The 121,896-nt window shown below is 47.0% G+C and overlaps 2 protein-coding genes across 3 annotated transcripts; both read left to right on the top strand.

The window, feature by feature from the left end:
• Window positions 1–1,024: 1,024 nt before the first annotated feature.
• Window positions 1,025–66,415, top strand: Anxa13 (annexin A13). Its single transcript, XM_045144152.1, has 11 exons — window positions 1,025–1,078; window positions 24,482–24,557; window positions 39,364–39,458; window positions 43,813–43,983; window positions 47,431–47,464; window positions 47,568–47,647; window positions 50,385–50,453; window positions 51,410–51,511; window positions 56,789–56,864; window positions 61,007–61,119; window positions 65,610–66,415. The coding sequence occupies exons 1-11, from the start codon at window positions 1,064–1,066 to the stop codon at window positions 65,727–65,729; spliced, it is 951 nt and encodes a 316-aa protein (XP_045000087.1). The 5' UTR covers window positions 1,025–1,063; the 3' UTR covers window positions 65,730–66,415.
• A 26,756-nt stretch (window positions 66,416–93,171) lies between these two features.
• Window positions 93,172–103,980, top strand: Klhl38 (kelch like family member 38). Of its 2 annotated transcripts, none has more exons than XM_004661355.2 (4): window positions 93,172–93,331; window positions 93,973–95,323; window positions 102,233–102,338; window positions 103,231–103,980. In XM_004661355.2, exons 2-4 carry the CDS (start codon window positions 93,974–93,976, stop codon window positions 103,518–103,520), a joined length of 1,746 nt encoding a protein of 581 aa, XP_004661412.2. In that variant the 5' UTR covers window positions 93,172–93,331; window position 93,973; the 3' UTR covers window positions 103,521–103,980. The 2 variants fall into 2 exon arrangements, with proteins under 2 accessions (XP_004661412.2, XP_044999960.1); XM_045144025.1 differs by having other exon boundaries at window positions 93,857–95,323.
• Window positions 103,981–121,896: the final 17,916 nt, after the last annotated feature.

Genomic DNA, 121,896 nt, shown 5'->3' with positions numbered 1-121,896 from the left:
ACATGCATCACTTTGTGCAACTGGCTTCACATAGGTAACGGGGAATTGAACCCAGGCTATCAGGCTTTGCAAGCAAGTGCCTTTAACTGCTGAGCCATCTCTCCAGCCCCATGATAATTTTTTGATTAGAAAAGAATTTGCTCCTATTTGTGCATTTAAAACATTTTTGTTTTGCTTTTTTAAAACTTTATTTATTTATTTATTTGAGAGAGAGAAAGAGGCAGAGAGAGGGAGAGAGAGAATGGGCACACCAGGGCCTCCAGCCACTGCAAATGGACTCTAGATGCATGTGCCCCTTTGTGTTTGTGGCTTACATGGGTTCTGGGGAATCAATCTGAGGTCCTTTGGCTTTCTAGGCAAACGCCTTAACCACTAAGCCATCTCTCCAGCCTGCACAGTAGTTTTTGAATTGCAAATCTGCTCAGGTTACAAAAATGATGGTCCAGTACAACTCAATGTAGCCATCAAAAAATTCTGTGTATGCCAGGCATGGTGGCACACGCCTTTAATCCCAGCACTTGGGAGGCAGAGGTAGGAGGGTCACCATGAGTTCCAGGCCACCCTGAGGCTACATAGTGAATTCCAGGTCAGCCTGAGCTAGAGTGAGACCCTACCTTGAAAAACCAAGAAGAAGAAAAAAGAAAAAAATCTGTGTAGTTAGCTGGGTGTGGTGGCACACGCCTTTAATACTAGCACTCAGGAGGCAGAGCTAAGAGGATTGCTGTGAGTTCAAGGCCACTGAGACTACATAGTGAGTTCCAGGTGAGCCAGGGCTAGAATGAGACCCTACCTCGAAAAACCAAAAAAGAAGTAATAATAATAATAATAATAATAATAATAATAAATAATTATTATTATAAATAAAAGATGGCCTGTTCAGGCAGCTTGGGCAGGCAAAGCTCATTCACAGCCATCCCCACTCCCTACCAAGTATTCAAAGCCAATGCCAAAAGTTACTTATTAAACAGAAGAGATAGTGTCCTGGGAACACCATTATAAACTTCGTCTGTGGGAGGACCATTCCCTTCATGAACCGCGGAGCAGCCATCTCGGGAAGGAGACAATGGGGAGTCATCACGTAAGTGCCTTTGCCTGTGGGGACAAGCGCCACGTTGCATTAGCCTGTGGAAGGGCTCAAAGGACGGATTCCTGCTCGGGACTGTATCATTCTGATAGCCCTTTGCTGGTTTTAGCAAAAGCGAGCCATGCTTTTAAAATGCAATTGGAATCTATTTCTTCACATTGGGTAAACATCTCCTAGGAAAGGGGATAAGAAAATGTTTAAAATGAGAATATAAACAGAGCCTTCGCAGAGAGCAAATAGCTAGCATGTATTTGTAGGACATGTAAGTATAGCTGTTAATTTGTGGCAAAGTTGTATAAAACCTCATAGATTGTGCTCATTCAGTTTTTTGTTTTGTTTTGTTTTGTTTTGTTTTCATTGTTGTTGTTTTTTAATGGTAAGGTCTTGCCCTAGCCCGAGCTGACCTGGAATTCACTATGGAGTCTCACGCCCACCACAATTAGAGTTTTGTGTGAAAGATAAGTTTCTGTTGAATTTATCAGCACACCAAAGGAAAAATGCTCTTGCAAGCCCATGTAATTTGTATATCTGGCTTACGTGGGTCCTGGAGAATCAAACCATGATCCTTTGGCTTTGCAGGCAAATGCCTTAACCACTAACCCATCCCTCCAGCCCCAAGCCCATATAATTCATAGTGAAAGATGCAAATCCTCCAACATTAATTCCACACAGCATCAGGCATATTTGCAATTTTTCCCACATTAAACACCTTACTTTTTCTTCTGATGCATCTAGGCTTATGAACAGCTGATGTATAAATTGCTAATGACAAAAATTAACTAAAATGTCACCAATTGGGATCTACAGTGCATAAGGTAGATAAGAATTGCACTAATTGAACACCAAAATGTGAATATTTAAAGATCTTCCAGTGGAAATTTTACTGTGGTCTTATATGGCCACTGAAGCAAAATGAGATTGTGTATATATATTAAAAGCAAAGACACTAAAACCCCCAAATTTTCTACAGATTGTAAGTTTGTATGGGTTTTCCTTTGTTGTATATGGAAGCAACACTCACCTTCTTTGTTTGGCTGGTTGGTTGGTTTTTCGAGGTAGGGTCTCACACTAGCTCAGGCTGAACTAGAATTCACTGTGGTCTCAGGATGGCCTTGAACTCTTGGCAATCTTCCTACCTCTGCCTCCTCAGTACTGGGATTAAAGGTGTGCGCCACCACGCCCAGCTTGTTTGTTTTCAAGATAGGGTCTCACTCTAGCCCAGCCTGACCTGGAACTCACTCTGCAGTCCCAGGCTGGCTTCGAACTCACGGCGATCTTCCTACCTCAGCCTCTCTAGTGCAAGGATTAAAGGCGTGTGCATGGCAGCACCCACCTATTTGCACACCTACAAATAATGTGTTCAGTGAAGCAGCCACCTGTAAGTCCTCTGTAAACAGCATTTTCCTAGGTGACGAGTTATCCAGTTATCTCTCCCCACAACTGACCGCTACTATGACAGACGTCCTCCCCGGCCCTGGCAGCAGCCCAATGACGTCCTTTGAAAGTCAACCTCTGCTGGGGCAGCTGTCCTTTGAGAATGGAGCAGAATTTCTATGGCTTTTCTTTCTAAATTCCCAGCAGCAGTCTCACTCCTCTCAGAGGGGGACAGCCACACTTGCCAGCCAGGCATCCTCTAAACCACAACCCATAAGCATTTGATTTTCTCTCTAACTCCGGGGCTTTCTTGTGGATACAATATTACCAATAAACTCTCTGATGCTCAAGGATAGGACACTCTGCTACCCTCCAGCCTGAAAACGTCATCAGGCTTGACTTCCAAGCGGAGGGCACTCTCCCTGCAAAATGTGCAATATTTGTAGCTAATGGGAAAATGTAGCCTAGGAGCTCAGTGCTTGTTCCCGGGAGCATCCCTTTCACACCGCCGGTAGGAAGTTACCTTTGCAAAGGAATAAGGGACTGTAATACACATGCCAGGAATGAGTGCAATGCAAAAGATTTGTGGGTAGCACATGCTGTGTGTGTGTGTGTGTGTGTGTGTGTAGTGCACACATGTGTGCATCTAGTTGCCCAGACACTGAGCACGGCATGAGAGGCCAGAGGACATCAGTGTCTTCTTCTATCGCTCTTTTGCCTGCATGTCCTTGAGAGAGAGAGTCGCTTGCTGAGCCTGGAACTGCCCTTTTCTGGTTAGACTGACTGCCCAGGAAGCTCCAGTGCTTCTCCTGCCTCCACCCACCTCAACCCTGGGGCTGTACCCAGTGTCTTACATGGGTGCTTGGGATGGAACTCAGGTCCCCATGTTTTTACCTCTTGAGCCATCTCCCCAGTCCTCAACACCTTTTTGCTTTTCCAAAACTCCTTTTAAAGGATAAAACTGTTCCCAGCAATGGCTTAAATTAACTGCAGTGGCAAGTTATTTGAATATGCACAAATTAAAACTAGAATGCCACTTTTTAAAAAAGATTTATTTTTATTTATTTATTTATTAGAGACAGAGAGGAAGGGAGAGAGAGAGAGTGAGAATAGGCACACCAGGGCCTCCAGCCACTGCAAACGAAGTCCAGACACATGCACTCCCTTGTGCCTCTGGCTTATGTGGGACCTGGAGAATCAAACCTGGGTCCTGAGGCTTCACATGCATGCGCCTTAACCACTAAGCCTCTCTCCAGCCCTAGAATGCCACTTTTGAAACAAGGGCAGACCCAAAACCAATTTACAAATTAAACTCTAGAAAGATGCATTTCCACAATGCTCAGATGACCTCATGTCATGGTCAATATTGTTTTCTTGACTTAAATGGCAGCAATGATTCACAGTCCTGATTTCTAGCACACCGTTTCCCTTGAGTTTCAGCAAGTCTGAAGTATGGTGTAGTGTGACTTTGTAATGCCATTGGGTGTCTCAAAAGCCATCTGCTGGGAAACTGTTGCTGACAATGCTCCCTGCAATGCCACTGGGCCTTAACTCATCTCAAACACGTGATTTGTTTTAAATAAAGATCTTATTATTTATTTCCAAGGAGAGTGAGATAATGGGACAGATATAGGGAGGGAGTGAGGGAGGGAAGGAATGGGAGCACCAGGGCTTCTAAGCAGTGCAAATAAACTCCAAATGCATGCACCACTTTGTGCATCTGGCTTTACATGGGTACTGGGGAATCAAACCTAGGTCATTTGGTTTTGCAGGCAAGTCCATTAACCTCTGAGCCATCTCTTTAACCCAAACCAGAATAATAAAATCTTTCTAAACTTCACCCTTTCTGGTCTGTAGATTTCATCTGTTGAGATTCACAAGACAAGACCCCGGAGGCCACTGCTCAGTGAATATTTTTATGTGTCAAACACGTGATTTTTATTTGACTGCTCCATCTGTTCTCTGTTCTTTCCCTCCTGTGACAATTAAATGAAATTCAGCTTATGTAAAATTATAAACACAGACACAAGACAGGCACTGAAGTCATGTGCCAGTACCCACTAGTCCGGATGAGCTAGTGTGCTATGTATTAATCTTCAAGTCATTATCAGCATTAAATACCTAGAAAAGTTTCAGAGAATATGTCCATAGACCAAGGTCCAAAGATAACCATTTGATAAAGATCATCACAAAGTCAATAGAACATTGGAGCATATTGCCTAGGGAATACATTTTTCAAGGAAGTATGATCTGAAATCCTGACTTGTCTTGAAACTGAAATTGTTTTTCTCTTACTTTGTGCTTTTTTCCCCCACCTCCAGTCATTTATGATTTTAGTCTTTGCACTGAAGCAGCAATGCTTGTGACTAAAACTATTTCAAATTGCAGTGATCAGGATACTGGGTTATTATCATTTGGTGTATTTCACAATATGCAAAGAGTTTGCGTAGCCTGTGGGATCTGTCCCAGTGCTGGTAAGAAAACAAGATCTGTAGAAAAATGTGCTTGTTGTTGCTGCATGAATTCTTCAATTCAATTTTATTGTTTGCAAGAGAAATTGTTTCTAGGAGAAAATAGAGAACTGACCATCTGACCAGCAAGGTAATAGAGAGAGAGGAAGCACGTCTTAGGGGAGCCACTGTCCATATGGACACGGTGTCCAGCTGAGAAGGACTGGTGGTTTCTGGCAAGGCTGATGGAGAGGCTCTAGACACGACTACCACTTTGCTTCTGACCATACAGTCTCTGGACTCATAGAAGCATCCCCATTACTGAGACACTTGTCAGAAACACAGAATCTCAGGCCCACCAGACCTATTGACCCCCAGTTGGCATCTTCTGATCCTTTGGTGACTCTCATTCACATGAAAGTTGTGCAAGTATGGGTCTGGAGGACAAGTTCTCAATTTTGGTTCACATTGGAGTCTCCTGGAGAAGTCTCAGAGCCATTGGGGATTGAGTCCCACCCCCAGTGAATCTGAAGGAATTGGTATAATGGTTGTCCTAGACATCAGGATTTGTAAATGCACCCCCACCCCCCCACCCGCTCAACAGGTATCTAACATGCAACACACTTAGAAATACTAAATGGAGTGTCCCACTAACCTTCCTGAAGAGGGTGGAACCCTTCTGATGCAAGCAGGCGTCACTACAAGTGCTCATGAATGAAAACCAACTTGTAAATGTTACAACATCTGCTCAGCGATCTGCCATTCTGCTGATGAGCTTGCCACATGAATGGCTGGTTTATGCCAATATTTAGCCAACATCAATATTGACAAAGTGGAGAACCATTTGGGACGAGTGGCAGTTGAACAGTGAGTTCACCCAGGTTCCCAAGAAGAGAAAGGAGAGGTGCAGATATGGTGTGGAGTTAGAGAGAGCTCAGCATAGCTTTACCCAAGTGTGTGCAGCAAGCTGTGACCTCAGACTCAAAAGAGCCCCCGAGAACACCAACCAGAAACCAGTCTAGACTGTGCAAGCATGAAAACTTGTGTCCTTCTGACCACCACCCTGAGGATAGGAGGAAAGAAAAAAGGACCTCTGATGTCAAAATACACCATGCCTTTAAGTATTTGTCTTGGAGGCTTTCCCCATCCTTGAGGGAATGGTTCCCTGAGTAAAGGGCCATCTTTTCCCCTTTATATCCTCATCACCAACACAGGGCCTTTGAAGTATGAAGGATAGTTGATCTCCGTTCTCGCTACCTTCTGAAAAACAAGAAGAACCAATTCTCCAGTGGAGAGTGAAGTCATCATAGTTTAAGTGGGATAAACATTATTAATTTAGGGAGAATTTGATATATGTAACTGCTCTTTTAGCCAAAGACCAGTGAGAGCTTGACAGTGGAGAACATAATCTTTGTCTCCATAGGATTGTGATCTGGTTCTCAATTCCAGATATGGGTTCCTTTATACTGAGTGGATCTCTTAGTCAACCATAAAGCTATTGGTTACCCACTGAGGCTATGTGCCACTATTGCACTGACGTGTACATTGTATCAGGGTGTTTGCTTCTGAGTAGCTTGGACCTCTGGTTGTTCAGACCATTGTTGGCTATTTTCCCCACGTGGTTCATGAAGCGCTTTCCAGCACTAGACAGACTAACTGTCTGGGGACTGGCTTTCTTCTGAATTCCAGCCAGTTCTCTCCGTGCTTTGTGTCAGCAGCATAGATCAAACCAATGTTTTGCTTAGCAACAGTTCAAATCCCTCTAGTCAGCCACACTCCCACATCAATTCATGGGTAAGGCCCTAGCATCTTTATTTTTGAAGATTCTTTTTTTTTTTAAATTATTTATTTATTTATTTGAGAGCGACAGACACAGAGAGAAAGACAGATAGAGGGAGAGGGAGAGAATGGGTGCGCCAGGGCTTCCAGCCTCTGCAAACGAACTCCAGACGCGTGCGCCCCCTTGTGCATCTGGCTAACGTGGGACCTGGGGAACCGAGCCTCGAACCGGGGTCCTTAGGCTTCACAGGCAAGCGCTTAACTGCTAAGCCATCTCTCCAGACCTTGAAGATTCTTTAATTATTCTAAGATATCCAAAGCTGAAGGTCATGGGTCTAGTTGTCAGACATGCTTCCAGTGTGGTGGTTTCTAAATGTGATTCCCACATCACAGATCAGTGTCATAGCTATAACCAAGTGTGATAGTCAGAGTTCTCTAGAGAAACAGAACCAATAAGATAAATTGCACTAAAAAGGGAATTTATTGTATTAGCTTGTGGCAGTCCAACAATAGCAGTCTGCTGCTTGTTGGAGAGGGCCTTCGCTTGTCTGTGCATCTGTCCTGTTTGGCTAGCCTTCCTCCTCAGCATTGGAATTACATTCCCTTAGACTTCCCTACATAGAGCCCAATGGGAGAGCTGCCCAGAATGGGGAAAGACTGGACTCTGGCGGAAGGACTTCCTCCTTCAGTTAATCCTTCCTAGAAGCACCCAAAAGGGATGTCTATACATTCCTAATCGTATGAAATTGACAACAGAACTTAGCTCATGCCAAAGATCTTCTGAGTCAGAAACTCTGGGAACGGGATGCAGCAACCAGCATCTGCATAGGCCCTCCAAGGGCTCTGACTTACACTCAAGTATAAGGACCAGAATACAGCAGAATCATTCTCCAGGCCCTGGTTAGAGCTAGGCCCCAGCTTTGAGTTATGGACCATTCACACCATTGAGCTTCTAGAGATGTCCACATGATGACACTAAAATGCCCACTTAGCTGCACATCCTGCTCCCTGGCCTCAGCTCAAGGGCAACTCAGAGAACTGCCCCTTCTGGCTGCCCCCTGCCACTACCCACTACCTCCCAGCTCTCATCCTCAGATGGGAGCATGAAAAGGCAGCTGAGGACTGGAGAGATGGCTTAGTAGTTAAAGCTCTTGCCTGTGAAGCTTAGGACTCAGGTTCTATTCCCCAGGACCCACATAAACCAGATGCACAAGGTGGCGCATGTGTCTGCATTTCATTTGCAGTGGCTAGAGGCTTTGGCATGTACATTCTCTCTATATATATCTCTAGACGAAAGAGGAATAAGCCAAAATAAATGCATGCCCTTAAATAGTTCACAGGCAGGTGAGGGAGGAAAGTGAATCAACAATTCTAATAGTATATGATGAATACACTCATAGAAAAGTATCCATTGTAACAACAAAGTTCAAAAAATAGGAAAGTAGTGTTGTGTTAAACGTTTCCTGGGGAGACACAAACCAATGTTGTTTCAGTATACTGTTTCATAAATGACAGTAAGAACATTTGCCCATGTTTTGTACAGATGCATTTTTCCCACAGATTTTGGATCTGAGATAGGTTGAACTTACAGAAACAGAACTTGTTAATGTGAAGATCCAACCTTCTATGCTTTCAGCCACTATATGTAAAATATCAGAGAAGTCTAGTTAGGTTGGATATGTCCTACCCCTTGGATGATCACTGGCCCAAGTTGACCTGACTTTCAGGGTAGTCCCTTATCGTTATTGATTTCTTCAAACTATTATTATTATTACTAACAGTATTTCTGCCATTTCCACTACTGATGCTAACACTTCTGGATGACTGAAAGAGAATGAAGACTGGAAGATCAGATAGGAAGGATGTGAAATCATTAATTCCTCCTTCACATGATGGAAGTTTGGAGGCATAGAGTGGGAATGACAAGGGAGATAAAAATGTCAAAAAAGAATTTTAAAGAAGGAATGAACAGGTTTGGACCCAGAGCATATTTAAAGCATCTTACCAGGAGAGAGAATAGTAGTCATTGTTTAGATCCTGACCGGGACAAGAATTTGCTCAAAGTGGAATTTAGCCATTTCACCTGGCTTCCTTTTCAGCAAATCAGAACTTGTTCACATACTGTTGGTTAGATCTTACTACAAGGCACATTTGATATCAAGTTGGCCCAAGGATTTCGGCCCTCAAGGATTCTAGTGTACACCCGCTCCCAATCCCCGCTACCTCTGATATTAAATGAATCCCAAGTTTGTACTCAGTTGAATTGGCAAAAAGAAAAAAAAAAATAGCCTCTGGTAATATAAGAAAGAAGTGGATAATTCTTTTCTAATGAAATATGTGCTTGATTTTTCGTAACTCCTGGAGGTATGGCTGCTTTCACAGTTGGGAACCAGCCACAGACACCATCTCCCCACAGCCACCTTGCTTCCAAGGCCACTTCTGTTGATGCCACCCTGCAGTAATTGGATCTCTAGAAGCTTAACACTCTTGGAGGTTTCTGACTCCCAGAACAATCTGTGAACAACCTCACAGCAGACAGTCATACTCCTCAGGACACAAACCTTGTTAATAGATAATGAATGTTATTCCCCTTCTAGTAGAAACTCCAAGTTCTTGGGCCCAACACAGCACTAAAGGACCCTAACACGAGCCAACCAAGAAGAGTCAGTCACATAACCATGACATCCTGTCATGAGGCTTTGTGTCCCCAATAGCCAGTCATCAAAGCAGGAGGGGATGACACTTCTTACTCAGGACCGATCCCAAATGAAACATTCCCTCCTAGTTCATTTATCCTGTTTCTCTCTTTTAGATTTGTCCTCAAAAGGACACAGTCCATTTTTTTGTGTGTGGGGAAAAAGAGGTTTATTTTGGGTTACAGGCTCAAGGGGAAGCTCCATGATGGCAGAGAAAATGATGGCATGAGCAGAGGGGTGGACATCACCCCTGGCCAACATATGGTGGACTGTAGTAACAGGAGAGTGTGCCAAACATGACACAGTCCAGTTTAATCCTCCCTTATATGGAAGCCCAGAAGTTTGTTCTTGATGCCTGAGACCTCGCCTTGGGCAGTGCCCATGTGCTGTTTTCCACAGGAAGCTTGGCCTTCTCAGCCCATTTTTTTTGTTTATTTTTATTTATTTATTTGAGAGCAACAGACAGAGAGAGAAAGAGGCAGAGAGAGAGAGAGAGAGAGAGAGAGAGAGAGAGAGAGGGAGAGAATGGGCGCGCCAGGGCTTCCAGCCACTGCAAACGAACTCCAGACGCGTGCACCCCCTTGTGCATCTGGCTAACGTGGGACCTGGGGAACCGAGCCTCGAGCCGGGGTTCTTAGGCTTCACAGGCAAGCGCTTAACTGCTAAGCCATCTCTCCAGCCCTTCTCAGCTCATTCTAAAGTAACTTGTTGACAGCTTGAGCTACATTCATAGCTCAGTGCTGCGGACCCTGGGCACGTAGAACCTTGGCACTGTTGACAGTTGGGCCCAGATGATACTTTTGTTGTGACGCATTGTTCTATGCATCAGAGAATGTTTAGCAAAGTCCCTGCAGCAGTCAGGTTCACATTGCTGGTAGAAATCACCCAACCAAGAACAGCTTGTGGGGGGGAAAAAAGAGGTTTATTTTGGCTTACAGGCCTGAGGGGGAAGCTCCAGGATGGCAGGGGAAAATGATGGCATGAGCAGAGGGTGGACATCACTCCCTGGCCAACATAAGGTAGACCATAGCAACAGGAGAGTGTGCCACACACTGGCATGGGGAAGCTGGCTGTAACACTCATAAGTCCGACTCCCAACGATACACCGCCTCCAGGAGGCTTTGATTTCCAATTGCCATCAGCTGGGGAAACTAGCATCCAGAACACCTGTTTGTGGAGGACACCTGACTCAAACCACCACGGTCCCTGACTCTTCGCATTACACAGGACAGGAGTAGCTCCCAGCTGATGAGAATCAGCAATCGCTCCAGACAGCGCCTGTGTTGCCTAGGCAGAGAAATTGCTTCTGGTAGTTGAGAGCCACTGCATTTGGTGCATGCCTTTGATGGAAGAGCAAAGCCATTGGGCAGAAGACGGCTTGACTGCCCTGGATCTGTGCCAGCAATCATACAATGCTGCCTTCTAGCCTGGCCTGTCTTTATTCTGACTTATCTCTTTGAGCTCAGGAGAAAGGCCAGCTGCTTCTAAAACCTGACCTTTGTCCTCAAGATGAGGTCAGTAGCAGCCTAGGAGAGTCAGCAGCTTTTCTCCATTAGTAATTTCTTTTTAAATTTTTATTTATTTATTAGAGGCAGAAAGAGAGAGCAAGAGAGAGAGAATGGGCATCCCAGAGCCTCCAGCCACTGCAAACAAACTCCAGATGCATGCGCCACCTTGTGCATCTGGCTTACGTGGGACCTAGAGAATCGAACCAGGATCCTTAGGCTTTGCAGGCAAGCGCCTTAACCGCTAAGCCATCTCTCCAGCCCCACCGTTAGTAATTTCTGATGGAGGGAGTGAGAACAGCTTCACTGTGGAAACACTCAATGAGGCCGCCAGGCTGTGAGCTGCTTGCTTTCCCACCTAGAAGAACAATACTAGCCTGGAAAGACAAATTATTGGAAGCAGAATTGATTTCTCCCCCTTTGCACTGCTGGGTGCAGGACCCACAGAGACCTTCCCAGCTCCACCTCCCTATACCTGAGCTCAAAGCTACCTTGTTCCTGGCCAATGCCACATCACATTTGATCCATGAGTGTCACATCAATGTATATAACCTAAGAATGCGTAGGTTCTAGAAAATGGCCTACCTATATCAATTTTCACTAAAAGGTGCATACTATATATATATAAAAGCAACCTCAAATGTAGGAAAGTCTGTTTCTCAATTTAAAGTTTCCCCCAGCATGTAATGGAGCCATGGTGAGCTCTGAACAAATGGGTACTTGGCTTCTCTCAACCTTGGTCATCAGATGAGACAGATATTTCTGCCCATGCAGAGTCATGGCCAAACTCTTAGTAGCCACATGTGCCATTTTTGTAGGGTGAGCAGCCATCCCGGTTTACCAGAACTGCCTCCGGTTAAGCACGGAAAGCTCCACAGCCCAGGGAACTCCTCGGCCCTGGGCACCTAGACCAGGAGTGGTTTCAGAGCAGCTATCGGGCTACAGCCCGTCTCCTCACACAGCTACAGTTTCCGTGATTCCCCGTGAGATCAATCGGCTTCACGCTGTCAATCCCACCCGCGAAACTGCAGTGACAAGCGTGCGGAAACATCCTTCATCTTCCTCTCCTGCCTCATCCAGGTGGCCCCTTGGAAATAAGACAAATAAGCAATTCATTTGCATTGATTCCTGTCAGGCAGAAAAGTGACATTTTGCCAGGCGTGGTGGCGCATGCCTCTAATCCCAGCACTCAGGAGGCAGAGGTAGGAGGATCACCATGAGTTCAAGGCCACCCTGAGACTACATAGTGAATTCCAGGTCAGCCTCAGCTAGAGTTTGACCCTACCTTGAAAAAAAAATATAGAAAAAAGAAAAAAGGTGATATTTTATGTATGAAAACATTTGACAATTTGTCAGGCCAGAAATCAGTCACCCCAAAGAAATACACATATTGGGAATTGCGAGTGACCTTATGCCCTTCTAGTCTTTACAGACTTCTGACGTCCAGCACCCCACCACACACCATTATATACTGAAAATTGGTCAAACAGGATGAACTCATGTTAAGTGTTCTCAGCACACACATTCAAAGGGACACATGGAAACCAGTAGAGGTGATGCATGTGTCTAATTCCATGGCCAAGGGTGTACGTATATGTTCAAATGCCTCTGATTGTGTTCAGTTTATCATATACCAAGTATACCTCAGTAAAACTGTTTAACTTTTTTCAAGAATTTTGTTTAATGGGCTGGAGATATGGCTGTGTGGTTAAGGTGTTTTGCCTGTGAAGTCCAAGGACCCAAGTTCGATTCTCCAGGTCCCACGTTAGCCAGATGCACATCATGGCACATGCATGTGGAGTTTGTTTGCAGTGGCTAGAGGCCCTGGTGCACCCATTCTCTCTCTCTGTCTCTCTCTAATAAATAAATTAAATGATTAAAAAAAATTTTTAAAGAATTTTGTTTAAAAAATCGTGCAAGTCAATTTTATTCAGAATTGTCAACATTGGCTCCAGGTGCCATGAACTTGCACTGGGAGTGGTAATTGGCACCACTGAGAAGGGTCGGGGCATGCCTGCGGCTATCCTGCATCTCCCGCTGTTGCCCCCGCTTCATAGATGCAGGCTTCTAACGTTGGTCTTGATTCTGAAGCTCCTCAGCTGCTTCTTTCATTTCATGCAGCTTTGGGTAGGTCAGCAGACAACATGCCCCTGCCCTCAGCTGCCCGGCACTTCCTGAGCCCATCTGGCTCTCCGCCTGGACACCAGGCAACCATTTTCAAATATTTACTGAGCAGATCCCAGCAAACCAGGACCTCTGGGGAACTGGGCTAGAAATCTTAAACATCACAGTGCCACTCCCATTCCATGTTGACAATACTGTAGAGTCATAAATGACTCTTACATCCTTATGTCACCAGGCAGCCCACCTGCTACGTGCCACCAACCCAGTGGTAGCTGTGATCCAGCTACTGTGTCATTCTGTCCTGGACATGATTACACGGAAACGTCATACTACACCATGAGCTCCCACAGCCCACCTTAAAGATGAGACACCGAAGGCGCTGAGAGAGGGGTCATTTTTTTTTGGGGGGGGGTCAGAGACCAGAGGATAAAGCAGTCATTGTACCCAGTGGGTCACAGAAAAACCCCTGTAAGCACGCACACATACAAACCCACAAGATGCTGTCCTTTCCTGGACACGCCCCACTTCCCGCCATACGTCTCCTCTACGTATCTCCTTGCCTAATTCCCACTCGCCTTTCAAATACCAACAAAAATAGCACTTCCTTCACGAAAATTCTTTTCTCCTATTATTTATTTATTGTGTTTTGTTTGTTTGTTTGTTTGTTTGTTTGTTTTTCGAGGTAGGGTCTCACTCTAGCTCAGGCTGACCTGGAATTCACTCTGTAGTCTCAGGGTGGCCTTGAACTCATGGTGATCCTCCTACCTCTGCCTCCCAAGTGCTGGGATTAAAGGCATGAGCCACCACACCCTATTTATTTACTTTTATCATTGATTTATTTGCAAGCAGAGAGAAACAAAGAAAGAGATAGACAAACAGAGAGACAGACACTGGGCACACCAGGGCCTCTAGCCACTGCAAACAAACTTCAGACACGTGTGCCACTTTGTATATCTGGCTTTAGGTGGGAATTGGGGAATAGAACCTGAGTCATTAGGCTTTGCAGGCAAGTGACTTAACCTCTGAGCCATCCCTCCAGCCCTCTCCTATTAATTATTTTCACCCACAGTGCTTCCTATATCGTAGTGCGGTTGTTATTTATCTATACACCTATTTGTTGCCCTGAGGACAGCTGGCTGTGTCCCCCTTCACTTGGGGATAGTTTGTGGTCCACTAAAATTCATCAATACCTGTTTGTTGAAAGGAGAAGAGAGAAAAGAAGGGAATTGAAAAGAGAAAAGGGAAGGAAGAAGAAAAGAGGAGAGGCAGAAGGAAGTTTAAACTCTCTTGTTCAGAAGAAAGTTTAATCGGCTTGTGATATATATATATTATATTATATATATAATGTATTATTTCATTTTTAATTTGAGAGAGAGAGAGCACATTGGCATACCAGGACCACTGAAATCACATTCTAGAAGCTTGTACCACCTAGTGGGCATGTGAGACCTTGTGCCTGCCTCACCCTTGTGCGTCTGGCTTATGTGGGACCTGAAGAGTAGAATATAGGTCCTTAGGCTTTGCAGGTAAGCGCCTTAACCACTAAACCATCTCTCCAGCCAGGCTTGCGATATATTTTTAAGTTAAGTCATATGGCTCTGTCCAACACGGTTTATTTGTTTGTTTGTTTTGGTGTGTGTGTCTGCTATGTATATGTTTAGATGTGTGAGTGTGAGCACACACATGCCACAGCATGTATGGAGGTCAGAGGACAATTTTGGAGTGGGTTTCTCCTGTCTTCACCTCTTTTCTTATCTGTAAATATGCTAGGATTACAAATGTATGCCAGTGTCTGACCTTTTTTTTTTAATATTTTTTTTGTTCATTTTTATTTATTTATTTGAGGGTGACAGAGACAGAAAGAGGCAGATAAAGAGCGAGAAAGAGAGAGAATGGGCACAACAGGGCCTCTAGCCATTGCAGAAGAACTCCAGATGCATGCACCTCCTTGTGCATCTGGCTAACGTGGGTCCTGGAGAATTGAGCCTCGAACCAGGGTCCTTAGACTTCACAGGCAAGCGCTTAACCGCTAAGCCATCTCTCCAGCCCTCTGACCTTTTTTTGAGGCAAACCCAACAGACCGGCCCTTTTTTTTTTATGCAAGAGAGCTAGAGTGTGTGAAAGAGAGACAGAGAATTGGTGTGTCAGGACCTTCAGACACTGTAATCCAGATGCATGCACCACCTTGTGCACATGTGCAACCTTGGACACATGCATCATCTTGTGTGTCTGGCTTACATGGGACCTGTAGAATCAAACATGGGTCCTTAGGCTTTGCAGGCAAGTGCCTTAACTGCTAAGCCATTCCTCCAGCCCATGTGTTTCTAACTTTTATGTAGAGATAAAACTCCGGTTTTCACATTTGGATTGCAAGTGCTTAATATTGAACCACGACCCCAACCCTCTCTCTCTCTCTCTCTCTCTCTGGTTTTTTTGGGTTTTTTTTGTTTGTTTGTTTGTTATTTTGGTTTTTCAAGGTAGGGTCTCACTCAGCTCAAGCTGACCTGGAATTCACTATGTAGTCTCAAGGTGGCCTTGAACTCACAGCAATCTTCCTACCTCTGCCTCCTGAGTGCTGGGATTAAAGTCTTGTGCCATCACGCCCGGCTCCCAATCCTCTCTATATTTTGTTTGAGGATTTGCATCTCTCAGTGGCCTAGGCTTGCTTTGGAAGTATTACATACAGCCCAAAATGGTCTCAAATGCCAGCCATCTTCCTGCCTCAGCCTCTCCCTCTCAAATTAAAAGTGAAATAATACACACACACACACACACACACACACACACATATCACAAGCCAATTAAACTTTCCTCTGAACAGGAGAGTTTAAACTTCCCTCTGTCTTTCCTTGTTTCTTCTTCCTCCCCTTTTCTCTTTTCAATTCCCTTCTTTTCTCTTTTCTTCCTTCAACAAACAGGTATGGGGGACCACAAACTATCCCCAAGTGAAGGGGGCACAGCCATATAATTACATATGATCACAGTGTCTTAGAGCTAGGATGACAGGCATGGGCCACCATGCCCGACAATGCGCTCTCATTTTGCAGTCTTGATGCAGCCCTGTACAGGTTAAGACAGAGGTTCTGGGATCACATCTTTGTTGCAATAAAAGAATATATATTTGAACTGGAGAGGTGTCTTAGCAGTTAAGGTGCTTGTGTGCAAAGCCAAAGGTCCCAGGTTCCATTCCTTAGGACCCATGTAAGCCAGATACACAAAGTGATGCATGGCTCTGGAATTCATTTGAGTGGCTGAATGCCCTGGAGTCCCTATTCTCTCCCTCCCTCCTCCTCTCTATTTTCCTCTCTCAAATAAATAAATAAAAATAAAAATGCTATTTTTTTTTTGAGGTAGGGTCTCACTCTAGCCCAGGCTGACCTGAATTCACTATGGAGTCTCAGGGTGGCCTCGAACTCATGACAATCCTCCTACCTCTGCCTCCTGAATGCTGGGATTAAAGGCGTGCACCACCATAGCCGGCTAAAAATGCTTTTATAGAAAAAGAACATGTTTTATAGCCAGGTGTGGTGGTGCACGCCTTTAATCCCTGCACTCAGGAGGCAGAGGTGGGAGGATCGCTGTGAGTGTGAGACCAGTCTGGGGCTACAGAATGAGTTTCAGGTCAGCTTAGGCAAGAGTGAAACCCTACCTCAAAAATACATTTTGGGGGCAGTTACGTGCTTGCCTGTGAAGCCTAAGGACCCTGGTTTGAGGCTCAGCTCCCCAGGACCCATGTTAGCCAGGGGGGCACATTCTTCTGGAGTTCGTTTGCAGTGGCTGGAGGCCCTGGCACGTCTATTCTCTTTCCCTGCCTCTTTCTCTCTCTGTCTGTTACTCTCAAATAAATAAATAAAAGTATCAAAAAAAAATTTTTAAATACATTTTGGGCTGGAGGGATGGCTTAGCAGTTAGGGCACTTGCCTGGGAAGCCTAAGGACCCAAGTTAAATTCCCCAGGACCCACGTAAGCCAGATGCACAAGGGGGCACATGCGTCTGGAGTTTGCACTGGTTGGAGGCCCTGGCATGCACAATCATACTCTCTCTCTTTCTCTCTCTCTCATATAAATATTTTTTTTAAAAAATACACTTTATTATTGGCTCAGAGGGGCACAGTGTAAGAGCAGGCGGAGAAGCAGGCCAGGGGGAGTGGGGGAGAAAGCCCAGCTAGGCAGGTAACAAATCAACCTTCACTGCGGAGCTTGCAAATGGCCCAGGGGTATTAGCAAAACCTGGACTAGAGCGGGAAAGGAGCAAGTTTAGGTATGTGCACGTGGTGGTGGCCAGTTGGGTGGCTTGGAAAAGACAGGAAATGTATAGGAAGAGACCCTAAGGGGGAAGGCAGAGAGAGTGCTATAGAATATTAAGACAGGGAAGGTATAAGTTTGGAGAAAGCCAGCTGGAAGGCTGAAAAAGAGACAGACAGAACGGGAAAGATAGAGAGACATGCACTTTCAGGGAAGAGGGCCAGAAAGAGAGGTCTAAAATGGTATCTTGGGGGGGGGGGGGCTTTTATATCTGTCCGCTTGGAGGAGGAGTCTGCGCGGTGAGAAAGAGCCTGGAAGAATAGGCTTGGGCCCAGAGGTATTCTTGATTTCCATACCTGAGGGCCTTCCCAGGTCCTAGCATGGCCAGGTGGTAGGGAAGAAAAATGGAGAGGGTCGAGGCTTGATATCCAGGCAACTGTCCAGTGGGAGGAGGGGCCATGGGTGGTGAGCTGGCTTTCCCTCCTCCTGGCCAGATGGTGGGAAGAGAGGGGGATGGGAGAGGGCTCTGAGAAGCTGGCATGCCCGAGCAGAAAAGGGGGACCTAAGGATTGATGCATCTGAATGTTCTTCAGCGGGAGTACTAAGGCTGTCCTAAAATACTGTGGTCACTGTGTTCTACACAGAGCCAGCAATTCAAATTGAAATTGAAAAATCATTCCCTAAGCAAACTCCACCCCAGAAGCCAAATTGGAAGAGTGTCCTAAAATGGTGACGTCCATCACAGCGCCCACTTCCTCGGATTAGGACAGAAGGCCTTTGAGAAGTGTCTCTTTTTACACTCTGGCCTTCAGACTGGGATGTCCGTGACTTGATACAAGAGTCCACTTTCCTCCCGGGCAGTTACTAGAAGGGACATCCCTGAGTCATCTCGCCCATCTGCTACTGCTTCCTGGGATCCTGGCATGTCCTCCCTCAAAAACAACAGACTCATCGCTTCTTTATCGCAGACAGAAACACAGGGGTCACATGTAAAAGGACTAAAACCCAAGCGAAAGCCCCAGATATCCAGAACTAGGCAGGGCCTTCAGTACAGTGAGTAATGCTGGCTCCCATTTTGAGCCGGAGATGCTGGGTGACAACAAGCAACTGCCAGGTAACCTACAAGGTACACACACTCACACACACACACACACACACACACACACACACACACACACACACATACACACACATACACACACATACGTACACACACATACATACACATACACACACATACACACACACACACACACACACACACACACACTGAGCTGTGAATTCTCACGCTTGTCAAGAGAAACTTAACGCCTGCAGCCTTGGGGTGTTTTCTCAGGCCACTATCAGAACCATTCACCATTTTACTACCCTGTGTAGGATATGTGATTACAAGCCTGCGCCCACACTGGCGAGGGTGGAGGAAAACTGGATCCTTCCAGTGTCATTTACAAGGTGAAATTTTCTCATGTGTGAAAGGGTTTTGAAGTAGTCCCCAAAGTTTCTTGCTGAGCTGTTATCCACAAATGTCATTTATAGTAGTTAGAGACGTGTTCTGGTGGGCTTTTTCTCACAAGGGTCTTATGAAGTAGGCAGTACCACGAACGCAGTTACCATGAGGAAGTTATAGCCAGAGAAACTCTCCGACTTGCCCAAGGTCACATAGCTAAGAAGCAATCATCTAGAACTCAAATTCAGCCTGACTAGAAAGCCTATTTTTTCCCAATAGAAATAATACTTTATTAACAAGTTAATTAGAATTGTAAGTGAGCATTTAAAATAAGCATAGACGGTAATAACCAAAAGGAGACTTTGCTCGTTCACAAGTAAATAAATAAATAAATAAAACATTTTTCATTCTTGAAATAACGGATGACATAATAGAGTGAACAAGCAGAGCAGGAAATTACTGTGGCAAGACCTAGATGCTAATCCAGTAGCCTTTTATAATGTACTTACCTTGACTATTTTCAGTGATCAAGTGCTAAAAATTATGATAGTGTTTTGGGCACTGTGAGATATATGCATACGTAAATACACAGTGTTATATATTTAAGTATATGTGTATCAAAATACATATAATGTAAAACCTGTCTGTATATCTTCACTTGTTAGCATGGTGCACACATTTATAATTTCAATATTTGTGACACAAAAGCAGAAGGAGGGGGCTGGAGAGATGGCTTAGCGGTTAAGCGCTTGCCTGAGAAGCCTAAGGACCCCGGTTCGAGGCTCAGTTCCCCAGGTCCCACATTAGCCAGATGCACAAGGGGCGCACGCGTCTGGAGTTTGTTTGCAGAGGCTGGAAGCCCTGGCGCGCCCATTCTCTCTCTCTCCCTCTATCTGTCTTTCTCTCTGTGTCTGTTGCTCTCAAATAAACAAATAAATAATTTTAAAAAAATTTAAAAAAAAGCAGAAGGATCCAGAGTTCGAGGTAATCCTTGGCTACATAGTGAGATTGATATCACTTCCTGAACTGTTGCGTTACCTCATCACAAGACAAAAGAGCAAGAAATGGTCCAAAGAAGTAGGAAAGGGCTAACAACATCTGTGCACTAGTCACAGTAGCTATTGGTATTTGGATGCATCATTCGGAGTAAACGTGGCCCGTGAAATGTTATCTCATCTGAGCCTTGACCTTGGAAGCCAGACACCGCCACGATTGTGCAGATGAAGAAACTGAGTCACAGATAAACAGCCCGAGGTCATAGGGCCACTGAGTGGCAGAACCACATTCAAGCCAGAATTCCTGTGGTTTGGAGTCCAAACTTTCATGAGCACTCTTACTTTGTTTAGCCCTCTTTGTTTCCTGAATGTCAGTGGTGCCTGCTAAAAACAAAGAAAGCGAATATGTCACCCTGCCTCTCCAAGCAGGCCGGGTAGCTGTGTTGGTCACTCAGAGCCTGTCCACTGTGTGCGACCTCATGCCGCCACTCTGCATCTGACTCATGTCCTCATTCTATGGAGTCCTGCTCTGTGACTTCAGGTTTCAGAAACGAAATCTCCCAGTTGGCAAACAGGCCTGAGGCCCCAAAGTCAGCCGTCCCTTTGCCAACAATGAACAATAGGCATGGCAGCTCCCTATACATTCCAGAGAAGAACCTGTCCCAACATCTCCGAAGGAGACCCAGGACAGCCAGAGTACCCACTCAGGGACATGCTGAAGGCTGATGAACACAGTCACTGTGGAGACAGAGCCAGCCGCACAGAGGGAACATTCCAGTCTCTCCCTCTCTTCCTCTGTTTATTTATTTATACTAGGGGTGAACCCGAGGTCTGTCTGGCACACACTAGGCAAGTGCTTTGCCACTGAGTAACATCTCCAACATTTAAAAAAATTTTTTTTATTTATTTATTTGAGAGCGACAGACAGAGAGAGAAAGAGGGAGACAGAGAGAGAGAATGGGCGCGCCAGGGCCTCCAGCCACTGCAAACGAACTCCAGACGTGTGCGCCCCCTTGTGCATCTGGCTAACCTGGGTGCTGGCACGTCGAGCTGCGAACCAGGGTCCTCAGGCTTCACAGGCAGCGCTTAACTGTTAAGCCATCTCTCCAGCCCTCCAACATTTTTATTTTTATCTTTAACTTTGAGATAGGGTCTCACTAATTTACAAGGCTAGCCTTCATTCTGTAGCTCAGGTAGGCCTTGAACTTGAGATCTTCCTGCATCATCAGCCTAGCTGGGATCCCAGGTGTATGCTACTAGCCTGTGCTCTCTCTCTCTCTCTCTCTCTCTCTTTCTCTCTCTCCCTCCCTCAGCATGATTCCTTCACTCTAGCATTAAAGATCCTGCTGTTATGAGGAACATTCCCTTCTCAAGCGGGTTAGAAACAGTAACCAACATAGCTAACAGGTGCCTACAAGGAGCCAGGGACCAGTGACCACAACCCATCCTGCCCATAGTGATTTCTCTCATTTAGAGAGGCTCTGCCCTCATTTTATGACAGTCACAAAAGTAAAAATAGAGAAGTCCCGACATCGTCTCCATGCTTAGCACTCAGCTCCACATTTTCCCACCACATCCCAGCTATCAGCGTGAGTTTGAATCAAAGGACACTTAGACTCCACTTTCAACCTCAGACTAGCAAACAATGGGGGATACACAAAGAGTTCTTTTTCCCACCCATCAGCAACAGCTCTATAATATTTGTATCATGGAATGGCCTTAAGAAAACAGGAAGGGGGGGAAGGTAGGAATGTCACTTCTAGCCCAGAGTAATGAAGTCCTGATTCTAGCCCTGGCTCCTACTCAGCCATGACCTGGCCAGGGGATCCTCGACAAGACTCTGCGGGCCCTCACAGCTTCTTTGTGCCAAGGAGGGAGAGATGCCCTTCTGAGGAGCAGCAGCCTGGTCAGAGCTGGACTTGGCAAGTATGACCTGGCCCCGGGGGCCCTCAGGCAGGGTCTGACTGTAAAGCCATTTCCAATGCCCACTGGCTCAGCGTCTACCTGTCAGTTGTCAAGTGGAACAGATAGGAATTTATGAAGCTAACTTGACCTGTAGAACAATCTGGAAGTGGCCCTCTGCAGGAGATTTCTGCCATCCTGTTCAATGCAGCCTTCCTTCCCCAGCCTTCCAGTGTGCTTTGGATGAAAACCAAGGTCCCCATTTGTTCCTCTGAGACTGCAACTTGCACCCTCGGAGAACCCTCCACCCTAGAATTTGAGCAAAATGTAGGGTGAGCTCCATAAGTAGGGACTGTCTGGTGACAGGGCCCATGATCAGGCCCCCACGTTCTGCCGGTTGACATTGGGTCAAATCCTTGATGATTTTGAGCTGAAAGCCTACTGCTAGCACTATAAATTATGTGACTGGTCTTGTGAATAAACCCTCAAAAGCAGAGGTTTCCTCAGCCCCCGTCACGAGACTGACTCGTGTAAGGAGAATGGGACATGTCAGCCCTCTGTGTGAATGGAAGACCAGAGATGCAAATGGGGGCGTGGCAGGATGGTTCAGTCTGAGGCCAGGGTTCCTCACCCTACTGCTCATGCCTCTAGGAAGGACAAAGCAACGTCTTTAAGGTGACTGGCACACAGCAGTGACAGTCCCCTCCCAGCTTGTTTCAGATGCTTCAAGATGGGCCATGCCTTCCCATTCAGAGGGCGTTGGGGTATTGGGTGGCCCCAAAGACGCCTTTGGCTCTAGAAACCTGTCATTCTCCATTGATGGAGACCTCCTTCAGACCACGGACATTAATCAAGACGCCTTGGTTTGTAAAGCAGAAATCCAACTCATGTTCTCTTAGCCAAAGGAAGTTCGTAGTTCATGAAACAGGAAACTGCAAGAATATGGGCCTGCTAAATTTGAGAATATTATTCTTTCCCTTCCTCTCCCCTCCCCTCCTTTCCTTTTCCCTCCTCCTCCTCTGCCTCTTCCTTCTTCTTCTTCCTTCTCTCTCTCTTTCTCTCTCTCTCTCTCTCTCTCTCTGTCTCTGTCTCCTTTATATAATGGACAAGGGTCATCAATAGCCCTAGATAGTCGCTCAGCTCAGCAAGGTCAGTAGGGGGAGACACTCACCTCTCTCAGTATATTAACGAAGAGAAAGATTCCAGTTAACCTTGCTTGGGCTTCATCCCCACTCCTGACCCGACCATGATGGCCAGAGTGACAGAGCATGCACCCACCCTGCTGACCAAGAACAGGATTACTGTACTCACACCTTATGACGAACACCCCTTGTGGGAGCCCCGTGAATTCAGACAGGAGTCAGCCCCCAAGGGCATAGTAACACTGTGCCAGGCAGACAGATACCATGGGCTCCACGGAGCTGAAGCCAGGCAAAGAGAAAGCTCCGATGTGTTCAAGGGTGCCAGCCGCATAATAGCAATTAACCTCCCATCTGGTCATTTATAATGGGTAAGCAAACAATGCTGCTTTTCCACTTTAGTGCTAATAAAAGTTGCTTTTTCAAGTATCTCAGTAAAAACCTAATAGGATGACTGGGTAATAGAAAACAACAACAACAAAAATACCAAATAGTAAGGATACCATTATAAGTAACTGCACAGGCTGATACATGTATTGAAATACAGCTCAATACATACATAGAAAGCTCCCCAAAGAGAACTGAACGTCAAAAACTAGACTCTTGGGATGAAGAAATGGCTCAGAGGTTAAGGCACTTGCCTGTAATACCTAACAATCGGGGTTCAATTTCCCAGTACCTATGTAAAGCCAGTTGTACAAAGTGGTACAAGGTTGAGTTCATTTGCAGTGGCTAGAGGACCTGGCACACCCATTCTCTCTCTCTCTCTCTCTCTCTCTCTGTGTGTGTGTGTGTGTGTGTGTGTGTGTGTCACGTAAGCTCGCTTGCTCTCTTACTCTCCCCTAGCAAATAAATGAAAAGATTTTTAAAAGCAGTTATGCTCTGACTGGTTCATGAGTCTCGGACAAGCTAAATAATGCCATTCTGAATAGATGGCACAGACCCAGGCCAGCAAAGGAGTCTGTAATAATATCTCAGAGACTTCAGCTTCTGGCCAGCCAGTTCTATCCCCTGGATATACGTGTGTATATCTAGAATGGAGAAGTGGTACTCCAGGACATTGGACCACTGTACTGTTCTGTTCGAGAGACACACAAAGATGGGACTGACATGAAAATTGCTTATCACAGAATTGGCCAGGCCCATTGTCCTTGAGGACAGAAGGGACTCTTTCTGTGATCACCATGGCCAGCTGGCCCCAAGGAGTACCAGCCATCACTCTGGGGCCCAAATTCCCCCAGACAGCTTTGTTTGGATGAATGTTTTGTCTTCCAGTTAGCCACACTTTCAGCAGAACTAACTTCAGAATGATTACTTTAGCCAGGCACATCTTTAACCCCAGAACTTGGGGATGCGGAGGTAGAAGGTTTGCTATGAGTTGGAGGCAAGCCTAAGACTACACGGGCTAGAGAAAAATCAAAATAAAAGGGTGCTGGAGAGATGGCTTAGCAATTAAGGAGCTTGCCTGCAAAGCCTAAGGACCTATGCTCAATTCTCCAGATCCCACATTAGCCAGACACACAAGGTGACGCATGTGCAAGGTCACACATGCACACGAGGTGGCGCACATGTCTGGAGTTCAACTATCGTGGGTGGAGGCCCTGGCATGCCAATTCTCTCCCTCTTGCTCACTCTTGCTTTGTCTCATAAAAAAAAGGCCAGTGTGGTGGGCTTGCCTCAAAAAAAAAAAAAAAAAGAATTATTACCTTATTTACCTCACCTTTTGAATTACTTCCTCCAGGCCAAAGAGAAAAGCCACCATGGTTCTGATGTGGATCGAGATGCCAAAAAGCTGTACAAAGCCTGCAAAGGAATGGGTATGAAAATCATCTTGTTTACTAATTGATTTTTTTTTTCCAAGGTAGGGTCTCACTCTAGCTCAGGTTGACCTGGAATTCACTATGTAGTCTCAGGGTGCCCTCAAACTCATGGCGATCCTCCTACCTCTGCCTCCCAAGTGCTGGGAATAAAGGCATGTACCACCACACCTGGCTACTAATTTATTTTTGATTAAGCTTGATTTCATGAGCAGCTTTCCCACATTGGCAGGAAGCTGACCTACTTATAGGCAATCCAATGGTCCCAAAATTATCATCAGATCTCATTGCTTTTCAGGATCCTAGAAACTAGCTTTTTAAAATATATTTGAGAGGCAGAGAGAAAGAGAGAACGGGCACACCAGAGCATCTAGCCACTGTAAGCAAACTCCAGATGCATGTGCCCCCTTGTGCATATGGCTTACGTGGGTCCTGGAGAATTGAACTAGGATCCTTTGGCTTTTCAGGCAAACACCTTAACTGCTAAGCAATCTCTCCAGCCCCCTAGAAACTAGATTTTTGTGACAATTTGACCTTGAAGAGGTAATGAGGAGTAAAATACATGCAATGGGAATTTTATCTAAATCCCTCTGTCTTGAAGGGTAGTGGGGCATCAGGCCTGATGAGAGCTGCATCGTGGCAAGGGAGACAAATCTACATCAATCTGGTCAAAACCAGAGAAGCTGTTTATATAAGACCTGGCCAAGAGTGGGGCAGGAAGCAAGAGATCGAAAGTCAGGTAGATCCCAGAGCAGAGTGGGAAGAGGTAGAGAGCACCTACATCTGAGTCCATGAAGAGGATCCTAGGGCCCCAGGAAGCTACTGAGAAGGGTCAGTCCTGATGTCTGGAAGAAGGTACAATCCACAGCGCTGAGACAGGGCTGAACCTTGAACTGGAGGGAGGTAGGGAGGAGATACATTCGTCCATAGGCATTGGACAGAAAGTGAAGATGCTCGTGTCTGGTGACCTGGCACTGCTCTCTGTGTGGGAGACAAGGTTTTGTGCTAAAAGAGATGGTTTGACAATGGGCTATATGGATCTTGAGTGGCTGTTGGAAACAGTCCTTAAGTATCAATAAGAGAGAAATAACCAAGAAGACTGTGGATCCCCGAAGAAGGTATTCTACTGAGTGGGGAAATGATTGGTTTCTCACGGCCCCAGCCCACATGGCTGTGATTTCTGTCCTGCAGCCTGAGGTAGGACAGGAGAAATGGGTATTTGATTGACCTTGGGTTTGCTGATGAGTTCAGAAGAACAGCAAGTGAAATCTTTGAAGGGGACAAAGGGGCCTAAAGATGGAGGTGATTCAATTTCCCATACCTGTATTTTACATTTAAGTTCTTAGGCACTGTACGTACAAAATTTCATTGTTACCTTTGTAAAGATCCATTTCTCAAATGAGGAAATGAAGACTCATCAAGTTAATTAACATGTCCAGTCACCAACCAGTCAGCGGTAAACACTAGGATTGATCCTATTCCTGTTGCTCCAAATGCCATTTTATCTAAGAGACATTGCTGCCAGGCCACCTCGGTCACATGGTGGCAGTACCTGGGCCAGGGGAGGGCTGGGCTCCACTGACACTGCCAGGGTGCTTTTGTGATGGGGTTTTCAAGTTCAGAAAGAGTCTTTAAACTCTAAACCCTGAGTTTGTGTCTGGTTGTTTTTGTTTTTTTTTTTTATCCAAAGAATTGGGATAAAGCAAGATTGAGAAGAATAATTATTAAATTATTACATTTATTCAGGGAAGGATGGCACCAAGGGCAGGGAAATGGACACACTCACATGGTCAGAGAGGCCATGTGGGAAGTGAGCACGGGCCTGGAAGGAACATGAAAAGTGGTTGAGAGAGGAGAGAGAAGAAGGTGCAGAGAGCTCCCGCCATGTTGCAAGGCAGGGAGGAGTAGAGAGCCCATGTGGGAGTAGGGTTTGGGGTCTCCCCTCATCTCAGGCTGGGCTTATCAGGGCAGGAATCTGGAAGTTCGGGAGAGATGAAGACCCAACACAAAGAGGGCTTGCCCACCCGGTAAGGGTCCATATGCAATGTTACTGGGTTGGGTTTTACCCTCAGACTCAGGTGAGTCTTGATGGCTCTGAGTTAGGGGCTGGCTCCAGAGTGGGGTTGACAGCGCTGGTTGATAGGCTGGTTCTGCTGGAGTGGACAGGCATGGTGCTCTCTCTTGGGGCCTTCCCTCCTGACTGGCTACCTACTCCCTCTTACTTTGTTGAATTAATCTTTATCTTATTACAATGTAATTCACATTCCCCAAAGTCACCCTTTTGCAATGTATAATTCAGTGGGCTTTATTATACCCACAAGATTGTGTAACCACCACTGCTAATGCCAGCATACGTTCATCATCCCCTCAAGGAAACCCTGAACCCATTCACAGTCACTCCCTGCCACTCCTCAGTCCCAGGAAATTACTGATCTACTACCTGTCTCTCGGGATTTCCCTGTTCGTGACATGTCATACATTCAAGATGTGACCATTTTTTCGCTGGCTTCTTTTAGTTACCATCAGGTTTTGTAAACAGTGAAGGAAATCAGTGAAGATGGCCTGAAAATAGCTGTCATAATAGAAAAACCATGGTGGCAAATTTTTAGGTGTGCCTCTAGAGTAAAAAGCTAGAAAGTTCTAAGTGGAAATATTTTGCCTCCATATGTGAGATAATCTGAGTTGATCAAGCAAGAGAATACCTGAGACCAAAAATGAACCCAACATGGCTCAGGGAAATTTTGCGGAAGAGGGGGTGGAAAGAATGTCAGAGCCACATGCTGGCTCATGATATGCAGACATTTATCCTACCCATAACTGTGGGCTGATTCCAGAATGCACGACCCATATACCTCAACAAGGAGGGGCCAAGGGGAGGGGGTAGGTCACGGGTGAGCCTAATAATGGTACCAAACTGACTGTATTTGCTGAATACAAAACTAATTAATAAAAAATTATTTAAATAATTAAAATAAATTAAATAATTAAAATTATTAAATTAAATAATAAAAATTATTTAAAAAATTTTAAAAAGAAAAAAAAAGAGAAGACCTGAGGGAGCTGACCTGGGGAAGATCTGGTAGGAAAGTGGTAGAGGGATTTGTAGGTATGATGTATTCTGGAATAAACGGAGAAAGAAGAGAAAAAGGGAGAGGACGGAAAGATAAGGAGAGAGGACACAAAGAAAGAAGGAGGGAGGGAGAAGGTGAGGAAACACACTGGCTGACAGTGACAAGTGACAAACAGCTGCTTGGTTTGGGGGGCATCAGAGATGAGGTCAGAATTTGTCACCTCCTGTCCCAGCCTGGTATGGCTCATCTCTAGTCTCGTATCTGAAGGACAACTCTCAAGGGCAAGCCTCCCGTTGAGTTTTACGGACTCTCCAGGGCTTCCTGGGCCTTAAGTGTCTCTGGCTGTCTTCAGCGAGGTTCGGATGCCTGGCCCTGGGATGGAGACAGGAATGTCAGCAGGCTTACTGGTGAACCCCCACTTTCTTACCTATTATGAGATTCGGTTCAAAACAACACACTCTGAGTGTCTACTGAACTCCCAAACCACAGTGTTCTCATGTCCTATTTGGATGTGGCCACAGGGTGGGACCAATGTCCTGGTCATTACGTAGAGCACCTGTCGGGGGGGGTCTAAAGCTCGATGTCACTTTACACACCTGTACCTTACCAGTGAAAAGGACAGATTCAGAGGTCAAATATCTTGCCAAATGCCAGGCTCCCAGGCAAGAAGCCATTAGGCGTCTTGCTGAGTCCTAGCTGGCCAGAGACAGGTCGCCAAATTTTAGCTAGGCTCAGGAAGTTCCACTAGGCTTCATGTGTGGACCTTTCAGGGCCCAACAGCCAAAGTGACATAGTAACGAAATTAGAGTCACATGGTTAGAAACTAGCCCATTTCAGGAAGCTATTATTTAGAATAAGATTTAGAATCCCACCTCTTTTGAGGTTGTCTTTTCTTTTTTTTCTTTTTCTTTTTCTTTTTCTTTTTTTTTTTTTGTTTTTGTTTTTGTTTTTGTTTTTGGAAGTAGGGTCTCACTCTAGGCCAGGCTGACCTGGAATTCACTCTGCAGTCTCAGGCTGGCCTCAAACTCAGGGCGATCCTCCTACCTCTGCCTCCCGAGAGCTGGGATTAATGGCGGGCGCCACCATGCCTGGCTAGAATCCCACCTCTTTTGATAAGTACAAGCGGATGCAGAATCATGTCACTGGACAGACACACTTGTTTGAAAGATCAGGGGCCCAGCCTTTTTGCATAACAGCCCTGCTGGGGCAGGACACAATGTCTAGGGAGTTGCTGGCCAATGGCTACTAAGCTGAGCCATATGCTCATTTTGAGTTTTTAAGGAGCCAATTTTTATTTTATTTTTTTTTTGAGGTAAGGTCTCTCTCTAGCCCAGGCTGCCTGGAATTCACTATGTAATCTCAGGGTGGCCTCTAACTCACTGCAATCATCCTACCTCTGCCTCCCGAGCGCTGGGATTAAAGGCGTGTGCCACCACACCTGGCTTTAACCTTTAACCTTCTCCTTTTGGACAACACGCTCTGATACAACTAGATCAGTCGAAGCACAGAGCAGGCTGGCCCTTCTTCTCCATCACTGTGGGTGTACTAAGTTGGATGGTGATGCCCACGCCCCCAGCCACCCAGAACCTGGGAAGATGGCATTATTTGGATGGGGGGAGCCTTTGCAGGTGTGACACAGTTAAGAATGCTGGAAAGAGGGCCGGAGAGATTGCTTAGTGGTTATGGTGCTTGCCTGCAAAGCCTCAGGACCCGGGTTCAATTTCCCCAGAACCCATGTAAGCCAGATGCACACGGCGGCACATGCATCTGGTGTTCCTTTACAGTGCCTAAAGGCCCCAGTGCATCTATCCTCTCTCTTTCTAGTAAATAAATAAAAATAAAATAATAAAGAATGCTGAGAAGAGGTGCTGGATTCCCAAGGTGGACCCTAAATCCAGTGACAATTGTGGTTAAGAAAGACCACAGAGTCAGATGACAAGGACAGGCCATGGGAAGACAGGCCAGTAATTGCTGAGCAGTAGCTGCAGGCCAGAGAACTCCTGGGAGCTGAGCTAGCCAAGCCTGGATTCGGCCTCAGGGCCTCTGGGGGGTGGGGGAGAGGCACAGATTGTGCTCCTGATGTCACCAGGACTTCAGACTTCCGGCCCTCAAAACTGCAAGGGCCTATGTTGTTTGTGGCCACCGTGGTTGTGGGAATTCATGCAGTTGTTCCAGAAAGGAATGCAGGGAACGAGCCATGGTGCCCTGGAGCAGGCAGGATTCTGCCCCAGCTCAAAGCTCACCTGTCTAATTTTGCATCTCCTTTTCCAAGAAGACGTGACAGGTGGGGTATCCCAATGGTGAGGGCATGGGGTTTGGTTTCCAAGATCCGGTGCCACAGCCTCCTAGGACCAACCTGGCCAGTCAGGATGGGTGTTAGGAGCCCCAGGGAAATGCTGAGCCTCTGCCACTGGCTGGGTCTGTTTAGCTGTCATGTGGGACCCTGGGGCCTCCAAACCCTGTGGCCTCCGCCCTGCCAAAACCTCAGCAGCTTTCCAGAAAGTTTCTGGGAAAGTACACCGCAGGGGTCCCCAGGCACCTCCATGGAGGATCACACCAGCTCTGACCCCTCCTGGGTAATGACCCCCGCCCCAGCGTCCAGTGCGCGGCCGGCATGGAAGACCCCACTTTTCTCAGTCGGAAAAGTCTTTCCTGGAACCATTAGGGACTGGTCCCAGAGCCATCAAACCATTGTAAATGTTTACAGGAAATGGTCCCACAGCAAGGCGGCGTGCATGACACATATATTGTGAAATGCAGAATGAGGTCACCTTTCAGAAACTTGCTTCTTGGTTAGTTAGTGGGAAAATGCTCCCTAGACCCACCTGAGACCTGGTCCCAAAGGCCTCGTGAGAAGTCTAGGTGACATTGTCTTGTCCTCATGCCACCTCCAAGCTGGTACCGGGCCATCCCAGGACCACTGTTCCTTCTTTTTGGTGTTACTTTGGGTTTTTTTTGACACAGGGCCTTGCTCTATGAAGCCCCAGCTGGCCTTAGCTTCACCCCCTTTCTCATTCCTCCAAGGGTTCTCAGGGGTGGCCAACATGACCATCTTAAGATCTCTCTGGTTTAAAAACATTCCAGGAAAGAAACTCTAAACAGCACTGTGGGGGTGTTTGTTTGTGTGGTTGGTTGGCTCTGGGTTTGTTGAAACAGGCTCTCATGTAGCCCAAGCTAGCCTTAACCATGCAAAGTAGCAGACGATAATCTTGAACTTGCGACCATCCTCCTGAGCGCAGGGAGCTGAGGCGTATCCCAACCACCACTCCCGATGTATGCAGGGCTGGGCTCAAAAGAGGGGCTCCCGGATGCACACTAGGCAAGCGATCTGCAAAGTGACCTACATCCCGGCCTGCGTTACTTTTATTTTAATAATTAGCTCAATTTCCCTGATTATCCAGATAATTGTATATGCCATCAGAGTAGAAGGGATTTCCTATCGGTCCTTGGTGTACACAGGTCCTAGCAGTGTAACTCACAATTCCCAACGCAGAGACAAGGTTCTATCATCGTGATGAGAAAACATGTCCGCCCATGCCTGCAGTCACACAGACGTCCATTCATTCAGTCCGTCGTAAATACTGAGACCCTTCTGTGTGGTTGTGAAAGGCCCAAAAATCCAGAAGACCAGAAATACTATCATGCTCCAAAAGGAGCTTAAGTGGGCCCCTGCATACCTCAAATTCCAACTCTCTGTTGGAAGTAAGTAAAGAATCCCTCTTCTCATTATATCAGAGCCCGCTCCTAATATAAAACTAGGTAAGAAGGGCGTGAGATAGCCCTCAAGGATGGGAAATGAGTAAGGAAGTAAACTGCTTATTTGGTTTCTGTAAATAGCCTGCACCATAAGCCTTAATAGCCCACACCCTAAGCCTTAGTAGCCCGCACCGTAAGCCGTAGCAGCCTGCCTCAGACCACCAAGGTCATAGGAGGCTGATACCACACTCTGCTACCCCCACCCAAGGACCCGCGCAAATGCTGACCACCGAGGTCATAGGAAACTGATTGGTCCACGGGGGGCTTGAGTAATTTAAACTAATCGGCTTAGAAACTATGGAGTGTCACAAACTGACTGACTCGCACCACGCGGGCTCCTGATGTTAAGAAATGATTGGTCTAATGCACAGGCTTTGCTAGAAACCCTATAAAAACTCTCCCGTTCCTGCATTCGGGGCTCTGAAGTCCTCTACCCCTGTGTGGTGTACGACTGGGGGCCCCAGCGCGCTTGGAATAAAAATCCTCTTGCAGTTTGCATCAAGACCGCTTCTCGTGAGTGACTTGGGGTGTCGCCATATCCGGGCAGAGCATGGGGTCCCCGTTTTGGGGGTCCTACAGTTGCAGGAGTGAACGAGCACTCTGCTGCTGTGGAGCTTGCAGTAGATCAGCAGATCCAATAAGGACAGGTCACCTAAGGGACAGAGAGGGAGGGGAGACTCCTCTGTGCAGAAAAGCGTGGTGAGTTGAGCCCTGTCTCATAGGGAGTGGAAATGAAGGTGAGGATCAGAGATAAAGGCGTGGCAGGGAGAAGGACCAGCCGAGGTAAAGACCCATAGGTAAGATGGAAGTTCTCCTTGTTTTATCTCAAACCCCTATAGAGTGGATGACCAGGAGCTGAGAAGGAGGTGAGCTATAGCCACTACTCCACAGGATGCTCTGAAGATTCAGGACTTCATTCTGCCTTTGGACTCGTGTTGAAAGGTTGGAAGGTGCAGGAAGGGATAGAGGGAGTCAGGAATGAGCCCTGGATTCCTGGCCCACTGCAGTGAGTGAATCACATGGATGCAGGATGGTTCTCTCAGACATGGCAAGTACACAACCCAGGCCTGAGGTGCGAGGCTCTTGACCCGGACAGAAGCCTAAAGGGAAAGAGAATAGCCAGGGAAGGCTCAAGGGGCATGTAAGAAAAAAAAAAGAAAACCCTTCTGAGGTGAACACTCACAAACTTAAACTTCATCATCATAATGTCACAGAGCAAGTGACAGGATATGCATTGCACGCAGTCAAAGGTCCGGGAGGGAATGAAGAGGAGCAGCGCAAATTAGTGCTGGAACTGAGCCAGAATGAGGCAGGTAATTAACTCTAGCTCATTCTAGAATTTTCTCTTTCTCCAGTGGTACTTAGATAGCTAGACCTTCCCAGAATCACAGAGATGGAAGCTAATCCTTGTGGTAAAGTGAGTGGCCTGAGGACACAATTTTTTTTTGACTATTCCAGAGCTTTGCAACGCCTGATCCGGGCTTGTTCTTAGTTACTTTTGGGTCTCTCCAGGGACCGTTGTTAAGGGTGATTCCAGAGCCAAGGGGAAGGCAAGCAGCTCAAGCATATGTCTTCTTTGATTCCTTCTTCCATCTCCAACCAGTTCCTTTCCATCTCCTGCCTTCCCAAGGCCACACTTTTCCTGCTCCCACCACCCCATCAAAATGGGCCAGCTCTATGTCTTCTTCTTCCAGGATTGCAGTCTCTCCACAAGGGTGCAGCTTCACAGGGTTTACTCACTCAGCTCCATTCAGAGGTCACCGTGCCAGTGCCCTGAAACTGAGACTAGCGTCACCAGCTAGATGTTAAAAATCAAGGGGGTCTGGGCAGATAATGACATTCATTCAAGGCCTTTTGTTGTTTTGTTTTGTTTTGTTTTTCGAGGTAGGGACTCACTCTAGTGCAGGCTGACCTGGAATTCACTATGTAGCCTCAGGGTGACCTCGAACTCTCAGCAATCCTCCTACCTCTGCCTCCTGAGTGCTGGGATTTAAAGGCATGAGCCACCATGTCCTGCCATTCGAAGCCTTTTAAAAAATGTTTTGAGGGCTGGAGAGATGGCTTAGCAGTTAAGGCGCTTGCCTGCCAAGCCTAAGGACCCATATTCAACTCTCCAGATCCCACGTAAGCCAGACACACAGTGACGCAAGTGCAAGGTTGCACATGCCCACGAGGTGGCGCAAGCGACTGGAGTTCTATTGCACTGGCTGAGGCCCTGGCATGCCAATTCTCTCTCTCTAAAATTTAAAAAAAAAAAAAGTTTTTAATAATTTGAGTGAGAGAGAGTGAACTTGGCAGACCAGGGCCTCTTGTGGCTTTAGAAAAACTCCAGATGTATATGCCTTTACGTGGGCACTGGGGAATTAAACCCTAGACTGGTAGGCTTCAGCAAGCAAGTGTCTTTAAGCACTGAGACGTCTCCCCAGTCTCAAGGGCTTTTTAATAGCTCTGCTGGCCTCAGGTCTTTGTGACTTGTGGCTGCATCTCTCCAGTCCTCACCTCCCCTGTGTCTTCACATCATCTTCCCTCTGCATGTGCATCTCTAGGTCCTAATTTCTCCTTTTAATAAAGATGCTAGTCATATCGGATTAGAACTCACCCTAAGGACTTCCTTTTACCTCTAAAAAAAAAACTCACTTTCTGCAGTACTGAGATGAATTATAACTTGAGCATATCATTTTTTGGAGGGGGTGTGGTGGGGAAACTTCAACCCAAAACCGTAGATACCTCTGACGGCCAGGATACAAGGGCAGCATGAAGTCACAGGCAAGCCCTGACCATCTCCCAGCAGCCCCTCCCTCTGGCCAAACAGTCGTTCGTCTCCTCCCGCTGTGGCCTGGCTGTTGGACTCTGAAGTCTTCTTTAAACACTGTTCAAATTTGGTGGCAAAATATTTGGCGATTTTCTCAGACACTGTGAGACCAACGGGGTTGCTCAGCGCTTCCGTGGGTGGAGCTCTCCCTCAGCCCACAGTGCGTTGGGTGAGAGAACAGGACTAGAGAACAGGATTTGTGTGAAGGGTTCAAGTCTAAGAAAAACAGCATCCCTGTCCCAAAGAGTTAATAATCTATGGCAGGGTTTCTAAACCTCAAACATCTGACTATCTGTGATTTTTGCAAATACAAGTATGATTGACTTAGCATTGTCTTCTTATGCAACTCATTTTAGCCCTGTTCCTTCCCAAAGCATCACATTCACATTAAAATCAAGTCATAATTCTAAACTTTGAAAATGCACATAGTGTGGTATCTCAAATCACTTTCATACACCTCCAAGGGCAAGCTTAGAAAACATGGTTCAGCCGGGCCTTGCAGAACCAATTCCCCCAAGCTCCCAATCTGACCCAAGCAAAGTGACCACGATTGGCACTTTAATAGTGCATACTACCATTTTGTGACCACTTCCCTTGGCCCAGGCACTAGGCTCAGAATCTCACATTTATGCAACCCTATAATCACTGCGGTGGTCCCAGGGCTCCGTAAGCTGCAGGCTATGGAAGAAGAGGAATCAGGAACTTGACTCTATGCAAGGCTTAAAAAGCACATTATCTACTGGAAAAATACAGTTAAGATAAGGCGAGTGTTCATTTGGGTTCCCTGGATTTTCCAGTCTCATAAACGGTACTGTTGATAAAGATTTAAAATTGAAGCTACTTGGGCTGGAGAGACGGCTTACTGGTTAAGGTGCTCACTTGCCTGTGAAGGCTAAGGACCCAGATTTGATTCCCCAGGACCCATGTAATCCAGATGCACAAGGTGGCACATGCACTTGGAGTTTGTTTGCAGTGGCTGGAGGCCCTGGTGTGCCCATTCTCTCTCAAACAAATAAATAAAAAATAAATTTAAAAAATATAGCTCAAACTCTGATCATCCCAGTAATTAAGGCCTTTAAGATTTTCAAAGCAGTGACTATAACTATTTAACATTGTAACTCACATGAGAATCATAATGAAGATAACTTATAAGTGCTTTATCAACACGATCTATTTTAAGACAATGTAGCCAAACTTTGATTATTTTTTTCAGACATATTCTGATTCCATGTTTACCTAACACTTCCTACCTTAACAAGAAATGAAAATCTGCCCAATAAAAGTAAATTTTTCTGACCTGTGGGGGGGGGGGGAAGATAAGGCGAGTGAGGCCTACATTGATTAGTGCAGGGCTAGATCCAGAAGAGTTGCCCAAGGCCAAGCTGTGGAAATGCCATTAAGGGACTCTGATTCTACTCCAGGAGTCAGGCGGGACCTGTCAAGGCATTGAAATTAAAAGGTGAGATGAGCTGTAGACTGCAGAGAATACAAACAATCAGAACCAGGCAGTAACAGAAGGAATGGAGGAGAAGGTCAAGTGAGAGTTATTCTTAGGTGAGACAGATGGCATTAAAAAGCAAAGGAGCCGGGCGTGGTGAGGCATGCCTTTAATCCTAGCACTCGGGAGGCAGAGGTAGGAGGATCACCATGAGTTCGAGGCCACCCTGAGACTCCATAGTGAATTCCAGGTCAGCCTGGGCTAGAGTGAAACCTTACCTCGAAAAAACCAAAAAAAAAAAAAAAAAAAAAAGCAAAGGAGTCAGAGGTGAATCGCCAAAGTAGATGGATTTTCTAACCTTGGTGATGCCATGCAGGGAGATAAATAACAGAAGTATTTTTTTAATTTAAATTTATGTGAGAGAGAGAAGGAATGGGCACACCAGGGCCTCCAGCCACTGCAAACGAACTCCAGATGCATGTGCCACCTTGTGCATCTGCCTTATGTGGGCCCTGGGGAATTGAACCTGAATCCTTTGGCTTTGCAGGCAAGCTCTTTGACAAGGCAAGCACTTTTGAGAATTCACCAAACAAATTCAAATGTATGCCTTAGAGACTGGTAGAAACATGGCCACAGGCAACTTGAAATAAGATCAGAACAGAGAAGGAAGAGTTGCATTAGAATGGCTTATTGGGCTGGGGAGATGGCTTAGCGGTTAAGGAGCTTGTCTGCAGAGCCCAACAACCAGAATTTGATTCCTCAGTACCCACGTACAGCCAGAGGCAAGAAACGGCACGCATGCATCTGGAGTTCGCTTATAGGTGTCTGGAGGCCCAGGCAGGCCTATTCTGTCTGTCTGTCTGTCTGTCTCTCTCTCTCTCTCTGCTTGCAAATAAATAAATAAGAATAGTTTAACAGAAAGAAACAGGGGGTAATTCTAAAACAAGAAAGGCTTGTCAACAAAGGCAGTGGTCACCTGAGGGGAGAGCTCATAACTAGAAAGCACACCTAGAAGCTGGGATTAGACAGCAGGCAGAAGAAGGGTCGATGGAGGATGCTGAGGGGAGGTGGTGGGAAGGAGGGAGGAAGAGGCAAATGGGAGGATGGGTGCAAAGTAGAAAAGGTGCTTGGAGGGCTGGAGAGATGGCTTAGCGGTTAAGTGCTTGCCTGTGAAGCCTAAGGACCCCGGTTCGAGGCTTGGTTCCTCAGGACCCACGTTAGCCAGATGCACAAGGGGGCGCACGCATCTGGAGTTCGTTTGCAGTGGCTGAAAGCCCTGGCGCGCCCATTCTCAATCTCTCTCTCTCTCTCTGTCTCTTTCTCTCTCTGTCACTCTCAAATAAATAAATGAACAAAAAAAAAATTTTTAAAAAGGTGTTTGGAACAAAGAAAGGTATGCGTGGGGAACTGAGGAGAGTTTCATGCCTTGACTCCATTGTCTGTCACCAAGAGTTTGGACTAGGGGGCCTTGGAAGATCCTTGTAGCCCTCACAGTTGCTGAGGGCTGGTGTGGGACCCCAGAGCAACCATCTCTGGTGTGAACATCTTGTGCAGGGTGTTGTGGTCACAAGCCTCTGTTGATGGGAGGTAGTGCCAGGTACTTGGACATTTAAGATCCTTGATGTCTGTGGTCTCCAAGGTACATGCCTCTGTCCTTGGACTTTCCCATTTCATCCTCACGTAGCTTTGCAGTGCATGACCCCATCTTGTGGATGAGAGGCTGGAGGTCTAACAACGTACAGAACTTTCCCAGTGTCATGCAGTCAGTTAGTGGTGAGGCCAGGACTGGAAGCTCATCTCAGGACATCGAATTTTGGGCTGTTAGTCTTTCTCATGTCCACACTGGCCATACCTGAACCATCTTTCTAATCCTGTTTCCACAACCAAGAATAGACTTCTGCTTGTTTTTATGCACTTTTATATTATTTATTTATTTGCTTGAGAGAGAGAGAGGCAGATAGATAGAGAGAATGGGCATACCAGGGCCTCTAGCCACTGTAAACAAACTCGAGATGCGTGTGCCACCTTGTGCATCTGGCTTACGTGACTACTGGGGAATTGAACCTGGGTCCTTGGGCTTCACAGGCACACATCGTAACTGCTGAGCCATCTCTCTAGCCCTTGTTTCTGTTCATTATGGTTGTTGATAGCAATCAACTTACTACTTTGAGCATCTAGAGAAAACAAAAGCCTTGTAGAAAGAGTATAATACAGAGGCGTAATGGGAGTTTAAGCAGGCAACTTTCTTTCCTGGTCACACTTAGACCTTCTCTTCTGGGGTCAAAAACCACTGTGGACGAGGGCTGGAGAGATGGCTTAGTGGTTAAGCGCTTGCCTGTGAAGCCTAAGGACCCCGGTTCGAGGCTCGGTTCCCCAGGTCCCACGTTAGCCAGGTGCACAAGGGGGCACACGCGTCTGGAGTTCGTTTGCAGAGGCTGGAGGCCCTGGCGTGCCCATTTTCTCTCTCTCCCTCTATCTGTCTTTCTCTCTGTGTCTGTTTCTCTCTAATAAATAAATAAAAAATTAAAAATAAATAAATAAGTACTCAGAGGATAAGGAACAGCCATATCCTTTACTGAGTTTTTGAAAATATATTTATTGACATTTAATTCACCTACTTAAAATGTACAGTTGAGGGGCCAGAGAGATGGCTTAGCACTTAAGGTGCTTGCCTGCAAAACCAAAGGACCCAGGTTCGATTCCCCAGGACCCACGTAAACCAGTTGCACAAGGTGGCGTATGAGTCTGGAGTTCACTTGCAGTGGCTGAAGGCCCTGGTGTGCCCATTCTCTCTTTCTCTCCCTCTCTCTCTCCCCCCTTCAAATAAAATGAAATAAAATTTAAAAAGATAAAATTCCAGCTCAATGATGTTTAGTGTCTTCACAGGTATATGCAACGACCACCTCAGTTGGCTTTAGACCATTTCTATTATCTCAAAAAAAAAAAAAAAAAAACCTAGCTACCTCCCCCACTTCCCTGCCCAGCCCCAACCTATTTGTTGGATTTCCTTATGAGTGAAATCACATAATACTTGCTCTTCTGTGGTTGCACCTTTTTTTTAGGGCAAGGTTTCTAACGTTCATTCACATTGATCGGAACTCCAGTGCTTCTTGTATGGATAGACCATATCTTATTCATTCATTTGCCCATTGGACTTCCTGGTTATCTGCACCTTTGGGTTACCATGGATAATGCTGCATGAACATTCCCGCACAGGTTTTATATGGGCATGTTTTCATTTCTCTACAAATAAAACTGAAGAACAGGCCCTAAATGTCTCTTTTCCTACCACAATCTATCTCAGTGGGCCTGTGCAGGCTGAGGTCTCCATGGATATGGTCCAAGTGAGTGACAAGAATACAGTTTTCAGGGATGGAGAGATGGCTTTGTGGTTACGGTGCTTCCCTGCAAAGCCTAAGGACCCAGGTTTGATTCCCCAGAACCCACGTCAGCCAGATGCACATGGTGGAGCACGCGTCTGGAGTTCATTTGCAGAGGCTGGAGGCCTTGGTGTGCCCATTCTCTCTCTCTCTCTTTCTCTTCCTCTCTCAAAGTAATAAATAAGTGGAATACAATTTTCACCCCAAGACAATAAAGCTATTGAGTCTCTTTGGTTCCATCAAATCCCAGCTCCTTTTCAGCTGGAGATGTGGCTTCCTGAGACTTGACTAAAACCAAGCTCTCTCTCATATCTTGTTCACTGAGCTTTGTCTGTCTCCTTCACTTCAGGAACCGATGAAGCAGCCATCATTGAGGTCTTATCCGGCAGGACATCGGCTGAGAGGCAACGAATAAAGCAGAAATACAAGTCAAAGTATGGCAAGGTGACTTCAGGGGCAACAGCCTCGCCCTATCTCCTGCTTCCTCCCCACTCTCCAGGGAGCCGAGAATATCTTTAAAGCTGGGCAGAAAAGCTGACATAGCTATTTATAGCTTTAATCGGCTTCACAAAGAACTGAGATTGCTCTGTCAACTCAATAGCCTATAAAATCAATACTCCTTCACTCATTCTTTTTAAAACTGACTTCATTCCTTTTCTCTACTAAGTATTTAGCCATTTTTCCATTCAATCTGGTCTAATTCCACATAAGAATTTATAGACAGGACAGAGATTTGAAAATCAATTTCCTTAGTATAAGGAACTGTCCTTATCCCAGTGTCCTCAAGACTTAGGCTATTCTTCATAAATTACTGGTAAGGAAAACTTAAGGGGCTGGAGAGATGGCTTAGTGGTTAAGGGGCTTGCCTGCAAAGCCTAATGACCCAGGTTTGATTCCCCAGCACCTACGTAAAAACAGATGCACAAAACGGTGCATGTATCTTGGAGTTTGCAGCGGCTGGAGGCCCTGGTGCACCCATTCTCGTTCTCTCTCTCTCTCTCTCTCTCTCTCTCTCTCTCTCTCTCTCACTCTCTCATCTCTCTGTCTCTGCTTTCAAACAAATAAATAAAAATATGCTTTAAAAAAAAAAACTTAAAAACCTCCTGAGCCAGGCGTGGTGGCACTCACCTTTAATCCCAGCACTCAGGAGGCAGAGGTAGGATGATCACCGTGAGTTCGAGGCCACCCTAGGACTACATAGTAAATTCCAGGTCAGCCTAGACTAGAGTGAAACCCTATCTCAAAACAAACAAACAACAACAACAAAAAAAACCATCTCCTTTTCCTTAAGCCTTAACACCTTTTCTTTCCTTTTATTTTATTTATTTTTTTTAAATTTTTATTAGCATTTTCCATGATTATAAAAAAATATCCCATGGTAATTCCCTCCCTCCCCCCCCCATGCTTTCTCCTTTGAAATTCCATTCTCCATCATATTACCTCCCCATCTTAATCATTGTACTTACATATATACAATATCAACCTATTAAGTATCCTCCTCCCTTCCTTTCTCTTCCCTTTATATCTCCTTTTTAACTTACTGGCCTCTGCTACTAAGTATTTTCATTTTCACGCAGAAGCCCAATCATCTGTAGCTAGGATCCACATATGAGGGAGAACATGTGACGCTTGGCTTTCTGGGCCTGGGTTACCTCACTTAGTATAATCCCTTCCAGGTCCATCCATTTTTCTGCAAATTTCATAACTTCATTTTTCTTTACCCCTGAGTAGAACTCCATTGTATAAATGTGCCACATCTTCATTATCCACTCATCTGTTGAGGGACATCTAGGCTGGTTCCATTTCCCAGCTATTATAAATTGAGCAGCAATAAACATGGTTGAGCATGTACTTCTAAGGAAATGAGATGATTCCTTTGGATATATACCTAGGAGTGCTAAAGCTGGGTCATATGGTAGATCAATCTTTAGCTGTTTTAGGAACCTTCACACTGTTTTCCACAATGGCTGGACCAGATTGCATTCCCACCAGCAGTGTAGAAGGGTTCCTCTTTTTCCACATCCCCGCCAGCATTTATGATCATTTGTTTTCATGATGGTGGCCAATCTGACAGGAGTGAGATGGAATCTCAATGTAGTTTTAATTTGCATTTCCCTGATGACTGGTGACGTAGAACATCTTTTAAGATGCTTATATGCCATTCGTATTTCTTCCTTTGAGAACTCTCTATTTAGCTCCATAGCCCATTTTTTGATTGGCTTGTTTGATTCCTTATTATTTAACTTGTTGAGTTCTTTGTATATCCTAGATATTAATCCTCTATCAGATATATAGCTGGCGAAGATTTTTTTCCCATTCTGTAGGTTGCCCCTTTGCTTTTCTCACTGTGTCCTTTGCAGTGCACTTTTCTTTCTTTATTTCCCCCTTTCTTTCAAGCTTTTGTTGATGGTGTTGGCATGTATAATGACCTTCAAGTATGCAGTAGCCTTTCTTGCTTAGCAATATCTAATGAGCACAATTCAACTTTTCTTTTTTTTAATTTTTTGTGTGCATTTTTATTTATTTATTTGAAAGTGACAGAGAGAGAGGGAGAGAAAGAGACAGATAGAGAGGGAATGGGTGTGCCAGGGCCTCCAGCCACTGCAAATGAACTCCAGACACATGTGTCCCCCTGTGCATCTGACTAATGTGGGTCCTGGGGAAATGAGCCTCGAACCGGGGTTCTTAGGCTCCACAGGCAAGCGCTTAACCGCTAAGCCATCTCTCCAGCCCTTAACTTTTCTTTCTTGTAGTGATAGAGATGGAATCCACAACCTTGTACATGCTAGTCAAGTGTTCTACCACTGGTCTGTAGCCCCAACCTTACCCATTTATTTATTTATTTATTTATTTATTTATTTATTTATTTATTTATTTATTTATTTTGAGACTGGGTCTCACTGAATTACCCAGGCCAGCCTTGAACTTGAAATTACCATGCTTTAACTTAAGTAACTAGAATAATAGGTATGTGCTAACTGTCTGGGTAACTTTCTTGTTCTTCCTTTTCTTCTCTTTTCTTTCTTTCCTTCTTTCCTCTTCACTTATTTTTATCTTCTTTTGCATATGTTTTTTGTGTGTTATATATGTGTGTGTGCTTGCACATGAATGGGTGCATGTGTGTGCGTGTGACAGGAAGCCAGAGGTTGAATCAAGTATCTTTCTTGGTTGCTCTCCACCTTATATAAAGAAACAAGGGCTCTCACTTGAATGCAGAGCTTACCCATTCAGCTAGTCTGGCTACCCAACTTGCTTGCCACGGGGATTCCCTGTTTTTGCCTCCTGACTTCTAGGACTACAGGTGGCTGCCATACTTTCTCAGCATTATGTGGGTGCTGGGGACCTGAACTCAGGTCCTTATATTTGCTATTACAGTTTTTGTGCCTTTTTCCTAATAATCAGGCTTGCTAATGTCTCTCTTTTTTTTTTTTTAATGAAAATGAGTAGGTCTCTAGTTCACCTGCACTTACTTGAATTGAGTGCAATGGAATTTTCATCTTCCACGTGGAGCCCCAGCTGCCCACCCTCTCCCTAGTTGGGCCTCCATTTCTACCTGACCAGCATGAAAAAGTTAGACACAGAACATCTTCAACTTAGTCTATAAAAAGATTGAAGAATGAAGGCCAAAGGGCTCTGCTGACAATAAGGCGACACATTGTAACAGAAAATTAGTGAGATTTTCAGGTGTTGATCATTTGCTGGCTTTCCAGTTCTCAGCAGGGTTTCAGAGCTGAGACCACCAGTGAGATGCTCAGAGAACTAAAATCTATGTCCTCATGTCACCTGAACCCCCAGAGTAGCCATGCCATGGTCACAGAGCTAGGTAGTAGGAAAGTCAGAATGGAGAATGGGGCATCTTGACCCACCCACTGGCCCAGGAGCACATGAACACACCTGATCTGTTTACATGTGTGTGACTCATCATGGTTGGCAGCTGGGATTTGAGAATGGCCATCTGTCTTGGAAAAATACATTTCCAATATTCTGGTGGATGCCCCTCTACACAGTCTTGAGAAAGGCCTGTCTTCCCAGAGTATGGTGTTAGATGGAGTGACAGCTTGGGACAGAAGCGTATCACAGCCCCCTTTGAAGATGGCCATCCACGTGCCTTACATAAAATCTTCTGGATTTTTCTCCCAGACCCAGAGCTCAGTGGTTCATCAGAGAAACAGTTGATCTGCATTTTCTCAGAATGCTCCTTTCAGATGATATAATGATAATGTTATGCAACACATATTGCCATAAGCATTTATTATTCGACATGTATTACCATAAGCATTTATTGAGTAATAAAATGTACCGGGCTCTGTGCTCAATGTTTGCATGGCTTCTCATTTAATTTCCCCAGGGATGTCATTGTCCCCATTTAGAGGAGAACACTGATCACCACTGGAAGTTGGAGAGTCTTTCTAGTTGAACATTTGGGGGTAAACCCTTCACCTTCTGGGGTTCACTACATGCAGATAATACAATACATCTGCTGGCTCTGCAGGGCTGAGCTTCAGCTAAGAAAGCTCTCTGAATCCTCAACAATTCTGCGAATGCTGTTGTAATTGTGATTCTACTTTGAGGCCTCCAGCCCTGAGCAGAAATCTCTACTCCTCAGGCAGCCTTGGGGGAGGTGGACAGTTGATCACGGTGATCATAGTCCTCGAGAGTGGGTGGCTCTTGACTGGATCACTCCCACGTGTGTCCAAGACAGGTGACCTGTCCTCCTGAGCCCAGGGAGTAGAGAAGGCAGACACCTGTCTCTCTCCTCCTACAACTCTCTCAGCCAATCTCTCCATGCTTCCTGCAGGACTTGGAGGAAGTGCTCAAGAGTGAGCTCAGTGGAAACTTCGAGAAGACAGCCTTGGCCCTTCTAGACCTCCCCAGCGAGTATGCCGCCAGGCAGCTGAAGAAGGCTATGAAGGGCATGGGCACAGAGGAGGCCATTCTCATCGAGGTTCTGTGCACGGGAAGCAATAAGGTCAGTGGTACTTGAGCCCTCGGGCCCGACCCCTGAAGGAGACTCTACTGTCCCACAAAAGTGTCTGTAACCCCCTGAAGGAAGGTACACACCCCCATGGCTGTCCAGGATGAACAGGAGCAGGGCGGAAACATGTCCCTTAGGCCCATGCAGGAAGGACGTCTCTTCCAGTCTTGCAAGGGTCAATCTTGGTGTTGCTGCCCCTGGCTTGATGGAGTAGATCTTTCTAGATGAGCTATGACCGTTTAGGTTTTGTTTTTCTAACTGATGCAGAAGGTACCATATTCTACTTTATCTGCTCCCAGCTGGACTATTTGAATGATGCAATAAATAGCCAGGCATGTTTGTGTTGGTGTCTGGTGTGTGACTGTCGCCAGGGCACCAGAGCAGTCTACAATGATGCCAAAAGGTGGGCGAGCCTAGTGAATACCCCCAGTAGCTGCCAGCATGTCCCTCGAGGAGTCTGTGCCCTTCTATCAGCAGATATCCCTGCTTGTCTCGGGGGTACATGATACCCTCTCAGGAGCTGAAAAAGAGTGTTCGTAAGATCCCCGCAGAAGCCCATTTGTCTTTGGGTCCAAAAACTAGCATGATCATCGAGAAGAAATTCATCAAGAGTGAATAAGGTCCTCAAAACATCTTTGGAGACTCCACTGTCCTCCACACTCATAGTATAGAGGGGAAAGGGGCTGGAAAGGAAAATGCCAAAAAAGCTGACTATTCTGAGGCCTCTAGGAAGGAACGGTGGCAGTGGTCAGAGTAGACAGTGCTCTGCTGTTTCATGGCCACCTGCTTCCTCTGTCCCAGATGCAGGCTATCATGTCCCAAGGCACCATCATGACCCAAGCCATAGTGGAAAACCCCAGTCTTCTGAATCTTTGGCTATGATAACTCCCTTCTTCTCTCTCTCTGTCTCTCTCTCTCTTTTTCTTTCTATACTGAGGAGCAAACGCACAACCAGTGCATGCTAAGCAAGCACTCTACCCCTAAGTTACCACCCTGGCCCCATGGCCTCTTCCTTTCAAGAAGGAATCTGGGGTTAGGCTAGAGCCTCAGAGGAAAGTTAACACAAACCCCAGGTGATGGCACACCACTATCTCCATTCATACCCACCTTTGCCAGAAGCACCAAGTTCCTTGCAATGAGACATCCAGTGTCAGGGGCGACCAGCACATGCCTTTGTGATAGGTTAATTCCAGGCAGGGGAGAGGCCCCAGCACTTAAGAGCACTTCTCACACAAGCATGAGCACCTAAGGGCGTCTGGGATCACCCAAGTTCAGTTCCCCAGTAGCCATGGAAACAGCTGGGTATAGCCATCTCCAAAATCGCTCAAAGACTCTGAAAGAAATGCATGGATAAGTGATAGAGGAGGGACATCTGACACTTCTCTCTCAAATCTGCTTGTGGGAGAGGAACATGCATCTGTGGACACACACACACCATACTCATGCACAAAGCAGGGTTAATTTCATTACTGTTTTCCTAACCTTAGCCTGGTTCCTTTAAGATCCAAGCAAATAGTAAAGCCTTTATTTCATCAAATAGACCTGGTGGCAAAAAGAAGGGGAGGAGAGGGGAGGGGAGAAGGGGAAGGGAGGGGAGGGCAGGAGAAGAGAAGAGAGGAGAGGAGGGGAGGGGAGGAGAAGGGAGGGGAGGGGAGGGGAGGGGAGGGGAGGAAACAAGAGGAGGAGAGGAGAGGAGGAGGGGGAGGGGAGGAGAACAGAGGAGAGAAGCAACACTGGGTTCAGGCTGCTCCTGTGGATTTGGAAGGAGAAAGAAGAGCTGCATATGCGCCCGTGATCAGCAGCCCCACCACTTGGCCTGTCCCCCTCCTTTCTCCCTCCCCTCAGTCCCATCACAGCCCAGCGCTGCTCAGTTGGCTCTCCAGTACCTCCACCCCCACGTCTGCCATCACAGGGCTCTGCCTGGCTTTTAACCTGCCGCTGGGATGCCTGTGCTTGCTCACTGCTGGCCCAAGTGTAAACTGAGGCAGCTGTGAGGTGGGCTCCTTGACAACGATGATGTAAAACAGCTCCCCACAGCACAAATCCTGGAAGGAAACTTGCATTCCTTCCCCAGCAGGTTGCTTACTGAATGAAGTCCTGTTGAAAGCAGAGACAAACTGGAAACCACTAAGCAGCCACCAGTAAGGGACTAGCTGAATCAACAGTGGCTTATGCTAACATGGGATGTTTTATTTCCCTTTATGAAACATTGACAATCTGTGTCCAAGCCTAGCTGAATCACCAATCATTGAGGGGGAAACTCAGTCATAGAATGTTAAGTACCACATTTCACTTTGTAAACATACGACAACCAGTTCTTTGTATTTTCAGTAGCACAGACCAAGGCATACAGATCAGAGACAAATGTTTATAAGATATACAGTCAACTCTAACACCGGCCATGTGGTTGGGATTGAGGGAATAAATCTGGGTGAAGAGGAAGGGAAAGGTGTTTGCATAGATTTCATAGTTTTGCCTTTTTTTTAAATTTATTTTATTTGTTTTATTTTAGAAAGAGAGAGAGAGAATGCTCCAGGGCCTCAGCCACCAATAGAACTCCAGATGATTGCGCCACCTAGTGGGTGTGTGCGACCTTGCGCTTGCCTCACCTTTTGTGCATCTGGCTTACCTGGGATCTGGAGAGTAGAACATAGGGTCGTAGGCTTTGCAGGCAAGCGCCTTAACCTTAAGCCATCTTACCAGCCCACTTTTTTTAAACTTTTGGCTAACGTGTAATTATTGTGCCTATTGATGGGCCACAGTGTGATATTTTAACACTTGTAGACAAAATGCATTGGTCAAATCTGAATAATTGGGCATCCATCATTTCAAACTTTATCATATCTTTATGATAGCATTCAAAATCATCCCTTCTAGGCATTCTGAAATATAAAATATATTATTTTTAATCATTTCACTGGATAACAGCACACTAGATTTCTTATTCCTATCTCACTGTCAAACTTAACACCCACTGACCCTTCCTACTTCTCTCCCCAGCCTCTGGAAGTCACCTTTCTATTCTCAACACCCATGGAGCCGGCCCTTTAAGACTCCACAGATGAGATCATGTGGTGCTCGTCTTCTCATGCCTGCCTTCTTTCCCTTAACATAATGTCCTCCAGGCTTGGCCATGTTGCTGAGTAGTATTCCAGTGCACAGATATACATTTTCTTCATTTGTTTAGTGATAGCCTCGCCCCGCCTCCCACCATGGTGACTCCACTTCCAAGGAGACTGTATTCATACAGGACATGTGTGTCTGAAAAGCATAGACAGAGAAGGTCCCATCACAATCAGAGACTTTCCACAGGTCTGTACCCCAGGGGTTCCTCGGGGACAGCCACTATAAGAGGAAATAACAAAGGGACATGTCTGCGCCTTCCCTGTGTCTCCGCTGACTCCCACCTCGGATACTGATTTTTCTCAATTCCCTTTCTAGGAAATCAGTGCCATCAAAGAGGCCTACCAAAGGCGTAAGTGACCTTTTGTTTTGGCTTCGGATGAAGTCCATTCTTTACTGACTACCTCTGGGGACTAAATTGTCTGCTTTGCCTCCCTCTCTTTCTTCCTCAAAAGTTTTTGGCAAGAGCCTTGAGTCTGACATCAAAGATGATACAAGTGGAAACCTAAGAAAGATCCTGGTGTCCCTACTACAGGTGAGAATGCACAGGCCCTTTCCTGCTATGCAATCTTGGAGAATAATCCTTGGCAGCATGGTATCATGGCAGAAAAGGTACAACAGACATTTATTAAAAAACACTGTTGGGCTAGAGAGCTGGCTAAGCAGTTAAGGCGTTTGTCTTCAAAGCCAAAGGACCCAGGTCTGATTCACCAGGACCCACATAAGCCAGATGCACAAGGGGGTGCACGCGTCTGGAGTTCATTTGCAGTGACTCTGTCTGTATCTCTTCTCTCTATCTCCCTCTTTGAGCTTACAAATAAATAAAATAAAATAAAACTTTTTTAAAAAATTGAATAAAAAACCACTGTTGAGCTGAGGAGGGGGTGGTAAAGTGTTTGCTGCACAAGCATGAGGGCCTCCATTCCCATCCCCAGGCCACACATAAAAGCTGGGTGTGGTGGCACATGCCAGTTATTCCATAGCTTGGGAGGCAGAGACAGGCAGATCATTTGAGCTTGCTGGCTAGCTAAGCTAGCCAAATCAGTGAGCTTCAGGTTCAATAAGAGTTCCTGTCTCAAAAAGAAAGGTGGGTCTGGAGGGATGGCTTAGCCATTAAGGTGTTTGCCTGCAAAACCAAAGGACCCAGGTCCTATTCCCCGGAACCCACATTAGCCAGATTCACAAGGGGGTGCACGTGTCTGGAGTTCATTTGCAGTGGCTGGAGGCCCTGGCGCACCCATTCTCTCACTCTCTCCCTCTTTCTCTGTCAAATAAATAAATAAATAAAAATAAAATATTTTTGAAAAAAGTAAGGTGAACAGTGAGTGAGGAAGACACCTGCTGTTGACCTCTGTCACACACACACACACACACGCATCCACACACACAAGTGAGCCACCTACAAATGAGCACTAATGCACATATGAATGCATAACACACACACACACACACACACACACACACACGAAAGTAAGCAAACACCAATGAAGTCCCAGCAACTCTTGCTCCATAAGCCCAGAAACAGGGAATGTATTCTCCTTTCCTAACACTCTGTCAGCCATTTGCAGTTTACAACTGGTTAATGAATTCAATCATCGAGCGTATCTGTATCATTTGGCCAACGTGGAAACTCAGGCCTCCCGAGATGAGTAAACTGCCCAGCTTCACAAAGCCAGAAAGACTCAACCCTGGGTTAAGAACCAGACTCCTTTCCACACATAGCTCTGCCCCTGCTTCCAGGACTCCAGTTCCTAGTTTCCACCATGGGAACTGTTGGAAGGGCAAGGTTTTCAGGATTGGCCCTGCCGGGGCACAACTCCCTGGGTCTCCAGACAGCATCGGGCACTGATGGGTCCGTTGTCTCATGCCCTGTCTCCTCCAATTCGGTTCTATCACTGCAGACATACTGATTGCCAAGAACCCGTGTTGTAGTCAGCTCTACATTGCTGGGATGAACATCCAAACTAGACACAGTTTTGGGAGGAAGGGATTTCTTTCAAGCTTACAGATCCAAGGGAAGTTCCCTCAAATGAGGGAAGAAGCTGACCCCATTCATAAATCGAAGCAGAGACGCCACCCCACGGCCAGACCCCAAAACCTCTCCACATACCTTTGGACTGGAATTCAGATCCACCCCAGTGATAACACACCTTCCGCCACCCTGTAGCAGGATTCTGACTGCTCGGGACTGAAAAGGCAAACTCAATTTTAATAAAACACCTGAGTCTATGAGATATCTATATATAGCCACAACCTATGTGTGTGAATTTGAACTGTAGTAGAAAGGCAGGTAAGCTTTCTACTGCTGCATCATAAGTAGCATGGCTTCCACACAGCAGAGACCTCATAGTGCCTAATGCCCATAGGCTAAGGGTCTAAGTGTCCTTTAGCTGAGATCATCACAGAGGGTCTCACTGGGTATGTCATCCAGAGCTACATCCTCTCCTGGGGATCCACAAGAACCCTTTCCTGGCAGCTCTGTGACTTATTTGTCTATCTTCTTCCTAGCTGTCAAGCAGAGGCCAGTGTGGGTTCTTAGAGACCACCTCCATCTCCCCACCACATGCACCCAGGAACCCCTCAGAACATGGCAGTTTGCTTTCTCCCAGGCCAGAAGACACTTGTCTCTAACTTGCATCTCAGACCTTTAAGAGTTCTCACCTGACTGGGCCAGGCCCACCCAAGATAACCTCCCTTTAGATTCATCTGCCTGATTGGGTTCCTGAATTACACCTGCTCGATTCCCCAGTGCCACCAAACGTAGGAATCAGCATGGACGTGACATCTCCCTGACTTCACTAATCACATCCACACCCCAGGAAATTCTAGCAAGGGCATTTATAGCAAGGGGTGGACCACCTGGGTCATGTTAGGAACCCATCAGGCACCCAGGACTTAAGACTTCCCTGATCTCCCATGACCAACTCCCAGTGTCCTTTGGCACTGGGCCACTGAAGGGTGACATTTGATATTTTGTGAAGAAGGCTTCTTGGAATACATAATTCCAAGGGGACTCATGGGTGGCTGTGGGTCAGCTCTGATGTCTGTAGGGCTGGTGAGTGACCACGGGAGCAAGGTAGAGAAAGGGAGAGGGAGGCTCAGAGAACTGAAAGTGTCAGTCCTGTCCACGAGATGGCAGCAAAGAGCAGGCCTGGCCACTCTGCAAGGCAGAACTGAGCTTCAGGCCACCCTTCCCAAATTCCAGAATCTTCTTTTTGTTTTCTGTGGTCAAACAGGGACATGAATTAATGACAATGTGTCGATTTTTCTAGGCCAATCGCGATGAAGGAGACGGTGTGGACAAGGAGCTGGCTGGTCAGGACGCCAAAGATCTGTATGATGTAAGTGTGAGATGCACCAGCCCCCGAGAATCCTTCTGCTCTTAAATGTATTAATACGTTTTCCACAAACATTTCTTTGTTGCATGCGTATGAGAGTTACTTGAGAATTCATTGTCACCTTTAAGAAATAAGCACATGCTTAGATCTGTATAGATCTCATAGAAAGGTGTGTTCCTCCTTTTATATTCTGGGGCTAACCACCTCAGATCCATCTTGGAACCCAGGAGGGTATAAATAATATAAATAAATATAGACCATGTACCTGTGAGTTAGTGCTTATGGTATTTACTCTACCCATTTGTTTTCTATTCAGCACGCATTTTATAGTTCTCTGTAGGTGAATCCTAAGTGTTGTTACAGGGGCCTTCTCAAAGGAAAGAATTCAAGGGAGAGACAAAGCTCATTTGAGCAGAAGTTTATCTAGTAAAAGCAAAGCAAGCACTCCCGGAAGATTGTCATGGGCAGCCCTGAAAGAGGAAGCCTCCCCCTCCCCACAGTGACTTCTGCATTATAGATTTTCAAGGAAGTTTTCATGAATGTTTATCATGTGGGTAAGACAGCCCACTTTCCTCTCCAAATCGTGGAGGGGTGGATCTCCCTCTTAGAATATTTCTTCCCACCATCCTGCATCCTCCAGAGAAGTCCATGGGGAGGGGGTCATGTCAAAACCACAGTACAAGAGATAGTGTGTGACATTTTTTAAGGATCCAGGTCCTTTGCTAGTGCGCAGGTGTGGGAAAGCACCCTGATGCCTTTATTTCTGATGTGCTTCAGTGTCCAGGATATTTAACCACAAAGGAGCCTTCTGATAGCAGACACAGCTTCCAAATCATAGCCAAAATTGTTCTCGGTTACTTCATATCTAACTCTGTGCCCACCTAATGCCCACAGCACTACATGTTTAGTCTTTTTTGATCAAGTTCTTTTCTTCACACTGCTTGCACTTGCCCCTTAAGGCGGGAGAGGGTCGCTGGGGCACAGACGAGCTTGCCTTCAATGAAGTCTTGGCCAAGAGGAGCTACAAGCAGCTACAAGCCACCTTTCAAGCCTATGAAATTGTAAGTAGTAAAGCCCTGAGACCATCCCAAGTTATTTCCAAGGGAAGCCATGATGTGGGATGTAGCACAAGGGACTCCTTTCTATCGGCAGTTCTTGATGAGGGGGAGGAGGAGGAGGGTCAAGATGCTGCCAAGCTATCCTTACAGTGCCACATAGGCTCAGCTCCAAATGCAGTGCTGAAGTTGGGACACCTTTGTCTACAGAAGAGCTAGCAAGGGAGAAAATGTCATGCTTAGGGACAGAGCTCTAGGCTCAAAAGGTCCAGGTACAAATTCTGGTTCTACCAAGAGGAAGGGACCAAACCTCACTTTCATCATCATACCCTCACAGAGCTAATAAGATAAGGCTCATCTTTTATTATTATTTATTTTATTTATGAGAGAGAGAGAGAGAGAATTGGCCTGCCAGGGCCTCTAGCCTCTGCAATTCAGATTCAATTCACAACTCCAGATGTGTGTGCCATCTTGTGGGCATGTGCCATCTTGTGGGCATGTGCCATCTTGTGGGCATGTGCCACCTTGTGGGCATGCACAACCTTGTGCACATATGTCACCTTGTGCCTCTGGCTTATGTGCGTTCTGGAGAACTGAACCTGGGTCCTTAGGCTTCGCAGGCAAGCACCTTAACTGCTAAGCCATCTCTCCAGCCCTGCTCTTTTATTTTTTTTAATATTTTTATTTATTTATTTGAGAGCGGCAGACAGAGAAAGAGGCAGATAGAGAGAGGGAGAGAGAATGGGTGCACCAGGGCCTTCAGCCACTGCAAACGAATTCCAGACGCGTGCGCCCCCTTGTGCATCTGGCTAACGTGGGTCCTGGGAAATTGAGCCTCGGACCGGGGTCCTTAGGCTTCACAGGCAAGCGCTGAACCACTAAGCCATCTCTTCAGCCCTGCTCTTATTTTTTTTTAATGCACGTGTTTGAGTATGAGTGTTCATGAGTGGGTGGATTGCAGGTGCATCTACAAGTATGCGCGTGTGTGTGGAAGCCAGAGGACAGCCTTAGACGTCATCCTCGGAACCACCATCCTCGCCTCCTTGGAGATAGGGCTGCTCATTGGTCCGAAAGTCACCAATTAAGCTAGGCTGGATGGTCTATCTCCTCCCCAGAGCAGGGATTACAGGTGTGCGCCACCATGCCCAGAACTTTATGGGGGTGCTGGGAGTCAAACTCAGGTCAAGCAAGCACTTTGCCTATTGAGCTGTCTCTCCCTAGCCCCTATTTGCGTCTGCTCTTATTACAGTTGGTCTCTCAGTGCCTGAGACTCCCAAGACAGCTGGAGTGTATACCTCAGAGAAAAGCTCCTGAAAAGACATGCATAAATTATGCGTTCAGTCTCGTTATCATTTAAGCCAACAAAGTTAGGGATTTCAAGGTCATTTAGTGATCTGTCCTTTTTCTGAAAGACGAGATCGTCAATTTCCAAAGAGCCTTAGGTAGAGTTTCGGATTTCTTTTTGATCCTATTTTGTTTGCGCAGAGTGCTTTTACCTATTCAAAACATTTCTATGCCCCCGGGTCTCATCTCATTGTCACAACAATATCGTACCGATCCCATGTGCTGAATAGCTATTGTGGCCCACAACGGCTGGACCCAGCAAGTCTGCAGAGTAAGGAGCCATCTGTAACCTATCAGGACCACACAGCAAGCCAGTAGCAGAAAGCGGATGAGAGCTCCAAGGCTCCCCAGCCGAGCTCCTGCCTCGGTGGAGCTGCCTGCTTCTCACTCGAAATAGCCTCTCCTGCGTGTTGCCAGCAGATGAAGAGACAAAGCTTTGGAATCTTATCATCACTGTATATAAGCCTTGAGGGCCCCTTGCTTTCAAATCGTGCCCAACATCAGGATCAAAGGCAGCTGACCCCACGTTCTTCACTCTGTGATTGGAGCCCATGGCCTGGGAGCTGGAAGAGTTCTCCAGGACCTAGTCCATCTTCTCACACAGCAGCAACCGCAGGTGGCGTTTCCAAGGATGGCTATCACTGGGGGACATTATGGAAACACACACATCTGAATGTGGGTGCACATGCATAAGGCTGCGTGAACTCATGACCACCTCTATGAACTAGTTAAAGCAAGTCATTAGTCTTTAAGCCAATCCCGGAGTCGTTCTCAAAATAGCAGCATTGTTACTTGACAATCTGTTTAAAAATGAGAATTCTCAGTCCTCTCCCCATTCCTCCTGAGCCACATTTCCTGAGGTTTGGATTTTACCATCTATAGTTCTGAGCGTGTCTTCCGGGTGATTTTGATGCATGTTAAAGTTTGAGAAGTTAGCAATAGATTACTGACCACATGCCACCTTGGGCAAGTTATTGAGCATTATATGCCTTGTTTTTCTCATTGTACAACAAGGTTCCTAATGGCTACTGGGCTTGCACAAACTAGTATGCAGCGGGTGTTCAGTAAATATTCGCATATGTTAGGAGTTTCCCTACAAAATCAACAGTGTCCGTATTCAGAGCAAAAGCTAAAATGGACAGTATGGTAATATACGTATCCGATGATGGTTGACAGGAAACCAGCCTTGCAAGGCTGCCAAGTGGTCTTTTCCAAAAGCCTTGAGCAACTGTTATTCATCTTGATCCTTTCTATTAAATTTTTTAAAACTTCACTCAACTGTTAGGACCCTGTAAATTTCTGGTCTTTGGCCCAAAGTACAAAGAAGCTAGCGTGAGATCACTGGAGTGTTCTGTATTAGTATGTCCCGGCATAGAGTTAAATTTAATCTTTGGCACTAAAGCTCAAGGTTTTACCCTTTATTTGTCCTCTGTGCCCGAGTCTTAACTTTTCTCTCACTCTGCGATCCCAGCGTATACAGCAGAGCCCCCAAACTGCAAAATGATCACAGTTTCAGTTATAAAACTAAGCAAGTTCCACAAGCAGGGCTTAGCAAACATCGTGCGTGCATACCCCCATGCCCACAGCCCAGCCTCACTCACTTATGACATAGCTCTTCCTATTCACATGCCTGCACTCATGCAAAGAGCTTTTGGCCCTTTCATTACTGTTGGCAAAGCCAGAGTCTGTAGGGTTCGGCTGGTATGCTGTGAATTTGGGGAGGTGTGTTTGAAAAGAAAGTGTGTCTCCCTTATCCTTTCCGTAAGCTCTGCAGATACTGCAGTCTGTTTGACCTATCTGTGAGACTAATCTCCATCCTCGTAATATGGTTTGGTCCTAAGATCAGAAAGTCTTGTTCCATCCAGAGAACCCTGTGAGAGGGAGGTGTTCCAGTAACTGAAGTGACAAACTTCAGTTTGTCACTTAGCCCAATAGCTAGCACCAGCCAATCCACTGTTTCCAGGCAGTGTTCCACAAAGCCTAAGGACCTACCAGGAAGAGGTGGAGCAGGAAAAGAAAAGGAGGCAAGGGGTATGTCATTGCAGTGTGTGAACAGTGCCCTCTGGAGGTGTGCAAAGAGAAGCCCCTAGAGGGTAGAACATGATACGATGGTCAAGGTTCAAGTAAGGAGTACACCTCCCACCATGCCAGAATGGCGCTCCTCATCTGCTATTATCTGTTTTGTAGGCTAAGAGTCTACAGAAACCACTGTTCTGGCCCAGTGTGAACAAGAGAAACAAAACGTGGTTAATGTGGGGCCTTTTTCTTTGTAAACACAGATCTGTGTGAACAAAACATCCTCATGAAATGCAATCTTAGTCCACAGAACAAGAGCCTGGGTTTCTGGGGAAGTGATACCCATCTCTTCCAAAACACCAACTCCCACATCAAACCTCAGAAAGGTGGGGGTGGCCAAGGAAGGATCAGGATTGACAGCTACCTTCCCTTTCTTAGTCCCGATTCCCCTGCCTCACAAAGACCTCCAGATCGAAAGACAGTGGCCCAGGAGCTTCATTAAATCTGGACATCTTCCCAGCCCCACATATATTGTGCACACATCACAAAAGAAGGCTTTGTGTGCCTTTGTTTTCACAATAAAAAAGTTTTTAAAAAACGACATTAGTATGGCCTCAAATGTCCCAGTTATTTACAGGAACAATTGTGTCATATCTTCAAGAAGTAGTTTCTAAGAAAGAGACAAAACACTGGAACTCAGTAGAAGTCCTCCATTCTCTTTATTTGCCTTCCCTGTGCTGGACCGAGGCAGTGTTTGTGTTAAGGATAGTCACAATTTACTTTAACTTTAGTTTCTGTAAATATTTGGAAAGAAATCTAATGGGTAATACTGTGCTGAGCGACGTGAACCGGTGGTGAGTATATGATCGTTTGCAATTGCCCCAAGTGGCATTTTGGTATGATCACCTCCTGGCTTCCAACCCTTGAAGCCTGCTCTATTAATAACATTCAATCAAATCCTTTTAGGAACTTCATAGTCTCTACTTATTTCATGTAAATTACAAATGACCGAGTCTCCAGTCCCTAGACAAAGATCAGGAGATACATATGGGTTATAGCATTATCACCACAGCCTCTCAGTAACTTGGAATGAGAAAGATGAAAAACATACTAGAAACTAATGTGCTGTGTATATAAAGAATTGGTGTGGGGGCTGGAGAGATGGCTTAGCGGTTAAGCGCTTGCCTGTGAAGCCTAAGGACCCCGGTTCGAGGCTCAGTTCCCCAGGTCCCACGTTAGCCAGATGCACAAGGGGGCGCACGCGTCTGGAGTTCGTTAGCAGTGGCTGGAAGCCCTGGCATGCCCATTCTCTCTCTCTCCCTCTATCTGTCTTTCTCTCTGTGTCTGTCACTCTCAAATAAATAAATAAAAATTAAAAAAAAAAGAATTGGTGTGGGCTGGAGAGATGGCTTAGCAGTTAAGGCACTTGCCTACAAAGCCTAAGGACCCATGTTTCAACTCTCCAGATCCCATGTGAGCCAGACGCACAAAGCCGAGGCAAGCACAAGCTCGCACGTGCCTAGTAGGTGGTGCAAGTGTCTGGAATTCGAATGCAGTGGCTGAGGCCCTGGCGTGCCAATTCTCTCTCTCCCTCACCCCCCCCCCACTCTCTCTAAAAAAAGAATTATTGTGTGGTATGTATTAGTTGTTCCTCTATGCCCTAATTTTACAAATGAGGAAAAGACACCAGGGCCATGGCAATGGCTGGGGTCACATCCATTGGGGTCAGCTCAAAATTAACCTCTCATCAGCCAGAACTCCCTCTTGAATAAAGGAACAACCACCCCCACTCTAAAAGACAGAATAGGGGTTCCTTATAGCCACTGCACTGTGGAGGAGCGGAGCACTTCTCTGAGGAACCGCCCCCAGGGCGCCAAGACCAACAGCCAACCCTAGAGTAATGGCTGCACTTTGTCTCTCCAGCTCATCGGCAAAGACCTGGAAGAAACCATCAAAGAAGAGACGTCGGGAGACTTGCAGAAGGCGTACTTGACTCTCGGTAAAGTCCAGAACGTGCCATCCTGGGGTGGGCTCCCTGGGGCCATGCTAAGAGACTGGGGTTTGCATGCAAGAGAGCGTCATTTTGAAAACAACACACTATAACCCCCAATCAGGCAAAGCAGAGGGGTGATTCCTGTCCTCCCAGGGAGCTCTGAAGCTAGAGTGTCCAAAGTAGACAAGAGGGTCCAGGTCTCTGCACCCCACACCAACCAGTCATTAGATACTGACTGCATCTGGGTAACTCTAGAACTTTGGGTAGCCAGCTCTCTCACTTGGAGGGTGATTCCTGGGAAGAACCCCAACTGTAAGCAGTTAGCAAACAGCCCTGGCAATGAGTGCCTCGGTCCTTAAGTGGGCATCTAGGTGGTCTTTCGTAGTGACCCCTGTGATCCCACTTAGATTGCAGGTCCTGAGAGCATCTGGCAAAAGCCTGGGCTATTATCTAGCTCTGGTGGCCGCAGTATGTGGTTCATATGACACTCAAAAGTAATTAGGGCCTAAGAACAATCATCCTTTTCCCAGTTGATTCCCTTCAACATTTGCAGAGAATGAGGTCTGTTTAGATCAAGAGGGGAAGGAGGCTCGATGTTGGCCATGCCAAGCAAACCCCTGGACTTTCTCCCAAGTGTTACCCAAAGGCAGGAAATTGCAGAGAAATGGGCATGGGGCCATGTCTGGCAGGCAGGCTCCCTTTCTTCTTTCTACAAGTTCTGGAAGGAAAGAATCGTCCCTAGTCCACACTTCCGGGCGAGGACTCGAGGGCTCCTTAACAAATGATGCAGGAATGGAAAGATGGGACAGAGGAAGAACTGAATGAGTAACCCTGGAATTTGAAAAATGTGCTCCTGGTGCCAAACTGTTAAGTTGGTTTTTTTTGGGGGGGAGGTGTAGTTTTTGATGTCAACAATTGATTTTTTTTTTCTTTCTATCCACACTCATTTTATATTCAAATTAGCAAATACCTACTGTGATGTGCAGGAGCCTAAACGCCCCTCACACTCTTCATGAGCCATACAGGACACACGGGAGCCGTACCAGGGTGACTGTCTTCTCCTCGTCAGTAGATGGAGAGCCCAACTCAAGGCCTGGTTCTGAGGCTCTGGATCCTTCAGGCAGTTGTCAGATGGCAAACCAGGAAGATCTCCGGGTATAGTCAGAGAACACCACCACCACCATTCATCTAGAATTTCCCTAGTGCCTGCCCGGCTTAGGGGTTTTGCTAGGCATGGGATCAAAGGCAATTAAGACTTAGTTCTTGCCCTCAAAAAGCTGAAAGTCAGGGCTGGGCATGGTGGTGCATGCCTTTAATCCCAGCACTCAGGAGGCAGAGGTAGGAGTATTGCCATGAGTTCGAGGCCACCCTGAGACTCCATAGTGAATTCCAGGTCAGCCTGGGCTAGAGTGAGACCCTGCCTTGAAAAACCAAAACAAAAACAAAAACAAAAAAAGCTGAAAGTCCACAAGGGACCCTCTCAATCAGCAGATTAGGCTACAGTAGAGGCAGAAAACAAACACCCAGTGGGAATGAGAATACAGAGGAAGATAGAGAGGAAGAAAAAAATAATCTAGTGCCTGGGGTTGGGGTTGAGAGCCATGCATCCACCCTGTTCCTACTTAACTTGTAAAGATGGCAGTTTACAGCTAAAATCTATGGAGGCTGAGAGCCAGTGATTTCCACTATGAGCAGCACTTCTCACATAGGGCCTGGGCTCACCTGCCTCTGAGAAACCAGGACTGGGGTTCAGCTTGAGACGCCACTGTCACGAGCTCCCCAGTGATGCTCCCTAGAGTCTGTTAAGCCCCGCTCTTTGAAGGCAAGGAATGAGGAACAGAGCACGCGGCTGCCCTCGCTTCCACTCAACATGAGCAGTTTTATTCCAGACCTTTCCTGGCTATCACTGGAGATGTTGTTCCAGAGGGTTGCAGGGAGGAAAGTAGTGAATTTTCTTCCCAAACTATCAGGAAACAGGAATGTCAGGCAAGAAGACCTGCTATGTAGATATGGATATGCCTTTGGACAGACAATAATCCCAGCATCGTCAGAGCTGCACAGGGTAGGAAAACTTGGTGGATGCCAGTCGCTCAGATAGTGTAGGGACCATAGCAAGTATCAAGTTTGCTGCTCATCAGAGTGGCACACCAGTCCCCACCTACTCTCTCTCCGCCCCTGGGACAACTCTCGGGATAAAGAAGCCAGACGGGCTGGAGAGATGGCTTAGCGGTTAAGCGCTTGCCTGTGAAGCCTAAGGACCCCGGTTCGAGGCTCGGTTCCCCAGGTCCCACGTTAGCCAGATGCACAAGGGGGCGCACACATCTGGAGTTTGTTTGCAGTGGCTGGAAGCCCTGGCTCGCCCATTCTCTCTCTCTACCTCTATCTGTCTTTCTCTCTGTCTGTCACTCTCAAATAAATAAATAAAAATTGGAAAAAAAAAAAGAAGAAGAAGCCAGACATCTGGCTCTCAGCTTTTCTTATGAAAGGAATCTGACCCCCCAGCCTCAGTTCTGCTCCCCTAATCCTCCTCCTCTCCCTTGCCCAGAAGCATCAACCACACACACAATCATCAGAAAACAAGAGTTGCTACACTTTAAGGCTGCACAGTCCACACTCACACGGAATTCGTTACTTGTCAGTGACCAGCATCCAGACATTGCAGCTGGGCACGGGAACACATATCTGTAACCCAGCCCTGAGGAAGTTGAGGCAGGAGGATTTCCTCAAGTCCGAGGCCTGCCTAGGCTACATAACGAGTTTCAGGCCAACCTAGGCTATACGGTATGTCACGAAAACAAGCCTCTCCCCACAAAATGGTATGCACTGCAAATGACAACAGCATGAAAAGTCAGTGGTTGGTTTCTCTTAAGCTTTAGTCCTAGTGGACACATATCTGCCCTGGAAGAGGGGAGAGAAAGATGACTTCGGGCTGGAGAGATGGCCTAGCAGTTAAGGCGCTCGCCTGCCAAGCCTAAGAATGCACGTTGGGCGTGTCCAGGTCCCACATAGCCAGACGCAAAAGTGACACAAGCATGCAGTGTCACACATGCACACAAGGGGGCGCATGCGTCTGGAGTTTGTTCACAATGACTGATAGGCTCTGGCGCACCCATTGTCTCTCTCTCTCTCTCTTTCTCCCTCCCTCTGTCCCTCAAACATAAAAGAAGATGATTTACCTCGAGCAAATGCACCCTGTCACCTGACTGATGGGCAGGAACATTAGTTTGTAGACAGCATGGCAGGGAGGCAGGCAGGAGGAGGGGCAGGAAGGAACGCTCAGCGCAGCATGGGAAGGTGATCTGTAGAAAGGACCAAACACCCCAAACCCACATCCCGGGTCACTAGCTAAGAAGGGGGTGAGGCCTGGAGAAGGCTGAGAGATGAAGCCCCCAAGCAGGAAGGAAAGCAAAGGGTGGAAGGGTGGTGAGCCCGGAGAAGCAGAGCACCATCCATCCAGCTCAGCACATCCAGCAGATCATGAGGTTCCTGCTGGCTCAGCTGTGTCTCCACGGGGCCCTGGTCCAGCCCCTGAGGCTTCACTAGGCAGAGCAGCACCCTCAGAGAATGAAAACCAGGACCTCAGAGGGACAGGTGGGACGGGAGGGTCTTCTCTCCTCCCCACAGGGCTTGTCAGGCACAGGGCACATTCTCTTCCTTCTGAAGTGGTGGTGGTGTTTTCACATATATTTATTTATTTGAGAGACACACAGATAGACAGACAGACAGACAGAGAGAAAGAGGCAGACTGAAAGAGAATGAGTGTGGGCGTGCCAGGGCCTCCTGCCACTGCAAACAAACTCCAGACACACGCGCCACTTTGTGCACTTAGTTTTACACGGGTATGGGAGATTTGAACCCAGGACTTCAGTCTTTGCAAGCAAGCATTTTTAACCGCTGAGCCATCTCTCCAGCCCCCCGATGTGGTTTCGAGCCTGCTATGGTTGGAGATCCCCTGGTATCCGGACCCAGGGAATCTTCCAGATCTCATTCCACAGCAGTGTGAGGTCAGCAATTTCCGAACCTCTGCCTCTCAAGGCTGGCAGCTCCAAGGGCATCCAGGTGACCTTCTGCATGGTGCTTTTTGTGTGTCCCCATGTTGTTCACCAAGCCATGAACACCTCACATTCTCCTCCCCACGTCTCTCCCAGTGAGATGCGCCAAGGACCGTGAGGGCTATTTCGCTGACCGTCTGTACAAGTCCATGAAGGGTGTGGGGACCGACGAGGAGACCTTAATCCGCATCATTGTGACTAGGGCCGAGGTAAGACACATACTCCACTCAGCTATAACCCCCTTTTTGGCGTGTGTGTACATGGTAATGTGGGGTGTGTGGGGTATGGATGTGGGGTGGTGTGTGTATGTACATGTATGTGCAGGTGTGCAGACCCCATGTACACATATGCAAAGGCCAGAGGAGAGCAACAGCTGCCTTCCACTATAGCTCTCCCACTTCCTTCCTTAAGATAGAGTCTTTCAGCTTGGCATGGTGGCACATGCCTTCAATCGCAGCATGCAGGAGGCAGAGGCAGGAGGATCGCCAAGAGTTCAAGGCCAGCCTGAGATTATATAGTGAATTCCAGGTAGGCCTGGGATAGAGCAAGACCCTACCTCATGCCATCTCCCCGACCCCCCAAAAAAGATGGAGTCTCTCCCTGAACCCAAGGCCATCATTTTCACTCAGGCTTGTTGACCAGTGAACTTCAAGTCTAGTCTGTACTCCACATAGAACTGGGGTTACAAGCATGCATGGCCACACCCAGCTGTTGCCCTAGGTGCCGGAGAACCAAACTCGGGTAAATCAGACCCTCTCCAGTCTTCATGTTTGTGTGTCAAACAAACATGGAGTCATCTCCTCAGCTGAAGGCTACAACTGCTTTTCCTCCACTGATGTCATTTTATTAAGGGACCATTGACAGAAACATCCCTTGCCTTCCCAGATTTTGCAAAAGACACTATGATCCACTTCAAAAGACATTGTGATCCACTTCAACCAGCCTTTAAAAAAAAAAAACACACAATCATGATAGTTGCTTCTAGTTTTGTCATCTGAGGCTCTGGAGAATTGCTGGCTCTGTGTAAGAGGGGCTCTTGCAGATCCATTCTAAGGAAGACGAACCAGCAACATTTAAAAAGGTCACTGGGCGGAGAGACAATCACGTGATTTCCTCATTCCTAAGCCGGGACTTTGGTTAATGCATCACACTTGGAAGCATGATTTAGTACAAGAAACACATCAGCATGCTGGCAATGTTTCTCAACATGTTTATGTCATACCTTCTAAGGAGCCTTCATTTGGACGTGTGTTTACTTAATTTAATTATTTGAGAGACAGAGAGAGAAAGAGAGGGAGAGAATGGACACACCAGGGCCTCCAGCCATTGCAAACAAACTCCAGACGCATGCGCCACCTTGTGCATCTGGCTAACATGGGTCCTGGGGAATTGAACCTGGGTCCTTTGGCTTTGCAGGTAAGCACCTTAACCGCCAAGCCATTTCTCCAGTCCACATGTGTGTGTTTGTGTGTATATGTTCTTGCATGTGCATGTGGAGGCCAGAAGACCGTCTTGGGTGTTATTTCTCTTAACTATACACCTGGCCACTATCTTTTTCTGAGACAAGTTCCCTCATTGGCCTGGAGTAGGCTAGACTGGCTGACCAGTGAGCCCCAGGGGCTCCCTGTCTCCACCTTCCTGGCACCAGGATCACAAGCTCGTGCCAACACGCCTGGTATTTATTTATTAAATGTAGGTATTAGGGAATGAACTCAACTCCTCATGCTTGCTTTGCAGGCACTTTGTTAACAGAGCCTTCTCCCCAGTGACCCCCAAGAAAGCTTTTTGGATACATTTTTTTTCTAGCTGTCATTCTCCCCCCCTCCATTCCCCTCTCTGCAAAAATTAACACCACAAATAATACTGAATATCTGCTTATGCACCACATGAGTATCAGTATTTTGTACGTTAAAGGGCTGGGTTTCTTTTATCCCCTAAGGACCAATTTGTGCCCCCTTTCAGAGGAGAATGTGAGTCCAAAGAAGGGCAGGGATGAGCAGCCAAAAGCGGGGGGCGGGGGAGCAGCCAAGCTTTGCAGCTAGTGCTTTGAGGTTGCAAGGCCACTGTCAGAGGGCTTAAATGAAGGGAAAAGAGCGGGCGTGTCGGTCGTGGCAGTGGAAGAACCTTGGAGAACGAAGGGAACTAAGCAAATGAAAACCACAGACATCTTTCACAACAAGACAACGACCAAAAACATGTTCAAGGAAGAGAGAGAGTACCAACCCAAATTCTGATCCCATGTCTTTTGACAAACGTTTAACTTCTGACGCTGCTTTTAAATATAGTTTCATGGCAAGGCAGTCATTTCATTTTTATTTCTGTTCCTGGAATCTCTCCTCCCCCTTCTTCTCCTGCTCCTCCGGGGCGCCTCTCTCTCTCTCTCTCTCTCTCTCTCTCTCCCTCCCTCCCTCCCTCCCTTTGTCCTCTCTTCTGGAGTTCTCTTTCTCTCCTCTGCTCCTCTTAATCTCTCTCTAGGTGTCTGCTTTCTCCAGTTCTCCATCTCTCAGCAAACCACAGCCCCTGCCTGAAGCTCCAGAAAAGTCTGGAGGGATCCTGAGTTCTAAAGACTCCCCGGGAATACTGGGCAGCTTCAGAGGGCTTTTCCGGATCCATGTGCACTCAGAAATGTACTGTAGAATGTTCGATTCCCTCTCAGAATGCATTACACAGGGGTAATTCTGACATATGGACAGTCTCCTCAAAATGCTACAGGCCCAGTATATGCACTTTAGCTCCCCAAGGTCACATGTACTAGGACAGAACCCCGGTGTACTCTGTCCTGTGTATCATTTTCCTGCCCCTCACACATCACTGGGCATGGACAGAGACGGGGGGCTGTGGGGCAGCCAAGCAGGGCAACGGGGGGCCTCATCCATCTGTCCTCAGTGTTCGCTCTCCTGGTGCTCAGAGTCCACTTCCAACAGCCCCTCCCTGCCCTTCCTCGCCTTCTTTCTCTCTCTCAGGCCCAGTAAAGGGGCACAAGAAGAAAAAGCAAAAGGGAAAAAAAACAACAACAACAAATAACTGAGCTACAGTTTCTAGGCCCAGAGTACGAGAGAAAAGCCCCAAAGCCCCCTTGGTTAATGAGAGCTTTGCTCTTCCTTTACAAGGCTGCTTTTGTTCAGTCTGGAATGCCGCCTGCTCTGGCCCGGGAGGTTTCTCCCTTCCCAGCCAAACTGTCTGCGGCAGAGCTATCTTTTCGTCCCGCTTGCCTCCTCATTGTAACCTCACCTGCAGTACTAGGTTTCTAAGCTTTCTATGAACTCGACTCAAAATAAGTCCTACCAGTGGTTTGGGGCCTGAACTTTGTCAGCTGGTACTAATGTCCTTACTGATCTGTATGTATGTGTGTGCATGTGTGTTCCTATGTGTGCACATGTCTGTGTGTGAGTGTGGGTGGGTGTGAACTCAGGTACTCCAGCTTGAGCAGGAGTGCTTCTTATGGTTGCTTGGCTGAGCCATCTCTTCAGCCCAACATCAAGTGCTTTTAACCACTGGATTACAAACCCAGCCTCTAGCAGTGAAGGCATTTGTCTGCAAAGTGAAAAGAACCAAGTTCGATTCCCCAGGACCTATGTAAAGCCAGACGTACAAGGTGGCACATGCATCTGGAGTTTGTTTGCAGTGGCTGGAGGCCCTGGCAAGCCCATTTTCTCTCTCTTTCTCTCTCTCTCTCTCTCAAATAAATTAATACAAATAAAAATAAAAGCCCAGCCTCCTGAACAATCTTCTGGACCTTCTACCAAGAACTGACAAGTGATGGATTATAAAGCAAGCAGGACCCACCACCTGTTTTTTAAAATGTTTTATGTTATTTATTTATTTATTAGAGAGAGAGAGGCAAATAGAGAGAGAGAAAATGGGATTCCAGAACCTCTAGCCACTGCAAACGAACTCCAGGCACATGTGCCACCTTGAGCATCTGGCTTATATGGGTACTGGGGTCCTTAGGCTTCATCTCCCCAGCCCCCCATCTGTTTTTGTACATCCCTGCTGCCTAATTGACTCATTTTCAAATAACTGTTTAAAACTCAAAAGGAAAATAATACTTAGTAACACATAACTTGTATGCAATTCAAGTGTGTGTTTTCATAAATAAAAGTTTTAGCCAGGTGTGGTGGCACACGCCTTTAATCCCAGCACTGGGGAGTTAGAGGTAGGAAGATCACCATGAGTTCAAGGCCACCCTGAGAGTATATAGTGAATTCCAGGTCAGTCTGGACTAGAGTAGAAAAGGTTTTAATGGAGCACCTGAACACAGAGGAAGCCCTGCTACCTTTTTTTTAAAATTGTTTTTGTTTACTTTATTTACTTATCTATTTGAGAGCAACAGAGAGAAAGAGGCAGAGAGAGAGAGAGAGAGAGAGAATGGGCACGCCAGGGCCTCCAGCCACTGCAAACGAACTCCAGATGTGTGCGCCCCTTATGCATCTGGCTAATGTGGGTCCTGGGGGATCAAGCCTCGAACTGGGGTCCTTAGGGTTCACAGGCAAGCCCTTAACTGCTAAGCCATCTCCCCAGCCCCCTCTGCTACCTTTGAGAAGGTGAAACCACTTTGCTTTTTCTTCCCCAAAATGGAAATAACATTGGCCCAAGCTCAAGGGGCTGTTGAAAAGCATAAGGATGAGTCCGATGGCTCTGGAGGATGCCTGCCCCCTCCAGTGAGCACGCTCTGACAAGGTTGTCATCTTCTCTGCAGGTGGACCTGCAGGGGATAAAGGCCAAGTTCCAGGAGAAGCATCAGAAGTCTCTCTCGGACATGGTTCGCTCTGACACCTCTGGGGACTTCCAGAAACTGCTGCTGGCTCTCTTGCACTGAACCAAGCCTGATCAATCGGAACATGGGGAGAAAGCACCTTTGTCAAAATTTATCAGCAGGGGGCTAGGGAGATGGATCGATGGTTAAAGACCCCTGCTTGCAAAGCCTTCCAGCCCAGGTTTGATTCCCCAATACAAAGCCAGATGCACACAGTGGTGCATGTGTCTGGAGTTCAGTTGTGGTGGCAAGAGACCCTGGTATACTCATACTGTCTCTGTCACAGAAATAAGTAAATATATGTTAAGAAGATTCATCAACATACCAAATCAGACTTTCAGTGGGACTCTGGCATAAAAACCCTTCAGGTCTTGATTTATTTTCTCAGCAGTTTAAGCGATGCAACAAGGCCAAGATGTGGAGGTTAAGGGTAGGTCACCTTGAACACTGACTTGGCAAGAATCTAGCTTGCTTCCTAAATACAAATGAAATCAGTTGCAAAAGGTAACGACTTGTAATAAAATGTTGAGAAATATACGTAGAGTGTGTGTATGTGTGCGTGCTTGCATGCATTCCAGGAGGGAAAAAAAAAACTGAATGGCTAAGGAACAGGGGAGATAAAATTAATCAATTTAGGGCTAGAGAGATGGCTTAGCGGTTAAGCACTTGCCTGTGAAGCCTAAGGACCCCGGTTCGAGGCTCGGTTCTCCAGGTCCCATGTTAGCCAGATGCACAAGGGGGCGCACGCGTCTGGAGTTCGTTTGCAGAGGCTGGAAGCCCTGGCGCGCCCATTCTCTCTCTCCCTCTATCTGTCTTTCTCTCTATGTCTGTCACTCTCAAATAAATAAATAAAAAATTTTAAAAAAATTAATCAATTTGTTCATTTCCTGCTGTGGACTCAATGCCACAGCCTTACTGTTGATCACAGTTGTGGAGATGGAGCCTCTCCACCGGCTCCTTTAAGACTGCCTCAACTAGTTTGGGTTGCTGCCCAGGAAATATAAGACATGGGAAATTCAAATGCATTTGGGATTTGCACACAGTGACACTCATTAACAATCCCTAAAGGAAGAATTGGTCCTGCCTATGTGCAATGAAACTGGGCGTGAACTTCACTAATCTGTTGCCTGGTTCAATCGGGTTTTCTTACTTCTGTAGACATTTGGCTCCGTGGAGTCTTCCATCTGATCTTCAAATACAATTAGGATAAAAGCAAATGCCAATGGGAATGAAGTCAATGGCCTGCTTCTCAGATGAATTGGCTCTGCACCAATACGATCACTGTTCCAAGATGTCTCACATGGAGCTAAGCATAGACTGTCAGGATCACCTGAGCACCTTGATCCACTTATCATAGCATGCATCAGATGAATATACATGCACACACACGCATATATATGCACACACACACACATATATCCGGCACTGCTAAGTAGCATGATTTTATTCTTAATACGCCCCACAACTCTATGAAGCTAATGTTACTCCCACTTATGATTTGCAGAAAATGAAATATTAGCCTGGCTAATGTCATTGGTAAGCAACAGAATTAGGATTTGAGTCCCAGGCTGGCTGGTCCTAGAAAACATGGGAGTAAGCATCTTTCTTGGAGAAGTCACGTGAAGTACATGGGAATGGGTCGGTATTCATCTGCTTAATTCCCTCCTCAATCCAGTCACTGCGCAGCACTCTGCAGACACAGAGGGAGTTGAGCATGGAGTACTTACTTCTTGGACAGTTTGTTCTCGGGCCAGTAGCAGAAACTGATGTCTCCGTTAGTCAACAGACCATGGTAAGTGCAGAAAAGCCAGATGAGGGGCTCCACTCATAAGCTCTGTGTTTTGTAGGGGTGGCAGAATGCTTCACAGAGGTGAGCTCATGCTGGGTTACAGAAAGTGCTGGGACAAGCTGGGGATGTTACTGACGTGTATTTGGACCCAGCAGCAATGGACTTCCTGCCAAGGTGGGCTTGGTCTTTTAGTGGTAGTCACAGGAGATGTATGTATAAGTAAGCTAGGAATGTAATCAGACCTGGACCTTGGTAAATCACTTGGGTAGTGTGGCAGTCAACTTCCCATTCAAACATCCAACCAGAAGCAGCTTCCGGGAGGAAAGGGTTCATTTCAGGTTTGTAAAATCCAGGGGAACCACCGGATCCATGGTGGAAAAAGCTGGCTCACTTGCACATATCTAAGCAGAAAGACACCATCAACTTCCAGCACCACAAAACCTCCAGAGCTCCAACTGCTCTCCACACTCCTAGTAGGGATGGATGCAGACCTGCCCCCAGACGTACCTTAGGGCTTGAATCCAAGATCCCAACCCAGTGACATACCCTGCGTAGCAGGGATCTGCCTGCTAGGGGCTAAAGTTCCATGTTCAAATTTAATAAAACACATGAGTCTATGGGGCCATGCATTCGAACTACCACATTCAAACTACCAAAGGACTGTGAAAAAGACACAGTATATAGCCCAGATACTCCATGTAAGGGTAGATGTCATATTGAGGTATGTCATTAAAAATGATGACCCAGGCCTGGAGAGATGGCTTAGCAGTTGAGGCGCTTGCCTGTGAAGCCTAAGGATCCATGTTTGACTCTCCAGATCCCAGGTAAGCCAGATGCACAAAGGTGAGGCAAGCACAAAGTTGCATATGTACACTAGGTGACACAGCGTCTGGAGTTCGATTTCAGTGGCATGCCAATTCTCTCTCTGTGTCTAAAATAAAAAATAAAATAAAATGGTGACCAAGAAGTTAAGAAGTCCTGTAAACAATGGTGACTACCTAATAGTCATTGCCATCACCGAGGTGTGACACATAAAAAGTAATTTTCTAGAGATAAGTTCAGTGACAAAACACACTTAAATTTATTTATTTGTCACCAAATTGAAGTAAAAAATCTGAGCTCATGGTAAGAAGAGACAAGGAGGACTGGAGAGATGGGTTAGTCTCTAAAGGTGCTTGCCTGCAAAGCCTAAGGACCCAGTTTCAATTCCTCAGGACCCACATAAGCTAGATGCACAAGGTAACACATGCATCTGAAGTTTGTTTGCAGTGGCTAGAGGCCCTGACCTGCCCATTTTCTCTCTCTCATAAATAAATAAGAAAAATAGGAAAAAGGGAATAGAAAAAGAAACCAAGGGTCTGGGAGGAAATCTGTAAAGAACTGAGATTATTGGAGACCATGATTCACACACAAAAGTGAAGTTCTCCACAGTGGGGGGGGAGGGGCACTGGCTAACCAAGATGGAGAAGCAGAGCTCTCGGCTCAGTCACACAAGGGCAGGGATCAGTCTAGAATTCCACCCTAGTCCTTCTGATCCCAATGTCTCTGCTTTTCACTGTATGAGCTGTACCACAAGGGTCTTTATGGGGCGGGGGGGGAGGGGATGTGAATATCTAGATCCAGAAATGCGTGAGTGGGGACTTAAAAACAGGACATGGTTTCTATGTATTTGACGAAGTGAGAATTTCCTTTTTTAAAAAAAAAATTTTTGTTGTTGTTTATTTTTATTTATTTGATAGTGACAAAGAGAGAAAGAGGCAGATAGGGAGAGAAGAGAGAGAATGGGCATGCCTGGGCCTCCAGCCACTGCAAATGAACTCCAGATGCTTGCGCCCTCTTACGCATCTGGCTAACGTGGGACCTGGGGAATCGAGCCTCGAACCGGGATCCTTAGGCTTCACAGGCAAGCGCTTAACCGCTAAGCCATCTCTCCAGCCCAGAGAATTTCTATATGATGAACCTCGGGAATGCAACACTGTTCCTGGTCCCCCAGCCACCTGGGGAATTGACTCCTTTGTTCCACACAGTCCTGCCCTGCATAGACCCATCCTCCCTCTCCCCAAGTCCTCAGCCTTAGAGGGCAAGAGCTGCCTGGGGAAAGGGGAAGAGAGAAAGAGCCAAGATAAAATGAAGACCAAGAGGTAAGTAACACTACCTCTCATCCTCCTCTACACAATCCTGTCCCCACACTGCCATTCCTCCAGGGTCACCATAGGAAGGCCACCCAGATGTCTAGACAGGAGGAATTGTGTGTGAACCCCACTTCCAGGGCTGTAAGGGGGAGACACCCAGCAGCACAGTGCTAGCTCAGCATGCCTTTCCCCAGGCTATGACAATGCTCCTCCCTGCTGGTCACCCCAGTGAGTTGCCTGGGGCATTGTGGGTAGGTATTTGGGAGGTCTGGGCTGGGCAAACCAAGCAGAGATTCATCACCCCAAGGAGATAAGGAGCCTTGCCAGCAGTTTCGGGGGCTTTATGCCCTTGCCCCCAAACTCCCCATAGCTGTGGGGACCCCAGGTGGTCCTGGCATTGCATTAGGGTGACAGGACTACTGTATGCTAATATAATGCTAATATGCTCTTGCTCATTGGGTGACAGGACTACTGTATGCTAATTTGATGCTAATATGCTCTTGCTCATTGGGTGACAGGACTACTGTATGCTAATATACTCTTGCTCATTGGGTGACAGGACTACTGTATGCTAATGCACTCTTGCTCATCACCTCCAGCTTCACATTCATGACATCATGCCAGGATCTTGAAATTAGCCATAATTCTTACATCCTAGAAACTGGCAAATGCTGCAAACCAGGACCACCCACTGAGAACCTTCACTTCTGAGCCCAAACATTTCAGACAAGGGACACTGCACACAAATAGACGCTATAGATGTAGGCATAGACGTGGATAAAAATCCATCTGTGTCTCTATGGAATGAGTGCAGTGGTGTCATCAACTCTCATCGGTACCACAGGGTTCTTTCCAGGGGCGATGTGAATATTTGGAAAACAGCACAAGGAGGCTGGGCAGTAGGAGGGAAGCTTCTAGAACAACAGGCATGGGAAGGATCAAGGCAGCAACCACAGCATTCTGCATTTGCCACTGACTGCACTCCAGTTTTGAATGGGAGATTTTTTTTTTTAAGTCATAAAAGAAGCTTATTTAGCTCACAAATTTTAGGAACTGAGAGTTTAAGATCACATAGGCCTCTTTGTTGGGCCCTGATAAGGGCCACGGGGTTGCATCACCACATGGCAGAGAAGCAGAAAGAGAACTGCTGCGTGCAGAAGGGGAGCGTATGTGTATGAACGAGGAAGCGAGAGATTCAAGGGGGTGACAGGCCAGCTTACCACAACCTGGTCTACCAGGACTGCCTGTGAGAGCAAGCACGCCCTTAAGAAGAGCATTCACCCCTCCATGAACTCACAGCAATCCTCCTACCTCTGCCTCCCCAGTGCTGGGATTAAAGGCGTGTGCCACCATGCCCAGCCTAGGCTCAAGATTTTAAAAGTTCTGTCATCTCAAAGAGTCATATAGGGACCAAGCACCAGCATGTAAACAAACCACATCCAAACCCTAGTCGTACATATACTACATACATGTGCACACACAAATAAAGTTTCACTTAGCCATCCATAGACTGCATACTTGCACACACATAGGGTTACACATAGCCATCCATATGTTACATACCTGTACACACACATAGTTACACATTGTTGTACATATGGGCATGCACACATAAAGTTACACATAGCTGTCCATATGCTACATACATGTGCACACACACAGAGTTACACATAGCCATCCACATGCTACATACATGTGCACATTCATAGCTACACATTGTCATCCATATACTACATACATGTGCACACATACACAAATACATTTGTGTAAATAAGTTGAAATTTATTTGTGATGTGTATTACTTTGTGAATGGCATAATTTGTACCCAGGGCTGGACAGAAAGGGCAGGCCACTGCACAGTGGTCCTCAGACCTCTACTCCCATGAACCTGAGGACCTTAGACTTGGAAAAGAATGTTCAAGGGCTTCTTTGCAACTAAAGTAAAAATACTGATACCTGCTGTTTCTAAAACCATCAATTGCCGTCAGCTCAAAACATGTTCAGCCAAGATTAACCTCAGTCAGGGGAAGAGGAAAGAAAGAAAATCAGAGAAATAGATGTACAAATTTGGACGACTCGGGAAGCTAGAGCTGGGGCCAGTCCCTGGAGAGTTTGCAAAGTGTCTGAGCTGGATGGACCTTCTGCCCCAGCCGAGAGGGTTCGTCTGAGTGAGGATTGTTACTGGCTCCTGCAGGATGCCTGCTCAACAGTGTCAGCCGTTGTCAATGTCACTGAGTTTGGGTCATTTGTTTCTTGTTAGCGATTTTTGGTCTCCAATCAATGGCACTTTAGGATTGCTTAAAACAAGGACTGCTCAGGACAAAAGAGACCTGAGGCATTTTGAGACTAATCTAGAAGACGAAAAAGCAGTGGTTTCAAATCATTCCTCCCTGTGAGTAATAGGGACCAGAATAAGATGACTCACGGACCAAAGTGAACGACATTAATTGTCTGAACTCTGAACCCAACCCAAGTATTAATTTTTTTTTCACTGAAAACAATATCAAAGTTGTTGTTTTTTAAAATTCTACTGAACCAGTTCAAATTGGAACCAGTCTTTCACAAAGGTTAAGCCAGGAAAAAAGCATCAGAAAGCAAAGTCACTTACAGTCAAGTCCTTCTATTCTCCTCACATGCTTATCTCATACCCACACGTTCTGTACAGATGTGCTTCCATCAGGAAAGTCTCTTGAAATTGCACCTCATTTGACCTGCTTGTCAGGTGTTCTATGCCTCTATGAAATCACTTGGTGGGTCCCGGATGCTCTAAGGGCTGGCAGCTTGCAGGGTCTGGAAAGGAGGCCCCATCTCTTCTGGAGAAGCATGCACTTTGCAATAGCAGATCATATTGGTACCCAGATCTATTTCTATCTATCATATTTGTTAAATAAAGTCATTAATTCTTTTTGAATATTTTTATTTATTTATTTATTTTAGCTTTTTGAGGTAGGGTCTCACTGTAGCCCAAGCTGGCCTGGCATTCACTATGTAGTCTCAAGCTGGCCTTAAACTCATGGTAGTTTTCCTACCTCTGCCTCCTGAGTGCTGGGATTAAAGGCGTGCGCCACTAGACCCAGCACTAAATATTTTTTTATTTACTTATCTGAGAGAGAGAGAGAAAGAAAGGGAAGAGGGTGGGCACACTGGGACCTCTTGCCATTTGTAAAGGAATTCTAGATGCATGGGGCACTTTGTGATCTGTCACATGGGTACTGGGGAATCAAACCCTGAACCAGCATACTTTGCAAGGAAGTTTGTTTGCCCACTGAGCCATCTCCCCAGCCCTAAAGTCATTAATTCTTAAGCTGATGAACTATAAATAGAAAGGCCTGTTTCAGTGAGAGTCGAACTGGATAGTTAATGCCTTAAAGAATGAACAAGTGGAGGAAGAAAAAGAACAGGAGTTGGAGAAGGAGGACCTAGTTAATCTTCACTGTAAATTTAACTGGATTAAGAATCATGTAAGCACGTCTAGGCAGGACTATGAGGGAATTTACAGAGCGGTTGAACTGAGCAGAGAAGACATTCCCGGTGGTGAGGGTCATCATTCCGTGAGCTGGGGTAGCAGAGGAAGTGGCAGAAAGAATATGACAACAAACTATCTCCAGGCAAACAGGACAACTTGGCTACCGATCGGTGTCTTTGGGACCACTTAGTTAACAATAACAACAACAAAAAAAAACCCATGAGAGCAACCACAATGATGGTGGGCAGAGGAGGCGTAGCTGTCCTCTAGTTCTCTCTGTGAACTGACAAAGTGCACAGAGGTGTACTCGGGCCACGGGTTTGCTATGTCATTTTCGGGACTCGCCCCAGGGCTCCATGAGATCAAAAAAAAGATAAGCAGGCAGATTTAAGACCTTCCAGATCTCAATTTATTAGGGGACTTCCCGACAGAAGCATGGTCTTTGGTGGCAGCAAGACCAGTTGGTTCCCCACAATTTGGGTCATAAAGAAAAGTGTATTTAAGGTTAAGACAAAAGTGATTTCATCCTAGCTGGAACATACCTGGTTTATCTTAACATCACACAGTGAACTGCATCCCTGGAGCCAGGGGCGGCTTGGGAAGGCGTACACATGACTCTAATGGTTTTATCTATTTATAGTGTGCTGGGAAAGTATGCAGGAGAAGCTAGCTAGGGTCACACAGGAGCGTTCGCAGCAGTTATGTTGCAAGATGACTATAGTCTTGTCAAGTCACCCTGTCCTCTGTACTTGTGGCCAACCTTGGGATGCGGTCAGGAACCAGTCCACTGCACAAGGGGGTACATCTAAAGTGCAGGTGCCAGATGGATCTGGTCCCCACTCTTTCCCACTGGGACTGACATGACAGTCCATCTTGGTCTCCTACCTTCAATCCTTCCTCCAGATGTTCTCACGTCATGGCCAGAATTGCCCTTCTAACCACAGCTGTCAGCGGGGCTGTTCTTTTTTTTTTTTTTTAACTTTTTTTTTTAATTTTTTATTTATTTATTTGAGAGCGACAGACACAGAGAGAAAGACAGATAGAGGGAGAGAGAGAGAATGGGCGCACCAGGGCTTCCAGCCTCTGCAAACGAACTCCAGACGCGTGCGCCCCCTTGTGCATCTGGCTAACGTGGGACCTGGGGAACCGAGCCTCGAACCGGGGTCCTTAGGCTTCACAGGCAAGCGCCTAACCGCTACGCCATCTCTCCAGCCCTGGGGCTGTTCTTTAGAAACCCAACCCTCCTGGAAGGATTTGCCACTGTCAGCTCTCCAGCCACTGTGAACAAGAGTTGCTTCCTCTCTAAAGAGTTGGCCAATTAGCATCCCATATCAAACATACCCAATACGAAACTCAGTTTCCCCCACAAAACTAGTTCCTTTCCCCGTCTTCACTATCTCAGTCACCATCCCATGCACCTGGCTGCCCATGTCCCTGTTTCAGCACCACCTTTGACTCTCCTTAGCCCTCAGTCCCAAGGAACTGGGACTTCTATCCCTCCAAGTAGCTTAGCATTTCCATGGTTAGCAAGCACCCCAGTAATCAGATAGACGCCACCTTGTCCTTTCCAGCCAATATCCCACATTGGCTTCATTTCCAGGCTCCCTCCACCCCCAGGTGCGTGGCCTTCACCTGCCGGGCACCAGGCACCCTGGGCATTTTTCTGTGTTCAAAATTGGTAACCTTCTTCCTGCTTCAGGCTTTCTGCACTTGCATTTCCTTCTACCTAGAACTTTCCTTCTCCCAGGCAGCTCCACAGTCACCTCCAAGCACACAGGTTACATCCTCTAGAACTCACGCTGGCCAGTCTATCCAGTCCAGCTCCCATCACTTCCACTGTAACATATTCCACTGTAATATATTCTAAATCTCCCTTTACCATTATCCTATATTTAAAAAAAATTTTTTTTGAGAAATACAGAGAAAGAGGCAGACAGAGAGAATGAATATGGGTGCACCAGGGCCTCCAGTCACTGCCAACGAACACCAGATGCATGCACCACTTTGTGTGTCTAACTTTATGTGTGTACTGGAGAATTGAACCCAGGCCATCAGGCTTTACAAGCAAGCAACTTTAACCTCTGAGCCTCTACATTACTTTTTACAGCTATCAGCTTCTAAAATTATCTTAGATTGGGCTGGGGGCTAGCTCAGTCAATGAAGGGCTGCTTTGCAAGCATGAGGGCCTGAGTTTGATCTTCAATACCCATAAAAATGGCAGATGGGAGGGCACACGCCTGTAATCCCAGAGCTGGGAAGTAAGACCCAACCTGATTCTTGGAGCTTGCTCACCAATGCGTGCAGCCTCATTGTGAGATTCAGGAGAGTGAGAGACTCTGTCTCAAAGGAGGTAGGCAGCCCTCCTGAGGAGATAGCCCAAGATCATCTCCTGACCTCCACACACAACATAAAAAAAAAAAACAAAACAATCTTACCCACTTATTTGTCTACACTGCCTAGCATTAGAATGTCAATTCTAGAAGGCCAGAGACATTTTTCTGTATTGTTCACCACTATACTTCCAGAACCAGAACAACGGCCAGATGCAGAGTGGGTTCTCAAGGGAGTGTGGTTGACCAGATGAGCACCTAACAGGATGCAACTCCTTGCTCCAGGAACCTTCGCCCCTTGACTTCCGCTGTTTCTTCCGACGACAGTTGGAGCATCTGGGTCCCAGGAGGAAGCCTTCCCTCTCCCGCTCCCTTGCACCGAGTCTGTCCCACTGAAGCCTCCATGCCACCCCATTCCCTCTCATGGCTACTGAGTTATTCTCCATCATTTTACTTATCCACCTCCCCAAGGGTCACAGTTGTCTCCTCGCGGCTGGGACAAAAAACCCAGCCAGACCCAGCTTATGGAAGGGAGGAAAGGGTTTATCTCCACTTACAGTTTCAAGGGAAAGCCATAGAGGGGAAAGCATGACAAAGCTCATACCTTCATGCACCAGCAGGAAGAGAGAGCTAGCTGGGGAACACTCAGTAGGGATGGGCTAAGTCAAGGTCCCCCACCCTCCCGCGTGGTACACTTCCTTCAGCAAGGGTCCACCTTTATCACACACACATGAGGCCATGGGGGGGCATTTCACATTCAAACCACCACACCCAATAAACAGTTCTGTGAGGATTGTGTTGGTTAAAAAAAAAAAAAAAAAAAGCTAAAAGCTAAACTGAGTTTACTGAGTTACTGTAAGAGTTAATTGTTGAGCAGCTAAAATTTACCTTTGTCAGCAGATATGGAAAAATCCTAAAGGAAAAAAAAAAATATCCAGAAATGGCCCAAAGGGACAGTAATAAGGAAAGACAGCTTAGACTAAAACAAAGTAAAATGGAGTTCATTGTTAAGGTGGCCAGGCAACAAAAATGATTGATCTACAAATTGCCACCTCTTGTTTGGTCACTTACCCCTCCCCTTGGCTATCAAAGCTATAAAATGAAAATAAAATCTCAACTTGAGGCCAGAGCCTCTTTACAGGGCTACGTGGAGCTCTTTGACCCCCGGGTAATAAACGCCTCTGCTTTCACTCATACTGGCGTTGGAGTGATCTTTCCCAAAAATTTCTACAACAATGTCATCTTACTCAGCCTTCTGGCTCCAGTGCACCAGGCATCTGTCTACATCTCTCACCTCCTTATTTCCCCTAACCAGTAGACATGAAATAGCCTGCCCGCCCACTCCCTTCTCCATTACAGGCAGACTTCGTAGTTACTCACCTCCAGTCACACCAATCCCACCGATTGACTGATTTCTTCTATTCGCCTACCGTCTTCCTCCCTCACTGCATCCTCGGTGCCTACGGCCAGTGGCTGAGACATAGGAGGTGCTCGCTATAGATCAGTTCACAAGGGACTCACCGAGCATGTTTATCAACTGAAGGAATAAGCAATTGATTAGCCAGCACTGACACAATAAATTCCAGTGTATTTAAAAAGCAGGGAGATTCAGTGTCTTGTTTGTATCACTCATGTTTTTCAAAACAGGACACAGGGGCATGATTCACAAAAATCACATTCTAAAACAAACATTAGGAGAAAGGGCAAGAAGAGATTAAGCTAAAGAACAAAATGTGTCTTGGGGGCTCTGGGGCAGCCGGCGTCTGGCTTAGTGACCTCCTGCTTCTTTCATTCGGCAGAGAGCGCCCAGGGTTCCCTGCAGCTCAAATTTGATCCCGGTGAGGACTGCTAGAAGCAGGTCTATAGGTAATTGCCTGGTGTTCAATGTCATCAGAGGTTACATTGCAGGTGTAGTCAAAATTAACACAGATGCTGGCATGCAGAGGATGGGGACAAGGTGACATCCAGGAAAATGGGTTTCAAATGCAGATACCAAGAAGAGTAAAGGAGATTTAATAGCCCCTTTCCAAGAGGAAGTCCCAAAGCCTACCTTCCATCAGGGCCTCCTCCTGGACCAGTGCGGAAGTAGGTCTGTCTTTTGTGCGGCATGTAAATCACATAACCACGTAAGTCACGTGGTTCCACAGCATTGCAGGTCGGCAATGTGTCAGTCACAGAGGGCAGTAAAAATGGAGCCTGGGTCTACCCCTACTCACAGGGCCAGTAGAACAGAAGCCAGAGCGTGGCTGTCAGAAATCACCCCCAAAACTAATTTGCTGCGTCAAGATGGCATGTGAGGCCTGGCTAGGACAGGCCCCCCTCAGGGAAGGGAAATATATTCCGAACGGGTTGCCAAATCCAGAAATGTACCCAAGAACTTAACTATCTTCAAGATGTCAAGGACAAGAAGGAAAGTGTGTTACTATTCTCATCTCTGTGACAGATCACCTGACAGAAGCCACTTAAGAGAGGAGAGGGTTGTTCTAGAGTCACAGATTAGAGGGTAGAGGTCATCAAGGAGAAGAAGGCAAGGTGGCCGGGACAGCTCTATCTGGGCAGTGGGAGCTTTCATCAAGGGCTTGCTTATCTCTGGGTGGATCAGGAAGCTGAGAGTTCAGGCCAGGAGTGGAAGCAGCCTGGAACCCCCAAGGGCCCATCTACAGTGACCATCTTTGGCAGCCATGCCTCTCCCATCAAAGATTCCACAACTTCCCAAAGAGTTCCCATCGAGGACCAAGTGTCCAAACACATGAGCCCAGAGGGGACATTTGCACATCCAGAACTCCATTAACTTGTACTTCCTCTTTTACTGTGAATAAGAGACGCAGCGGATTGTGCCTACAGTGCCCAAGAGACGTGCGTCATGCCAAGCACAGCAATTTTGACCCTTGTCTACACACTGATGCCTGGTATGCTCACAGGATGCAGATCCCCCCGCCCCCCGTGCCCAAGAATCAAATTTGAGCTGGAATATAGACTGGAAATTGATGATTGTTAATCTCCCTCAGGGACTTTCATGTATAGCTACAGAGAAAAGGGCTACCGTGACCAAGCCCAGGATGAGGAGACTCTAATGCCCAGGCTCTGGCTTCCGTCACAGATACCCCATTCTCTGCCGCACCCCACTCTAGACTCATTTAAATCAAAGAAGAGAGAGAGGACCACTCCTGCGCTTGTCACCAGATGGTCTTTCTGTACCATATGATGTTCTGCCACGTAGGTCTTCTCAAAATCCTCAGTGTCCTGTAGGCTTATGAAACCTGTGTCTGCCGGCTGCAGATTCACCCATTACATCATCAGTGAGTGCTCAGTGTAGGCTCAATGCGCCTGTCTACACAGAGTGTGTGTTCTATGAAGGGACAGAGAAGAATAAACATCAAGATGTTGTGCCTAGAGTCATTTCAAAACACGGAAGTACAGTGAAGCCAATAGAACAGGGTGATGGATAAGGAAAGGTGGGTGGCAGACACCTGCTGTCCTTGGCTCAGAGAGAGCCTGCTGGATGAGACATGTGTGAGTCAAGTCCTTATTGTAGAGGGCAGTGTCTGAGGGAAAAAACACTCTCCAGCACAGAGAACACCCAGTGACAAAAGATCTCCATGGCCCCATGAAAAGGTCTCAATGCTTTTCTGACCCCATCTCAGCTCCCCTACAATCATCTGGGTGTCACCAGCCCCTGGTCTCTGGTTTTTAGGTCTCTGTTCCCAGATGATCCCTCTTCCAGTTATCCTCATGAAAAGCCCTCCGTCGAGAAGCTCTGCACACCAGCCTTTCCTCACCCCACCCACTCCAATCCACCCACTCGTAAGTGTCTGTGAAGGCCGGTGGTGAACTGCTGCGGGTAGGAAAGCTTAAGTCGTGATGTGATACGGCTCGCGCCTCCTTGGCAACGCTCTGAGTTTAGGTGGAATCATCACTCCCTGGTTGTCTTGTTGTTTTACCTGGGTATTCTCCTCCTATGGGATCGCCTGTCCTTGGGGACATAGGTCATGTGTGCTGCTCCTTGGGGATCTCTAGTCTCTCCTACTACACAGCCAGGCATTCATATCCACCCAGCCCCTGAACAGAGCCATTGCAGAAGAGCCTGTCCAGGCTCTTCATAACAGCTTGCCGGAGTAAAAGACCCAGTTCACAAGCCTCACCTCCTCAGAGCCACCCAGCCTTAGCTCCGTCATTATCTCCATCTCATAGATGAGAAAACCAAGTCACAGAGATCTGGTGTCTTGCTCCAGGCAATACAGCTGGCAAGTGGAAAAGCTGGGATTTGAACCTGTATCTGTCTGCAATCAGATGCTACCCCAAGCGGCACGACATGATTTCATGAAGACTAGAGGTCAGTGTTCCCATCCTTGATGTCTCAATAAAGAAGCAATCATTCATAAGGAATGAGCATTCTTTCATGCCCTGGCTCATGGACTGAGCTGGCACCAACAGGGTGGGCACTCTTGGTGGTGATGGCCCAGAGCCCTGAGTTTTCCATCTTCCTTGGCCCTTTCAGAAAGTTCTGGTCATGATGTAGACAAAGGATCAGATTATCACTATGCCCTTGCCTGGACTTAAGTGCTACCAGGGGACTCATGGCAATGACTTAAAGTGCCCAGGGAAATGACAAGTGGTAGAAGCCAGAGGATATCCATTTGTTTTCAGTAATTCTCCCAGACCCAACCTGCTTAGCTCCCGAGATCAGTCATGGTCACGGTGGTATGCTATATGGCTTAAGTAATTCTCGTTCTCTCTCTCTCTCTTTCTCTCTCTCACCATTGGAGTAGCGCAAATAGAGAAAGACAGGGGAGTAGTTCTCATTTTCTCTCTTTTTCTTCCTTCCTCCCTCCCCTCAATCTCTTCTCCCTGCCCCCCCCCAAACCACCCACATCTCTGGAGTGGTGCAAATAGAGAAAGACAGGGCCAAGAATGTAACCTTTATCAAGGACCCTGAGCAAGTCACAAAACCTCATCTACAGAAAAGGTTTCATGCTAGATTTAGAAAATAAAAATATAGATGACATCCAATTTGAATTTCAAATGAGAAAAAATTTTGGCACACTATATCCTATAGAACAGTTGGAAATTGCTTATACTGAAAACCATAGCCTAACATAACCTACCACCTACAATTACTGGGAGAGCCCAATGGTGCACAGGATAAAAAGTGCTCATGGGCCCCTGACCAGTGAGGGCCAGTGCGTGGTTGGACAAAGGTCTGTTCAAAGACTGCTTTCCTCCCTCTATATAGCAGCCAGAAGTGGATCTGGAACTGCATGAAGATTTTTTTTTAATTTTTTATTTATTTATTTGAGAGCGACAGACGCAGAGAGAAAGACAGATAGAGGGAGAGAGAGAGAATGGGCACGCCAGGGCTTCCAGCCTCTGCAAACGAACTCCAGACGCGTGCACCCCCTTGTGCATCTGGCTAACGTGGGACCTGGGGAACCGAGCCTCGAACCGGGGTCCATCGGCTTCACAGGCGAGCGCTTAACCGCTAAGCCATCTCTCCAGCCCTGCATGCAGATTTTTTAAAGACCATCACGGAATATTAACCCTGAGTTTAATAGACAAATTTGCTGAAGAAGGCATCGTTCCATGGCTTGTGAACTCGGCTCTCTCCTGGCCCCTAGAACTCTCTCCATGCATAGTCCAAGCCCGTCCTTGCGTTACCTTTCCTCGACCACAGACAGCATTTTCCACTCAGGGCCCATCACTACAGCCACCCCCATGAAGGAGAAGTTGGCAGCAGCCAAGGAAAGAAGAGGAAAGAAGTAGAATCTTGAGGTCAAGCTATTTAAGTCCAGAAAAATGCGTCATAAGGAGCCGTAACAGAAGATATAAGTGGATAGTGGGTTTTTAAGCAAAACCTAACTTGGCTGAGCAAGAGGAGAAAATGAGATGGGGAGATAGTGGGGGAGGGTTAGGGAGTTGGTAAGGGAGACAGGGAGAAAGCACATGAGGAAAACTCATGGGAAGCCGGGCGTGGTGGTGCACGCCTTTAGTCCCAGCACTCGGGAGGCAGAGGTAGGAGGATCACTATGAGTTCGAGGCCACCCTGAGACTACATAGTGAATTTCAGGTCAGCCTGGACCAGAGTGAGACCCTACCTTGAAAAAAAAAGAAAAGAAAGAAAGCTCGTGGGGGAAATGTCAAGTTAGAAAGGTCTGTTCTGCTTAAGTCAGACCTCCTGGGTACCTTGTATGTTGCTGAGATGAGAGCTTCTCAAAGGTCCCCAGACATCTTCTGGTACTTCTGGGAAGCCAAGTTTTGGTGCTACTTAGTTTACCTGTCCAAGGACTCCCTTTTCAGATCCCAACATGCTCATCTGACCAGGTAATCATAGGTCTGGAATGTTCTTTCTAGGGATAATTCACATTCTAATAACACTTTCTGGAAAAATCTTTCTTATCCCTGGAACTTTCCTGTTCATTATTGTCTAAGTATTTTTTTTTTTTTTAACTCTAATTGTGGGGAAGAGATGAGTTTCAGGCAAAAGAAAGGGCCATTGAGTGGCCTGACAAAAATGGGTGCTTTGTTCTCTCTACATATCTGCCTTTTTTTTCCTCTCTCTCAAATAAATAAATGAATAAAATATTTTAAAAATCTTTTTAAGGCTAGGGAGATGACTTAGAGGTTAAGGTACTTGCCTGTGAAGCCAAAGGATCTAAGTTCAATTCCCCAGTACTAACATAAGTCAGATGCACAAGGTGGTGTATGCATCTGGAGCTCATTTGCAGTGGCAAAAGGTCCTGCACACCCATTCTCTCTTTCTCTCTCTGTCTCTGTATCTCTCTCTCTCTCTCTTCTCTCTCTCAAATAAATAAATGAAATATTTTTTAAAAAATCTTTTAAAAATAGGTGCCTTGTATACTTCTCCAAATACACTCCATGGGCAGTGAGTATGGTGCTTGTATATATTTTTTTTAATTTTTTTGTTTACTTATTTGAAAGTGACAGAGAAAGAGGAAGAGAGAGAGAGAATGGGCGCGCCAGGGCCTTCAGCCACTGCAAACGAACTCCAGACGCGTGCGCCCCCTTGTGCATCTGGCCAATGTGGGTCCTGGGGAATCAAGCCTTGAACCAGGGTCCTTAAGCTTCACAGGCAACCACTTAACCGCTAAGCCATCTCTCCAGCCCTGGTGCTTGTATATTAATGGTACAGTCCATGGGTAGTTATGTATACTAATGGCCCATGATTTCAGGTCGGAATGAAATAATCAGCCAGAGTTAGGGCTGGATTAGTGACTCTCCAGATACTTGAAATGGTCATCTTTACACCCAAACTGAAACAACCATTTCTGGAAGACTATCCCCTGACAACTGGGAAACCCAGCTATACCATCAATTAGCCCCCAACACACACCCTCAAGGTGCATAACATTTTTCTTTGAGAGCCACAGAGAATATTCTCCTTCAGGCACTTGTGTTGAAGAAAATTCTGGGCATGACAAAAGGAACAGTACACACATCTTCCAAGTGGAATAGCAGACTTCTGGACGCAATTATTACCATTGTTGTGAAATGCCACTGGGCAACTGACAATGCCTTGGACGTTGCAGGGAGTTTAAGTAGCAGACTCTTCGACCTCCATCCCATGTCTGAAACGCCCTGGCCTGTACCGGCCTGCCTGCCCATTGGAATGGAAAACACAGGAAGATACTTCCTGCTTCCTTATCCAAAGCCCTAGGGACTTTGGCAAGGATTCCTAAGGATGGAGGTTACCACATCAACCATGTTTGCCTGTGCCCACTCTTCTCCTACCTTTTGATTATTCAGGTGTAGGAAAAAGTAGAGCTGACGAGGAAAACCTCTATTAAGCCAAGGGGTTCCTGAGTACCCAGTAGGTCCTGGAGACTGAGTCTTAGGAGTAATGTATAAAGCTGGTGAGCTAATACAAAATAATAGATTTTACTGTTTTCCCATCAATGTGATTTAAAAGTAGGACTCGGCTGGAGAGATGGCTTAGTGGTTAAAGAGCTTACCTGCAAAGCCAAAGGACCTAGGCTCGACTCCCCAGGACCCACGTAAGCCAGATGCACAAGGTAGCACAAGTGTCTGGAGTTCATTGGCAGCAGCTGAAAGCCCTGGCGTATCCATTCTCTCCCCCGCCCCATAAATAAACTAATTAATTAAAAAAAACAAGTAGGGCTGGTGGTAATCCAATGTCAGGATCTGGCAGTCATTAGAATACTGACAAGGATGCAGCTGGCCCGAGAGAATTATTGAGTCACTTTACCTCCCAGAGGAGAGGAGACTTATTTCCAGCAGGGTTTCTCACTGACCTTGTAGCCAATGTATGTAGAGTCTTCAGCAATAGGGTTCTTACCATCTATTCCTGGTGGGAAACCAAGACCCTAGCAATGGCCTGTAATGTTTTGGGGGCATCAGGGACCTCCCTGGCCAACAACTCACTGGAAGGTATCCCATCCCTGGCACTGAAAATTTTCTAGTAACAATTTATGGCTTCTGAGTGTTCCATTGTCCAAAAAAGTAGGTTTCCATATGATTTATTTATATCATCTTAGATTTTGATTAGCCCTCTCTCTCCACCGTTTCTTTAATCTCTTCCTGTGACCACACTTAGACCTTTTCACCCTGATTAATCTGTTCTTCTACTTACATATATATAAAATACCATCCTATTAAGTCCCCCCTGCCTCCATTTATATTCACTTTATATCTTCTTTCTATCTTTCTGGCCTCTGCTACTGAATTTTATTCCTATTCACACAGAAGTCCAATCATTTGTAGCTAGAGTCCACATATGAGAGAGAACATGCAACATTTGGCTTTCTGGGCCTGGGTTACCTCACCAAGTACAATCCTTTCCAGGTCCATCCATTTTCCTGCAAATTTCATAACTTCATTTTTCTTTACTGCTGAGTCGAACTCCATTGTATAAAATGTGACACATCTTCATTATCCACTCATCAGTTGAGGGACATCTAGGCTGGTTCCATTTCCCAGCTATTGTGAATAGAGCAGCAATAAGCATGGTTGAGCAAATATCTCTAAGGTAGTGAGATGAGTCCTTAGGATATATGCCTAGGAGTGCTGTAGCTGGGTCATAGGGTAGATCTATTTATAGCTATTCTTTACTATATAGATGAAATCTTTTGGAGGCAGCCAGAGTATAGCATTACACACACACACACACACACACACACACAGAGTACACAAAATCTTTGTGTTTCCTTTCAGAGAGTACACACTCAAGCAATAGGGAAAGATATGGAAGTTGGTAGGTATATTCGTTCCAGGGAGCCCTGACATAGAGTTGGCATGAACAAAGTTTTAATATGTAGGGGAAACAAGAAGTACTTGGAGGTACATACAGGACAGTCAGGGATTGTAGGTCTCTATGTGTCAGAAAGAGAAGAAAATCCATCTTGGTGTATGCCCATGGCCCTTTGGTCACAGAGCACAGGAGTACTAGGAAAAACCATCGGTTTCTCTAAGTACTGATATAAGAAAGACATTCAGGTAGCTTCCAAGATGAAGGCAATAATATAAATCTTCTCATTTAAAGGTGAGTTAGAGGAGCCGGGTGTGGTGGTGCACACTGTTAATCCCAGTACTCAGAAGGCTGAGGTATGTGGATTGCTTTGAGTTTGAGGCCACCCTAAGGCCACATACAGAATTCCAGGTCAGCCTGGGCTAAAGAGTGAGACTTTACCTAGAGAAAAAAAAAAATAATTATATATATATATATATATATGAGCTAGAGGAGCTGGAGAGATGGTTTAACAGTTAAGGTGCTTGCCTGCAAAGCCAAAGGACCCAGGTTCCATTCCCCAGGACCCTTGTAAGCCTGATGCACTATGTGGCACATGCATCTCCAATTTGTTTTCAGTAGCTAGAGGCTCTGGTGCACCCATTCTCTCTCTCTTTGCCCCCCTTCCCTTCCTCTCTCTCCCTCTCTTTCTCTCTCTCTCAAATAATAAATAAAATATTTTTAAAACCATTTTAAAGATGAATTTAGAGAGAACTCAGCCTATGGAAAAATACTGCAGGCCAAGGAAAGAGAGCATCATTCTGAAGACCCAGGGAGTATCCAGGAGTAATTTTCCTCAAAAATGCTAGCACTTGACTGGAGAGATGGCTTAGAAGCTAAGGTACTTGCCTGTGAAATCTAAGGGCCTAGATTTGACTCCCAAGGACTCACATGGTAGTGCATGTATCTGGAGTATTTACACTGACAGGAGGCCCTGACATTCCCATTTCCTTCCTTCTTTCTTTCCTTCCTTTCTTTCTTTCTTTCTTTCTTTCTTTCTTTCTTTCTTTCTTTCTTCCTATCTATCTCTATTTCCTCTCTCAAATATATATATATATATATATATATATATATATATATATATATATATATATATATATATATCTTAAATGTTAGCACCAACATAAAATAATTTTTAAAAAATCTTGTCCTTTGAAACAGGTGAAAATCCATGGACATGAAAGGGTGTCAGAAAAGGCAAGCAAGAGGAGTCTTCCAGAGGAATAAAAATGCATTAATATTTTTTCAAATCTACACTCAAAACAGTGAAGTGGGAAAAAAACAAGACTATAATGGGAAAATAAGCAATAATAACCAAAGAGATAATGGCTTATATGAAGTAGCCATGTTTAAAAATAAATGTATTGGGCTGGAGAGATAGCTTAGTGGGTAAGGTGTTTGCCTGCAAAGCCTAAGGACCCAGGTTCAGTTCCCCAGAACCCTTATAAGCCAGATGCACGTGGTGGTACATGCATCTGCAGTTCATTTGCAGTGGTTAGAGGCCCTGGCATGCCCATCCTCTCCTCCCCTCCCCCTCTCTCTCCTCTGTCTCTTTCTTATAAATAAATAAATAAATAAATAAATAAATAAATGTAAATTATGAAAAATAAAATAAAGGTGTTTTTCCAGAGCAACAAAACTGCAATTGAACTAACAGTCAAAAAAATAATTGAAGAAAAATTCCAAAGACCATCAAGGCCAATATTTATAAATCAAAATCTATGTTCCTTTGTTTTTTAAAAAAATATTTTATTTACTCATTTGCAAGCAGAGAGATACAGACACACACAGAGAGAAATGCTTTATGTGAGCACTGGGGAATCAAACCCAGGTTGCTAGGCTTTGCAGACAAGTGACTTAAATGCTGAACCATCTCTCCATCCCAATATTAATGCTTTTGCATAAGCCAAGTTTATTAATTAAGCATTAGTCTGCACATAGTCTGGTAATATTTTCTAATTATAAGAACAAGGAAAAATAAGTTTAACAGACTTAGGCAAAAATGATAAAAATTACTCAGAAAATGTTAAACTATAGCATTTTGGCTTTCAGTGTGGCCTGCCTGGCAAGCTCCAAACCAATGAAAGACCCTGTCTCAAAAAAATAAATAAATAAATAAAGGTGGAGAAGGGCTGGAGAGACAGCTTAGCAGTTAAGGCATTTGCCTGTGAAGCCTAAGGACTCAAGTTCGATTCCCCAGGACCTGCAAGTCAGATGCACAAGGGGGTTCATGTGTCTGGAGTTTGTTTGCAGTGGCTGGAGGGCCTGGCACACCTATTCTCTCTCTCTTTCTCTCTCTCAAATAAAAAAAGAAAAAAGAAAAACATTTACTTTTTTTAAAGGCGGCCAAGAGGGGCTGGGAATGTGGCTCAGATGGGGCCAAGGTGAAGGTGGGAGGGAGGAGCAGAGGAGAAGTTGGGAATTCAGTCACTTTGTAGGAACAGTAGTGCCAGGTCCTTATTCCCAGAGGGTGGTAGTCATGGCAACCCCTGGATCAAGAAGCAGGTCCCTGGGCTAGAGAGATGGCTTAGCAGTTAAGCGCTTGCCTGTGAAGCCTAAGGACCCTGGTTCGAGGCTCGATTCCCCAGGACCCACGTTAGCCAGATGCACAAGGGGGCGCACGCGTCTGGAGTTTGTTTGCAGTGGCTGGAAGCCCTGGCACACCCATTCCCTGTCTATCGGTCTCTTTCTCTCCCTCTCTCTCTGTCACTCTCAAATAAAGAAATAAAAATGACAAAAAATAAAAAAAAATTTTAAAAAGAAGCAGGACCCTTTTGGCCATTGTCCAGAGTATAAAGTCCTTGTTCAGCTTACCACAAGCTGGCGGGGAGGGGACACCCAGGAGGAGAGACGCAGAGGCAGATAGCCAGACTCTCACATCCACAGTCACCCCAGGGGATCTATTGAGGACTGGTTCCAGGGCCCAGTGTGACTATTAAAATCCATGGAAGCTCTAGCCTCTTCTATAAGATGGCTTACTGTTTGCACGTAGCCTTTCCACATCCTCCCACGGGCCTTAAATCCTCTCTCAATGACTTAAACCACCTCCCGCCAGAAAAGGTGATATAAAGGTAATCCACTGTACTGATAGGGAATGACGGCAAGGAGGTGGCCTGTGTGAGGTCAGGACAGATGCAATGGTTCCAAGGTGCTCTCGATCTGCACGAGTGGAACCCACGATGTGGAACCTGTGTGTAGGAAGGGCTAACACCACACAGCCAGGTGTGGTGGTTTGAGTCAGGTATCCCCCATAAACTTAGGTGTTCTGAATGCTAGGTTCCCAGCTGATGGAGATTTGAGAATTAACGCCTATAATGGCTTATGGGTGTTATAGCCAGTTTCCCCTTGCCAGTGTTTGGCACACTCTCCTGTTGCTGTTGTCCACCTTATGTTGGCCAGAGGGTGATGTTCACCCTCTGCTCATCCCATCATTTTCCCTGCCATCCTGGAGCTTCCCCTTGAGCCTGTAAGCCAAAATAAACCTCTTTTTCCCAGAAGCTGCTCTTGGTTGGGTGATTTCTGCCAGCAATGCGGACCTGACTGCACCACCAGGAAAGTCTCATCCTTCCTCTTTCAATGATCCTGTTGACCAAAGCCTCCGCTGGCTGCACACCATGCCTCCGCTGGCTGCCCGCACAGGGCCAGGAGACACACACAGCCCGCTCGAAGCAGGCTTTGGGGAGGAGAGCCACTGCGGGTCTTCATGTGTGCTGCGTCTGTTCTTTGCCTCCATTTTTTAAAATTATTTATTTATTTATTTGAGAGCGACAGACACAGAGAGAAAGACAGATAGAGGGAGAGAGAGAATGGGCGCGCCAGGGCTTCCAGCCTCTGCAAACGAACTCCAGATGCGTGCGCCCCCTTGTGCATCTGGCTAACGTGGGACCTGGGGAACCGAGCCTCGAACCGGGGTCCTTAGGCTTCATAGGCAAGCGCTTAACCGCTAAGCCATCTCTCCAGCCCTTTGCCTCCATTTTTATTGTTCTTTTTATTATTATTATTATTTTTAACATATTTTGTATGGACACATCATGTGTTGGTACCCTCTTTTCCCCCGTCTCTGCCCCCATTCTGCTGGGGACCCTCCTCAGTGGGGTTGCAGGTATTCCCCATGGGGTTGTGGGTTACCCGTTGTGGGAGCAGCAGCCAATTATTTTTGGAGGGGGGAGGGAATGCCTCTGGGCATGATGTCTCAACCTGTGGCTCTTACAATCTTTCTGCTCCCTTTTCCACAAATCAGTTTTTGTTTAATTATTTATATATTTGAGAGAGAGAGGGAAATAAAAGGAGGCAGATAAAGAGAATGGGCACGCCAGAGCCTCCAGCCACTGCAACCAAATCCAGATGCATGCACCACCTTGTGCATCTGGCTTACATGGATCCTGGGGAACAGAACCCGGGTCCTTTGGCTTCGCAGGCAAACACCTTAACCGCTAAACCATCTTTCCAGCCCTGGCTCAGTTTTTAGAGCCTCCTGACTACAATTTCACCTTGCTGAAAGACAGGGAGGGTGCACACTAGGGAGTGTGTGCGTGTTTGTGTGTGTGCATATACATATGTGTATATTGAATGTTAGCATGTGCATTGTGTCTATGTGCAGGTGTATTCATGTGTATGCATGCATGTGTGAGCACTGTATGCACATATGTGTGCATGATGTAAGTGTGTGCATCCACATCTGTATGTGGTATGTATGCATTCACAGTGTACATACGTGCATGTGTGTGAGCATGTGAGCATGTGTGCATGTGAGCATCCATCTGTGTGAACATATGTGTGGATAGGTGAGCATGTGTACAGACATGGGCATTCATGTGTGTGAGCATGTACGTGTTTGTGCCTTGAGAACTTGTGTGTGCACGTGGGGGGGGGGTGTATGTGGGTGTGTGTCCATACATACTCATGTGGTGGCTTCTTGGCTCTAGGTATCAAGCTGGCTGCTCCCCTGAACTACTGGCCTGCCCTTCCCCCAGGAGTCCAGGCCCTCCACACCTGCACGGGAAAGCAAGTGAGGCCTCCGTGCAGACCTCCACGAGCAAACCAGCACTTCCTGGATTTTGTTACAAGGGCAAAATCATAAAAGGCACCAGCTGGCAGGACAATCCTGCTTCTGCTCTGACCTGGCTTCAGGCCAGAGACGTTCCAGAGCTCTGGGGAAGTCTCAGTGCAGAGCCTTGGCCTCTCATAGTCCCTCTCGGGGCTTCATCTTGCAGGCGACACGTTGGCACAATCCAAGGAGGGGAGCTAAAGGGCGTGGGGCTGACCAACGCTATCAAGGTCTGGTGGGGACATAAGTACAGAATGGTCATGTGATTTGTTCGAAGACACACAGACAATTCCTGGCAAAACTCAGGCTGGAACCCAGGACTTCTGAAGGCCGACAAATAGGACACAGCAATGTGCTCAAGGAGAAACAGCTATAGTGAACAGCAGACCAAATCAGACTCCAAAACCAGACACTATGGTCCGTGGGACCTAATGAGATTGTCTTTACAATGAGAATACTAGCTGGGCCAGGAACTTTGCCAGATAGTCCACATCCATTATTGCTGTGTGACAAGAGTTGTTATTCCCACTTAGCTGATGGGAGAGTTGAGGCTGGAAGGTTATAAGTAACTTGCTCATGAACTCATAGATACTGAAAGGGAGTGTCAAGATTGTCCCCAGCCCTTCTGTTCCCAAAGTTGGGCCTTGAGTTGTTGTGGCCCTGGCTCCTTCAAAAGGAAGACTTAGGGCTGGAGACATGGCTTAGCAGTTAAGGCACTTTCCTATGAAGACTAAGGACCCATGTTCAACTCTTCAGGTCCCACATAAGTCAGACGCACAAGGTGACTGTAAGCACACAAGGTCATACCTGCGTGCAAGGTGGAGCACACATCTGGAGTTCAATTGCAGTAGCTGCAGGCCCTGGCATACTCTCTCTCTCTCTCTCTCTCTGTCTCTCTCTCAAAGAAAATTACAAAAAAAAAGGAGGGACTTAGACCTAAGTGTCCTCATTTATTTTGGGTCACCATATGCACAGACACTAAACTAAGATATCTTTTCAAGGAAAGTTAAGACAAAACGGAGAACAGATTCATGAATAGTTTGACGGGGATTACATGTGGGTGGGGGGATGTTTTTGGACTGGGTTTTGGGGTTATGCATGTGTGTTTGCTACAAGCTAAACACCTCTCTCTTGGTGTCTTTTCCTGATGTGTAAAGAGACAGAATTCTCCTCTAGTCCAGGCCAGCAAATGGGGCTTAAGTTTCCCTCCTTAATTGTTAGAAATCAAAAGAGGAATTATAGCTGGTCAGGCATTGGCACTGAACACCCAGACTCATCCAACCACTTGACAGGGCTGGGTTCCAAAAGGCCTAACTGGATGGGGAATAGAGGAGAAATCAAGATGACTCCCAGGGACCACTGCTATGTTCATGCACTTGCAGAAATCCCTCCCTTTGTCCCAGAATTTCCTTTGGCTTGCTCACCAATGAAAAGAGAAACATACAGGTGCTTCAGAGCAATGAGGAACTTGTTTTTCTGGTGTGCTGACGCAAGGACGCAGTTCTGTTCCCAACCCATAGTCAACTTTGTGTGCACTCTATTCCTGATGGAGGGACCTCATGCTAATGAGACCCAAGCAGGTATGCAGTCTGAGGCAGGTCCTGATCCCTGGTGCAGAGGGAACGAGGCCATGACAGAGGGACTAGGAGGCTCAAGGTACACTGTGGAGAAGCTGATACACCAAGTTTTTTCACTATGGAGTCTCAGGGTGGCCTTGAACTCATGGCGATCCTCCTACCTCTGCCTCCTGAGTGCTGGGATTAAAGACGTGTGCCACCACACCTGGCTCAAACCAAGTTTTGAAGGATGATAGGAGCAATGAAAACAAGGAGTGGAAGGGCACAGAGAGGCCTGTACAGACTCTGACAGCTCGCCTGGGTCACCTGTTTGCTGCCTCGACATTTGTCTCTCTCCCAACTTGCTGTGTCTCGTTGGGTCTCTGACTCCCTTAGCACAGGCTGTCTGTTCCTCTTTCTGCCTCCAGACCCCTGGCCCCAATGGCATGTCTTAGATGTATTTCCCTGTTGTCTTTTAGATTCTTTGAAGGCATGCCCCACTCTATGGCCTACAACACTGTTCTGGGGTACCCTAAAAACCAGGCCAGCACAGCTTCCCAACAGGGATCAGGTAGATAAGTGGATCTCTAAGTTGTCTAAAGGAGCAAGAATAAAAAATATATCTCAGGAAGAAGAGACATGTCGCTCTCGCTTGCCCCCCCCCAACAAAATAAATTAATTAAATATAAAAATAAGGGCTGGAGAGATGGCTTAGCAGTTAAGGCACTTGCCTGCAAAGCCTAAGGACCCAGGTTCGATTCCTCAGTACTCATGTAAATCCAGAGGCACTAGGTGACACATGTGCCTGGAGTTCATTTGTAGTAGCTGGAGGCCCTGGCACACCCATTCTTTCTCTCTCTTTCTCTTCTCCCCATTTTTCTCATAAATAAATAAATATTTTAAAAAAACATCAAGCAGGGGCTGTTGCAAGTCTGAGGAAGACTTGAGCCAAAGAAAAATTCAGGCTCCCCTGTCACTTGTTGCTGGAGCTATCCGTGGACTATTCTGGAAGATGGACAGTGCATATCTGAGCCTCTCTTTACTTCTCCGAGCGCTCTGAGACCTGTCACCATGGTCCTGACTGCCTCCTCCCCCATCACCCTCTCCACCAACATGCTCCTCCTCTGCTCCTTCTCGCTCTCCTTTCTCACTCCCTCCATCTTGCCTTCTCCTCCTCTTCTTCTTCATTCTCTTTCTCCTTACAACCATGTCCCCTGCCCCCTGCCTCTAGCTCAATTCCACCTGACGAGAGGAAATGGAAAAGGAAGACGCAAAGGAAGCCAGAATTCTAAGAGAACCCAGCTGAAGAGCAGCCAGCGGGTGTTTGGAAGGAGCAGGTGGTGGGAGGACCACAGCCGTTCTCGGGACAGGAGACCCAACTAGGCTCTGGGTGTGTATAAGTTTGGAAACTCTAGGCTACTCAAAAAAAAAAAAAAAATTAAAAATTCCATCAGGGAATTCTGTCACCTGGGAGTCTGGATAAGGAAGTCACAGCCCTGGCAGCAAGGCTTCCAGACAGATAGACGGTGGGGGATAGAGAGGGTCCCAACCTCTGCCTCCCCTGTGACCATCCGCCGCCTCTACTGTCTTCAGTGACTCTACACAGGTCACAGCAACCTGTTTACAGACATCTAGAGTTCCCAGGCACTTTTAGGACAAGGGACTCGGATCGGGTCCAAATGGACAGCAAAGCCTTGCTCAGAGAAGCTGCCCCTCCCCGTCTATTTATGCCCATGTAAACACTTGCCAAGGAAACAAGGCGTCTGAGCATGCGTGGCCCTGCAGGCCCTCGGGTGGCTGCAAAAGGCAACTGGGAAATCACATGTCACAACAGTGGAAAGTACATATGCAGCTATTCTTAGCCCTGGAATGTATACACTGTCTCCCTGCCCCGCAGGCCTTGCACAGAGCTCGAGAAACTGTGAGAGGGCCTTCGGCATAAACAAATCCAGACTCCTAGGACAAATCACTTGCCAACTGCAAGGAAGGCCTGGGGCTCATGGTTTCACTCTGAGCTCCAGGTGGAAACTTTCCGGGGGGGACAAGACAGACCCAGCACCCGCGGATGCCACTGCGGCAAGACAAGGTAAGTGTCCCTAACTCTTCATTCCTCCGCAGGTGTGTTGATGTCACCAACAAGACAGAGCAGTGTTTGCTCCTTGTCCTGTGCTGGTTCCATCTTTTCAACAAACCCCAAAGACTGTGTGGTCATGTTTTTATTTATATCCATGTCCTGCAACGGTCCCTTGTCACCCATCACTTCTGTCTAGCTAGCAGACCACACCCCCGCAATGTCTTCCTTGGAGAATGACTAACACTCAGGAAGATTGAGTTCTCTAACACATATGCTGAGGATCTAGACCAGTGGACACACTTCTGATCAAATGGGTGCACTGTTACCTTGCTTCAGGCAAACATGTCAGTCCTTGACAGTCAGCAACTTCCAACAGCTTTACTTTGCTCACTGTCCCCTAAGATCAGCTGAAGATGCTGTGTGCCTGTTACCTCTCAGCAGAATCACAACCAGAAATAAGTCCACTTTGAGGTCTGGGGTAAGGGAGGACTTCCTTTCTGATCTTCTGCTCCCTACTCTTCATGATCCCACACACAGCGTGGTGACTGGACATGATCCTGAGGCCTGGAGACCCCCACAGCTGGTCTCTCTGATTCGTGGTGCTAGCAAAACTTGAGCTTGCTTGCTCTGGGGGCTTCCTCTCCTCTTTGTAGGATGGATGAGGAGTCGTCAGCCGGGCTTCTCTTCAAAGACCACAGCTTCTCCTCTGACTTGTTGAGGCAGCTCAATGGCTTAAGACAGAGCAGGATCCTCACCGACGTGAGCATCTGCACCGGGGCCGGGGAGGTGCCCTGCCACCGCAACGTGCTGGCCTCCAGCAGCCCCTACTTCAGGGCCATGTTCTGCAGCCACTTCCGGGAGAGCCAAGAGGCCAAAGTGCAGCTGCAAGGTCTCGACTCGGTGACTCTGGAGCTGATTGTCACGTACGTGTACACGGGGGAGGCGCACATCACAGCGGTCAACGTGCTCCCACTGATGGAGGCGGCTGCTATGCTACACTACCCCAGGCTGTTTGAGGCCTGTTCCTCTTACCTGCAGAGCCAGCTGGCCCCCAGCAACTGCCTGAGCCTGGTCAGACTCGCCGAAATCTTAAGCTGTGACAGCCTCAAGAGGAAAGCCAGGGAGGTGGCCCTGGCGAACTTCCCGGAGGTGGCGGCATCGGCCGACCTGAAGGAGCTCTGCGCCTTGGAGCTGAGAGACTACCTGGGAGACGACGCGCTCTGTGGGGAGGAGGAGAAGGTGTTTGAGACCCTCATGGCTTGGGTCAAGCATGACCCCCAGACCCGGAGGCAGTATATGCAGGAACTGTTGCAGCAGGTGCGACTGCAGTACATCCATCCAGCCTTCTTCCACCACTTCATCGCCGGCGATGCCCTCCTCCAGTCCTCCCCTGCGTGCCAGGCCATCCTGGACGTGGCCAGGAAGCGGGTGTTCTCTTTGCACGGCTCCAGCACCCCGGACTGCAATCCCCTGTGGCCCACCCCTCCAAGGAGCTCCTATCAAGACTTCCTCCTCCTCTTGGGGGGACGGAAGGATAACCAGCAGACCACCCGAGATGTCCTTCTCTATAGTGCGCAGACCGGCCAGTGGCAGAGCCTTGCCAAACTCCCCAGCCGGCTGTACAAGGCGTCAGCCGTCACCTTGCACCGTAGCATCTATGTGCTGGGGGGCATGGTCATCAGCGAGGGCAAGAGTGTCGTCAGCCGCAGCGTCCACATCTTCTCCCTGAAACTCAACCAGTGGAGGCTGGGGGAGCCCATGCTAGTGGCCCGCTACTCCCACAGAAGCACTGCCCACAAGAACTTCATATTCTCCATTGGGGGCACTGGGGAAGGGCAGGAGCTCCTGGGCTCCATGGAGAGATATGACAGCATCGGCGACATCTGGGAGACCATGGCCCGCATGCCAGTGGCAGTGCTCCATCCTGCTGTCGCCGTGAAGGACCAAAGGCTCTACATCTTTGGGGGTGAAGACATCATGCGGAACCCTGTGCGCCTCATCCAGGTAAGTGGCTGATTCCCTCCACCACGTGAGTGCATGAGCGGGTCTGTGCACGCATGAGCACCCATGCATACGTGTGCCTGCACACAGACCATGGCAAATACCCAGGTACATGTGTGTAATAGCACATATGTGCATATACACATACGCATATGCATCCATGTACCTGTAAATGCATGTGCGCATAAGGAATTGTGTGTGTGTATGCATGCATACAAATGTGCTTATATATGAATATGTAAGTGTATGTATATTCATATAATATACATGTGTGCACATATGCATGAACATGTGTGCGTACATGTTTAATGGCATAAGCATATGCACAAATACATGTATGCACATATTTAATGATGTGTTCAAGTGTCTACACCTATATGTTTATATTCAGGTATGCAAATCTGTGTACACCATTGCACATCCATGTGTGTGCATATGAACACACCATATCAGACGTGTGTACACACATGTGCAAGGACATGTACACATATAGTGCATGCATGCACATGTACACATTGGTCTTTTGTAGGGAAAGGAGAAGGGGGGCTGGAGAGATGGATCAGCAGTTAAGGCACTTGCCTGCAAAGCCTAAGGAGTTCAGTTCTCAGGAGCCATGCAAGGCCAGATGCACAAAATGGCACACGCATCTGGAGTTCATTTGCAGTGGCTGAAGGCCCTGGCATGCTCATTCTCTCTCTCTCTCAATCTCTCTCTCTCTCTCTCATTCTCTCTCTCTGCTTGAAAATAAATATTTTAAAAAAGAAAGGAAGAAGGGGAAAAGAATAATTTTCAGCAATGAATCTTTTAGATTATGAATTGCTTATAAGATTAATAAGCACAAGTATAATGCCAACCACAAAGAGATTGTCTTCATTTGAAGGAAAAAATAATTGAGAAATTCAAGCTAGAACCACAGAATGTGAGGTTAAAAAGTCCTACAGGACACCGACGCTGCTGCTAACGCAGTGTCAGGAAAAGTCCTTGCCAAGCGTGGTGGTGCACGCCTTTAATCTTAGCACTTGGGAGGCAGAGGTAGAAGGATCATCTTGAGTTTGAGACCACCCTGAGAATAAATAGTGAATTCCAGGTCAGCCTGGGCTAGGGAGAAACCCTACCTCAACAAACAAAAATAAACAAACAAAAAAGAGTTCAGTTTAAAAAAGAGAGAGAGAGAAAGAAAGAAAGTTCTCAAAAAGGAAGATTCCCAAGATTCCCAAGACTTCCATTACCAAATTACTAGGGGCGGATCTTGTAGCCCAGCCTTACCAGTGTGTAGAGAGCCAGACTTGAGTCCTGGCTGTGCTTGCTGGCTGTTTGGTGGCGTCTCTGCCATTAGTTATAGACGTGAACCACCTTCTTCCTCCATTGATGGTGTTTCCCTGGAGTCTGTAAGCCTGAAATAAGCCCTTTCCTCCTATAAGCTGCTTCTGGTCTGGTGTTTGTCCCAGCAATGAGAAAGTAGGAGATTCCTCAACAAGTCAAGGGACTAGGGAGTTGGCTCTCAGTGAGTAAAGAGCTTGCCTTGCAAGCAGGAGGACCTGAGTTCAATCCTCAGATCCACATAAAAAGCCAGGTGTGGCTGTGGGCACCTGTGATCCCAGTGGCGGAGAAGTGGATCCCTATAACTCACCAGCTAGCCAGTCTAGCCTAATTGGTGAGCTCCAGGCCAGTGAGAGACCCTGTCTCAAAAATAGGAGGACATGGGCTGGAGAGATGGCTTAGTGGTTAAACGCTTTCCTGTGAAGCCTAAGGACCCCGGTTCAAGGCTTGGTTCCCCAGGTCCCACGTTAGCCAGATGCACAAGGGGGCGCACGCATCTGGAGTTCGTTTGCAGAGGCTGGAAGCCCTGGCACGCCCATTCTCTCTCCCTCTATCTGTCCTTCTCTCTGTGTCTGTCACTCTCAAATAAATAAATAAAAATTTAAAAAAAAAAAAGAGGAGGACAGTGCTGGAGAGATGGCTTAGCAGTTAAAGCACTTGCCTGGGAAGCCTAAAGACCTAGGTTTGATTCCCCAGAACTCACATAAGCCAGATAAACAAGGTGGTGCATGCATCTGGAGTTGGTTTGCAGTGGCTAGAGGCCCTGGTGTGCCCATTCTCTCTCTATTTACAGCTTGCTTTCTCTCTCTCTCTCTCTCTCTTTCTCAAATAAATAAGTAAATAAAATTCAAAAAGAAATTTTAAAAAGAAGTGAACTGTATTTCTGAGGATAGCATCTGACATTGTTCTCTGGCACACACACACACACACACACACACACACACACACACACACACACACACACAAAGAAAGAGGAGGAGGATTCTAGCCAGGGATGATGATGATGTGACTAAATCATTGACAGTGAAGGATTTTCTCTTGCTTTCCTTCTCCAGCCTATATCCTCCCAGACCATGTGGGCAACTGCTTAGTCTTCCAGAATCCCTGCTCCCTCTCCCCCTCATTGACTCGAGCCAGTAAAGACACAGCACTGGCCACAGAATAGACTCACTGAAGCACTTCCACATAAATCCAGGGCAGCTTCTCTTCTCTGACAAGGCTTTCAAAATAGAATCAACAAATACCCTGGTGACTTCCCACTGCAAAATTGCCAGCAACTTCTCAAAACTGAAACGCAGAGCTCTAGAAAGCTTTCCACAAACACCTCAAGAAATGCATAGTGCCGTCAAAGCCAGCTGTGAGAGCCATGCCCGGGTGGGGTGGCATTAGGCAGACTGGTTGGTGCAGCCATGGGCAACAGGTACAAGCATTCTTTTGGATGCTTGTTTAAGTACTTATCACGAGCTTTCAAGGACACTTTGCTCACCCGAAGGTGGCTTAAAAAGAATGCTGGGTCAGGTGTGGTGGCGCACGCCTTTAATCCCAGCACTCAGGAGGCAGAGGTAGGAGACTCAACGTGAGTTCGAGGCCAGCCTGAGACTACATAGTGAATTCCAGCTTGGACCACAGTGATAGCTTACCTCAAAAAACTAAACACTAGGGCTGGAGAGATGGCTTAGCGGTTAAGCGCTTGCCTGTGAAGCCTAAGGACCCCGGTTCGAGGCTCGGTTCCCCAGGTCCCACGTTAGCCAGATGCACAAGGGGGCGCACGCGTCTGGAGTTTGTTTGCAGAGGCTGGAAGCCCTGGCGCGCCCATTCTCTCTCTCCCTCTATCTGTCTTCCTCTCTGTGTCTGTCGCTCTCAAATAAATAAATAAATAAAGGGACACACCACCATGCTTGGCTCCTCTTTAAAAAAAAAAAAAAAACAGGGCTGGAGAGATGGCGTAGCGGTTAAGCGCTTGCCTGTGAAGCCTAAGGACCCCGGTTCGAGGCTCGGTTCCCCAGGTCCCACGTTAGCCAGATGCACAAGGGGGCGCACGCGTCTGGAGTTCGTTTGCAGAGGCTGGAGGCCCTGGCGCGCCCATTCTCTCTCTCTCTCTGCCTCTTTCTCTCTCTGTCTGTCACTCTCAAATAAAGAAATAAAAATGAACAAAAAATAAAAAGTAAAGTTTTATGTTCATTTAAAAAAAAAAAACTAAACACTAACAACAAAAAGAATGCTGGGGGTCACTGGATGATGCAGTTGGATTTATGCCCAGTCGAGGTTCTCTCCATGCATGCAACTTTCAATAGTGGCACTAGGGAAAGTGAGTGTGTATGTATCCTCTTATCCCTGGCCTTCATTCTGCCTCCATTTCTGGATGACATTAGACAAGTCTCTTACTATGACCGAGTAACACTTCCTCCCTGGTCAACCATCCTTTGTTAGCCTTGCATAGCCTCTCTGGGGTATTAAGAGACTTAGGAGCACAGGATGGATTTGGTTGGTTGGGTTGTTGTTGTTGTTTTTTAAATATTTTATTATTTATTTATTTGAGAGATACAAAGAGAAATGGGAAGAGAAAGAGAGAGAATGGGTGTGCCAGGGCCTCCAGCCACTGCAAACAAACTCCAAATGCATGTGCCCAGTTGTGATTCAGGCTTGTGTGGGTCCTGGGGAATTGAGCCTAGGTCCTTTGGCTTAACCGCTAAGTCATCTCTCCAGCCTGTGGCTGGGGTTTTGAGGTAGGGTCTCACACTATTTTCTTGTTCTTGTTTTTTATCTTAAGCAACATATTTTCAGACAAAATCATGGGGCTTCACAGCCGTTGTAATTCCATCTCTAGCACTCAGTCTCCTCCAGGACGCAATGACAAGCAGGACTGACGGAGACCTCACGGACAGGGTCTTGTTCTCTGAACTCCATCAGGGAAGGCTGCTCTGTGCGGCCCCAAGCAGAGTGAAGCTGCTGCTCATGGTTAAGAGGCCGGCCTCTGTGCTCAGCCTGAATAGCTTTCCCACCAACTCCAGCTCTGCAACCTTGGCAGGTCTCTTAACCTCTCTGAGCCTCAATAGTCCAATTTGAAAGCTGAGGGAAGCGATAATAACTGCCTAACAGGGTGGTTATGAAAGTCAGTGTTTTATCAAATGACAAAAATAAGGTCTTTGATAACACTAGATATGATATTTTACATGGAGGGATTTTTCTAGTGAAGACTATGCTATTCTGTATAAATAAATAGTTTTGTTACATTTTTCTTTGCTTTTTTTCTTTCTTACTTTTTAAAAAAATTTTTTGTTTATTTTTATTTATTTGAGAGTGACAGACAGAGAAAGAGAGAATGGGCGCGCCAGAGCTTCCAGCCACTGCAAACGAACTCCAGATGCATGCACCCCCTTGTGCATCTGGCTAACGTGGATCCTGGGGAATTGAACCTCGAACCAGGGTCCTTAGGCTTCACAGGCAAATGCTTAACCGCTAAGCCATCTCTCCAGCCCCACTTTTTTTTGAGCCAAGGTCTCATGTATCCCAATCTGGCCTCAGACTTGCTATGTAATGGAGGATGACCTCAAACTTCTGATCCTCCTGCCTTCACTTCCCCAAGTTACAGTAACAGTAGTACGTCAGCACATTATGCGTTTGTGTGGTACTCAGTTCAGATATGCCAGGCAAACGCTCCACTAACTGAGCTGCGGTCAGGTCTGGTTTTCCCTTCCTTACAGGGAACTCATTCTATGTCTCTTGCTAGGTTTTGCCTGTAATTAATTAACTTATATTTGATACTTTAACAGAAACTAACGGAAGAAGGAATCATAATTTGATCCTTCACATCTGGGCATGGCCAGTGAGCTAATCTCTCCTCTCTGGTCTTTCCGCTTTCTCATGCATCTCTTTCTTCCTCAAAACTCAAATTCCTTTTAGCATAAGCTATTCAAAAGCTTTCTGCCCTTAGACTCAAATTTATTCTTGGTTCTCTGACCCTCTTGGATACACAGGAAAATTTAAAAATACAAACATGAGCAAGAATAAAAATGATTGAAAGTCTCATTGCTCTTCTCACTATCCAAGTTGCTCCATTTCTCATCAAAAGAATAAAATATGCCAAGCCAGGTTAGTAAAAATCACATCCACAATGCAGAACTTTCAGTCCATCTGATAGAAGTATAGCCCCTGATTTTGTGGGCTCACATGAAGACCAATTTCTAATACAGTCTCCTTTCTGTCAGCATTTCACTTACTGATAGTAAATAAATTTTTTTAAAACTGAAAAGAAGTAGAAATTAAAACAAAACAAAAAAAAAACCCTCATTCCTGGGCTGTAAAGATGGCTTATCTGTTAAGGCGCTTGCCTACAAATCCTAAGGACTCAGGTTCAATTCCCCAGTACCCATGTAAGTCAGGCGCACAAGGTAGACCATGAGTCTGGAGTTCGTTTGCAATGGCTAGAGGCATCAGCGTGCCCATTCTCTCTCTATCTCATCTTTCTCTCAAATAAATAAATAATCTTTTGAAAAACTCATGCCTGGTTCACCCTTTGAGTTACTACTTCTGTCCTTAAAAAAAGAAATTAACTTGAGGCTGTGGATAAAGCACCTGCTGAATAAGAAGGGGGGCCTGAGTTTGGTGCCCAATGCCCGTGTAAAAATGCCAAGCACAGCAACACAAATCTGTTACATCAGTGTGGGAAGGCAGAGACAAGAGGGTCTCTGGGGCTTACTGGCTAGCTAATCTAGCTCAATTTATGAGCTCTGAGTTTAGTGAGAGACCCTATTTCAAAAAACAATGTAGAGGGCTAGAGAGATGGCTCAGCAGTTCAGGCACTTGCCTGCAAAGGCTAAGGACACGGATTCGATTCCCCAGTACCCACATAAAGCCAGATGCACAAGGTGGTGCATGTGACTAGAATCCATTTGCAGCGTGGCTAGAGACCCTGGCACACCCACTTTCTTTCTCTGCCTCTTCACCCCCTCTCTCAAACATAAATAAATAAAGTATTTGCTTGTTTTGTTTTTTTTTTTAATTTTTTCGAGCTAGGGTCTCACTCTAGCCCAGGCTGACCTGGAATTCGCCATGGAGTCTCAGGGTGGCCTCGAACTCATGGTGATCCTCCTATCTCTGCCTCCCGAGTGCTGGGATTAAAGGCGTGCACCACCACCCCTGGCTTAAATAAAGTATTTTTTAATGTGGTAGAGGGCTGGAGAGATGCCTTAGCAGTTAAGGTGCTTGCCTGTGAAGCCTAAGGACCCAGGTTCAATTCCCCAGGTCCCACATAAAACAGATGCACATGGTGGCGCATCTGGAGTCCATTTGTAGTGGCTAGAGGTCCTGGTGCGCCCATTCCCACACTCTCTCTCTCAATCTCTTTCTCTTCCCCTTCTCTGTCTCTAATAAATAAATAAAAATAAAAATAAATCTTTTTTAAAAATGAGATAGAAAGCAACTGCAAAAGACCCGCTGACATCGACCTCTGGCCTTCACACACACACACACACACACACACACACGCACCTGCACACATGCGTGCCCCACACATGCAAACACGCCTGCCCCCGCCCACGTGAAAACCAGCTAACTTTCAAACACGGTGGCGCGATTGTGCTTCTCCCTCAGGTTTACCACATTTCCAGAAACACGTGGTTCAAAATGGAGACGCGGATGATCAAGAACGTGTGCGCCCCTGCGGTGGTGCTGGGGGAGCGGATTGTCATCGTGGGAGGTGAGTCTGCGCTGGGCTGACACAACTTGGCACCGCCCAAAGAAAAGGGGTCACCGACAGGCCATTCTTTTCAAAAGCACATCCATCCACCTGGGGACACACGGACAGCCCTAAACAAGGGGTGAACTTACACCTGTTTTGCAGTTGTTACAAGGTAAATAAAATAGGATGCCCGCAGCATTTAGCACTGCCCCAGACACACAGCCAAGAGCAGAGTGTGGCTGTCGTTATTAATACTGACTACTGCCATGCATGGTGGCTCCGACCTGTAATCAAAGCACTTGAGAGGCTGAGGCAGGAGGATTTCCATAAGTGTCTGGGCTACATAATAAGTTTCAGGACAGTCTAGGATACACTGCAAGACCCTGTCTCAAAATAATGATGCTGGTGGTGGCTCCTAATGTGCCATTGTTCTGTAAAAGCATAATATATAATGGTGAAGAGGGTTCCAGTTCTGACCATAACAGTTGTATACTTTTTGCAAAGACTTCATCTTTCTGTGTCTATCAGTAAAATGGGGATCCTTAAAGCATGTACCTCACAGGGCTATTGTAGAGACTCATTTCTGAGTTTCCAAAGAAAACCTCCTCTCTTGGATTGCTCTATCTCTCATATGAGCAAGACAAAAACGTCAGTGAGGCTGAGGAAGCTACTAGACGGAGAAGCTGTTCTCACCCTACACATGGCTTATACATGGCCTTAGCGAGGCCCAGATCTAGATGCCAACTCCAGCTCTGCTACATGCCAACCCACAGCAGGGTACCCCAGACATCTCATGCTTTAGTTCAGAGCCCCCAGCTTGGTTTAGGCAAGGAGTAGGCACATGCCAGCCACTGGCCTCCAGTCCCCAACAAGCAGCCCTGCTCTTGCCCACACGTCATTTGCTTTTCAGGTTACACAAGGAGAATTCTTGCTTATGACCCTCGCTCTAACAAATTTGTCAAGTGTGCCGATATGAAAGACCGCAGGATGCACCACGGGGCCACGGCGATGGGAAGCAAGCTCTACGTGACGGGCGGGAGGCGGCTGACCACGGACTGCAACATCGAGGACTCGGCCTCCTTCGACTGCTATGACCCTGACACAGACACCTGGACGTCCCAGGGACAGCTGCCACACAAGCTCTTTGACCATGCCTGCCTAAGTCTCCAGTGCATACCCCACGTGATCGGCCTCTCGTGACAGCCACAAGGAACCTGTGGCCGGCAAGGGACCCACCCAGCTCCAAAGACCTAAGGATGCGAGAGTGAGTCACAGGCTGAGGTGACAATGTTTCCATCCTCCATGTGCCCAGTCTTGCAAAACAATGCTCATAGGCCCTTATTGGACTCTATGCTTACTTCTGGAGCCTCTTACTGTTACCAAGAATCTTGCTACTAAAGCTGGACAGGTATGGATCGTGTCATTCCAGACAAGGGTGGCATTAGCTACTGGATTGACTGCCCACCTGAACTTCCTGGAATAGGTCAGAAACAGTCCCCCAAGAGAAGAAATTCTGGGATGACAAGCACACGTGTCCAGAGTACCCCCAACATCTGGAATGAAAGGGTTGCCACTGCTAAGTTTCTCTGCATTCTCTCACAGTACGCTGAAATGCCAGCAAAGAAGGTTTTCAAAATTATCTTGCACTGGGAAGCATTTAAAACACAAAAAGCAGAATAAAGCTTTTGTTTCTGGTGCCAAATGATCTTTTCCTCCAGGCTCCAAGGAGTTATAAATCTGCAAAATTAATCTGGCTTTTTCATTTTGGTGTTATGAGAATTGTTCTTCTGGGGAAAGCCAACAGATTCCTTCAGCAATTACAGCAACCACTGTCTCCAGATAGCTGACTTTTCCTGTGGTCGCTTTATCAAGACCCCCCCCCCATCAAACGCACACAGACACACACATACACACACACACACACACACACACACACACACTAGCTTAGTGTCAAGCTAAGGAATCAGCGAAAATGCCCATCAGCTGCACTGTGTGTGCGGCGCAGTCACCTGGGAAGATGAATGGAAACAGGGCTGAGCCCCATTCAACACAGATACATGGGATTTCTTCCAGGCGGGGGCCCAGAACTCTGAGTTTCTGAATAGCATCTTAGACGACCCTATTGCTCAGTCAGGGTGGAGCACCCCAGCCCCGTTCTGCTACAGACACTGAAGACCTCCAAGAACACTTCTTTGCTCATGCTGTCCTGGCCAGTCCTGGTCCACCCTTGCACTGTAAGCAAAGTCCTCTCCCCTATGTATCCCTGGTGGAAGCACCTGGAATAAGTTTTGTTGTTCCGAGTCTGGTACCCAAGCACACTTGCGCCAGAGCCTCCCTCCCTGCTCTGTCTTGCTCATCCATATTCTGGGACTTTCCTTTCTTTCTGCCTTCCGTCCTGAGCAGCTCAGGCTCTCTTTTTTTTTTTTTTTAACTATTTATTTATTTATTTGAGAGCGACAGACACAGAGAGAAAGACAGATAGAGGGAGAGAGAGAGAATGGGCGCGCCAGGGCCTCCAGCCTCTGCAAACGAACTCCAGACGCGTGCGCCCCCTTGTGCATCTGGCTAACGTGGGACCTGGGGAACCGAGCCTCGAACCGGGGTCCTTAGGCTTCACAGGCAAGTGCTTAACCGCTAAGCCATCTCTCCAGCCCAGCTCAGGCTCTCTTGATGAGAGATGCTCTCCATTCCCCAGACTTCCAGACCTGACCCTAGCCTGCATCTCACTCCAGCCTGTCCTCTCTCTCACTTTCTCTCTCTCTTGCTTTCTCTCTCTCCTCTTCGCTCCTCTCCCTCTTCAGATAGGCTCTCATGTTCCTCTTCTCTCCTTTCTGCTCCCTCGCCTCGCCTCTCCTTCTCCCTCTTCAGATAGGCTCTCATGTAGCCCAGGTTGGCCTCAAACCTACTTAAACTTCTGATCCTCTTTATTCTGCTTACCAAGTGGGGGCTGACAGGAGTGAGCCGCTATGTTCCGGTTACGTGGTGCTAGGCCATTGAGCCCAGAGCTTCATGTATACAGTAACACAAGCCTCCACCAAATGAGCTACAAGCCCAGACTCAGCCCATTCTCCTCGAAGCCTCTGTGTTCAGGTTCTCAATCCTACCAGTCCCTGAAAATGTATTGGGAAAGTTACCCAAGTGACTCCAACAATGCCAAAATGGGCCATCCAATATTTTTCCTGTGTCACTGTCTGACCAGCAGCAAAGGACGTTGTTGCCTGCCCTGGACCTTGAACTACCCTCCTCACCCACCTCCAGGACACCTCTTCTCCCTGTGTCTCAGTTTTGCCTCATCATTTTCAGTACTCAGGATATATTGGTGGCCTCGGTCCCTAGACCTTTTGTACCCACTCTCTCCCAGGATGGGTGAACCCCCACGAAGGCCATGCGTTTACATACCACCCAAATACCACCACTGTGCCCATTTTCTGTATTCCCCAGGCACAGCTGTTTGCTTTCCATCTCCCCCTTGATGTTGAATAGATCTCGCACTTCACATGTTCAAAATCACTCCCAATTCCCCAAACTTTCTACTCCCTCTCATGGGCCTCTTCACCCTGGGAGACAACAACATCTTCCCTTTAGTTGATCAGACTCAAAGCGTGGTCACCTCTGGCTTCCTCTCTCACACTCTACTTGGTTCCATATCCCCAGAGCCCAGCCCCATTTCACCATCCAAAGCGCTAACTCTAGACTAAGCAGCCATCTTTGCTCCTCTGAGCCATTTTAATAGGGTCATCCTGAGCCTCCACCTTGGCGCCTGAATCTCTTCTTTACACAAGAGCCTATTTGATCTTCTAAAAGCACAAAGCTAAGTCACAATGGATTGTTTCGAGCCTAGTATGGTGGCCCACATCTTTAATCCCAGCACTTGGGAGGCAGAAGTAGGAGGATCGCTGTGAGTTCAAGGCCAGCCTGGGGGTACAGAGTGAGTCCCAGGTCAGCCTGGGCTAGAGTGAGATCTTACTTCGAAAATTTTTTCTTTAAAAAAAAAAAAGTTATTCCTGTGCTTAAAATCCTCCCAAGCCCTTCCAGCAAACTCTGAGGTGACCCTCAAACTAGGGTAACTCGTCAAACCTCACTGCAGGCTCTCTCCACTTATCTTATGGTCTCATCTCCCACCACGCCCCTGTCTCTCCTCCAGCCGTAGCCACCACCCTTCCAGGCTCACACATCCAAGCAGGTCACCACTTCCTGTGTTTAGACCTGCTCTCCCCTCCACCTGGCAGCGCTTGCCCCACATCTCACCCCATTCAGATCACTTCCCCACATTCTTGGGTGCCTTCCTTACCTCACATCAACAGATCCCACCAGTGACATCCCTGAAACAGCACCAACACCTGGGGTCTTCCCTGTGACTTCTCCCAGGGGCAATCCTTCCTCATCTCTTTCTTTTAATTTTTGTTTACTTTTATTTATTTATTTGAGAGAGAGAGAGAGAGAGAGAGAGACAGAGAGAGAGAGAGAGAGAGAATGGGCGCACCAGGGCCTCCAGCCACTGCAAATGAACTCCAGACACATGCGCCCCTTTGTGCATCTGGCTTACATGGGACCTGGGGAACCGAGCCTCAAACCGGGGTCCTTAGACTTCACAGGCAAGCGCTTAACCACTAAACCATCTCTCCAGCTCCCCATCTCGTTTTTTTTTTTAATTTTTTATTTATTTATTTGAGAGCGACAGACACAGACAGAAAGACAGATAGAGGGAGAGAGAGAGAATGGGCGCGCCAGGGCTTCCAGCCTCTGCAAACGAACTCCAGACGCGTGCGCCCCCTTGTGCATCTGGCTAACGTGGGACCTGGGGAAGCGAGCCTCGAACCGGGGTCCTTAGGCTTCACAGGCAAGCGCTTAACTGCTAATCCATCTCTCCAGCCCCCCATCTCGTTTTTTAAAACATTTTTTTTATTGACAACTTCCATACTTCCTCATCTCTTGACCAGCCTCCTAAAGGTCCAGGAGTCTTCCATTTCTCCCCAGATCTTTCCTCAAGCCATAGGCAAGGTGGGCTATTCCAAACACAAGCCTGATCATGCTGTTCTCCAACATAAACTGCTTTGGGGCTTCCTGGAGACCTCTGCATTAAGTCCTAGTCATTTTTGTTTTCCGAGGTAGGGTCTCACCCTAGCCCTGGCTGACCTGGAATTTACTGTGTAGTCTCAGGCTGGTCTTGAACTTAGAGCAATCCACCGACCTGGTCCTCCCAAGTTCTAGGATTAAAGGTGTGCGCCACCACGTCCTGGCTCCTTATCTAGCCTCTTGGGCCTTCCATTATCCTGTACCTGCCTCAACTTTTGCTACACCCACCCCAGCAGATGCTTCTGTTCTAACCATCCTTTACTATCCCCTCTCTCTCTCTCTCTCTCTCTCTCTCTCTCTCCTTCAAGGTCTTAGCACGTACAATTGCTACTACCTGATAGACACCTCATAACTCTTCAGCTGATGCCCTTTCAACCCCTTTCTTACACAGCACGCTAAAGTCACCTCGGCCCTCCTGAGTTTTGATCAGGTCTCCAACTAAATGCCCCTACTGCCCCTTATTTCTCTCAAGACCTTGAAACTATTTTAAAGACTTTGTCACTCTTTGTCCCTCTGCCTACATCTGTCCTGCTCTCTTCCACCTTCCCTGGGCTGTCGTCAGTAACTGAAACAGATATTGTAGACCCCTGGTAAACATACAAAGAATGAATTAAAGATCTGAGAGGTGTAGAAAGAGGCTGAATCCACATTGTCTCTGGGCTCTCCACCTCAAATTCAGAGGAAGGCCCATTCAGGTGCTATTTAAAAGACAACCACCCACCCCCAAGATCCTCTGCTAAGGGCTAGTTTGTCTTTCCCTTTGTCCCCCTTTTCCCACTCTGAGTTCAACTTGGCAAATCCTGGTGGGATCTAATGTGGCTTGACCAGGAAGGGGGCAAGCCTGGGAGGGCTTTGAGAGAGGGCCCCGTTGCCTAGAATGAGCCGTCTGTAAGCTCCTCTGGTGGGAGACTAACAAATGCCTTGACTTCCTTTCCCTTTCCTCTCAGTCCAACAATCAAGAAGCTGCCAGAGTCTGTGGCTTCTGGAAGCTCATCCAAACCTCCCCCGGGGGCCAGAACTATGTGAACTGCCTCTTGGAATTGATAAAGGGAGGTGACGCCAGGGTCAAGCGCAATGCCCTGTGTTAGAGGTACCAAGCACCTGGACCCCCACTGGCCAAACCCAGAACCCAAATTACACTGCAAAAGAGCCCCCGGCAGCCTTTCCAAGCTGTTGAGAATGATCTCTATCCAAAGCGAAAGAGAAAGATGGTTTTGGCATGATCCTTCCTTGGCCTTCCTGGCTCAGCAGAGAGTCCCAGGCCAGAGCTGAGGTCAAAGTCTATGTAGCCAGCAGCCCTTACATGAAAAGTTTGAAGTTGAAAAAAAAAAAAAACTGTCAAGTGGCCTATCATCTCCACAGGCAGCAAGAGAACAGGAAAAAGAATGATTAAGTGCTGGGAAAGAAAACACCAACAGAAATATCAAGCAGAAGGCTGGGGAGATGACTCAGTGCACAAACGTGCCTCACAAACATGAGGACCCGAGTTCAGATCCCCAGCCCTCACGTAAAAGCTGGGTGTGGTGGTGAGCGTCTGTCATCTTAGCCCTGGGGAGAATTTCTGGGTCTTGCTGGCCAGCTTGCCTAGCCTAGTCCAGCTCCAGGGTTAGTGAGAAAACCTGTCTCAAAATGTAACAGAGAGAGCATTTGAGGAAGACATCAATGCCTTGCACTTGCACAAGCACACTTATGCATGTGCACCAGCATACATGTGTGTGTTCACAGATATCTGAACACACATGCATGTGCACACACAATAAAACATATCTCAGGGCTGGAGAAATGGTTGTGCACTTAAGGCACTTGCCTGCAAAGCCAAAGGACCCAGGTTCGATTCTCCAGGATCCACATAAGCCAGATGCACAAGGGGGGCGTGTTTCTGGAGTTTGTTTGCAGTGGCTGGAAGCCCTGGTGCACCCATACTCTCCCTCCCTCTCTCTCTCTCTCTCTCTCTCTCTCTCTCTCTCTCTCTCTCTCTCTCTGTGTGTGTGTCTGCCACTTTCCCTCTCAAATAAACAAATAAAATTTTAAAAACTCGGGCTGGAGAGATGGCTTAGCGGTTAAGAGCTTGCCTGTGAAGCCTAAGGACACCAGTTCGAGGCTCGGTTCCCCAGGTCCCACATTAGCCAGATGCACAAGGGGGCGCACATGTCTGGAGTTCGTTTGCAGAGGCTGGAAGCCCTGGCACGCTCATTCTCTCTCTCTTCCTCTGTCTTTCTCTCTATGTCTGTCACTCTCAAATAAATAAATAAAAAATGAACAAAAAATTTTAAAAAACTCAAACACCCCATGGTACAATGAAATAGTGAACAGGAAAGGGGAGGGAAGGAGTCAGCAGAGAAAAGGCAGGAGAGGAAGAAAGTGAGGCAGGGAGGTGGACACTGGAGCAAGGTACCAGTCCTCACTGTGGGACATCACCACAGACACCTAGTGTGACTGCGGGGAAAAGGTCTGGATGCCATGAGGGCACTACTAGACCACCTGGCATGACCAGCAAGCACTGCAACACGCCTTACCTGACAGAGGGACCTGGCCGGCCCCAGTGGGACAGAAGCACTGGAATCTTGGCCCCACCCCGTGTGGGCTTCCTGACTCTCTGCGTGTAACTCACAGCTGCTTCAAAGGTGACCCTGTCCCCAGGCCTGGAAGCCCCACGATCCCTCCAGGTGGACCCCTCTGCATGAACAGCAGAGTCCCAGGTATCCATCCTTTCAAACCAAAGTCCAAAGCAGGTTGAAATTACCCCTGCCACCTCTAAGGGACATCCACAATGTCCCAGATGACAGCCTGTGGTTGGTTGGGTTCAAACACTGTATCTTTCCTCAGGAGTTCTAACCCCTCCTCTGTGAGGTCACAACGTGTCACACACGTCACACCCTTGTGCCAGACACACGCTGTTCTATTGTGAAGACTTTCCTAGCAGACACTTTTTACTCCACCTTCACCTTCTCCACCTTTCTGCCAAGCTTCTCCTCCTGGACTCTAGCCCTTTCACATGCATCTTCACAGGAACTTTTTTTTTTCTTCTTTTGTTTTAGAATTTTTATTGATAATTTTTGTAATGTACATATTGTTTTCATCATAATCCCCCCTATCACCATCTCTTTTATCCCTCTCTCATCCCCCTCCTCTACATCTGATCACCTTTCCAATTAGTTCCTCTTCTACTTTCATGTCTTTTTTCCCCCCTCATCCACCATCTATAACAATGCTGACGGACCCAATATTGTGCAGGTCACAACCAGCTCTGTGAGGTCACAACCAGCTCTGTGATTCCACAACCATTACTGTGAGGTCACAACCAGCTCTGTGAGGTCACAACCAGCTCTGTGATTCCACAACCATTACTGTGAGGTCACAACCAGCACTGTGAGGTCACAACCAGCTCTGTGAGGCCAAGACCAGCACTCTGAGGTCACAACCACTTCTGTGAGGTCACAACCAACACTGTGAGGTTATGAACATCTCTGTGAGGTCACAACCACCTCTGTGAGATCACAACCAGCTCTGTGAGGTCACAACCAGCTCTGTGAGGTCACAACCAGCTCTGTGAGGTCACAACCAGCACTGTGAGGTCACAACCAGCTCTGTGAGATCACAACCAGCTCTGTGAGGTCACAACCACCTCTGTGAGGTCACAACCAGCTCTGTGAGGTCACAACCAGCTCTGTGAGGTCAAGACCAGCACTGTGAGGTCACAACCAGCACTGTGAGGTCACAACCAGCTCTGTGAGATCACAACCATTACTGTGAGGTCACAACCAGCACTGTGAGGTCACGACCAGTTCTATGAGGCCAAGACCAGCACTCTGAGGTCACAACCACTTCTGTGAGGTCACAACCACCTCTGTGAGGTCACAACCAGCTCTGTGAGATCACAGCCACCTCTGTGAGGTCACAACCAGCTCTGTGAGGTCACAACCAGCTCTGTGAGATCACAACCAGCTCTGTGAGGTCACAACCACCTCTGTGAGGTCACAACCAGCTCTGTGAGGTCACAACCAGCTCTGTGAGGTCACAACCAGCACTGTGAGGTCACAACCAGCTCTGTGAGATCACAACCAGCACTGTGAGGTCACAACCAGCTCTGTGAGGTCACAACCAGCTCTGTGAGATCACATCCAGCTCTGTGAGATCACAACCACCTCTGTGAGGTCACAACCAGCTCTGTGAGGTCACAACCACCTCTGTGAGATCACAACCAGCTCTGTGAGGTCACAACCAGCATTGTGATGCCGCAACCAGCTCTGTAAGGTCACAACCAGCCCTGTGAGGTCACAACCAGCTCTGTAAGGTCACAACCAGCCCTGTGAGGTCACAACCAGCTCTGTGAGGTCACAACCAGCTCTGTGATTCCACAACCATTACTGTGAGGTCACAACCAGCTCTGTGAGGTCACAACCAGCTCTGTGAGATCACAACCACCTCTGTGAGGTCACAACCAGCACTGTGAGGTCACAACCAGCTCTGTGAGGTCACAACCACCTCTGTGAGATCACAACCAGCTCTGTGAGGTCACAACCACCTCTGTGAGGTCACAACCAGCTCTGTGAGGTCACAACCAGCTCTGTGAGATCACAGCCAGCACTGTGAGGTCACAACCACCTCTGTGAGGTCACAACCAGCTCTGTGGAGGTCACAACCACCTCTGTGAGGTCACAACCAGCTCTGTGAGGTCACAACCAGCTCTGTGAGGTCACAACCAGCTCTGTGAGGTCACAACCAGCACTGTGAGGTCACAACCAGCTCTGTGAGATCACAGCCAGCACTGTGAGGTCACAACCACCTCTGTGAGGTCACAACCAGCTCTGTGAGATCACAGCCAGAACTGTGATGTCACAACCACCTCTGTGAGGTCACAACCAGCCCTGTGAGGTCACAACCAGCTCTGTGAGGTCACAACCAGCCCTGTGAGGTCACAACCAGCATTGTGATGCCACAACCAGCTCTGTAAGGTCACAACCAGCCCTGTGAGGTCACAACCAGCTCTGTGAGGTCACAACCAGCATTGTGATGCCACAACCAGCCCTGTAAGGTCACAACCAGCTCTGTGAGGTCACAACCAGCTCTGTGAGATCACAACCAGCTCTGTGAGGTCACAACCAGCTCTGTGAGGTCACAACCACCTCTGTGAGGTCACAACCACCTCTGTGAGGTCACAACCAGCTCTGTGAGGTCACAACCACCTCTGTGAGGTCACAACCAGCTCTGTGAGGTCACAACCAGCACTGTGAGATCACAACCAGCTCTGTGAGGTCACAGCCAGCACTGTGAGGTCACAACCACCTCTGTGAGGTCACAACCAGCTCTGTGAGGTCACAGCCAGCACTGTGAGGTCACAACCACCTCTGTGAGGTCACAACCAACACTGTGAGGTCACAACCACCTCTGTGAGGTCACAACCAGCACTGTGAGGTCACAACCAGCATTGTGATGCCACAACCAGCTCTGTAAGGTCACAACCAGCCCTGTGAGGTCACAACCAGCTCTGTGAGGTCACAACCAGCATTGTGATGCCACAACCAGCCCTGTAAGGTCACAACCACCTCTGTGAGATCACAGCCAGCACTGTGAGGTCACAACCACCTCTGTGAGGTCACAGCCAGCACTGTGAGGTCACAACCACCTCTGTGAGGTTGGAACCAGCACTGTGAGGTCACGACCAGCTCTGTGAGGTCACAACCAGCCCTGTGAGGTCACAACCAGCATTGTGATGCCGCAACCAGCTCTGTAAGGTCACAACCAGCCCTGTGAGGTCACAACCAGCTCTGTGAGGTCACAACCAGCATTGTGATGCCACAACCAGCCCTGTAAGGTCACAACCAGCTCTGTGAGGTCACAACCAGCTCTGTGAGGTCACAACCAGCACTATGAGGTCACAACCAGCTCTGTGAGATCACAACCAGAACTGTGAGGTCACAACCAACACTGTGAGGTCACAACCACCTCTGTGAGGTCAGGACCAGCACTGTAAGGTCACGACCAGCTCTTTGAGATCACAGCCAGCACTGTAAGGTCACAACCAGCTCTGTGAGGTCACAACCAGCATTGTGAGGTCACAACCAGCACTGTGAGGTCACAACCAGCTCTGTGAGATCACAGCCAGCACTGTGAGGTCACAACCAGCTCTGTGAGATCACAGCCAACCCTGTGAGGTCACAACCAGCACTGTGAGGTCACCACCAGCTCTGTGAGATCACGGCCAGCACTGTGAGGTCACAACCAGCTCTGTGAGGTCACAACCAGCTCTGTGAGGTCACAACCAGCTCTGTGAGGTTACGACCAGCTCTGTGAGGTCACAACCAGCTCTGTGAGGTTACGACCAGCTCTGTGATGTCACAACCAGCACTGTGAGGTAAGAACAAACACTGTGAAGTTATGAACATCTCTTTGAGGTCACGACCAGCTCTTTGAGATCATGGCCAGCATCGTAAGTTCTCAACCAGCACTGTGAGGTAATGACCAGCACTATGAGGTTACTACCTGTGAGGTCATGACCACCAGTGTGAGTTAATGACCAACACTATGAAGTCACGACTAGCACTGTGAAGTCACAGCCAGCACTGTGAGGTCATGACCAGCACTGTGAGGTTATGACCATCTCTGTGAAGTCACAACCAGCTCTGTGAGATCACGGCCAGCTCTGTGAGGTCACAACCAGCTCTGTGAGGTTACGACCAGCTCTGTGAGGTCACAACCAGCTCTGTGAGGTTACAGCCAGCACTGTGAGGTCATGACCAGCACTGTGAGGTTATGAATGCCACAGTATGTCCTCCAGACACCATTACAAAGTACTACTCTCTATCTTCTGGTTCTTACATGCTTTCCATCTCCTTTTCTGGAATGTTCCCTGAGCCTTGGAAAAGGTGATGTGGATATTTCATTTAGTGCCAAGAACTCAACAGTCATTTAATGCACTCCGACAAGTTTTGAGTTCCCCTGTAAATCCCCCAACTACAAAAGAAAAAAAAAAAAAAAACAGCTTCTATGACCAAAGGTTAAAGCAGTACTAATCTGTAAGCATGAATATATATATATACATATATATGTGTGTGTGTGTGTGTGTGTGTGTGTATATATATATATATATATATAAATATACATATATATGTATATATATATATAAATATATATGTTGTGCTCATCAAATTGCCCTCTAAATATATATACATATATATTTAGCCAAACAACAATAGAGGCTTCCCTGTAGGGTCTATACCTTACCAGCCATAGGCTTTTTGTTAGGTTTTCAGTAGCAGGCATGAATTCCCTCCCATAAAGAGGGACTCAAACCCAATCAGAGAACGGTTGGTTACCTTCATAACAGTCATGCCACTATTATATCCGTGGGTACATCTTGCCTAGCTGATCAGTGATGTAGCTCCCACGGCCCACTGCTAGGGAAAACTATTGACTTTTCTCCCCAGACAGCTTGCACAGTGCTTTTCAATGCTATGGCAGCTAGCCAACAAGGAGAGGGCTTCCAGCTCAGAGCCGGCTTGATTTCTCAGTGCCCTACAACCAAAGTGTGTGGTTTTTCAGCAACAATATCTGACCATCTCGTTCTGATGGGCTGGCAGGAGTCTATGTTGTTCCGGGATCCTCGGGGGCCTTTCTGACCGACTCACTGGGAGGTATCCCACCCCTGGAATTTTCACAGGAACTTCCTGAGCCAAGCTGAAGTGGGAGAGCTCTTGACTGGGGCAAAAACAGAGTTGTTTAGTCCTTTGAGCCCCCAGGCCAACCTCAGACAATTCTTGGCAAACCATGGTGGAATAAATGAGTAGATGCAACAGTGGACAGGGCCTCAATGCCACGGGATCTTCCAGGCAACCGTGGAGCAAACAAGGACTTGGTTTAAATCAGGTGGGAACCCAAGTGGTGCCTGATCTTTAAACATGACTGCACACGTGAGGGTGATAAATACCATTCTAAAAGAACAACGAATCTGATAGGGGAGAAAGTGGACGTTTTTCCCCAGAGAATCCCATACCCGATAAACCGAAAGGGCTCAGCTGGTGGATCTCAGGGTCCACTCTGGATCCCCAATGCTCTGCCAATATGCCATCTTCTTTGATCATGGTTCAGAGAAATTCTCCCTCCAGACATCTAAACTTCAGAAGGCATGACAGCCCGTGTCAGTCTCATAGACCCCCAACTACCTCCCCCTTGCCAACAGCCATTAATCACAGAAAACTCCACAGGAACCCAGACTTGGGAATAGAGCCCCGAGCTGGGATTCAGGTTCTGTCCCTGTGGTGGTTTGACTCAGGTGTCCCCCATAAACTTAGGTGTTCTGAATGCTAGGTTCCCAGCTGATAGATATTTGGAAATTAACGCCTCCTGGAGGAAGTGTATTGTTGGGGGCGCTTATGGGTGTTGTAGCCAGTTTCCCCTTGCCAGTGTTTGGCACACCCTCCTGTTGCTATTGTCCACCTTATGTTGGCCAGGGGGTGATGTCCACCCTCTGCTCATGCCATCGTTTTCCTCTGCCATCGTGGAGCTTCCCCTCGAGCCTGTAAGCCAAAATAAACCTCTTTTTCCCAGAAGCTGCTCTTGGTTGGGTGATTTCTACCAGCAATGTGAACCGGACTGCAATAGTCCCTCACTGACAGGACACTGATTGCCTAATTACTACACCTCTCTGAGCTCGACTCCACCCCTGAAAATAAGGGAATGCTTACCAACACCCCAGGGGGTCACCACAGATAATGGGCATTTGTAGACCATGTACAGTGTGTGCCACAGGGGTAGCAAAGTATGAAGCTCAGTCCTCTGCCTGCCCCCCTTTCCTGGTCCTTCTTCATTCCCTTGTTACTGGCTAGTCTGCAATCCCCAGTGAAAAACGTCCCTAAATGTCCATTTTTGCCCAAGGTCAGCAACTGATCCACTGCCATGGCTGTCCACATTCGACACCCAACTTTCCACAGCATCCTGTCAAGTGGCTGTCCCACCCTGATTACACGGCTCCTCTGGTCACATATTCACTCAAACTCTCTGTCATGTTTTCAACATATGGTGCCCAGAAACCTCAATCTACCAGGCATCACGCTCAAGGAAGACAATGGGCCTTGTGCTACCATGGAGCAATGGAGTTTTTCCAGAGCAATGTATTCAGACAGAAAAGAAAGACCCAGAAGACAGGGCTGCTGCTCTTCTGAGCTGTCTCAGACCCTGAGGCATGACACTCATTGGATGGCCAAGAGCTACATTTACAGAGGTGCCGCAAGCTGGGCCACTTAGAGGCCTGCAGTGAGTTCTCCATCACTCTGGAGAAAGAAGTCCAAAGCCCAGGTGTGGGCAGGGCCATGCTCCCCATGCAGGCTCAAGGGAAGCTCCTTCCTGCTTCTTCTCCTTCTGGAATCTCTGGCAGTGCTGAGTTCCTTGGCCGCAGCTGCCTCCCTTGGCTTCTGGGCCTCAGGCCTCATGCGCATGGCCTTGTCTTCTCTGTCAGCTTATTTAAGATGTTCTCATCAGGTTTGGGGCCCGGCCCAATGCAGCGTGTCTCATCTGGATCCTTATTTATATCTGCAAAGATCCACTTCCAAATAAGGCCATATTCTGAATGGCCACAAGAGCATGAAGATAGGAGAAGGCACCACTTGGCCCACTGCAGTACTATGTCCCCAACAAACACTTCTTTTTCTTTAAGATTTTATTTTTATTTATTTGAGAGAGAGAGAAACAGGCAGTTAGGGAGGGAGGGAGAGAGAGAATGGACACACCAGGGCCTCCAGCCACTGCAAACAAACGGCAGGCGCATGTGCCACCTTGTGCATTTGGCTTACGTGGGTCCTGGGGAATCAAACCTGGGTCCTTTGATTTTGCAGGCAAGTGCCTTAACCACTAAACCATCTCACCAGCTCCCCAAAACACTTCTTGAAGGGCCAGCCCCACACCAATCTGCCCCTATGGGGGCCACAGGACACTGAGCCACTCCAATAGTCCCCTTGTCGTCAGGGGTATCTTGTAGGCAGGGGCTATGTCTGCCAGCTCTGGATTCCCCTCTCATAGCATGAGGCCTGACATTGATTGAGAAGACATTCATGAAGTGGGCGCTGAACTAAAGAAAACCGCTGCCCAGGGTCTGGTAATTGTTTCACAGGATCAAAGGGCAAAAGGCCAACGTGTACAACATGCAGATTAAAAACACAACAACAAAAAGAAAAGCAAACTTACTTTTATTTATTTGAGAGAGAGGAAGAGGATGAGAGAGAAAAAGAGAGTGGGCCTGGCAGAGCCTTTAGACACTGCAAAGGAACTCCAGATGCATGCGCCACCTTGTACACCTGGCTTATGTAGACACTCAAGAATCAATCCTGAATCCTTAGGCTTCGCAGGCAAGTGTCTTAACTGCTAAGCCACCTCTTCTGCCCCAAGATGCAGATTTTTGAGCCACTGCCCCAAATTCCAACAGTTGTGAAATACCCATTGTTGCAATTGGGTTCACATTGCTGGCAAAAATCACCTGACTAAAAGTAGCTTGTGGGGGGAATAAAAAAAGAGGTTTATTTTAGCTTACAGCCTTGAGGGGAAGCTCCATGATGGAAGGGAAAACAATGGCATGAGCAGAGGGTGGACATCACCCCCTGGCCAACACCAGGTAGACAACAGCAACAGGAGAGTGTGCTCCCCACTAGCAAGGGGGAGCTGGCGATAACACCCATAAGCCCAGAGGCGTTAATTCCCAAATCTCCATCAGCTGGAAACCTAGCAGTCAGAACACCTAAGTTTATGGGGGACACCTGAATCAAACCACCACACCCACCAAAAAGGAATTAAAATGCTGAGCCTGGTGGCTCGTGTCTTTAATCCCAGCACTCAGGAGGCTGAAGTAGGAGGATTGGCAGGTGATCGAGGCCAGCCTAGGGCTACAGAGCAAGTTGCAGATCAGCCTAGGCTAAAGGAAGACCCTGCCTTGTACCTCCCTCACAGCCTTGAAAAAAAAAAAGAAAAAAAGAATTCAGGGGCCTGGGAGATTGACTCAGTGAGTAAAGTTCAAGTTCTTGCCTTGCAAGCATAAAGACCTGTGTTGGATCCCCAGAAGCTATGTAAAAATCCCAGGAGTGTTGCTACAAGTCTGTAATCCTAACACTGGAGAGGCAGAGACAGGGAGGTCTCTGGAGCTCCCTGGCCATCAAGTCTAGCTTAACTGGCAATGAGAGACTGTGCCTCAGACAAAGAAAGCCAGCGTTCCTGAGGAACATAACCAAGATTGTCCTCTGGTCCACCCATGCAGGTGCACACTGAGGTGCGTGCACGCACACACACATACCTAAACACTCAGGAACACACACACATACAAGATTAAAAAAATAAAATAAAAGAGCCGGGCGTGGTGGCACATGCCTTTAATCCCAGCACTCGGGAAGCAGAGGTAGGAGGATCGTCATGAGTTCAAGGCCACCCTGAGACTCCATAGTGAATTCCAGGTCAGCCTGGACTAGAGTGAGACCCTACCTTGAAAAACCAAAAAATACAAAAAAAAAAAAAAAAGGAAGTCAGGTTCCTGAGAAATGCAGTGTCAGGTATAATAAATTACCTAAGAGATGGGGCTAGAGAAATGCCTTATTGGTTAAGATGCTTGCCTACAAAGCCTAAGGACCCAGGTTCGATTCCCCAGTACCTATGTAAGCCAGATACACAAGGTGGTGCATGCATCTGGAGTTTGTTTGCAGTGGCTGGAGGTCCTGGCACGCCCATTCTCTCCCTCCCTCCCTCTCCCTCCCTCCCTCTCTCTCTCTCTCTCTCTCTCTCTCAAATAAATACATAAATAAATATTTTTTAAAAAGACATTACCTAAGAGAACTCATCTGTGAACACAGACAGAGCCTTTGGAATGAAGGCAGGAGAGGTTATATGTTGAGTATACTCTATTGTGAGGGCTACTGGGAATGGAGGTCCACTTTTTGAAGTGTTAACTCTCATACAATCTCATTTATTTATTTATTTAGTTAGTTAGTTATTTAGGAGGGGAAGGAGGAGAGTGTGCATGCCAGGGCCTGTTGCCACTGCAAACTCACTCCAGGCGCATAGTCCACCTTGTGCATCTAGTTTACGTGGATCCTGAAGAATCAAACCTGGGTCCTTTGACTTTCCAGGCAAGTGTCTTAACTGCTAAGCCATCTCTCCAGCCCTCATGCAATCTTATAAAACCTCTAGGCACCCACTCAAATGCCACGTCCTTCTCTTCATGTGGGGAATTTGGTTTTTGTTTTCCCTAAAGATACCCCTGAGTCTCTTTTCCTCTTCATTTCACTTGTTTGATAATATGAAAATGTCAATTTCCCAGTTCCTTAGTAACCTTCCCATAATAAGTCAGTGGTCCGGAAAATGGCGCTTTGAGGACCCCGCTGGGGACTCAAGAATCCGCACTGATGGTAACGCAGGAAGACACAGGCCCGAGGCCTGCTAGCTCCCAATCAGAGGCTGTCTTCGTGGTTTCCCCCAAAGACCCGTCAGCCCTTCCCACATGCAGAGACCACAAGGCCACCTCAGGGCAACCACAAAAATCAAACTCTGCTGAAAAGGCTGTGAGGGGGACACCAGGGAGGTGTCTCGTCTGTGCTGGAGATAAGGCCAAGGAGAAAAGCTGGGTCCTTTTGTGTGGCACTGGCAAAGAAAACAGAACTTATGCCCATTTTGAGAATGGATTTATTTGGTTTCCTTATCTGGAAGGGAGAACAATGCTAATGGGCTTGAGGGGCCCAGATCACTCTCCCCCTGGGACAGAGGTCACTGGTGGCTACGTACATGGATGTGACAATCAGCCTCAGGAAACCTTTGCTGGTGAATGAGCGAATCAGGGAATAATAATGGCAATCACTCCCTGCCCATTTAGCCAGGCACCATGCTAAGGGCTTTGCCAGTGCTGCATGCAGTCACAAAAGAACCTTCCAGCACCTCCTCCGCACCTGTCCCTGTGGAAAGCAGCTGCTACCCACGCTCTTCATTCTTCTCTCCCATCCCTTGTTTTATCCCTTCATTCCTTTATCCTTTTAAAATATATATAGGGTCTCATGTAGTCCAGGCTGGCCTTGAACATTCTATGTACCTAAGGGTGACCTTAAATTTCTGCCTCCTGCCTCCACCTTCCAAGTGCTGGGGTCACAGATATGTATCACCAAGCCCAGTTTGTAGGCAGATCCTCTCCTGCATGCTAGGATTTTTATATCTCCCAGCTACACAAAAGTCCCGCATCCCCTCTGATAATTATTTATGGATCTGTTTTCTTTCCTGACTTATGTAGTTGACACCCACCAGAATGGAAAATCCACACCGACCCAAGAATAGGCCTGCCTCGTTTCTGAGTCTGTTTGGGGGGGACCCCCAATAGAGAATAGGCCACAGGGAAGCACTGAATGCATGAAAGCACACCAGGGAAGATACTGTGGTTTGAATCTGAGATGTCAAGCTCATAATTCCAGTTTAGGGCCCTATGTTGAAGGCTATGGAGCTTTGAGGAGGTGAGGTCTGACTGGTGGAAGTGAGTCTCTAGGGGTCAACCTTTGAGGGCTCTCACCAAACTCTGCTTCCAACCCGTCATGATGGACTGATTCTCTCTGAAAACATGAGCCAAGATAACCCTGTGATTCTGTCAGTGACTCTGGTCACAGCAACAAGAAGGTAACTAGCACAGCAGGGATTCACGGCGTAGCAAAAATGAGAAAAGGGGGCTAGAGAGATGGCTTAGCGGTTAAGCGCTTGCCTGTGAAGCCTGAGGACCCTGGTTCAAGGCTCGATTCCCCAGGACCCACGTTAGCCAGATGCGCAAGGGGGCGCACGTGTCTGGAGTTCGTTTGCTGTGGCTGGAGGTCCTGGCGCACCCATTCTCTGCCTCTTTCTCTCTCTCTGTCACTCTTAAATAAATAAATAAATAAATACAATTTTTTTTTTTTTTTAATGAGAAAATGTAGCTCCATGGGCTTGCATAGGAGTGGGCGGTACACAGGAGGAAGGGGTTGATGGGAAGTACATTGGTCTCTGTCCAGATGCAGGCAGCAGAGAGGAGACAGAGATTCTAGATAGCTGAGTCTCAGGATGCTGTTCCCTTCCACAGGCGTCACTAGATTGAAGGACACTCCCACCACCACCCAAAATTACCACCATAATTTTGGGGGAAAAAAATATATATATATATTCTTGGATTGTTTGGGTGGACCCTAATCCTAATGACAACTAATCGGATAAGAGAAAGTCAGAGAGGCTATGAGACACAGAAGCCTGAGTGAAGGCTCACACAGAGATGAGCAGGAGGCAGCCACAAGCTGAGAGGTGCTGGAGCCATGGAATCCAGAAGAAGCAAGAAATAAGTTTCTGGCCTGGAGAGATGGCTTAGCAGTTAAGGCACTTGCCTGCAAAGCCTAAGGTTCCAGGTTCTATTCTCCAGATCCCAGGTAAGCCAGACACACAAAGGAGAGGTAAGCACAAGATCGCACATGCCCGAGAGGTGGCACAAGTGTCTGGAGTTTGATTGCAGTGACTGAGGCCCTGCCACTCT

Source organism: Jaculus jaculus, chromosome 2 (assembly GCF_020740685.1).
Source record: "Jaculus jaculus isolate mJacJac1 chromosome 2, mJacJac1.mat.Y.cur, whole genome shotgun sequence".
Lineage (NCBI taxonomy): Eukaryota > Metazoa > Chordata > Mammalia > Rodentia > Dipodidae > Jaculus > Jaculus jaculus.
This window is presented reverse-complemented; position numbering and strand designations above follow the sequence as displayed.

What these genes read in the sequence shown, in the direction of transcription:
- Klhl38 (XM_004661355.2), top strand. Translation starts at nt 93,974, where the DNA reads ATGGATGAGGAGTCGTCAGCCGGGCTTCTCTTCAAAGACCACAGCTTC. An exon ending in ACCCTGTGCGCCTCATCCAG is followed by an intron (nt 95,324 to 102,232) that starts GTAAGTGGCTGA and finishes CTTCTCCCTCAG; the next exon opens with GTTTACCACATTTCCAGAAA. An exon ending in GCGGATTGTCATCGTGGGAG is followed by an intron (nt 102,339 to 103,230) that starts GTGAGTCTGCGC and finishes TTTGCTTTTCAG; the next exon opens with GTTACACAAGGAGAATTCTT.
- Anxa13 (XM_045144152.1), top strand. An exon ending in CCTTTCAAGCCTATGAAATT is followed by an intron (nt 51,512 to 56,788) that starts GTAAGTAGTAAA and finishes TTGTCTCTCCAG; the next exon opens with CTCATCGGCAAAGACCTGGA. An exon ending in GAAGGCGTACTTGACTCTCG is followed by an intron (nt 56,865 to 61,006) that starts GTAAAGTCCAGA and finishes CGTCTCTCCCAG; the next exon opens with TGAGATGCGCCAAGGACCGT.